This window comes from Myiozetetes cayanensis, unplaced genomic scaffold (assembly GCF_022539395.1).
Source record: "Myiozetetes cayanensis isolate MyiCay16 unplaced genomic scaffold, myiCay2020 scf34, whole genome shotgun sequence".
NCBI lineage: Eukaryota > Metazoa > Chordata > Aves > Passeriformes > Tyrannidae > Myiozetetes > Myiozetetes cayanensis.
This window is the reverse complement of record NW_026087566.1, coordinates 3,096,944-3,201,922: the sequence shown is the minus strand read 5'-3', so window position 1 is coordinate 3,201,922 and position 104,979 is coordinate 3,096,944. Positions and strand designations below refer to the sequence as shown.

Genomic DNA, 104,979 nt, shown 5'->3' with positions numbered 1-104,979 from the left:
GGGATGAGAAGCCAGAGGCAGAGGCATGTGAGAAGCTGCCTCTAGAGTGTCCCCAGGACCTGCTGGAGCCCCCCCCGACCCTGCAGCCCAAGCACTTCCCCTACGGCAGGAACGGGAAGGGGCATAAAAGGTACAGGTTCCTGGGGGGCTGTGTGGGGGAAAGGGGGGACATTCCCTATGGCTTTACCCTCTGTCCATGGGGCTGGCACAGCCAAGCGACCCTTGAGCTTCTCAGAGAGGCTGCCCAGCACCAGGAACACATCCCTGCATCCAGGAGAACCTGGTGAAAGCCTGGGTGGGGAGTGGGGGGGGGCACCCAAAATTCCAGGGAAGCTCCTGCGGAAACTGTCCTGCCCTGATGCAGCAGCCCAGGTTTGGGGGTGCTGGACTGCCCTATGGTGACCCCGGTGCGGGGTGAGGATCCACGTGCCCGGCTCAGCTCCTCTCCCTCCCGCAGGAAGCCGACGTTCGGGAGCGCGGAGAGGAAGACGCCCGTTAAAAAACTGGTGTCCGAGTTCCCCAAAGTGAAGAGTAAAACTCCAAAGCACTCCCCGGGGAAGGAGGAGTCGGGCGGCTCCTTGGCCGAAACTGTTTGTAAACGAGAACTGCGGAGCCAAGAGACTCCGGAAAAACCCCGGTCGCTCCTGGAGACCCCGCTCCGAGCCTCGGCCCCGCCGAAGGGCCCCGGCGCCCACCCCAAGGAGAAGGGCTTGGGCAGTGAGGCCGACGACCTGCCCTATCTCTCCACCACCGAAATGTACTTGTGCCGCTGGCACCAGCCGCCCCCGTCGCCGCTGCGGGAGCCTTCCCCGAAAAAGGAGGAGACTGTAGCAAGTAAGGATGGAGAGAACGGCGGAGAAGCTGCTAGGGCTGAGCTGGCCAGGGAATGCGGCTCGGCACCTTCATCCTGAACCTGGGACAGGGCTCTCAGATTCCCAAAGGGAGTGCCCATGGCGCTGGCAGAGGTGCCACGCTGCTGGCTCCTTCCACAGCGGTGGGTGCCGGCTCTGGGCTCTCCCAGATCCCGGCTGTGGCTCACCCCGCTCTGGGCAGGGCTCCTGGCTCCTGCCATCGTGCCACAGCACCGGGGTCACCCGGTGCCTTCGTGCCAGGTGGCCAGTGCTCCGGCGTGGGGAGAGCTCAGCACATCCCTGGAAGTGGCTCAGGTTTGCTCGTGTGCTTTGGCCGAGGGGGTGGCGACAAGCTCTGCCTCCCCCCAGACCCCCATCATCTCCTGCCGCAGCAGCATCGCCCGGCCTGGCTTGGGATGGGGGTTTGGGAGATCCCAAACTGTGCTTCAAAGGAGGGATAGGTGGGAAATGTGGGGCAGGGGCTGTGGAGGTCCCAGCGTGGGGTAACAGCCTCCCTCTCATCCCGCAGTTCCGTCTTGGAGGGACCATGTCGTGGAGCCCCTGAGAGACCCCAACCCCTCGGACCTCCTGGAGGTACGTGAGCCATCCCACAGCAGCTCCCATGGGAGCTGGCGGTGCCACAGGGGCCTTTTGGGCTGTTCCGTGCTCCTGCAAGGGGAGGGGGAAGGACCAGCCCCTCCTGGAGCAGGATCTGGCACCGGGATGACGCGCTGATTGCTGTCCGGTGTCGTTTCAGAACCTGGACGACAGCGTCTTTTCCAAACGGCATGCGAAGCTGGAGCTGGATGAGAAACGAAGGAAAAGGTTGGGAGCAAAGGGACCGACGGGGGTCTGGGGTCCCTGGTCCTGCAGGGGAGGGTCTTGGGGTGTCACCCAGAGCAGGGAGACGGGACAGGGTGCAGCTGGGATGGGAACTTGGAATGCTGTTGGGAGGAGGGATGCTCCTGCATCACTGGCAGCTGGCACAGCCCCCTCATCCTGCTGGGAGGGTCTGGCACTGCTCGTGGCTCCTCACTTTCCCCTCCATCCCGTTTTTTCCAGGTGGGACATCCAGCGGATCAGGGAACAGAGAATCCTACAGCGGCTGCAGCTCCGAATGTACAAAAGGAAAGGGATTCAGGAGTCGGAACCTGAAGTTACCTCATTTTTCCCTGAGCCAGATGACGGTGAGCCGGGGGCCAGGGGTGTTGGGGTGCAGACAGGGGGTGCAGACAGGGAGGGGTCTCACACTCTGGTGTCTCCCACAGTGGAAAGTTTGCTCATCACCCCGTACCTGCCCGTCGTCGCCTTTGGCCGGCCCCTACCCAAACTGACCCCACAGTGAGTACGGGGTGGGGCGTGAGGGGACGGGGCTGGGCTGTGCCTCAGTCTGGTGTCACCGCTGGGAGGGCACTGGTTGATCTGGTGCCACCGGCTGTGCCCGCAGGAACTTCGAGCTGCCGTGGCTGGACGAGCGCAGCCGCTGCCGGCTGGAGGTGCAGAAGAAGCAGACGCCGCACCGGACCTGTCGGAAATAACGGGGACTCCGGGAGCTCCGAACGCCTCCGGGAGCTCCGCGTGGCACCGCAGGCTCCGCCTCGACGCCCGCTCCGTGCCGACGGATGGTTTCGTTCCTCCGCCATCCCAGTTTTGTTCTCTTGGGTTTTGGGACGTTCTCCGGACTCGTTGCCCCCTCCCCTGCGCTGGCACCGGCCGAGGCTCCGCAGCGGCTGCTCCGCTCCCGTGGCCTTGGGATTTGGGATATCGCCGTGGGGATCACCAGGGCCCAGTCCTGGTGTCTGGAGGTGCCAGCCGCGTCCCCCTGGGACTCGCCCGCCGCTGCCTTCGTGTTGCATTTAGTTAGAAAACGGGATAAACAGCGGGGTTTTTGTCGGAGCCAGACGGGAACCGGGAAGTTGGAAGCGCCTGGGAGCCACTTTTGGGGTGTTTTCCCCCATCTTTGGGGAGTTTTCCCCCTCCTCTGGAGCGTGTTGGCGAGGGCAGAGGGGAGGAGAGTTAAAAAGCAAAAATTTTTTTTTTTTTTTTTTTTTTGTGAAATAGAAACCCTGTGCGCACAATTTGGGGGGTTTTAATGATTTTTTTTTTATTTTATATATATATGTAATTTAAATGTTTTTGAGGCGGGTGAGGGGTGTGCTGTGAGGGGGGTGGGGGGGTGTTCCCTGGCTGAGCCCCCTGGGTGCTGTTGGACCCCTCTCGGTGCTGGGACCCGACACTGTGGCGGCTGGATGGGTGGGGAGGGGGCTCTATGGGGGGAGCTCCGTGTGTATCTTTTCCTTCCCCCTTTTTTCCCTTTACCCCCTTTTTTCTGCTTTTTTTCACCTTTTCCCCCCTTCTTTCCCCTCTCCTTTTTTCCCCCTTTTCCTGCTCTTTTCCCTCTGCTTTTTCTCCCTCTTCCCCCCTCCTTTCCCCCTCTTTTCACCCCCCTTTTCCTCCCCCTTACACTGACCCCACACCCCCCACTTTTATCCCCCACCACTCCCCTTCTCCTTCATTAACCCCGGAGCTTCACAGACAACAACAACCACCTTAAAAAAAAAAAAAAAAGCCGGAAATCGCTAAAAAAAAAAAAAAAAAAGCTCTAAAAACACCCGAGTTTTCTAAACACATCCCGGGCAGGCGCCGCCAGGAGGGAGGAGGAGGAGGAGGAAGGGGGGGGAGGGATTTTCACGCGCGTTGTGTGCACACCCGCTCGCCGCTTTATTTTATTGTTTTTTTATCCTTTTTTTTTCTGTTTTTCCGTCGTGTTTTTTATTTTTTTTTTTGTTTGGTTTTTTTTTACAATAAAAGAAGGAAAAAGGCCTCTGCCTGTTGGTGCGTTTTAAACAACACCCCCCTTCCTTCCAATCCGTCGTTCCTTGGGGCGTGACGTCATTTCCTCGCGGGGCAGGGGGGGCGTTGGGTGTGACGTCGCGGCGGGGCTCGCGCGCCCCCTGGCGGCCGGGCGGGCGGTCGGAGGCCGTGCCCGGTACCGGCGGCCCGTCCCGTGGTGCCCCGCGGCCAAGATGGCGGACCGGCGGCGGCAGCGCGCCTCGCAGGACAGCGAGGACGGCGACGGCTCGGCCGCCTCCGACAGCGCCGCGTCCGCGCCGGGCTCCCCGCCGGGCTCCCCGCGCTCCCGCTCGGCCTCCGGGTCGCGCTCGCCGGTCGCGCTCCCGGTCCGGCTCGCCGAGGCCGCCGCACCGCGCCGGGGAGCCTGGGAGCCGGGCCGCAGGGGCCGCGGGGCGGAGAGCGCCGGCAGGGCCGGGGAAGAGCGCGGCCGAGTCGGAGTGTGTGAGTGAGGGGGGTCGGGGGAGGGGGGGCTTGGGGACGCTGGGGTCTGATGGGGGACCCCAGGAATGAAGGGGGAGGGGCTGGGGAGGGGGAGTTGGGAGCTTGGAGACCCTGGGGACCGAGTGGGAGGGCTGGGGAATGGGGGGCACTGATGTATAGTGGGGGAGTCAGGGACACTGGGGACCCTCTGGAGGGCTGGAGGGTGAGGATCCTGTGCCTTGGGGGACGGGGGTAATTTGGGGTCCTTGGGGACAGTGGGGACCCTCCTGAGGGAGGCAGGGGGCTGTGGGGGAAGTCAGGGGTCTTAAAACCAGGGGGAGGCTGGTGTGGGAGCGTGGGGGGCAAGAGGGGGCTGGAGAGCTGGGGGAGCAGCAGGCTGGGGTTATTGGGGGAATGGAGCCAGAACCCCCTCTGTGTGCTGGGGTAGCCTCGGGAGGAGGGGGCGCTCTGTGGCCCCCCAGGACCAGGGAGGGGCTTTGCTCTGTCCCCCTGTGCCCCAGGGTGTGTTCCCATTTCTCATTCGAGCTCCCATCCCTGGGGTCCCTGCAGTGGGGGGCCGGTGGGTGGGGGCTGCTGTTCCCCCCTCGTCGGGCAGTTCTGCTCGGGCAGTTCACACCCAGGTGCAGTTCCCTCCTGTTTTGGGTTCCAGGGCTGGTTATTTCCAGCTCCCCCTGATTCCCAGCGTGTTTTCCTGGGATTGCTTTGGCGTTTAGGTTTAGTTTGTGTCTTGGCTGGTTGTTTGTGCTCTCTGAGGTGGTTTTTCCTGCACAGTTGGGTCAGTCTGTTCATTTATCACGGAGTCATGGAACGGTTTAGGTTGGGAGGGACCTTAAAGCCCATCCAGTGCCACCCTCTGCCAGGGGCAGGGATACCTTCCACTGTCCCAGGATGCTCCAACTTGGCCTTGGGCACTTCCAGGGATCCAGGGACAGCCACAGCTTCTCTGGGCAACAGTTTTACTGAACACTTTTCCTGCTCTGAGCTGTTCCTTCTTCCAGCCCCTTTCCTGAGCTGGGTCCTGCACGGCATCTGTGCATTATTCCCTGGTTTTGCCCTTTCCCTGGCTCTCCCTCGGCGAGGGAGGGATCCTGGCACTCCTGTCATTGTCACTGCATTCCCTGGAGACCCCCAGCACTGGCTGTGACACAGGCTGTGCTTTGCTCTTGATATTCCCCCATCTTAGCTGCCCTGGAAAGGCACTGGGACCCTGGGATTTGTTCCTTTGTGGTCACTGGAGCTGAAATTCCAAGGGTGGATGCGACATGATTGGGGCCAAACCTTGCCGTGGTTGTATCTGGGATGATGGATATTAGGAAAAACAGCTGCTAGGATGAAAAAGTAGATGTTAGAAAAGGTACTAGGGTAGTACATATTATGTGAGTAGTTTCTAGGGAATATTTCTTCATGGAAGAGGTTGTAAGATGCTGGAACGAGCTGTCCAGACAGTGGTGGAATTACCATCCCTGGAAGTGTTCAAAACAGTGTGGATATGGCACCTGGGGACATGGATTAGTGGTGACAGGGCAGTGCTGGGATAATGGACTTGGTGATCTTAAGTGTCTTTTCCAGTCTGAGCAGTTCCATGATTCCATGTTTCCACGCTGCAGGGGCCTGGCTGCTGGTCTGCCCTTCCTCTAACTCCCCTCTCTCTCCTTTCTCTGCAGGAAAGCGAGGATGGCATCGAAGGAGATGGTGAGTGGTGGCTTCTGGTCATTGTAAGCATTGTTTGTGCCCAGAAAAATAAGAAGAAAAGTAGAAATCACACAGAGTGCTTTTTCCAGCAATCCTGTGGTTGTTGCCATCCCAAATATTCACTTGTTACATGGGGCAGACATGGGATGCAGAGACAGCACACCCCAAACTCGCCCCTTCTGGGCTAATTGGGGTGTTGATCCGGGACGGTGCTCGCCTCCAGAGTCCCTTTGGAAGGGATTTGGTGGCAATGGGAGAGGAGCCACGTCCGGCCCTGCCCTGATCCCAACCATTTTCTCTCCCTGCAGCTGTGCTCTCAGACTATGAAAGCGCCGAGGACTCGGAGGTAAGCGACTGATTCTCATGGAATTTCAGCACAACTCCCAGGCTGTGTCCTTGGATCTCTTCCACTGACCCCTCTGTCTCCCGAGGAAACGGCCTCTCCTAGTGCCAGCCCCTGGGATACAGCCTCTGGCACTGGGACCAGTGTCCCTGTGCTGCTGGGAAGGTGTAGGGCCTGTACTTGCCAGGGAAAACCCTCCTGGCTCCTGAGACACTGGGAACAGGATTTGCCATGGCCAAGAAGGGCGTGGGAGGAGTGTGGGATGCTCGTTGGGTTTTAATTAGTTGAAATTAAAAAGCAAAGTGGTGGTTGGGAGCATCCCAGGAGCTTCCCTGTGTTCTGGAGGAGCAGCTGGAGGGGTGATGCATCCCAGGAGTTGGGGGTGCTGAGGGAATCCCACCCCACCAGTGCCTGGGGCCTGCAGGTTTCCCTGGATTTTCAGAACTCCAAGATTTCCAGGAAGTTTAGACAAGTTCCGGTCTCTAAGGGTTTTAGTGAAAGGTTTCTAGGGAAAATCCATCTCTGCTTTGGGATCCTTTGGGGGTCCAGTGGTTAGGGAACACACAAACCACCAGGCAGAGGGAATCCAAGCTGTTAACTCGGGAATTAATCTCAGTCTGGGACTTAAGCACTGCCATTAACGAGGAAGGAGCGCAGCAGCACAGGGAGGGAACGGGGCAGCTCCCAGAGCTCCTCCAGCCTGGAATCCCGCGTGGAGACTCCCGGGTGGCAGCGGGGTTGTTGCATCACCACCCGTGCCAGGATGACTCTGTTCCTGTGCCTAAAAATAATGCCCGGCCTGGGCTTCCCGGCGTAAACACCGGGAGCAGCCGATGCGCGAGGGCTGTGTTGAAAGAGGAAAATGGAGCAGGGTTTGGTTAATCACCCCGAGCTATTTTTAGTTCGGCTCCAGCCTCCGGAGGCTCCTGGAGGGTGAAACCAGGTCACGCTCCTGAGTGGAGTGAGTCAGCTGAGGAACTCCAGGGAATTTGGAAATGTGGCCCTGGCTGGATCCGGGCCCTCAGCGTGGAAGGAAGGGCCTGTGATCACCAGTCCTCCCCAGTTTGCAGGAGCCCTTTTAGGAGTGATGGGATGCCAGGGCTTTGTGGGGGATCTGATCCCAGCTCCATTCCAGAGAGCCTGTTGGGTCCTCACCTTCTTGGGAGAGGTTGGGTTTATTTAACCTTTGCTTTTCCTGTAAAAACACAGGGATAGGAGGAATTTTAAGAGCTAATCCTCTGCTTTTGAAGAGTCAGGTCTAACAACTGGAACAGAGTGGTTCAGATTCCAGATTTGGGGAGGTTCCTGGGGGTTTGCTGTGGAATCTAACTGCAGATTTGGGGATATTTTTGTGGGACCTGTTGCTGGGTCTGACTCCAGATTTGGGGAGATTTCTTGCGGGGGGGATCTAAAGGAGCACATTTGAGTCACTGGGTGTCTGCCAGGCGGAGGAGGAGGATTACAGCGAGGAAGAAAGCTCCAAGGTGGACCTGAAGCAGGACAGCACAGATTCCTGCGAGTCAGCAGCCAGAGCAGAGAAGGGCAGCGAGAAGCTGGACGCCAAGGGAGCGGTGACGGGCGAGCGGCAGAGCGGGGACGGGCAGGTGGGTGTCCCGCGGGGACGGGCTGGGAGCTGGCAGCAGGACTGCTGCAGTGGTGAGAGCTCGCTGGTTCTGACAGGAGAGCACGGAGCCCGTGGAGAAGAAGGTTGGGAAGAAGGTCCCCAAGCACCTGGACGACGACGAGGATCGGAAGAACCCCGCGTACATCCCGCGCAAGGGGCTCTTCTTCGAGCACGACCTGCGAGGGCAGACGCAGGAGGAGGAGGTCAGGTATGTGCCCCCCAGGGGCTCTGGGAGAGGGAGGCCATTCCAGGCCAGCTTCCAGGCCAACCTCTGGCAGCACAGCTCCTTGTTTCAGTGGGGTACAGTCCGAGCTTCCGTTATTTGCTCTGTGTCCTCCCAGGACGTTTCAGGTTTTTGTTTTGAAGAATAAATGCAAATAAACTCCCAAAAAAAACCTCGTGCCAGGGAGCAGTGACCCTTCCTGCTGCTTTTTCCAAGGAGCAGTGGGTCACCAGCAGCTGCTGGGCAGGAGGAGCGGGGTGGGGGAAGGAGGAATGCTGCCTCCTGTGCATTCCCTGCTCCAGGAATGCTTGGTCTCTGCGTGAGGGACTGCTCGAGGCTGCCACATCTCAGCTGTACATCCTTGCTCCTCCCTGTGTCCCTGCTCCAGGCCAAAGGGCCGTCAGCGGAAGCTGTGGAAGGACGAGGGGCGCTGGGAACACGACAAATTCCGGGAGGACGAGCAGGCCCCCAAGACCAGGCAGGAGCTGATTGCTCTGTATGGATATGACATCCGCTCAGCCCACAACCCCGATGACATCAAGCCCAGGAGGATGCGCAAACCACGGTGAGCCCCAGAGTCACACCAGGGCCTGGATTGTCCCCTGAGGGGCAGGTCTGGAGCCCCAAAGAGGGGAAACCCTGTTGTATGGGAGAGTTAATTCTCAGAAGCATTTGCCTACCCTTATTCCATTCTGTATTCCTGTGCCTGTATTTGCACTGTCACTGATCCAGTGTTTATTGTGTCTGTTTTCACTCCCCTGTGATCACCTTGGCACTGTGGTTTAAACCATGGTTTTAAAAGCCAGCACTTACTCCTGGGATTTCTAGACATACATCCCAGAGAGGGGCACAGCAACTCCTCCCACCCGGGGGTTTCTTTCCAGTTAATTGTGCTGTTTTTCCTCCCCCCAGCTTTGGGAGTCCCCCCCAGCGAGACCCCAACTGGTCCAACGAGAGGCCCCCAAAGCCCCCGAGGCACCAGGGGGCCAAGAGCCCCTCGGCCCCCCCACGCCCCTTCAGCGGCCGCAGCTCCACCAGCACGGGCAGGATGCCCCCCCCCAGGAACTACCCCAGGATGGGGGGCTACAAGGAGAGCCGTCCGGGCTACCGGGCTTCGGAAGCGGGTGTCCCGCACAGGAACGGGGAGCAAGCCAAGCAGGAGAGCGGCTACCGCGGGAAACGGGCGGAGCAGAGCCCGCCGAGGGACACGTCCCCCGAGCTGGAGGTGCCACACATCCACGGCAGCCCCGGGAAGGAGGAGGGGGCTCTGGAAAACCAAGCCGTGGCTGCTGACGCCGTGCAGCCGCCGCCAGACAGACCAGTGGAGAAGAAATCCTATTCCCGGGCGAGGAGGACCAGAGTGAAGGCTGGGGACGCGGGGAAGCTGTCGGAGGAGGCGCCCGCTTCCGAGGGGCTGGCTCCCGTCATTCCAAAACCCACCCCTGCAGAGACCTCCCCCCCAGCAGCCAAGAGCAACTGGGAGTCGCCAGTGGAATCCAGCGTGGATGGACTCGAGCAGGAGATGACCCAGATGAACCTGACGGAGCAGAACTGGACCCCGGGGCAGTCCCAGTTCATCCCGCCTCGGGAGATGAGGGGTAAGTGGGAGCAGCCTCCTGGCTTTCCAGCTGAGGAAGGGCAGTGGGGACAAAACCACGGAGAAAAAGGGGAAATTTAAAACATTCCAGCAGGCAAATGGAGTTAGGGCTGGGAAGGACGGAAGGGGAGATCCTTTCCCTCTCCCTGTGGTGTGAATCGCAGCAAGACTCACTCATGCTGCAAGAGAGCAGGAGATAAGGATCAATAACTAAGCTCTGTGATGTCCTGCTTGGAGCAAGAGGGAACTTTCCCTGTTTATCAGCTCATTTCCTGGAACTGGGCCTTGGTTGCCACCAGCTGAGGCCTGGCTGGGATTGGCAAGTCCCTTTGTGCCTGGGAGGAGGAAGAGACTTGGGGCAGAGTTACCTTGCTGCCAGCTGGGGACAGTTCCAGTTGCGTATCCATGGAGAGGTCATCCAGGTATAATTATCCCTGTGCAGAATTAGAGTGTTCTGGGGAGGGCTAGAGTGCTTCCCGAGGGGAATAAAACTGGATCAAGGAGAAGGAAGTGACTTGCTTCTTTCATAAGCGTCTGTGGGGTTGAGGTCATGGAACCAGGAGTCATTTTGTACTGGTGGGACTGGGAAGTCTGTGTGTGAACGGACCCTTGGACAGGATGGAAATGTGGCAGTGGGATGAGAGTTCAGAAGAGCTGAGACTGTGTATTTTTGGGCGTTTCTGTGCTTAAAAGTGAAGCGTCTTCACAAATTTCCCTTGGGACAGCTCTAGGCTGTGTCACATTCTGCCCCTGACTCTGCTGTCCCTTGTTTGTCCCTAGTGGATGAGGGAGGAGTTAATTCTGGGAAGCATTTGGCTCCCATTGATCCATTCTGTATCCCTGTGCCTGTATTTGCACTGTCAGTGATCCATGAGCACTTCCAGTATTTATTTAGTTCATTTTCGCTCCCCTGGGATCACCTGTGATCACCTTGGCACCGGGGTTTAAATCATGGTTTTAAAAGCCATCACTTCACTGTTTGATTCCAAAGGTTCCCTCGATAAAGGTGTTTACACCCTGCAGAGGGCTTAAACTGCAGCTTCGGATCCCACGTGGATCCTTGATCCACCTGGAAGAGATCCATGTCTCAGCAGACACAGAGCTTAGAGCAGGACCTGGGATTTATTTTTTAAGCAGGATTTAGAAGGTGCTGAGCACCGTGGGTGAGCGTGCAGTGACAAAACCAGCCTCTAATTTGTCCCAAAATATTTAAAATTACCATGAGGGTGACGAAGTCCGAAGATTTCATGTCATGGGAGAGAGAGCTGAGCCACAGCAACATCCCTGGGCGAGGCAGCTCCTGCCTGGGACCGAGCACAGACCACAATAATAACCAGCCTGTTCCTTCCTCAGGTATTCCCAACCATATGCACGTGGGAACTGGGCCACCACCGCAGTTCAACCGGATGGAGGAGATGGTAACGCGTGATCCCGGAGACGGGCTCTAATTGCTTGGGGTTGGGGTAATTAGAGGCTGCCTGACAACCCCCCCTTTGGGGGCGTTTGGGGGTGACCCAGGGGAGGTTTGGGTAGGGGTGGGGTGGTGTTGGTGGCTCCCAGCCCCCCACTCTGACGCCGGGACTCTTGCAGGCGGTGCCGGGGGGCCGTGTCAAGCGTTACTCTTCGCAGCGCCAGAGACCCCCCGTGCCGGAGCCCGCGCCCCCCATGCACATCAGCATCATGGAAGGGCACTACTATGACCCACGTGAGTGTTTCCCCCCTGCTCCCAAGGCTCCGTGTGTGCTCAGAGCTGGGCAAGCCAGAGCAGGGATCCCCCTCCTTTTGTTAGGGTTGGGAAGATCGGGGTGGCTTTGTCCTCTCTTTCCTTCGTTGTAGTGTCGCTGTGTCCCCTCATGGGGTGACTAAAAGGCTGCTGGGAGCCTCCCTGGTTGTGTTTAAACCGTGGAATTATCCTCAGTGTTATCCCCTCCCTGTGCCAGGGCTCTTAGGACACCCCAATTCTTCCTGAGAACCGGGATTTGAAATGAACTTTAAATCGGGTCTTTGGCATTTGAGAGCGGGGAGAGTCACCGAGTGGGGCTGAGGATGGATTAGAAATTCCCTCCAGCATTTAAAGCGTTAGAGAAAAAAATTCCCTGAGTATTTTCTTGCTTTCCGAAGGGAGTAGGAGGCTTTTCTGTTGGGATCACATGGCAGCTGTGAGCCTGGGAGCCTGTGTGTGCCGTGGGAGCTGGCTGGGAGCCCTCGGGGCTACTGGGCTGTGCGTCCTGCTGCAGGGGAATGAAATTCCGTGGAGCTTTTCCCTCACAGGCTGTCATGTGTTTGCAGTACAATTCCAGGGACCAATCTACACCCACGGGGAGAACCCGGCCCCGCTGCCGCCCCAAGGGATGATCGTGCAGCCGGAGATGCACCTCCCTCATCCAGGTGAGGAGCCAGTGGGACACCCCTGGGCCTGGGGGACAGAGAACTCTGGTTTCCCACAGCCCCTGTCGCTTGGGGGAATCCATTTTGCCTAGTTTTACAACATGGAAGAGACCTGCTCCCTACTGCAGTGAGGCTGAATCGGTGTCAGTTTTAAGGAAAGAAAAATTAGGTGTTTCTGGAGCTTCCAGCCAGTGCAGGGTGGGGGGATCTGAATCTTTGGCAGCTCCCAGCTGGATCTCTGCAGGTCTCTGTTGGGCCTCTCTGGGCTGAGCCGCTCCCTTCCGTGGGCACTGGGCTGGTTCCTCACTCCCTGTTGCCATAGCTCGGGGAAAAGCAGAACTAGAAGCTGTTGAACTGGCACATTCTCTGCTTGCTACCAAAACTATATCCTGAAGTGGATTTGTGATGGGGCCGTGTCCTATCCTGGTGAATCAGGACCTGGAACTGGGGAAGGGGCCGTGCCCTGGGTCCCACCCCAGCGTGGGGCTGCAGGGGGGCCTTGGAGCAGAGCGTGCTCCTTCCTGCTGCCAGCCCGGCCCCCCATGGGACACAGTGGCTCCTCCAGTGACATCCCTCTCCTCATCATCACCTCCAGGTTTACACCCCCACCAGACGCCCCCCGCCATGGCAAACCCCGGCCTGTACCCCCCGCCGGTGTCCATGCCCCCGGGCCAGCCCCCGCCGCAGCAGCTGCTCACTCCGACCTACTTCTCCGCCCCTGGAGTGATGAATTTTGGGAATCCTGGCTACCCTTACCCCCCCGGAGCTCTGCCCCCTCCGCCCCCTCCGCACCTCTATCCCAACACGCAGGTAAGCCGGGTGTGCCGAGGCTCCTTCCCAGGCAGGAGGGACCCTGTGGAGTGTGGGGTTGTGTTCTCCGAGGTTTTCCTGGGAGAGGATGTGGAGCAGCTGCGCTGCTCCGTGAGGGGGAGGCTGCTGCCATCCCGGAAAGGATTGCTCCCTGCGTGTGGGGTCTGGAAATCCTGTGCTGGGGGATCTGAAATCGAGGCGTTCCCCTGCGGGATGGGAGACAGCCCACCGGAAAGTTGGGAACAGGCACAGCCCCTCCAGGTCCCTGCTGACCCAAGGACACCTTGGGAACGGCTTTGGAAGTCGGTTCTCTTTGGGATGGAGGCTGGGAACTGGATGGTGTGAACATGGGGCTGGATTTTCTCGCTCTGTGACCCAACTCCACATCTAAGGTTGCTGCCGGGCAGCGAGGAGGCAGATTGGATCGTGTCCGTGAGGAGACAGATCAGAGCAGATCCCTGAGGAGGCGGATTGGATCGAATCCCTGTGAGGGTCAGACCAGATCAGATCAGATTCCCGAGGAGGCAGGGCAGACCATATCCTTGCAAAGGCAGATCAGAGCAGACTAGACGTGTGTGAGGAGGCAGATGAGCCCAGCCCAGCCCAGATCCCCGTCCTGGAGCAGGGCTGACACGCCGTGGCAGGACAGAGAGCTGCACGATCCCTGAGCTCCAGACGCTCCCTGCCCTTCCTGCTGATCCCCACTCTGGGGGCAGATCCTGACCCCTGGGCCACGGGGCTGGGTGTGCCGGGGAGCTGTGTCCCTGTGGAAAAGCTGTTGGGAAGCACAGGCACTCCGTGGCACTCAGGGAACTGCAGGGTGAGGGAATCCCCTCTGGCATGGGCCGTGTCCCGTCTCTGCCCACCCTACCAGGGGGACCCCAGCAAGGGGTGGGGGTGCACAAGGGACCTCAGGAGCTGATTTTCAGGGGGCACAGCACAGATTAGCCCCCTCCCAATGCCGGTTCACCCTTGGTGCTGGTGGGGGGCACCCGTCAAGCCTGGTGGGGGGCAGGTGGGGTCTCCCAGCCCCCCCCCAATCCCAGAGCTCTGACCCCGCTGCTCCCGCAGGCGCAGTCCCAGGTGTATGGAGGGGTCACCTACTACAACACTGTCCAGCAGCAGGTGCAGCCCAAGCCCTCCCCACCCCGCCGGACATCCCAGCCCGTGACCATCAAACCACCCCCTCCAGAGGTACCGTCCCCTCGCTCTGTGTGTGTGTGTGTTGTGGTGTGTGTGTGGTACCACCGGCGTGTGTGAGGCTGCAGTTCCCTCTCCCATCCCAAAATACTAACCTTGTTCTGAGGAAACCTTAACCTGTTTCGTCTTTGACCTGTCCCAAACCTCAGCTTCTCTTTGCAGGTGGTAAGCAGGGCTCCAGTTAATTTGAGTTACTTAAATCTTTAAAACTAAAACCACGTAAAAAGTAAGTCTGAAGTTGACTTTTTTTTTTGTTTTTTTTTAATTATTTGCTCAGGTTAGAAAAAAGATCAGTTTAGAGAGGGGAAAACCCAGCCCTAAGCTAGGAGGCAGGAATTCTCTAAAGAGTAAATGTTGATGCCTTATTAGTAGATAATTCAGGTAGCAGAGTTAAAGGTTTTTCAGGGATAAGAGCGCTTCCCTGCATGGGGTCTCCTTGCTCCAGTGCTGTGAGCTGTGCGTGTGTGAGCGTGCTGGAGTGCCACGTGTGTGTTTTTGGTTTCCCTTTCCATACCTTCCTCACATGTGGAAGCCGAGCAAGCCCGGACCCGGGCAGGCATGTGCCGGTGGGTTCCCGTACACGGGGAGGGCTGGGAAGCAGATTGTCTGATGGAGGGGCCCTGAGAAAGCCCTTCTGATGGAAAAATCTGGAACCACGAGGAGAGGTTGGCGCAGGGAGCTGGCTACACCCAGAGGGGTTGGGTGGGGAGGTTGGCACCCAGATATGGGGGGGGGAAATTTTACTGGCAGGACCCAGCCATGGTGCTGAGTCCCCCATGCCAGAGGTTTGGGGTGGTCCTGAACCTCTGCTGCTCTTCCCCCCCCGTCCCAGGACAGCAAAGGTGAAAAATCAAAGGAGAGGAGCAACACGTAGGGATGTGGCCACGGGAATCCCAGCACCAGACTCGACACCTCGGCGAGGAGGAAGCTGCTCCTCGGAATGGCTCCTTCCCTGCGCGGAGGTGAGGCAGCGGGATGAGACACCTGCACCTGCTCAGGGCCAGGCGCTTCCCCCATGGTCTGAGCGGTGCCTTCCCGAAATCCATCCCACTGCTGCCCAACCCCTCCTCCCCAGCGCTGGGGCCGCCGAAGAACCAGCCCCCGAGTCGGTCCTTGGCCACAGGTTGTTCTCCCAGTTTCTCCCGGTTACTAAATGTTCCCCGCTCCCTCCCAGGATGTCAAACTCCGCTGGCTTGATCGTGGTCTGTTTTTATTTAAGGAATGAAGCAGCTCCTTCATTAAAGCTGATTTGTTTCTTTTGGGTATTTCGTATTTGCTTGTCTGGGTAAGCAGTGGTGACGTCCCCTGCCCCCCTGACACAGTTCCTTCTTTGTTTCAATACTCTTTTCAATTACCAAATTGATTTCTACCTCTTTGGGAGCAGGGGAAGGGCAGGAGAGCCATGGGAGGCTGTTGGGAACGCACTGCCTGGGCAGGAACCACTTAATTTAGGAGCTGCTCCTAATTCTTTTCCCAACAAGCCGTTGGTAACTGGTTTAGGTCCATGTGTGTGAGCTCCCAGGTGGGATTACACAGGGTGACCCCCACCCCTGCTGCCCCAGCAGCACAGGGGGACGTTGCCACCTGCCCTCTCAGCAGCGAGGGGGGAGGTTTGTGGGTGCCCAGCACCCCGACGCTGCCCGAGCAGCCCCAGCCAGCACCCAAACCAGCTCGGCAGGGCCGGGTTTGCTCCCAGCACTTGGGAGTTGCTGCTGGGGCTGTGGAGGGCGTTGGAACCCGCCCCGACGCTCCGGGCTGGGCTCTGGCCCCACGAGGAAGCGCCTACCCATGCCTTGGTTCCCTCCCCCACGGCAGCCTCGTGTCCCCGTTCGGATTCCCGATCCCGTGGGGCGACTGTGCCAGGCCGATCCCGGCTGGCTCACCTGTGCCGCAGCCCCTGCCCCCCCCGCGTCCCGCCGGCCCCACGGAGCCTCCAGCCCCGGCTTGGCCGCGTCCTCGCAGCCGTTTGCAAATTGCATAAGGAAACTTGGCAGGGCCGGCTGCCCGTTCCTGCCCATTCCTGCCGGTTCCTGCTGCTCTCCCAGGCGCGTGCCGGGACGCCGTGGGGACGCGCCAGCTGCCGGCGCAGGCCCTGGGCGAGGGGGACGTCACCGAGCGAGCGGCTCCTCGACCACCCCGTCCCCATCTGTGGCCAGGAAGGGGGCCTGGTGCCCACCCACCTGCCCACTCTCCAGGTGGATCCCTCATCCATGCCCTGCTCTCCAGCAGAAATTCCTTCTTTGTTTGGTGTTTGTGATTCCGTGACCTTTCCGTGTCTCGTTTCAGCCGCTGAAGCCACATCCCTCGAGCAGAACCCTCTCATGTTTTAGATGTCACCGTGTCTCTGCCTTAAGGCTGACATGTGTCACTGACATATGGTCACACGAGCGAAATCCTGGACCTTACACCCTGCTCTGGGTTTTTGTGTTATTTGGATTCCCATCCCATGGGATGCACATCCTTGTCAGTGCTGTAGGAAGCAGGCCCATCTCGTGTCTCCCTCCTGGGGCTGAGACCTGCAGGGACAGAGTCCACCTGAGCTTCCCTGGCAGGACCGTTCTCTCTTCTGCTGCATCCCAGGAGCTGCTCCCTCCTTCCCAGGAGCTGCTCTCTCCCTGGGAGCCACTCTACCCTTCCCAGGAGCTCCTGGTGGGACTGGAATTGCAGCTCTGCTGTTCCTGGCGCCAGCCGCCCCCACATCCCCGGGAGCAGCTGCCACCTGTCCCAGAGCCCCCTCCTCTCCCGGGGCTGGGGGCTGCAGTGAGCCCCCTCCTCTCCCCCAGCCTCGCTGCTGCCGGGGAAGGACCAACTGGAGTGTTGGCGGTGCGGGAGCTGCCGCCTGCGCGTTTCTGTGCCGCGCTGCCTCCGCCTCGGCTGCCTCCGCCAGCCCCCTGCCTGCCTACCCACGCCAAACAGGGTGTGGGGGGCGTGTATCCCACTCCTGTGCCCACCCTGATCCCATGGAGGGAGCGCTGTGGTGGGCTCTGCCCTCCTGCAACAGGATGGGCAGGGGGAACGATGCTAGCAGGGCCAGAGGGTGGTTTCAAGGGCAGGGAGGACCCCAACTCCTCCCATTGCATCCCACCCCCTTTTCCTCTCTTCCTGCAGCTCTCCCCAGATGCTGCCCTCCCTGTCTCAGCTCCTACTCTGGCTGCTGGCAGTGGGGTGGGGGTCCCAGAGGCCCAGAGCAGAGGCATCACCCTCCTGCCCCTGCTGCCATGTTGCCTTATCCCTCCCCAGCCCCCTGCCTCAGTTCCCCTCCCTGGCAGAGGTCTCAGGGCTCAAGGGCTGGGTTCATCCTTTGTAGGGGGGCTCCCATGGGGGGCTCTCCCCTTCTCTAAACACCCAGCTCCCCTCTGCCAGCGCTGCAGCCGGGAAGTGGGTTAAGGCGCTGGCTCGGGGAGGGATTTTTCCCGGGGTGTAATTTTTCCCTCCTACACACGGTCTGTTTTGAGCAGTGCCTGGAGGCTTCGCACCCCCGGCTCGGGGCGGGGGAACGCGGCGGCTGCCAACCGAGGGAAGCGCCCGCTCCAGATCCCAGCTCGTTAGGAGAAATAACAGCAAATTAATTAAGCCAATAGTTCTCTCTGTGCCAGCAGTGCCCCCGTCCCTGCTGAGCTGGGAAGAGGGGCTGGGACAGGCCAGATCTGGGGCACCTTTCCCAGGAGGAGCATTGCCCTTGGCATGGCACAGTGCTCTGGGTCTCGTGCCCGTGTGGCCCAGTGCAGCCCCGCTGCCAGCAGCGAGCAGGGTCTCTCTGAGCCTCAGTTTCCCCTCCTGCTGTCAGGAGAAGCCCCTCTCCACGTGGCTGCAGCACAGGCAGAAGCACCGCTTGCAACCCTGGGCTGGGAGCCTTTGTCAGGACGCCCTGGGTAGAGGGGATGGAGGAGCTCAGCAGGGTGGGATGGTTTGGGGGCGTTGGGTGGGTTGTGGGGGTGTCTGAACACTGGGGCCTGGAGGGACAGAGGAGGGACATGCTGTGCCGTGCTCTGCCATCCCATCCCGGCAGGGCCTCGTGCAGCCCCGGATGGGGACGTGGGGACTTGTTTTGCCGCTCTCCGGCAGCCGCATGGATGGAGTTGCCAGGCAACTGCCGGGTGGAGGCGAAGCGGGAACAAAGCGGGAGCTGCCGGGACCCCCGTCCCTTCATCCCTCCCCGAATCCCCCAGGGTACAGGGCCCAGCAAAGGCCATGGGGTCACAAGCTGCTCACTCCCCCCCCCGCGGCCACTTCCACGCCCCATCCCGGGGCTGCTGCAGGGCCACGGGATTGCAGAGGATGGATCTGGAGGGGAGGACTGGGGAGGAGCAGGGTCTGTCCCCCTGTTGCTGCCTCCCCTTGCTGTGCCCGGAGGGTGCGAGGTGGGCCAGGGGGCATGGGCAGGATGGGTGCTCAGCACCCCGCGGGGGGGTGTGGGGGCACGAGGCTCAGCCGCGAGCAGGCACCACATCCTGCCCTGCCCTGACACCTTCCCGGCACCTGCCCTGGCACGCCGGGCCCGTTCCGGCCTGGCAGGCAGCGGGGGGGGAGTGCTGGCAGCCGGCCCGCCCTGCCCGCCCTGCCCGCGGGGGGACCCAGCCCCAGGGGTGCCAGGGTGGGGGGTCCCGCACCCACCCCCGGCGCTTTCCCACGGCGCGGCGGGAGCAGAGAGCTGGGCTGGGGGGCCGGGGGTGGGTCACCTCACCCCTGGGGACGTGCCTCTCGGTGAGGGGGACAGTCCTGTGTGCCCCTGGGCTGGTATGGGGGCTGTGGGTGCGCGGGGAGAGCGGGCACGGGGTGTGCCGGGGGTGTGAGGCAGCACGTGGCAGGGGGTCACAGTGTGTGACAGCGGGGGGACAGGCTGTGGGTTCTGTGTCCCCTGCAGGCTGCACGGTGTGGGGGGCCGCATGGCCGTGTCCCGGGGATGCGGGTGGAGGTACGAGGGGGAGATGCGGATGTGAGTAACGCATCACCTGTGCGGGGCTGCGGGCAAGGCGGGGGTGACCGTGTCCCGGGCGAGCTGGTGCCACCGCAGCCCCGGGCGGGCTCGGTGCCGAGCGCGGTGGTGCGGGAGGGGGCGGGCAGGTGCCGTTGGCGGGGCCGGGGGCGGCGACGGTGCGGGGAAAGGGGCGGGCAGGTGCCGGGGGCGGCGGCGGCGGGGCCGTACCGGGGCGGGGCTGCGCTGGCGGCGGGGCCGCGGCGGGGCCGGTGCGGGGCGGGCGCAGCGCGCAGCCGGTGCGGGGCGGGCGGGGAGCGGCGCCGGGGCCCGAGCGGAGCCAGCGGAGCCGCCGATGGGCCCCTGAGCCGCCGCCGCCGCCGCCGTCGCGCCCGGGCGGCCATGAAGCCGCTGGAGAAGTTGCTGAAGAAGCCGGGCTCGCACCTGCCCGCCCGCCCCGCCGGCCTCCCGGGGCAGGTACCGGGGCCGGGGTCGCTGCCGGCGCCGCGGCGGCAGAGCCTGTCGCGCCCCGCCGCCTCCCCCGACGAGCCGCCGGGGCCGGCGGGGCCGGTACCGGGGGCGAGGGCCGCTGGCTGGAGCTGCGGCCCCCCGAGGCGCCGCTCCGCTCCCCCGAGGAGCCGTCACCGGGCGGCGACCGCGATCGGGACCGGGACCGGGAGCGGGAGCCGCCGAGCCCGGAGCCGCCGCCCGCCGCCCGCTGCTGCTGCGGCTGCGGCTGCGCCCCCGCCGCGCCCGCGCCCCCCGAGCGGCTCCTGGCCGCGCTCCTCGACCGACTGCCGGCGGCTGAGCACGAGAGGGGCTGCGGGGCAGGTACGGGGCTGCGGGACCCCCGGGAAGGGGCTGCGGGACCCCCGGGAGGGGCTGCGGGGATGCCCGGGGCGGGGAGCGCGGGGGTCGCGGGGCGATGCGGCGGCGCTGGGGGAGACCGGGGGGCGGCCGCTGCCTGCGGGGGGGATGCGCTGGCGGATGCCGGGGTGGGAGACACCGGGATGGGGGAGCCCGGTGCCCGGTACGCGGTTCCCGGTGGGGCGGGTGGCCCCGCGCGGGGCGCAGCGGTGCCCGGTTGGGGTGACAAGGTCAGGGCCGGGTCCCCGGCAGGGCACAGTGCCCGTGGCAGAAGGGTGGGCAGGAACCCCCGGTGTGGGCAGGGATTCCCCAGGGCAGTACACTGCGGCGAAGGAGCTGTCAGGGGAACGGGGGCTCGGTGGTAGCAGCAGCCCAGTGAGGGCTGGAGGTGGCCGGGCACCGGGAGCCACTGCAGCATCCACCTCCCGGTTGGATGGTCCATAACATCCTCCCGGTGCTAAAATTAGTCCCGGCAGGAGCTGCAGTGGGAGGGTCAGTTGGATGCCCCTTCCCTCTGGCACAGGCCTCCCAGTGCTGTCCCACCGCGGCTCCCCGTGCCCAGATGCCGGAGCTGGGTGGGAGCCAGGCTGGGTGCAGGTGGGTGGGAGCGTTCCCACGCCACGGGGATCCCTGCTCCGGCCAATCTCGCTCGGCTGCCGGGACTGGGAGGCATTGGGAACCCCACGGGCGACCCCCAGCCACCCCCAGCCCTCTGCTCCAGCGATTCCAGGGCTGGGCACAGACACAAGGAGCCCTCAGGTAGGGGCGAGCTGGGACTGGCAGTACCAGGCCCTGCCTGCACCGACACGCTGCCAGGCCTGACAGTGCCAAGGCTGGCCTGGAGCAGGGCAGGCAGGAGCCAGCGTGGGGGTCCCAGTGTGGGAAAGTGTCCCAGTGGCTCTAGGGTACGGCCTGGGTGCTGCAGAGGGATGGGGAAAATGAGGCAGGGCCGGAGGGGGCTGCAGCCTGTGGGGATGGGGGAGTATTCAACTTCTGTCCCCAGGCAGAGCATGAGAGGAGACTGTGCCCAGGGCAGGGGGGCTGGGGGAGCTGAGGCCATGTGCCTGCATGCCCCACTCTGCCAGTGCCCCTGCCTGTCACTGTGCCCCAGACCACCATGTCCTGCTTTTGGCAGCAGCTGATGCCCCTTGGGTGCTCTGCCCGGCATGGGGGTGCCAGGGGACCCTCTGCAGTGGCTCAGCACAGATCCCTGAATAGGTTAATAGAATGGGGGGGACACTGCACGGCCCCTCCGTGGGGACAGGCCCTCGGGCCTTGGAAGGGCTCTGAGGTCCCACCACAGTGTCCCAGGGCACGTGGGCACAGTCCCCTGGGCACCCCTGCCTGGGGCGCTGCTCGGGGCCGAGGGTTGTTCTGGTGCCGGGGAGGGAGCGGTGCCTCGGCCAAAGGTCCCAGCAGCGCTGGTGCCAGCGCCAGTGCCAGCCCCTCGGCTCACCTGGCCGTGCCAAAACACCTTCCCAGGGTGGTGCTGGCCTGTAGAGCCCGGCTGTGGCACCGGCCCGCTGTGCCCCGAGCTCCTGCCTCAGTTTCCCCCTCCGTGTCCCGCCGTGCCCGCGGCTCTCACGGGGCTCCCGAGTGTGCCGGGGCGTCGTGGCCCCGGTGCCGCCCTGCCGGCGCCTCTGCCCCCACACCGGCTCTGCCGGGCCCGGCTGCCCCGGGGCTGGGACGGGCCCTGAGTCAGCGCCGGCGCGGGGGGGAATTCGCGTGGGGTTCGGCCTCTCCCGGTGCCACCCCGGAATTAGCATCCCTCCCGTCCCGCCGGGCACAGGGGGGGGGTGCCCACACCTGTCCCCCAAATCTCCCCCAGAGTCGCTGCTGGACGACATCGTTCTCACCCACTCGCTGTTCCTGCCCACCGAGCGCTTCCTGCAGCAGCTACACCAGCAATATCCTTGGGGGGCAGCGGGGTGGGGGGCATTGGGAGGGCACGAGGAGGGGTCCTAGGCTGGGCATGAGGAGGGGATGGGGGTGCAATGAGGGTGGGCACAAGGGTGTCGTGAAGGGGACATGAGGGGGTGAACAGGTGGGCACCAGGGTGGGCAAGGAAGTGCCATGAGGGTGGCACAAGGATGGGCATGAGAGCGGGCATGGGGACTGCAAGGAGGAGGAGGAGGAGGAGAAGACATGGGGAGGGCAGCAGGGTGCTTTGAGGGGCTCACAGGAGCAGCAAAGAGAGAACTGGGGTGCCCCTGTGTGTGGGCACATGGGGGGGGCTGTGAAGGTGGGCATGTGGGTGCATGAGGGTGGGCTACAGGTTGGGGTGCAAGGTGGGCAGAGTGGTACCCCCAGGGTGGGCACAACGGCCTTCACTGGGGTCCCTGGGTGCAGCGGGTGCTGGGGTGGGGGGTCCCTCCTTGCCGTGGCATCTCCTTGACGGTGCCACCTTCGTGCTGGCGGCGGGCACCCCCCCGCCCCGCTGGGAGGAGGGGGCCGGGCTGCAGCGCAAGAGGGCGGTGCTGGCCGTGCTCCTGCACTTCCTCGAGACCTACAAGGGGCTGCTCCAGGAGGAGGAGAGCGCCGGGAAGGTCATCAAGGTGGGGGTCCCCTTCCCGTATCCCCCCGCCCCAGTCCCTCGCAGCCCCCTGCCCTGACCCTTCTCACCCCCCAGGAGCTCTACTTGCTCATCATGAAGGACACGTCCCTCTACCACGACCTGGAGGACGAGATCCTCAAGCTGCACCAGCTCGTGGAGACGGTAGAGCTCAAGTGAGCAGGGGAAAAGCGGGTCTGGGGGAAGGGGAGGGGATCCTGGGGAATTCTGTGGGTCAGGGGGTCCTGGGGGACCAGGGGCTCAGGGGGTCCCCAGGAAGGACAAGGATTTGGGGTCCATGGGGACACCCAGGTGCTGGGGGGTCATCAGCTCGTTAGCAGCCCACCGTGGTGCCCTCCTGACTGCACCCTCATGCCCTCCTCATGCCCAGCCCTTGACCCCTCCCCATCCCACCCTTGTGCCCACCTCTCACCCCCTTCTCTGCCCCCACAGTGCCCTCCTCATGCCCAACCTCCTCGTCACAAGCAAGGCCCTGGCTGGGGCTGTCAGGGCACCCAGCACGCCTCAGGGTGCATCCCCAGGGGCTCCAGGGCCTTGCCTGACCCCCGCCCTGTGTCCCCCCCGCAGGGTGGCCGACGAGACCCCCCCTCCGAACAAGCAGGTGAAGCCGCTGTTCCGGCACTTCCGCCGCATCGACTCGTGCCTGCAGACCCGCGTGGCCTTTCGGGGCTCTGACGAGAGTGAGTGACCGGGCTGGGGGCCTGGGGTCCCCTCTCTGTGCCCCGCTGGCCCTGCCTGCCCCGTGCCTCAGTTTTGTGGCAGGCAGTGCCTGGTGTGGGGGGTACCCCGTGCTGACCCCCCCTCCCCGTCCCCTCCGCAGTTTTCTGCCGCGTGTACCTGCCCGACCACTCGTACGTGACCATCCGCAGCCGCCTCTCGGCCTCGGTGCAGGACATCCTGGCCTCGGTCACCGAGAAGCTGCAGTACTCGGAGGAGCAGAGCGCCCGCGAGGACGCCCTGATCCTCGTCACCATGGCCTCGTCCGGAGGTGCCCGGGGGGCTGGGATTGGGGGTGGGGGTGAGGGCAGGGCTGGGGGGTCTGGTGGGTGCTGACCCCCACCCTGTGCCCCCACCCCGGCAGAGAAAGCGGTGCTGCAGCCCAGCGAGGAGTGCGTGTTCACCACCCTGGGCATCAACAGCCACCTCTTCGCCTGCACCAGGGACACCTTCGACTCCCTGGTGAGCTCTGCCCTGGGGACACCCTGATGGGGACCCCCAAGAGGGAACCCCCCTGCCAGGGACATCCCCCCCGCCTTGCCTGCTCCACAATCACCCCCTGTGCACAAAGGGAGGGACCCCTGTGCTCCACTCCATTTCCTCCCTCCGTTTCCCTGTCCTGTATTCCCATTCCATGTTTCCACCTCTGAGTGTCCCCACAACCCCGTGTGTCCCACCCACCTTTCAGGTGCCGCTGCCCGAGGAGATCCAGGTGGTCCCGGGGGACACAGAGATCCACCGCGTGGAGCCCGAGGACGTGGCCAACCACCTCACTGCCTTCCACTGGGAGCTCTTCCGCTGCATCCACGAGGTCCTGGGGGGGATATCGAGGGGGGGCTCGCTCTGTGGACACTGCTCTGTGTGTGTGTGTGTGTGTGAGGGGAGGGGGTTATGATGCTAACATGTGTAACCTGCCCCCCCCCGCGACTCCCTGCAGCTGGAATTCGTGGATTACGTGTTCCACGGGGAGCGGGGCCGGCGGGAGACGGCGAACCTGGAGCTGCTGCTGCAGCGCTGCAGCGAGGTGCAGCACTGGGTGGGCACGGAGCTGCTGCTCTGCGAGGGGCTGGGCAAGCGCGCCCACCTGCTCAAGAAGCTCATCAAGATCGCTGCCATGTGAGCTGGAGGGATGGAGGGAGGGAGGGGTCCCTGGGGGGGTCCTCGGGGTGCCCAGCCCGCCCCTCATACTCTCCTTCCCCCCCCTTCAGCTGCAAACAGAACCAGGACATGCTCTCCTTCTACGCCATCGTCATCGGCCTCAACAACGCCGCCGTCAGCCGCCTGCGCCTCACCTGGGAGGTGAGGGGTTGGGGGGCCCTTATCCCCCTCCAACCGGTGCTCCCTCACCCCCCTGGATGCTCCCAGACCTTCCTGGGCCTTCCTACCCTCCCCCAAGTGCTCCCTGACCCTTTCCTGGGTGCTCCTGGCCTCCCTCTGGGTGCTCCTGGCTCCCTCCTGGGTTCTTCCAGACCCCCTCTTGGGTGTTCCTTGACCCCCCCCCCAGGTGCTCCCTGACTTGGTGGATTCTCATGCCCCCCCACCCTTGATTTGTCTTCCAGAAGCTCCCAGGGAAATTCAAGAACCTGTTTCGGAAGTTTGAGAACCTCACGGTGAGAAATGGGGTTAGGGGTCCCCAGGCCCCCCCCTACTCCGGTATTTGGGGAGCTGGTGGGCAGGGGACTTTCCTGGGGTGTTCTGGGGTGTTCTTACCACCACCCCACACCACCAGCCCCGTGCCCATGGCCACCAGCATGGGGGGGAGATCCAGGGACCCCCCAAACCCTGACTCCCCCAATTGCCCCCAGGATCCCTGCAGGAACCACAAGACCTACCGGGAGGTGCTGGCCAAGATGAAGCCCCCCTGATCCCCTTCGTGCCACTCATCCTCAAAGGTGAGGGGGGGGCTCCCCGTGTCCCATGGGGGGTCAGGGTCCTGCTGAGACCCCATGGGACCCCCCCTGACCCCCCTTCACCCCCAGATCTGACCTTCCTGCACGAAGGCAGCAAGACCCTCCTGGACGGGCTGGTCAACGTGGAGAAACTGGTGGGTGCTGGGGGGGGGGGAAAAGTGGCTGAGGGACCCCCGGGGTGAGGGCAGAGCAGGGGGGACCCCTCTGAGGGGCTGGGGGTCCCCTGCCTGTGTGTGGGGGGTGAGGGTTCAGCATCCCTGGGGTGCAGAGCAGGACCCCTGGGATGGGGTCCCTGATGGTGGGGGTTGTGCAGGAGAGTCCTGAGGGGGTCAGTGGTCCCTGGGGGGGTCAGTGGTCCCTGGGGGGCCAAGGTTGACTCGGGGGGTCTCTCTCTGCCCCAGCACTGCATCGCTGAGAAAGTGAGAACCGTGAGGAAGTACCGGAGCCGCCCCCTCTGTGAGTGAGGGGGGGACAGGGGGGTCCTGGGGAGGGGGCAGGGAGGGGGTCCCCCACAACCCCGAACCCTCAGTGCTGGCCCTGAGGGTCAGGGGTGTGGCTGCACCCCCATCTGCATCCTCGCACCCTGTTGTCCATGTCCTGCACCCCTACATCCCCAAATCCCCTGTGTCTGCATCCCTTCATCCCCATCCCTCCATCCCTGCATCCCCACCCCTGTCCCTCCATCCCTGCATCCCCTCCCCTCTATCCCTTCATCCGTGTCCCTCCATCCCTGTTCTCCCATTGACATCCCCATTTTCCTTTCACCCCCATCCCCTCCATCCCTTTATCCCCCTTCCCACATTGCCACCTTGTGTCTTTTCACCCCCACCCCTGCAATCCCCGCCTCCCCGCACTCCTCCATCGCTGTTCCCATCCCATTCCCATTCCCGTTCCCATCCCATTCCCGTTCCCATTCCCAGGCCTGGAGCTGGAGGCGTCCCCGGCCCAGCTGCAAACCAAGGCCTACGTGCGGCAGCTGCGCGTCATCGACAACCAGAACCTGCTCTTCGAGCTCTCCTACAAACTGGAGCCCGGCAGCCAGTGAGGGGGGGGGGCCCCACCGGGGACCCCCAAACCCTGGGGGGCCCCCCCAGGCCCCGAGAGCTCCCAACCCGGGACCCCCACCCGGGGGCCCGGTGCCCCCAGCACTGACGCACTTTGCCCAGCCCCGGCAGTGGGTGCTGCCCCCACCCTCTGGGGGTGGGTGGGTGGGTTTGGGGACCCTGGCACATCCCCTCTCCCGGTGCCCCCTTCCCTGGTGGGGGCGCAGGGATCCCAGGGGGCTGAGTCTCTCCCCTCGCCCCCTCTATTTTTGTATGTACCCCCGCCCCCCCTTTCCCCAGACGTGTATATTTTGTACCGAGCGCTGTCCGGAATTGTACATTTATTTTTTAAGAAAAAGGAGGAAAAAAAGGAAAAAAAAAACCAAACCAAACCAAACCAACCAACCAACAACACAACCCCAACAAAACAGGCCGGGGTGGGGTGGGAGTGGGGGGGGGAGCCCCAATAAACGTCTGTCCCGGCGCCCGACTCTGATGTCATGCGAGGGAGTGATGTCATGCTGGGGAGTGACGTCACGGCGCGGTTCCCGGGTGACGTCACAGCCCCGGAACCGACCGGGCCGGCTCGACCCGCCCAAGGTGGCGGCGGCGCGGGGTGGGGCTCGCCGTGACCTTCCCAACATGGCGGCGCCCACAACCACCCACCGACCTTCTAAACATGGCGACCGCCGGGGTTTCCGTGTGCCCTTCTCAATATGGTGGAGGTGGCGCTGTAGCCGCGCTCATCGCCGCATCTCGAGCCCGCAGCGGCGGCTCGGCACGGAGCGGGGAGTCCCTTCTCGGTGGCACCGCTCTCCCACCAGTCACTGGCAGGCGGCGGCACCGGTCGCTCCCGCTGCTGCCGTGACCTTCCCAAGATGGCGGCCCCCTCCCCACACAGCCGCCCGACCTCCCCGTCATGGCGCGGAGGCCCCGCCGTGCCCTCCCCACATCCTGTTGTGCCGCGCAGGCGCAGAGGGGCCGCGGCCGCCATTTCGTTCGGCGGTGCCGGGGCCGGGTCCGGGAGCGGCGGGAGGAGCCGCGGGTGAGCGGGGAGGGCCCGGGGGGCTCGGGGAGAACGGGGGGCCGGGCCGGGGCTCAGGGGGCCGCGGGGGGCCGGGGCTGCGGGACGCGGCGCCGCTGTGAAGGGTGTGTTGACTCGGGTGGGCGTGTGAGGCCTGTGCTGAGCCCGGGCCCGGCGGGGCCTCCGCGGGGCCCGGGGGTGTCCGGGCCGGCTGAGGGGTCCCCAGGGCCGGCTGAGGGGTCCCCGGACCGGCTATGGAGTGTTAGGAACCGACGGGACTGGGGAGCTGGAACCACCACACAGATCACCTGTTCCGCTCCACGCTGACCCCTGTGACCCCTGTGGGACCCCCAGCCTGACCCCCTGGGTCACCTCAGGGACCCCTCGCCAGGACCCCCCCGGGCCCCATCCTGGTGGTGCCCAGAACCGGTGAGGCCGGGGGTGCTGAGATCTCAATCGTGGACCCCTCCCCTTCACCTTGGTCCCCTGTCCTTTGGGACCCCCACGCTGACGCCCTGGACCCCTCCCCAAGAACCCACCCTGGGATTGCCTGGGACCTCCAGTGTGACCCCCCATCACACTGACACCCCCTGCACCTCCACCCTAGGGTGTTTGGGACCCCACTGTGACCTCTGGGGCTCCCCACACTGATTCTCGGGACCCCTTTCCAAACTGACCCCTCCCTGCGTGTCCTGTGGGACCCCCACTATGACCCCATGGGACCCCCCACTCTTCTCTAGAGGGGCCTGGGGCCTTTCTGGAGAGGAGAGGGTGACACCCACTTTTGGGGGTGCAGCAGAAGGATGGGGAGGGGGTTCTTTGACCCCAGGGGATGACCGTGGGTGTCCTGGAATCACGGAATGATTCGGGTTGGAAGTGACTTCAAATCCCATTCGCTCCCACCCCCTTGGCACGGGCGCTCTCCCGCTATCCCAGGTTGCTCCAAGCCCCATCCCACCCGGGCTTGGGCGCTTCCAGGGATGTGGCAGCCACAGGGAAGCGCATCCACGACTCCCTGCTCCCGGTCCGACGGCCTTCCTGCCCACGATGCCGAAGGCAGCGTGGGCAGGAAGGCCGTCGGACCGGGAGCGCTCGCCTCGCTGCGGGATCACATTCCATCGGGATAACCCCGTCTCGGGATCACACTCAGCCAGCCCTTCCCGGCTTCCTTTCCCTTCCCAGGAAAAGGGGAGAGGCAAGGAAGGCCGTGGGCCTGGCGGGACGGGCTTTTCCTGCTTTTCCCTTCCGGGGGTGCAGCCTGAGTTTCGGGATGTGATTCTTCCCCTTGTCTCCTGAGGGGGGTGTGGAAGCTTGGAAAGGGGAAACTGAGGCTGTGGAAGCTGGGAATGGACAGACAGAGGCTGTGGAAGCTGGGAATGGGGAAACTAGGGCTGGAAGTTGTGCATGGGGAAACAGGAAATGGGGAAACTGAGGCTCTGGAAGCTTGGGAGAGGGAAAGAGGCTGTGGAAATTGTGGGTGGGGAAACAGGCTGGAAGCTGGAAGTGGAGAAACTGAGGCTCTGGAAGCTTGGGAAACAGGCTGGAAGCTGGAAATGGGGAAACAGGCTGTGGAAATTGTGGGTAGGGAAACAGGCTCTGGAAGCTGGGAATGGAGAAACAGGCTCTGGAAGTTGTGGATAGGGAAACAGGCTGGAAGCTGGGAATGGGGAAACTGAGGCTGGAAGCTGGGAATGGGAAATGGAGACTCTGGAAGCTGGGAATGGGGAAACTGAGGCTGGAAGCTGGGAATGGGAAACGGAGGCTGTGGAAGCTTGGGAATGGAAAACAGGCTGTGGAAGCTTGGGAGAGGGAAATAGGCTGGAAGCTGGGAATGGAGAAGCCGAGACTGCGAAAGCTGGAAATGGGGAAACTGAGGCTGTGGAATCCACCCCTGAGGACGGAGAAACTCCAGAGTTTGGGGGTTTTGGTAAAAACGCCTCGTCAGAGCGCGCGGGTCGTTAATAATTCACAGGGAGCGTCTGGATCCCGCGGGGCCGGAGCGTGTCCGTCTGTCTGCAGGCAGGGATGCGCCGGCTCGGCGGGATGCTCCAAATGGAGCTGGCAGCTCGCGCTCGGGAAGCATGCTGATAGGATTTTAAAAGCCCGAGTGACCTTAAATCCTGCGATGGCTGTCGCTCAGGATAAATTATTTATGTGGCATCCTCAGCTCCGCTGCGGGAGCGGGCGGGAATGTCAGGCTGCGGGGACAGGCTCGGAAATTTGGGAGGGGGCAGCGAGAGGAGCTGCGGGTTTGGATGGGAAGAGGGGGGGAAGATAAAGACGCGGGGGCGGGTGTTGGAGAGGTCCAGCCTTGGAAGTCGTTCCCAAACCGGTGCGGCCGCATTTCTGCACCGACATCAGAGGCTGGAAATTCCTCTTGATCTGCAGTTCAAAGCCTCCCTGAGGATGAGGCGCTGCAGCTCGGGCTTGCAAATGAGAAATACAAATCCGCCCCGGAGCCCAAATCCCCCTGAAAAGCGAGGAAATAGGCGGCTGAAGGTCACTGCTGCCTGTCCTGCTCCAGCAGCAATCCCCCCGGGATGAGCTGGATCGGGGCTGCTGCTGGGGAGGGCGTTTTAAATCCCTCCACGGCAAACGGGGCCTCAAAAACACCTGGAAAATGTGGTGTGTCACCCTGGCCGGGCTGGATCTGCCTAATCCAGCTGTTTTAGGGGACAAGGGGCAGCTGAAGGGCGAATTCTTGGGATTTAATGGTGTTTTGATCCTGGGGGTGACAGGGAGGTGCTGATCCAGAACACTGCTGAGGGGTCTGTGGCCATGGTGGGCTCCAGCCGGCGGAGCAGCAGCAGCAGTTCTGTAAGTGGCTTTCCTCAGGGTCACCTCAACCTCCTGATCTCTCCCTCGTCTCAAGGGTCAGCTTTTCACACCTTGTTTTCCTCACACTTTGCTCAGAGCTCTCCTGGGGTTTGGTTTGGATTGGAAAAGCAAAGGCACTGTGCAAACCTGCCCCTCCTGCCTCAGCCCAGCTTTGATCTGCGGGTGTCTCTGGATTCAGCTCTCCCCAACCGCTTTCCCCGTGAGCACAGGGAGCTCCGATGTGTCTTGGTGAAAGGATCCTGGTAAGGAAGAACAAAGGAGAAGTCGGAGTGTTGCTTCACCGGGATGGCTTCTGCCAGGCAGGAAGGGGTGCTGAGCAGTGCTGGGAGGAGAACTGCCCCTTTTCTCTTTTCCTGCAGGATTTAGCTTGTGTCTCCCTAATCTGTATCAGCTGGGTCTGTCTTCTTGCACATGAAAGGTCCAGGCTGTATTTCAAAGGCAGCGTTCCCACCCGGAGCTCTCCTCGGCTTTTCCCAGCCGTGTGCCGAGTTCGGGGCCTCTCGGTTTTGGTTTTTCAAAGTGACCTTTACTGTTAATCCCCAGCCCTAACGGGGCCGTGTGCTCGAACGGAATGACCTGTTTCTCGGGAATTCAGCTCCAGTTTATCCTCAAGCTGCTTTAGCTTAAACTCTTCCCTCCCCTCCTCTTGCTCTTCTAGGTCAGAGCCTGGATCCGAGCGCAGGTTTTGCTGTGAGGGCACCCTAAAAACGGGGAGATGGTGACTCGTGATTTGTTTGGAGAAATACCCTCCTCGCCCTACAAGTCCTGTGGGATTGCCCTTGTGGGGTTGTCTGGAGCTGCTCCACTTGTCACAGGGTGTCTGAGGGTCAGCAGGGCACACGGGGGAACCTTGTGACAAACCCCTGTCTGTCTGTCTGTCTCTCTGTCTGTGGGATGGTGCGTCCCTGTCACGGCGGCTCCTGTGACCCTGAGTGCCACCGAGGGAAGTGTCACCCTGGGAGTAACCAGCTGGAGCAGGGACGTGATGTGTGACGTTCCCGTGGCTCGGGAGCGGAGGTGACGGCCCTGGCACGGCTCCTGCGCTGGCTCAGGGCTGTGACACACGAGCCCGAGTCGGGAGTCTCGTTACCTGGCGCTGCATCCCTGCTAATTCCCTCCGGCGGCTGATCCGGCACGGCCGGGGCTCTGCCCCGGAGCAGCTCGTGCCATCCTGGCCCCGCGATCCCGCTGCGGGGGATCACAGGGAAAAGCGTTCCTGTTCCAACTCGTCCCAGACAAGCACACTGGGAGCCGTCTCTGTGATCCTGCTCTGGTGGGAAAGGCACAGGCTGGATGTGTTTGCTGGGCGTCATTCCCGATTCTGGAGTGTCTGGGGGATCGGGATTGTTGGCTCTTGGGTGTGAGGCCTCGAGCTGGGGCTTGACGGTGGAGGGCACTTCCACCAGGGAACTGGGAGCCTCAGGTGGCTCGGAAAACGCCGGGAGATAGAGGGAGGAAAGCCTTCCTGACAAGGCTGTAGCTGAGGAATTCTCACTGGGTAGAAGGGCTGATCTTAATTAAAAGGCAGTTTATGGATTTATTTATTTCCCTGAACCACGGAACTGGTGGTTTCCCGAGGGCAGGGGAGCCACTGGCATCACAGCTGTGCGGCTGCTCCGTGCTTCCCATTCTCACATGTCTGACAGGTGATGATGGACCTGTGTCCCATGGGATCAGTAAATTGTAGTTTATCCAGCAGGAGATGAGTCCGATGAGGGATCTGGTTGTTAATACCTGATGCAAACCTGGGTCACAAAGGAACTTTCACGGGGACAGGGGCTGTTCCTGTGGCCTCTGTCACTGCCCTCGGGGTCAGAAATGGGGAGTTTCAGGTGTGAAACTGCCCTGTCCTTTCCTCATGTTGGTGTTGTGGTCCCCGTTAGTGACTGTGGAATAGGTTTTCCTGAGGGAAGGATGTCTGTGGCCCAGAGAGGGACATTTGTCCCCTGCCTCTGGGGCTGCCCCGAGCACCTGGGACTCTCCATGTGGTGAGTGGGGCCTCCGGTCATCACATTCCTATTCCCTGAGTGGGTGCTGCAGGAAGGCCCTACCTGAGTGCTGCTGTCAGTGGCACGAGCCTGACAGGGAACTGTGACTTCCCGGTGATTCAGGCTCCTCTTCCTGTCCCCCCCTCTCTCTGTGCTCAGTCTCCGGTGCTGACCGGAGCTACCGGGCCCCAGGAGCTGTTCCAGGGGAGCTGTGGTGCCAGGACAGGTTCGTTTTGGGCTGGTGATGAGATGGGTTGGAACATCATCAGATCCATCTTGGGAAAGCTGGTTTCCCTGGCTGCTTGGAGAGCTTTGGTTGGGGCTTTGGAGCTGTGGGGTGCAGAGAGCCTTCCGTGTTGGGGGGTTATTGATGCTGTTGTTGGGAGCCACAGGGACAGCCTCGCACTGCTCTGGCTGCTCCAGAGACGGAGACGTCTGGCAGATTTACCCTGGCCGTGGCCGGAGAGGCCCCGGGGCCGTGTGCCAGGGCTGGCTGTGCCTCCTGCAGGCTCCTGTCACATTCCCACATGAGCATTCTCTGGCTGCAGCTGGAGGAGCTGGATGGATGGTGGCAGAGCTGCTTGGCTGGGTTTTCTCTGCTGAGCGAGGTCCTCGTGTGAGACACGTCCTGGGTATCATCTCCAGGCTCTCTGGGGGCCCTGGGGATTTGGAGTTGGGATGTGCTGTCCCACTTCTGGGACCTGCTGCTCCAGGGTGTTGGGAGGACTTGGGAGTGCAGATCCAGCTGCTGCCCCACAGAAGCTCCAGCTCAGCACCAGCACAGCACCCCGGGGCTGTGTTTCTCCGCGGGCTTTCCCCTCCATTCCCTCACCGCTTCCTCCCTTCCCGCAGGCATGAGTGCCCAGGCCTGCCCCCAGCACTGAGCAGCCGGAGCCGCCGGGAGCCAGGCCAGGATGCCGATCCCTCCTCCCCCGCCGCCGCCCCCGGCCCCCGCCGCCCCCCACCCTCGGTCAGGTAGGGGTCACCTCGTGACAGGCAGGGAGGTGGCCTGTCCCCTCATGGGGCCACCTGCCAGAGGAAGTGGTGCTGGAGAAGGCTGTGGGTGCCCCGGGAGGTGGGAATGAGGAGTGGGGCTGTGCCCGTGCCGTGGGTCGGGGTGTCTAGGGCAGGTGCTGAGCTGCTGCTCCTCCCCAGGCGAACACGGAACCGCCCAAGCTGAGCCGGGAGGAGCAGCGGGGCCGCGGGGCCCTCCTGCAGGACATCTGTAAAGGGACCAAGCTCAGGAAAGTGACCCAAATCAACGACCGGAGCGCGCCCATCCTCGAGAGTGAGTCCCCCCGGGGGGCTCCCGGCCCCGCGCTGGGCACTGCTGTGCTCAGCAGGGCTCTCACCCATCTGCTTCCCAGCAGCTCCTCATTGGAGGAGCGGATAATTCCAGGCTTAACCTCTCTGCCTCCCTCCTTCCAGAGCCCAAGGGCAGTGGCGGCGGCAGCTACGGCTCCGGCTCAGCCGCCATCCAGCCCAAGGGTGGCCTATTCCAAGGTGGCGTTCCCAAGCTCCGACCTGTGGGAGCCAAGGACAGCTCAGGTAACGGCCACCTGCCTGTGGTCTGCGTGGGGTTCCTGGGAGGGCCTGGAGCAGGAGGGGGTCGAGGATCTTGCTGTGTTTCCCTGGGGGTTTCAGCTGGTCAGAGGCAGGACCCCAAGTCCCGCCCTCTGTGTGGCACAGGCTGGCTGTGCCCTCCCCGTGCCACAGTGTCCCACATGTGGACCTCTCGTAGCGCGCAGGAGCCGCGTGTGTTGCTGAATGTTTCTCTCTGGTGTTCTCTGTGGTGATCAAAGAGTAGAGCGGTGAGAGAGGAGCCGTGTGTGTGGCTGTGCTCGCTGCCAGCTCCCTGCCTGTGCCAGACATCTGTGTGGCCTGGCCCTCCTCGGCCCCAGCTCTGCACAGGGACAGGGCACGGAGCCAATCCTGTGCCATTCCTGACCCTTCACTGTGCTCTCCTTCCCCACAGACAGCTCCCCCAAACAGATCCCTGTGAGTGCCCTCACTGTGCTCTCCTTCCCCACAGACAGCTCCACCAAACAGACCCTACAAGTGCCCGGCTCCCGCGCAGCCGCCCCCAGGCCCCCGGTGCCGGCCAGCAACAGCCGCCCTCAGGACGATGCCGACAGCAGCCGGGGGTCCCCGCCGGAGCTGCCACGCACGCAGAGACCCTCCCTGCCCGACCTGTCCCGGCCCGGCACGGCTGGCGGCACCGGCATGAAGCACAGCTCCTCAGCCCCACCGCCTCCGCCGCCGGGACGCCGCGCTGCCGCCCCCCCAGCCCCCCCTCCGGCGCAGGCCAAGGCCTCGCCCTACAACCGGGAGAAGCCGCTGCCGCCCACCCCGGGACAGCGCCTGCCCGGCAGCAGGGACGGACCCCCCGCCCCGCCGCCCGTCAAGCCCCCTCCTCCCCAGTCAGCCTCCGGACGGGCTCAGGGGCTCAGGGCCAGTCTCTCGCCCCCCCGCCGCCCCCTTACCGGCAACCGCCCGGTGTCCCCAACGGCCCCTCCAGCCCCGGCAGTGAGTCGGCCCCGGAGCTGCCGCAGAGACACAACTCCTTGCACAGGAAGGCACCGGGCCCGTTGCGGGGTCTGGCCCCACCGCCGCCCACTGCTGCCTCCCCCTCCCTGCAGAGCAGCCGCCCCCCCCCGCCGGCCAGAGACCCCCCGAGCCGCGGAGCAGGTAAGAGCCGTTTGCTCCGTGATGCCCAGGGTGGGTTGTGGGGGTCCCTGGGTGGTGGTGGGGCTTGTGAGAAGGGAGTGGGAAGAGTTGGCTCCAGGGCACAGTGAGGTTCCACAGAAGGGTTGATTAAACATTGGAAGGGGCTGGCCAGGGAGGTGGAGTCACCATCCCTGAAGGCGTTCAGGTCTGGTTGACAAGGTCAGGATTGGTCACAGGTTGGGAGTCAATGATCTTGGAGGTGTTTTTCAGCCTAAGTGGATCTCTGATTCTGCCCGTCGTGTGTAGGGGCTGAGCAGGGCAGTGGCTGCAGTGTCATGTTTAACACATGTCCTCTGTCATGTCCCATGCCCATCCAGCTCCTCCCAGCCTGGTGTTGGTGGTGGGTTGTGTCTGGGCAGCTCCTGCCCACAGGTCCATGTGCTTTTGTGGGGTGGGAGGTGCGAACACGGCAGAGCCAGAGCTGTATAGTCTGTCTCTGCTCCCCTGAGCTTCCTAAATGTCACTGGGGGGGTGACAAAAAGCCGTGGCAGAGCAAGGAGAAGCCTTTTCCGTGGCGGTGCAGCCCTTGGGAGCGTGTCCCTGTGGCCGGGGCTGGCGCTGGCTGTGCCCCGGTGCCCCCCCGTGCACTCCTGGGCTCCGTGTCCAGACCGCAGTTCCCGCCTGGGCCCCGGCCAAGCCGCTCCGTCCTCCTGGTCCTGCCAGAATCCCTCCTTAGAGCTACGGCTGGGGAGCTGCGCTGTCAGCTCGGCTGTAATTAGGCTAATGAGGAGCACGAACTGCCACCGAGCCTCCGCGGGAGGCTGGGCAGGAGCGAGAGGTGGGTCGGAGGGGCCGGGGGTCCTGTCACCGCCTCGGTGGCACTGCAGACGTGGCTTCCAGCCCTGGCTGGCAGTGTCTTGGCTCCATGGGGAGCTGCTGCCCTCAGACTCCGGGATGTGCTGGCTCATAGCTGCTCCTCGGATGCCTTTTGTGGAGGGACCCGTGCCCAGAGTGGGCTGGGAGCATATGGGGCCGGAGCAGCCCCCCGGGGTGGGCGGTGAGCTGGGGGGGCACCGGGCTGGCTGGTCGCTGCACTGCAGCTGCTGGAGGGATGAGGAATGCAGATGTCAGGAACGAGCAGGAAATCTCTGGGAACTGTGTAGGAGCATCCCTGGGCTGTGGTCTAGCCCAGCCACTGGCCTGGAATGCTCCGGGGGATGTCCTTGGGTTTGCCCCGGGAATGCCGCGTTTGCTGACCCCGCTCTCCCTGCAGCGCCCCCGCCCCCTGCCGATGCTGCGGAATGGGGGCGCGATGCCCCCACCCCCGCCCCTACAGACTGCACGGCCCTGCCGAGCCCCCCAGCCGGGGGAAGCCCCCGCCACCGCCCACCAGGACCCCGGCCGGGCCACCGCCGCCGCCACCGCCCGTGCGGAACGGGCACCGCGACTCCATCTCCACTGTCAGAGCATTCCTGGGTGAGTGGGACCCCCGCACGGATCCCCCTCGGAGCAGAGCCTCATGGCTTGGGCTGGGCTCCCGCAGAGCCCCCCTCCCTCACCTGCCTCTTCTGCCCCTTCTCCGCAGATGACTTTGAATCCAAATACTCCTTTCATCCCGTTGAAGACTTCCCAGCCCCAGAGGAATATAAATACTTCCAGAGAATCTACCCCAGCAAAACAAACAGAGGTGAGGAGGATGGGGGGGGGTGTTTTGGAGGAGGAGGAGGGGGTATCCTGCAGTCCCTTTCCCCTCCTGTGCCCTTGGGGTCGTGTTTGTCCCCGTGCAGGCTGGATGGTGCAGTGGCCTCGCCCCAGGCCCTGCCTACGTTCCTGGGGTTGCCAAGCCCCTTTCCTGGGGGTGCTGAGCACCAAGAGCAGCTCGCTGTTCTCCACGGGAGGCGGGGGCTGGGAATTTGGGTTGTGTGGGTGTCCCATCCCACCTGCTGGGAAATGCCGCAGGGCTCATTTTCCCGGCTCCGTTAGTGCCGGAGGGGGGTCCTGAAGGACCCTGCAGCTGGAGCTGGGGCTGGACAGGGGCCGGGGGGCACAGCCCCTCTGTGTATCCTGGGCTGGGCCCTGAGCGCCGGCGCTCAGACCCGGCAGAGCTCAAAGTGCCCTTGGTGCCGCGCGTCAGCTCTGCGGATCCCGGCGGAGACTCCGGGGAGAATGGGATGCTCGTTTATTTTTAGAGCCATGAATGTTTAATGCGGGTTTGAAAAGCCCCGAGCTCGGTGCGGCTGCTGCTGCTGCCAGGCGCAAATCCCAGGCTCCAGATCTCCTCGGGGAGGGAGGGAGGGGGGGCCCGGCAGCTGGCGCGGGGGTGTGGAGGAGGGAAAGCAGACGTGCCGGATCCGGCTCTGCGGAGCTCCAGCTTCCAACCTCCTTCCTTGTCTTGCAGCTACACGTGGGGCCCCCCCTCTGCCCCCCATCCCCAGGTGAAACCGGGCTGTGCAGGTGGATTGTTCCGGAGCAGACACACGGACCTCCTTCCCCTCCCTCAGCCGGACCCCTCCTAGCACCCAACCCCCCGGATCCTGCATGGCACACTCCCGGCCTCTCCGCCTTCCCCAGGACCAGCGGATCCGCCCAGCCCAGCGCCCTCCACCAGCCCCCCCCTCATCTATGCACCCCTCGGGACTCATGGCAAGCCTGGATGGGTCCATCCCTCGTTCCTCCTCATGGATCCTGGGCAGGGATCAGCCTGGGAGCTGGGCACCGGACTCTGGGCTGAGCCGTGTGCCGGCTTTGGGGACCAGGGGGCTGGTGGAGAGGGGCTGGGGATGGACATGCCACAAGACCTCTGGAGCGAGGGGGAGCAGGGACAGGCCTGGGGAGCCTGGTTATCCCTGGAGAGCCTCATTATCCCGCTGGAACCTCATTATCCTGGGAGAGCCTTGTTACCCCGGCACAGCCCATTGCTTTTTTGCACAGGAGCCATTAGAGGGGGAGGGTGAGTGGGACCATCCAGGGATACCCTGGCAGCGCTGGGTGGGGGGGACCCCCATCCCTGTCCCCTCTCAAACCGGCACTCCCCACCCTGGGCTGGGCTGGGGTTTGGGGGGGTCCTCTGACTTTCACTGCTGAACCCCCAAACTCAAGCATTTTAACAAGGAAACACTAATTATCTTGGGGGGGGGGCAGTTTGTGCTGGTTCTGACACGTCAGGGGGCACATTGGGGGGTCCCTGGGGGGGCCAGTGACGTTTTGCCTTACACACTCCCTGTCCGACGGGTGGTCCCGGCCGGACTCTCCGTGTTCCCGCGGGGGGGGTCACACTAACGTAGTTACTGATCTCTTTGTACCTGTCAAGCGCCGTAGGAGGATGGTGGGGGGGCTGCAGGGGGGCTGCACCCCCTCCCCAAGAACGGTTTGGGGTTGGTTTGGGTGGTTTTTTTTCTATGGCGATGGACCTTTCCCTGTTGGGGTTGGAGCGATGCGGGTGAAGGGTGAGGGGTGTTTGTTTGGGGGGGTTCTCTGGAGGATGAGCCCCCCCAGCGCTGCCCTTTGGGTTACATAAAAGGGTCAACACGGTTCTGCCCCTCCCGGAGCGAGGGACCCTCCTAAGAGGGAACAGAGGGAATTGGAGGAGCTGGAAATCGCATTTAAATAAAAGTAATAAAGTGATAAATGATTGTCAAGGGCACTGTCTAGGGGGTGCTGGAGAAGGGGGGGTAGCCAGGGACCCCTGTTGTGATGGCCCCAGGGGCTGCAGATAGGGCACTCCACGTACTGGGAGGCATGGCAGAGGGTACTGGTGGCACTGGGACCATTGGGAAGGCAGGATTGTGTGCTCTGGGAGCATGGCGAGGCGGGATGGGAGGGCTGCGGGCACCGGGAGCACAGGAAAGCGGGAAGGGGGTGATGCTGGGAGTGCTGGGAGGCACCATGGAGAGTGCTGGGAGCAGGGAGAGGCAGGATGGGGGGATAATGGTGGCAGTGGGAAGGCAGGATGGGGAATGGAGGCGCTGGGAGCACACGGGGACGGGCTGGGCGTTACTGGGAGTACTGGGAGTACTGGTCCAGACCAGACTACAGCTCCCAGCATGCTCCGCGCGCCTTCCGCCATGTCTCGGGCGCGCTCGCCGATTGGCCGCTGTGTTGCGGCCCTTCCTCCGGCCTCTGCGATTGGCGGGGGCGGCGGGGGCGCAGCCAATGGGGAGGAAGGGGCGTGGCCAGCTCGGGCTGGTGGCGCGAACTGCGGAGCCGGGGCTGATTTGGCGCGAGAAGGTCGTGGTGGCAGCGAGAGGGTGAGGGGACACGGGGGACACGAGGGGGACACGGGGGTCGGGGGAAATATGGGGGTCAGGGGGCTCAGGGTCGTGCCGCGCGGTACCAGGGGCGGAGATGGGGGACAGGGCTGGTGTGGGATGGGCTGGGGGGGGTGCCCGGGAGCCGCGGGACTGGGGGTCTCCCCCGCCTGATCGGGGTCCCCCCCTGACCGCTGTCGCCCTCCCCACGCAGCCCCCCACCATGAGCAGCCGCAGCCCGCAGAGCCAGACCACCATCGGCTTCCCCCGCACGAGGAGCGCCCGCCGCCTCGGGGCCGCCCCCCCGGCCAAGAGCGACTCCGGCCCCTCGCCGCGCCCCAAGGGCTCGGGCTCGCCCGGCCAGGCCAGCCCGGGCACACGCTCGGCCCGGGCCGCAGCGCAGCCCCTGAGCCCCAAAGTGCAGCCCCTGAGCCCCCGCAAGCGCCTGGGTGAGTCCTCCCGCTGCCCCCTGCCCTCGGACCCCCCGGGAATGGTGGGGAGCCCATCCTCTGCCCACCCCACCCCTGCAGGGCGGGAGTCTCGCCCTGGGGATACCGGGGCAGGCTGATGGGCTCGGCTTCCACCTCCACCTGCTTTTGGCCCAGCTGCGTTTGTCGCTTCACCCCCATTTTGGGAGGAGAAGCTGCTCCCGCGGGGTTTGGGAGGTGATGAAGCCCCCCCAGGGAGAGCGGCCCGGTCACCTCTCCCTGTCCCCCTGCAGGTGACGAGAACCTCTGCAACGTCCCCCAGGCCCTGCCCGGCTCCCCGGCCAAGCGCAGCAAGGAGAACCGGGGCCGGCGGCTGCTCTTCGGGGACCCCCCGGCCTCCCCCGAGCAGCCCAAGAGCCCGGGGCCGACCCCGAGGAGTGGGGGGCCAGAGACCCCCCGGAGCTCAGGGGTCAATGGGCAGCACCCACGGACCAGGCTCTTCCGGCAGGAAGGTTTGTGTGGGCAGGGATGGGGGAATGGATGGAGGTAGAACTGGGGAATACAGGGGTGGGGATGGAGCCAGGGATGAGGATAGGGATGTGTTGATAGAGCCAGGGATGGGGATACAGCTGGGATTGGGATGGAATGGGGTCCTGGCAGCACCACATCTCCCCTGAGCCCTGTCCCTCCCTGTGCAGGTACCTGCTACCAGCAGGCCAAGCAGGTGCTGCACGTGGCTGTGCCTGACCGGCTGCAGGGCCGGGAGAAGGAGGTTGGGATCCTGCGGCAGTTCCTGCGGGAGCACGTCCAGGGCCGCCGGCCCGGCAGCCTCTACGTGTCCGGAGCCCCAGGGACCGGGAAAACGGCCTGTCTGAGCCGTGTCCTGCTCGACTGCAAGGTCTGTGCCATGGCCAGGGGGCTGCTCTGGGGGGCTGGGGGCAGAAGCTCGAGGCTGGTGTAACGTTCCCATTCCCGGCAGGATGAGCTGGCCCGGAGCAGGACCGTGGTGCTGAACTGCATGGCCCTGGGCAGCCCCCACGGCATCTTCCCTGCCCTGGCACAGCACCTGGGGCTGCCCACGGCCACCGGCCGGGAGCAAATCCGCAGCCTGGAGAAGCATCTGACAGCCCAGGGGCCCATGGTGTGAGTTCCCCATCCCTGGGGGGTGGTGTGGGTTCCCTGAGGGTGCTGGGAGCAGCTCTCCCTGCTCGGGGTGCTCTAAGGAGAGGGTGGGCAGAGCGGGGACTCATCTGCACTCCCCTCACAGGCTCCTGGTGCTGGATGAGCTGGACCAGCTGGAGAGCAAAGGCCAGGACGTGCTCTACACCCTGTTCGAGTGGACTCAGCTGCCCAGCTCCAGGCTTGTCCTCGTGGGTGAGTGCGTGGAGTGTCGCACTGCCCCCTGGGCACCCTCCCTGTTCTGGGGGCGCTGATGGAGGGTTGTCTTTGTACTCTCATGCTGCTGTCTCCTCGAGTCACAGCCCTCACCCTCCTCCTTTCCTTGCTTTGCAGGGTTGGCCAACGCCCTGGACCTGACAGATCGGAGCCTGGCCAGGCTGGGAGCCCACCCAGCCGGCAGCCCCCGCCTGCTGCACTTCCCACCCTACACCAAGGAGCAGCTCACCCACATCCTGCAGGAGCGGCTGGGCCAGGTGGGGACATGGGGGGACACCCATGGGGGGCTCTGCCATCCTGCTGGGGCAGGTGGGGACACGGGGAGGGCATGGGGGTGCTCTGCCCGTGCAGGAGGCAGCACTGACAGCCCCAGTGCCTCGGCAGGTGGCCGGTGACCCCGTCCTGGACGCAGCCGCGCTCCAGTTCTGCGCCCGCAAGGTCTCCGCGGTCTCCGGTGACGCTCGCAAGGCCCTCGATATCTGCAGGTCAGTGTGTGCCCCAAAACCTGGCAGAGCCAGGGCCAGCATGGCCCCTGTGAGCCCCCACGGCTCCCCTGCACGGGGGAGTACCTGTGCCAGGGGTGCCTCTGCCCCGTGCTCAGTGCTGTCCCTCCCCAGACGCGCCGTGGAGGTGGTGGAGCTGGAGGTGCGAGGCCAGACCCTGCTCAAGCCGCTGCCAGGGGGTGAGTTGATGCTGCCAGAGCTAAAACCCAGGAGGGGGCACCTCTGGGCTGGCCTTAATCGGGGCCTGGAGTCACTTTCTGGGGCACCGCTGCCACCTCCCTTTCTCACCCCCCTCTCTGCCCCTCAGGTGACTCCCCGGTGTCCCCCGTCCCCAAGCGCGTGGGGCTCCCGCACATCTCCCGGGTGCTCTCGGAGGTGTTTGGGGACCGGCTGGCGGGGGGGCCCCGAGGGGCCCAGGACACCTTCCCCCTGCAGCAGAAGGTGCTGCTCTGCTCCCTGCTCCTGCTCTGCCGGCACCTGCGCGCCCGCGAGGTCACCCTGGGCAAGGTGAGTGGCAGCAGGACCCTCTCGGGGCTGGGTCCGGACAGTGGGTGGGTGGCCCTGGGTGGGGGGATCTCCCTTGGCTGTGACTCCAACACTGTGATGACCCACCCTGCCTTCCCCAGCTCCACGACACCTACAGCCAGGTGTGCCGGAGGCAGCAGCTCCCTGCCGTCGACCAGGCCGAGTGTCTGTCCCTTGTCACCCTCCTGGAGTCCCGCGGGGTCCTCGAGCTCAAGAGGGCCAAGGAGGCCCGGCTGGCCAAGGTACCAGGGGGGTGGCAGGGCCTGGTGGTGGGACTGGGGTCTGGATCTAACAGTGCAGTGCTGAGCGTCCCTTGTCTCCCTCCCAGGTCTCCCTGAAGCTGGAGGAGGCGGCGCTGGAGCACAGGCTGCAGGACACAGCGCTGGTGGGCAGCATCCTGGCCAGGGGGCTGCACTAGCCCCTTCCCCATGGCCCCAGGGAGGGATTTCGGTGCTGTGGCTGGCACAGGGAAATGGCTCCCCAAAGCCTTGGACGCCTGTCAAGTTGTGCCCTGGGGCCCTCAGTCTGAGGTTCTTTTATTGATATTTTTAATATATTAATGTTATTAATGATATATTATGATATCTATGGGAGCTGAGGCAGGAGGCTGGAAGACGCTCTCCCAACCCCTTTGCAGCCAGGGGTGGTGGGTGCTGATGCTCCTGGCCCTGTTCCCACCCCTGTGTGTGATCCTGGGGTCTGGTGTTGCTCCTGCCATGACCCAGAGACTGTGATTGTTCCTGACTCCTTTGGAGCCTTCTGGGGCCTCCAGAACCTTCTGGGCCCTTCTGGCTGCAGGAAGAACCGTCCCAGTGCCAGCCCTGCTCTGGGTTCCAGTGCTGGCAGTGGCACAGGGTGGGCTGCAGGGTCTGCCGGGTGTGGGGGGACAACAGGGACCCCTTTATCTCCTGCCATTAATAAAGTTATTCTGGTCGAGCTCTGGCTCTTGTCCCCCCTGTTCCCCCCACTGTCCCCCTGATCCTTCCCTTACCCAGGGCTGTGAGGACCCATCCCTGTCTCCCCCTGCCCCTCTCCTGGGCTGCAGCCCCCTCTGAGCCTCCCCCCTCGCTCCTGGCTGCAGCTCCTCCGTTTCTGTTAAATAATGGACGCTTTGACCTAATTTTGCAGCTTCCCCATCTCGGGGGGGTGTGGTGGGCTCTGGGCAGGCGGGGGAGCAGGGAGGGGACGAGGCTCTGTCAGTGCCACCCATCCCCCATCACACCCCACCTCTGACCATCCCACCCTGTCCCCTGGGACCCCCCGGCTGCCCCCTCAGCAGCTCCTGGACAGGGAAGGGGTGCTGGGAGCAAGGCGGGATGGGCTTCCTGGGTCCTCTGTTTCCTCCTGGCCCCATGGTGTGACCCTGCTGTGTGCCAAGCCCCATCCTGGCTCTGCCCCCTGGCTCCGTGGTCTTGTGGGATCCCCATGGGGACATTGGCACTTGTGCCCAGGACAAGGACACAGAAAAAGCGGAGCCTGGCGAGGCCGCTGGGACCCATCAGGGAACGGGGCATCCCAGGGATGTCCCCCTTTCTTACTCCCTGTAGGGCCAGAGGGCACCCAGGGCCCCCCAGCTGCCACTGGCTGTGGGGAAACCGAGGCAAGGGGAGCAGAGGGGGGCACTGGGAGGGCCGTGGGCAGGCTCAGCCCGCGCTGCCGGGCGCTATTTATAGCCGGCACTGCCATGTGTTGGACGTGTGTGGCGGCACGGGCGGGCGGCGGGGTCAGCCCAGGCTGTGCCCGCTCTGCACCGCGTCCCTGTGCCCTCGCCACGTCAGGGGGCTGGGGGGGGACCCTGTCCCTGCCCCTCCCCGTGCTGTGAGATCAGCAGCCACCTGTCACCGGGCTCAGTGGGGCTGTACCGGCGTCCTCCTGCCTGTGGGCAGAGCTGGGCCGGGCAGGGGCTGCCCTGGGGGGTTCCCAGCTCCCCCACAGGCCGGGGCAAGTCGTGTCCTGCCCTGCGCCAGCCCCGGGGGTGATGCAGCCCCAGGGCACATGGGGACGTGGCGCAGGGTGACGGTGTCAGGAAGGAAGCGCCTGGCAGCGCGTGGGGCCGCAGTGACGTGGTGGTGACGCAGGCGCGGCCCCCGCACCCCGTGTCCCCCCGGCTGCCCCGGCCCGCCCTGTGCCCACCCCGGTGCTGTGTGAGGTGAGGGTGGCACAGGCAGCTGCAGGCAGAGCACGGGGGGCACCCCCACGCCGGGGTCAGACAGGTTGTGGTGGCCGAGGTTGGAGGGTCCCCGGTGCCACCACTGTCCCCAGAGTGTCCTGGCTGTGCGGGTGGGGACAGCAGGACAGCGCGGGGCACACGGCTCCCCTGGCCGTGCCAGTGCCGGCCCTGGCTCTGCTCTCTGCTGCAGTGGATGAAAAATCAATGGCGCAGCTGGATCTGGGCGCGTGGGTGCCGGAGCTCCCGCCGGGGCCCTCCGTCACTGTGGGCTGGCAGTGCCACGGTGGCCAGGGGACACCCTGTGACACCAGGGTGGTGATGGCCTGGGGAGGCCAAAGGGGTCAGCGCTGCCTTCCTGTCCCCCCACCCCGCACACGTGTGCCGGTGTCCCCCAGCCCCGCACGCACACACGTGCCGTGCCCACGGGGCCGGGCAGTGCCCAGCTGTGCCGTGGGCAGCCCCGCGGGCGCGTGTCCGGCCGCGCAGCCGCCCCGTGTGCGCGGCGGGGGCCCGGTGTCCCCTCGGCGGTGTCCCCGGTGCCCCGGCCGCCTCGCTGTCCTCCCTTGCACTCTCCTTACATAAGCGGCCACGTGGCGGGCACGGCCGCCTCCCGCCGCGCCGTCACCGCCGGCACCCAGATTCCATCTGACAGCCCCTTTCCGCTCGGCTGCTCCCGCCTGGCACCGCGGCCGGGGGTGCGGGGCAGGACCCCACACGACCCCGCCGCGCCGCCACCGGGCCCCGCGCTGGGCGAGGGCCGTGGGGCCTTGGCGCGACCGCGGCCGCCCTGTCCCCGTGGCACCTCCGGCCGCGCCCTGGCACCCGCTGCCCTCCCGCCCATCCCGGGGCACGGCCAGGCCTCGGCACCACGACGCCGCGGCACGGGCCGGGCCTGGGCCCCATGGGCGGGTGGGACCCGGCCGGTGATGGGCTCAGCCCCCCGTGGGGTGCTCGGGGGTCCCTGCTGGGGGTGCAGGGGGGGTCGGAGCGGCCGCCGAGCACATCTGGGAGTGATTTGGCACATTCCTCTGGGCTGAGCACATGCCGGCGCTGCGGCCTCGGTGCGCGGGGAGGGGGCCGCGCTGGGCTGTGGGTGCCCCGCCCTGGCTGCCCCCAGTATGGGGGATCCCACCTCGCCCTGCTGAGCACACAGGGGAAACTGAGGCACAGAGTGGTGTTCGGTGTCTCGGTGGGCACCACCCTCCTGCTGCAGGGCCTGACAGGCACCCAGGGGTCCAGAGCAGTCTGGGGGCAGCAGGAGCCCCCCGGGGTGTGTGCTGAGGCTGTGCACACTGTTCGCAGGTGTCTCCCCAGGGGAGCCCTGCCCCTTTGTCCCCTCGTGCCATAGGGTCCAGGTTGTGCCTGTGGGTGCAGGGCCCTCAGTGCCCCTTCTGGCCCTCCAGAAGTGTGACTGGTAGCCTGTGTCTGTGTCCATGTCCCTATCCCCATCCTGGCATTACCGTCTCTCCTGGCAACAGACAGATCGCCAAGGACTCCCCCCCCGGGTGCAGACCCTCTACACATCCAGGGGTGCCACGGGTGCTCTCCAACCCTTCCCCTCTGAGCCTGAGGTGGGGGGTGCAGCTCAGGGACTCCCCATCCCTACTCCCCCCATCCCTCTCACCCCTCTTCCTCACACCCCGGGAGCGCCCACCCTCCCTTGTGTTCCCCCCATGTGGGTGCTGCAATCCTTCACCCTGGGGGGTGGGCACGATGCCCAGAGGCAGGGAGGGGAGGGCACAGCGTGCTTGGCGAGGCGTGTGTGTGTGTGGGGGTGTCAGACCAGCTGCTCCCGTGTTTGGAGGGGAGGGGGGGGGAAGAGGGGCACCCAGCTTGGGGTGCGCGGCCCCTTTAAGAGCGCCCCCCCCCCGCGCGGCGCGCGCACCCACTTTCTCCCCTTCCGCTTTCTGGAGACTTCAAAGAGTTACAAAGCGGCGCCAGACCCCGCCCACGCCCCGCCCACCGCGGCGTCCCATTGGCTGGCTGGGCGGGCCGGGGGCGGGATCGAGATGGAAGGGGCGTGTCCTCCCGCTGCTCCCCCCTCCCTCCGCCGCCGCCGCCGCCGCCGCCGCCGCCGCCGCCCCGCCCGGCCCAGCCCCGGGTAAAGTTTCCCCGCGAGCACATGACTCGCAATGGCCGCGGCCACCGCTCGGTGAACCCCGGGAGCCCCCACCCCACCCCTCCCTCACCCCTCTAAGCCAGGGCGAACCCCCTCCCTCCCTCCCTTCCAGCTTCCCCCCACGCCACCCCGCCGCTTCCCGGTGCCGCCGCCGCCGCCATGCAGCCACCGCCGGGAGCTCGCCGGGTGTAAGGATTTCGGTGTTGGACCCTCCCGTGAGCAGGTAATGAGTGGCCCCGTGGGGCGGTGGGGAGGGAGGGTCTTGGTGCAGCTTCGGTACCGCCTCTGGGGATCCCCCTCCGGTAACGGGGGATCCGGGGGATCCCGGGGTTCCCGCGCGGGGGGGGCAGGGACCCCGCTGGGCTGGAGCTGCCGGGAGCACCGGAGCCGCAGCCGGTTCTGGATTGTGGCTTTACCCCCCCCACACACCGTGTTCCTACTCCGGGCTCGGGGTGCCGGAGTTCCCCTCCCGGCACCGACCGCCGGGGCGCTCCCGAACGGCCGCGCTGCGGCCCCGCCGCGGAGAGGGCTCCGCTGCCCCGCACCGCACCGGGGATCGGGGGGCGGCCGCAGAGCGCGGTGCCGGGGGTGCTCCCCTGGGATTACCGGGCCCCCTCCCGGGGCGCGCAGCCACATTCCCCCGGCGGCGGTGGGGGGGGCCGGGGCCGCTTCCCTTTTCGGGGTGCGGCGGGGCCAGGGCCCGGCGGGGGAGCAGGGCCGGGGGCGCGGGGGCGGCGGGGGCCGGGGGCGGGAGCGGCGTCTGCGCCGTTTCCTGGCCGGCGGGCGGAGGAAGCCATCGCTCTGCGCGGCTGACAGGGCGGCGGCGGGCGGGGGCCGGGGGCCCGGGGAGCCGGGCGGGGGCGGCGGGGCCCGGGGTGGGGGACCGCCCGCCGCCGCCTCCCCACCGCGGCAGCTGCCCCGGGGCGGCGGAGCCCCGCGGGGTGTGTGGGGGTGGGAGGGTTGGGGGTGTTGCCCCCCGGGGGCTCAGCGGGGGGATCCCCCCCTCGGGCACGGGCAGCAGCGCCCCGGGTCGCGGGAGGGCCGGGGCAGAGCCGAATCTGTGCCCCTGCCCCCCAAATCTGTGCCTCTGACCTTTGACCCCTTTGGTGGCGGGGCCGCCCCGCAGCGCGGCGGGTGCTGGGGAGATACGGGTGGTTCCCCACGCCGGTTTCCCCCCGCACCGGGGTGCCGGGCAGGCACCGGCTGGAGGCTCCGGGTGCGGCACCCGCCGCCGGCCCCGCGCCGGGATTAGCGGGTGACGGCTCGGTGGCTTAGCGGCCCCGCGGCCACCGCTCCCGGGCCATATGTCACCCGTGGGCCCCCACCCTGCCCTTGGGGGTGACCTTGCTGCGGCGCGGGATGCGCCTGCTCCCGTGGGTGCCAGCGCTGGGGATGCCTGGAGGTGCCCTGGTGGGTTGTCCAGTGCCCACCGATCGCAGCCCCCCCAGGTGACACGGTGACACGGCCACTGCCAGCGGGATGGCAGGAGCAGGGCAGTGCCCTGTGCCCCATCCAGCACTGCCCGGTGCCTGTGGCTGCCCCATCCCACAGGGATGCCCAGCTGTCCTCGCACACCTGCCCGTGTCCCTGCGCTCTGTCCCCGTGGCCACGGAGCCTGGGGACGGCCCGTGCCACCGCCTGCCCTGCGGCGCTGGGATTCACCATCCCGCCGCTCCGGATCTATTTATATCCAGGAGGTTCTGGCGTGACAACGTGCCACACTCAGCTGCGCCGGCCATGCGTGCCCTGAGCCGCCGTGCCCTCAGCCACCGTCCTGGCGATGCCCAGCGCCGATGCCAGCACTGCCGCCGAGGGGGTGGCTGGGCTCTGGGGTCCCCCAGCCCTCTTTGGGGTGCTGCTGCAGCACGTCAGGGCTGGCAGAGCTGTGTGTCCTCCGCGGTGCGTGCCTGCAGAGCCGAGGTGCCCCACGCCACGGGACACCCTGTGCCGCAGGGCCCCCTGGCAGTGCCAGCCCCGGGGGGGGCCGTGGCGGGCGCGGAGGGGGGGGGTGCGATCATATCTGCGGTGACACATGTGCTGATTACGGAAAATGGGTTAATCTCCCTGCGGCTGGAGGCGGCTTAGCGGGGGGTGGCTCGTGGCAGGGCCCGGCGAGGGGCCGCGTGCGCCCGCCGTGGCCTCCGCTGTCCCCGCTGAGCCCCGGCTGCCAGGCTATGACAGGGGACAAGGCGAGGGGACGTGGCCGTGGCACACGGCCGCACGCCCGCCTGCAGCCAGCCCGGGCGCGACGCGGTGGGTCGCGGTGGCTGCGGCACAGGGGCGGTTTGGCCCCCCCAGGTACTCCAGGCCCCGGCTCCCAGGAGCCTGCCCGGGCCGGGGGCACGGTGCCACCAAATCCCGGTGCCCGGGGGTGTCGGGCGGCCGCCTGCCCGCCGGGTCCCCCGCGCTGTGTCCCGAGCGGCCCCGTGCCAGCTGCACTTGTCTGCCGGCTGTCGCCGAGCCAGCGAGGGCTGTCTGGGGCCGCGCTGTTCCCGGCACGCCATTCCCAGGGCGCCGGCTGCCGCCGCAGCCTCGGCTAAAAACAACCGGGGCTGCCGCGGGCGGCTGCCAGGACACCATCCCCCTGCTTCCCGGGAGCCCGCAGGGGACCGGGATGGGATAGCCCGGGACATCCTGGGCCTGCAGATCCCTGCACTCATCCTGACGGTTGGGATGCAGGGGTTGGGATTGGGCTGGGCCTGGGGGTGTCCCCTCGTGGGCAGGCAGGGGTGGGTGTGAGTGAGGGTCCCCAGGGTACTGTGTGACCATCCCACGGTGTGAGGGGCTGGTGGGGGGCACTGACCCAGACACCGCTGGACCTTTGGGACTGGCCTGCACCTCCCACAGCACCCGTGGCGCAGCCAGGCCCGAGCGGTGCCGGTGGTGGCCTGGCACAGCCATGGGGGCTGTGGGGGGGGCTGGGGCACCTGTTCCCGCAGAAGAATGGCGCGTCTGGCGGTGGGTGCGGGAGGTGTAACCGGAGTGGCGCGTTCCCCGCGTAACCGGAGTCGGCCTGGCCGCAACAGGTGGAATTTCAGCGTGTGGCTCCTGGCAGCAGCGGGATTTGGGGTGCCGGGGTGAGGACCCACGGCCTGGGGCCTGCAGCCACACCTCGGGGTGCCTGTGTGCCCCCATGGGGTGGGGAGGCCAGTGTGGATACCACCCCTACTGGCATGGACACCATCCCCGTGGGCCAGAGTGGGGTCCCTGGCCCTGTGTCCATGCTTGGGGAGTGGCAGTGGCCCATTGTGGGTGGTGACTGCCCCGCAGAGCGTCACCAGTGCTGCACAGGGACCTGCGGTGGGGCTGAGTGAGCCCCTGGATGTGCTGCTGCCCCTGGGGAGCTGCGGGATGCACGTCCTGGCGTCTGCACTGTCCCCAGCACTCCCAGATTCCCAGGTCCCAGCAGCCCTGACTCTGGCACAGGCTGCCTGGCCGAGTGTGTGCCGCTGGCTCTGGCCGTGCCGCAGGCTGGGCATGATTCACGCCTGCCCGGGGACGTGAGAAACGTGACGGTGACTCACGGTTGAGAGCTCTGGGGATACGGGGAGGGGGTCTCACTCAGCGGCCCTGCCAGGGGGGCACCTCACCCCCCGTGCATGGTGCTGGCTGGGCTGGGGGGGCCGGTGGCGGCTGGGGGGGCAGCGGGGCCAGCCAGGTCTTTGGCCTCGCGTGCGAGGCCACCCCGGGCTGGCTCTGCCGGCAGCGAGGAAACCGCAGGCTGCGACCGCAGCGGCTCCGCGGGCGCTTCCTGCCCTGCCCGGGGGCTGCCACCCCGTGCCCCCCCAGCCCAGCATGGCACCCCCGCCTCTGCACACACGCCCTGGGGGCAGCCTGGCACTGGGAGGTCCCTGTTGCCTGTCCCGGTGAGGACAGGGGACGTGGGCAGCAGCCCCTGCCAGACGTGGAGAGTGCAGAGGATACTGGGGTGGTAGACACTGTGGTGGCAGCAGGGATGAGGGACTGGGGAAATTAAGTGGCAGGTCAACAGGGTGACAGACTCTGGGGTGACAGGGGGCTGTGGCAACTGGGCCAGGGCTGAACTGAAACCTATCTGCCTGGGAATCGAGAGTGGCAAGGGGAAGCTGCGGTCGGGAGCGTGGTGCCCGCCGGCGTGACAGGAAGGGCTGGGTTGCTGCCCACTGCCCTGCCAGGCACCCCCAAACACCCCCCCAACTCCACTTGCCCCCCTCTGCCGGGGGGGCCAGGGCGGTGCCCCCGCTCACCGGCGTGTCACATCCGCTGCCATCGCCGAGTGCCCCGGCAGGAAGCGCGGCTGGGTTTGGGGGTGTGACGTGGGCACCGGGGCTGGGGGTGCTGCCTGCACGGAGGGGTCTTCAGGGAGCCTGTGGGTGGGACGGGGTGCAGCTGGCTGGGGTGGTCATGGGGAGGGGCTGCCGTGGTGCCATCCTGGTCCCTCTGCGGTTGGCATTGGCTGTGCCGGATGGGGGGGAGCAGGATGGGGCTGTGGCACTGAACCCCGCCTGGGGGGGGGTCACTGCGGGGGGGCTGCCTTTTTGGAAGGGGTCACTTGAGGGGCTGTGCCAGGGCTTCATGGCCTGTCTGGGTGTACACAGTGGGCTTTGTGCCCTCTTTGGGGTCATGGGTGGATGGTGGCCCCCCCAACTATGTCCCCTGGCCATGTCCTCCCCAGGCTGTGCCCCCCCTGAGCTGCGTTGCTGCCAGCCCTGGGAATGGCTCTGGTCTGCGTGTCCATCCGTCCGTCCGTCCGCTCCCGGGGGCCACCCCCGGCCTGGGCGGGAGGTTCCTCGTGGCTGGATTTGGCCCGGGCCCCGCAGCAGCGTTTTCCACGGGGCTGGAACGAGATGCTGGATTCCAGGAAGCTCCGGGCCCCGTCCAACTCCTGCAGGGACTGGAGGAAAAGGCGTCGGGGCGGGTGAGCGTGGGCCCTGCCGAGGGGCTGCACGGCCCCTGGCCCCCAGCTCTGGGAGGCTCTGGGAACACAGCTTGGCCAGGACACCCAGGACCTCCATTTGGAGCACCCAGGACCTCCATTTGGAGCACCCAGGACCCCCCAGTTGGGCCACAGTGTCCCCCATGTGCTGGGGGCAGTGCCGGCACGTGGTCCCATGGGAGCTCCCATGGGCGACAGCTCCTCCTGCCCACCAGGACCCCCAGGAGCAGGACTGGCCTGGATCCCTGGACTCTCCTGGCCACTGCTGCTCCTGTGGAGCGTTGGGAAGGGGCTGGGGGGCCTCTGGCTGGGTTGGGGTGCACAGTGACCAGCCTGGTGGCGTTGGCCTCGCTCGGTCCCAGGCCGGCAGCGTGCGGGGGGGCCGGAGCGGGTTGAGTAATTGGGCCCCGGCACGGCTGGCGTCGTGCCCGGCGAGCACTTGGCACCAGCAAACATAAACAGTTCTTCCCGCGCCTCCCTCCCTGGGCTCCCCTCGGCCAGCATGACTTGGGGACTGTGGCCTGCCCGGGGGGGCCACGGGCAGCCCCCCACACTACAGGCCGTGGTCCTTGCACTGCCATGGGGGGACCCCATGCGGGGACTGTCCCTGGGCAGATGCTGACCCGGCATCTGGCACCGTGCCCTGGTGATGCCCATGGGAATCCCGCGTGCACCGGGACAGCCTGGGCTGGGCAGGACGTGACCCCCACCCAGCTGCTGCTGGATGCCCTCCTTGCAGATGGCTGTTCTGTGGGTCTCCTCGTGGGTGCTCCCCACGGGTGGAGGGCAGCGCTGGGACGGTGGCATGGGCAGTGCTGGTGTGAGCTGGGAGAACAGGGGTCCTGCCTCCAGTGGGTGCACCCAGCTGGGTGCTGGGGGGGTGAGCAGGGCCATGCCCATCCCGGCCCCTCCCCAGCGCCTCGCCGGGCGGCCCAGCCTTGTTCCTCTGGATCCTTTTCCGCCTCCGCGGGGCCGGGAGCCAGCGCTCTCGGCAAATAAACAGCCCCCGCCGGGCCCCGCGCCAGCGCTTAAATAAACAGCCAGCCCGGGATTGTGAAAGCCCCGCGCCCCCCTCCCCACCGCCCCCCGACCGGCCTGGGCAGAGGGGTCCGTGCCCGCTGGCCTGGCGTGGGAGCTGCCGGCACACGGCACGGCCTGGCACATGGCATGGGGCGGGGGCTGCGCCGCGACGGGCAGAGCCCTGCCCTGCTGGGGGCGGCCGGTCTGAGCCCCCCGGTGCTGTTCTGGGGGGGCTGTACCCCCTCCTGCCCAAGGCCGGGTGGCTGAGCCCCCTCGCGCTCGGCGCAGGCGTCGGGGGAGCGGAGCCGGGGCGGGCGTGTGGCCGTGACGGCAGAGCCGGGCTGGAGCAGAGCCGCTGTCCTCAGGGGACCCCGCTGTGCCCGTGTGCCCCCCCTGCCCCCAGCTGCCTCGCAGCCCCCCAGGCTGGGGCACAGGGTTCTGCTCCCCGGGATCTGCCCTGTGCCCCTGCTCCCATGCCAGCCCTAGGGGAGCAGGTTTGGGGCTGCGGTGTGGCCGCTGGCTGGAGAGGGTGCTCTGTGGGGCCACAGTGTCCCCAGGCCGTCCCCACACCGTCCCCTCATCCCCCCCTCACCACTAAGCCGGGATTAGGGAGCTGCGCCTGCCGGTGCCGCCGTCCCGATGTCGTTAATCGGAGGGATCGGCGTTAATCCCGCAGGGAGCCCTGGACCCGGCCGGCTGCGCCCTCCTGGGGCCGGGAGGGGATGTGAACCTGGGGGGGCTGGAGGCACGGGTGGTGGGTGCCCCCGTGGGGTGGGGCTCAGGGGTCTTAGCCCCTCTGCTAACCCCCCTCTCTGCTCCCCCCGCAGCGCCGCAGGACCAGCGTCACCAGCGAGGCCAGCCCGGCAGCGGGGCACCCGCGGGCCCCATGCTCTGCTCGCCCCTCGCCCCCCGCACCTGAGAGCCCCCCCGCGCTGGAGACCCCTGCCATGGCCAGCAACAGCAGCTCCTGCCCCACGCCGGGCGGGGGGCACCTCAATGGCTACCCTGTGCCCCCCTACGCCTTCTTCTTCCCGCACATGCTAGGGGGGCTCTCGCCCCCCAGCACCTTGGCCGGCATCCAGCACCAGCTCCCCGTCAGTGGATACAGCACCCCATCACCTGCCAGTGAGTACTGCGGCCTCGGGGGGGGGATTGTTGGGGCCCCCATGGCTGGGGGGGGCATGTGGGGAACCCTCCGTGCCAGTGTCTGTCCACAGCATGAGCTGGAGGTGCCTATCCCAGGCTGCTGCTCCAGCACTGGTCCGTGACCTGTCCTGGGGTGGTGGCACCAGTGAGGGGGTCTCCCTGCTCTCAGCCACTACCCGTGGGGGATCTGTGTTTGGGGTGCGCCAGCTCTGTGACACGAACTCTGGATGCTTCTCCCCATGAGTGCGCCTGGGGAAGCTGAGGTGGGGAGGGGACAGTGGCCCCGCCGGGGTGTGTGTCATTAATTGTGGTGGCACGGCCACCTTCGTTAGTGGCTGTGTTATACCCTGGTTATGAACAGCCCCGCAGGCCCTGGTCAGGGTGTCCCCAGCCCCGCCGTGGCCAGGCCGGGTGCCGGGGGGCTCGGTGGGTGCTGTGTCCCCACGGTGGCTCTTTGTTCGCCGGGGGCCGCCGTGGGGAGGCGATGAAGGCGATGAAGGTGATCATCATCGCGGCTGCTCCCGATTCCATTTCCCCGTGACAGGGTCGTCCATCACGGGCCTGGTAATCACCGCCCGCCGCGCCGGCAGCTGGGAGCCGCTGGAGGTGGGCTTCCTCCGGGGGTCCCCCTCAACGAGCACCCCTCAGTGTGCCTCAGTTTCCCTGGGTGCTCCCTTGGGTGCCATGGGGTGGCTGCTGGACCCTTCCCACCGCAGCCCCGCAGTCAGTGGCTGCCCGTGCCTGTTCCCGAGCCATGTGGCACTGAGTGCCCCGCGGCGCCCGCTGTCGGGGAGAACCCCGTGGGTCGGGGTGTGGCGGGGCCCCCCCGGCCCGTCCTTGGCCCCGGGGGCCGGTGCAGGTCCGGGCAGGGCCAGCCCTGGGTGCTGTCCCCCGCCGGAGCCGCCCCGGCGGCGGTGGGACCCAGTGGGACCAGTTCAGCGACTGGGTGTCGACGGGTGGGGCCACTCCCCCGCGCTGGCTCTGGGGCCATTCCCAGCGTGTGGGAACAGGCTGGGGGGGCCACCTGCGTCCCCCCTTTCCCTGACACTGGGGACAGGGCTGCAGGCGGGGCTGGAGGGTGCCCTGGGGCTGATGGCTGGCGGGTGAACCGTGCCTCAGTTTCCCGTTGTCCTCCATCGGCTGCCGCCCGGGGTCCCAGGGGGTGCAGAGGGTGGGGGCACTGTGTCTACCCCCCCTGTAGCACCCACATAGCCTGGCCAATGACACGTTTATGTAGGTCCTGCAGAATTTGGGTGTCCTGCAGTGCCACTGCTCTCACTCCTGGTGCTGCAGCTGGCGGGGGAAGTGCTGGTGTCTGTGTCCCGCCTGGGAGGGCTGTGGTGGGGGCTCAGTGCCTCCACCCCCTCCTCACACATGTCCGGCCCCGCCACTGGTCCACCCTCTCCAGATGTGCTGCAGCTGCTCGGCCCCGGGGCCCATCTGACTGGGCCATCCTGGGGGTGCAGATCCCCGCCAAGGTTCGACTGGGTACCTCAGAGCGTACCCAGAGACAGGGACCTGGTGGGTTGGGAGCTGCACATGTGTGCTCACCTGACGGGTGTGCATGTGTGTACCCGCGTGTGCCCGCTGTGGGGTGGGTGCGTGTGCGTGGAGCTGTGTCTGTGGCACCGTGTGCTGCCGGCAGTGCTGCTGTGCCTGTGTGTGTGCACAGCTGGGCTGTGTGGGGTGTGCACGCCTGTGTCATGTGTGTGTGTGTGTGTGTGCCTGCAGTGCCCGTGTGTTAACACCACACGCAGTGCAGCGTCACTCATGTCCCCGTGCCAGGTGTGTACATGCGTGTCAGTGCATGTGGCGGTGCCAGGGCTGTGCCTGTGCCCTCATCCCTGTCCCTGGGGGCTCAGTGTCACTTGGCTGTCCCTGGGGGTCCTCTCCCCTTGCCCAGTGCTGGCCCATGGTGGATCTTGGCAGGGCCATGAGGGGCTCCCTGTGCAGCTGCCCCCTCGGACCCTCCCTCGCCCTGGTTCCCAGGCTGTGGGAAGCGGGACCCCAGCCCAGCCCCCTCTGCAGCCAGGCCCCCCCCTTGGCCCCACTCTGGGCTGCCGGGACGGGGGGCCCCACGCCCGGGCTGGCCTGTCACCCTACCCGCTGGCTCCGGTTTCCTCCGCGCCGCAGCCGCTCCCCCGCAGCGCCCCGTAATTAATTAATTTTTAAAAATTAATGAGCAAAACGTGCTCCCTGAAGGCCGGGGCCCACGGGGAGGGGGGGCCGTGGGGCTGCGGGGCCCCACTCGGGGCAGGGGCCGAGGAGGTCCCGTGGGGTGCGGTGCTGGGGACCCCCGGCCCCCCCATCCCTGCCCCCGGAAGATTGATGAGGCGCTGGGCCCCCGGCCTGGGAAAGCCCATTAGGCGGAGGTTCTCTATCACTGTCAGGGGCCGGGGGGAGCCGCCTGCTCCAGCCGGGAATTCGCCGGGCTCAAAAGCCGCTGAAGGGGATAAATGGGGTCTTTTGAAGTGGGCGGGTGAGAGGGGGGCTGCGGGGGGCTGCGGGGCCCCGAGGTGCCGGCGTGGCGATGGGGGAAGGGGCCGTGGCCAACACCCCAGGGCTGGGCTGGGGGGATGTTGTGTGGGGGTCCCAGGCATCCCTGCCCGTGAAGGTGTGACCCTGCCCTCCCAAAGCCACCCCCTCGGCATGGTGGGGTCCCTGTGGGGTCCCCATGGGCTGTAGGGGTTGCGTTTCCATCGTGCTTTTGGGGGCATCTTGTGTCCCCTCAGAGCATCATCCTGGGAGTGGGGCCAGGAGGATGAGGGGCTGGGAGTGCTGCTGTGGGGGCCTGTTTTGGTGTCCCAGACCTGTGGTGGGATGTGGCTCAGGGCGGGGTGTCCCCATTCCCCTCACACCGCGGGGCTGCGTGCGGGGTGTCCCCTCGCCCAGTTCCTCTTGGCTCTGGAATTAAGGTTTTGGTTTTTTCTTTTTTTTTTCTTTTTTTTTTTTTTTAATCTCTGTTTCTTCCTGTTGCCGCCGACGCGGGACTGGAGGGGATGCGGGCCGGGAAGGGATGTGGGAAGCGGTGCAGGAAGCGATGCGGGCCGGGAAGCGCTGCCCGTCGGGGCGGCCGCCCGATGTGCGGGCACAGCCCGGGCGCGGTGCCACCGCCCGCGTCCCCTCCACCGTCCCCTCCGTCCCCTCTGCCGTCCCCTCCGTCGCAGCCACATTCTTTCCAGCGCTGGTAAATGAGTCAGAGCAGACATTTGTCATGTTCGCTGCAGGAAGTTGGAGCAGCGCTGGGCTTTTGTTCGAAACCTGCTGGCTAAGCAAAGCCCGACTTGCCATTATTATTTAAACAGGCGCTGCCGCGCTGCGCGGCCCCGCACGCACACACGGACATACGGACACGGACACACGGACATGGACACACACATGGACACACGGACATCCAGACATGGACACACACACGGACACATGGATGTACAGATGTGGACACATGGACACACACACACATGGACACACAGATGCACACACACGGCACATGCACATGTGTGCACAGCCACACACACACACACGTGTGCAGCCTCACACAGCATCAGGAGCGTGTGTGCACTGTCATGGGGGGGTGTTTGTGCATACAGTGCCATGTGTGTGCTCACTGGTGTGCACACACACGCGCATCCCGTGCACACTCCCTGCCTGCCGCATGTCCCTGCGCAGGGCCCACATCCTCCTGCCCGTGTCCAGCCGTGCACACACATGTGCTCCTCCTGCCCATGGCCTGTGGGGGTTCTGAGGTGCCCCTCTCCCTCCAAGGGCACCCCTGGGGCAGGCAGTGTGGGGGCCGTGGCGTGGCAGAGGCCGTGTGGCCGCCATGGAGCGGGGAGGTCACTGCTGCCACCGCTGCGGCAGGAAGTGGCACCCCCGGGGCCTGTCCTTGGCGTGTGACTGTCCCTGCTCTGTGCGGGCAGCACTGTCACCACTTGGGGGTCCCTGGGTTCGGGGTGTCACCTCCAGCAGGGCCCTGTGTGCAGGGCCAGCGTGGTGGCACGCGGTGCTCTGCCCTGCACAGGTCACATGCAGGACACACAGATACACACACACACACACACACACACACACATACACATGTGTTCACAGGCTCAGCTGCTCCTGTGCTCAGTGGGACAAGGTGTCACACACATGTACATGTAGGTGCAGGATGTTTGCACATGTGTGTGCCACAGGCTGTGTGCAAACGCACCTCCCCGAGCACCCAGCACGCGTCAGGCAGTGAGAACATGCATGAACACACATGCACACGCATGTACACAGACACACATCCCCCTCGAGGGGGGGGCCGGGGGTCAGGCCGAGGTGAGCCCTTCCCACGGGTTCACCCGCAGTTCACCCGCATCCCATTAGGCAAATGAGCCGCGGCTGCCGGGCAGCCCCCGGGACCCCCCCGGGACCCCCATCCCACGCCCTGCTCCGTCGGGCAGCCCTTGAGCCCCTCCCGCCCTTCCGTGAGCCCCTCCCCGTCCCCCTCCCGCGTGGCGCTGCCCCCTCGTGTCCGTGTCCCCCTGTGTCCGTTTCCTTCTGCGTGTCCGTGTCCCCACGTGTGTCCGTCACCCCCCCGTGCGTCCGAGCCCCCACTTCATGTCCGGGCCTTCTGCATGTCCGTGTTCGTCTCCCCCCACCGCGTGTCCGTGTCCGTGTCCCCTCCCGTGCGGGTGCCGGGGCGGCCCCGCGGCGCGGAGCGGGTTAAGCGCGGGGAGGTGGCGGGTGCCGGGAGGGACCGGGGCTGGCGGAGCCGCAGAGCCGGCGGGGCTGCGCCTTCCTCCCCTCCCCCCGCCTCCTCCTCGTCCTCCTCCTCCTCCTCCTCCTCCCTCTCCTCCTCCTCCTCCCGCCGCCCGGGCGCAGAGCGAGCGGCAGGGCCGCTCCGCGGGGCGATGGACGCGCGGCGCAGGGCGCCCCGGGGGCGCGGGGGGGGGCACTGACCGCCCGGGGCCGCCCCGGCCGGGGGAGCCGCCCCCGCCGCCCCGGGGCCATGTACGAGGGCGCGGCGGTGGCGGGGCTGCCCCCGGCCCCTTCCTCCGCATGGATTTCTACGGGCCGGGCCCCAGGGCTGCCCCCGCCGCCCCCGCCCTGGAGCAGCTCCGGCCGCTGTAGGTACCTGCGCCGGGGGCGGGCGGGCCCCTCTCCGCCGCATCGGGCCGGGGGGAGCGGCCCCGAAACCCGGGGAAGGGGAGGAACGGGACTGCGGGGCTGGGCGCGGGGTGCAGGGCTGGGTGCAGGGGCTTGGCTGCCGGCGGGGGCTGAGTTGGGTGCTGGTCTCAGGGGTGCCGGGCTCAGTGACCCCCGCCTCAGCCCCCTCCCCACCCGCTCCTTGCGCAGATGCCGCCGGGCTCCTTAAACACCCCCGTCCTCATTTCGGGGGGAGTCGGGACACCGGGGCCGAGTCCGGTGAGGGGGGAGGGCGGGGGGTCGCCTCTCGCCCTCGCTTCCCGCGGCGGGGTCCGGGCAGCACCGTCTCCGCCGGGAATTTCGTTCCCTCCTGATAAAGGCTCCGGGAAAATCCAATTAACTACAGACGGAGCCGCCGCTGCTGCTCAGGCGAGGGGGAGCCCCAGCCTGGCCTCCCCTCCCTGCCGGGGCTAGGGAGGTCCCCCTGCGCCGAGGGGTCGTGGGTGTGGATGTGGGGCCCGGCCAGTCCTGTTGCCGCTGGGGGGTCATGTCCAAATGTCCCCCGTTGGTCCCCCCATTCCGTGCTCTGTGCAGAGGGGGCACGGGAAGCGTGGGGACACGACCGGACGGGGGTGGGCAGTGGGGGCACATGGGCAGCGGACCCCGAGTGCTGGCCAGCCTGGGGACTCCCCCCGGCATGGGGAATGTGGGGTCCTACTGTGCTTTGTGCCCACGGCGCGGAGGGCGAGTGGGGCTTGGGGGGGCCGGAGGGGTCCCGTGCCCCCACAGTGGGCAACCGCTGCCCTGGCACTCTGGGGCCACCACAATGGCCTAGGGAAAGAAAGTCCTGCTCCATGCGACTTTCACCCCGATAAGGGCAGGGGGGGGTCCATCGTGGGAGGCCCATCGTAGGGTGCCCGTGGCTGGCGCTGCGCGGGGGGAGCGCGGCCGTGGCCCCCTGTCTCGCTCCCCCCATTGTCTCGGGGCCGCTCGACCTTTGCGCTGGCACCGAGCGCGGCCGAAGGGCCTTTGTCTGCGCTGGGGACACGCGGGGGCTCCCGCTGCCTCTGTGAAGGCGGGGGGGTGCTGTCTCCGAGCCCCTGTGCAGGCAGGGTGGGCAGGGGGGTCCTGGGTGCCAGTGCCACCCCTTAGCGCAGGTCCCCCTGACTGTCCTGAGTGGGGTAGCTGGGGGCTGTTGTGTCCTCTCTGTGCCCACCCCCGCCAAGTCTGGAGCCCCCTCCGCGTGGGCCGCGGCGCTGGGTGGACACGGGTCCCCTTCCCAGGCCGGGGCACCTCGGGGCTCTGGTCACGGTGGCTGTGACCTGGCGGGCGCGTGGGCGGCGGGCGCTGGCGGGACTCCCTGGCAGGGTGCCCCGTGCCCGACGTCACACGAGGTGCCGTGTCTCCCCGGCCCCGGGGGTGCCACAGCCTGCGGCGGGGCTCGATGCTGTCGGGGCGGCCGTGCCGTGCCTCAGTTTCCCCAGGGGCGGCTGTGGCTGTGCCCGCTGACCCCACGGCGCTGGCAGCTGGCCCGGCGCGGCCCTGCCCTGCCCTGCCCGGCGGGACATCGCCGTGCTGGCACAGGGGCCAGAGCTGCCCTGGAGGGCACGGGGAGCCCACCCACCCCCCTCAGCAGGGCAGAGGCCACACCACGACCAGGGAAACCGAAGCACGAGGCAACCCCCGAGGGCAGCGGAGGGGCCTGTGGGAGCCCACCGAGGCAGTGGGCACCCCCTGCCCACGGGGGGTTATGTGCTGCAGGGAGGGTTTTGGGGTGCTGGGGGAGTTTTGGGGGATTTGTGGGTTGGATTGTGCGTGGCACCACCCTGCTGGGCACAGGGTGGCCTCACATGGCCTCACAGGAGCTGTGGGTCACAGATGGGTGTGTCTGGGGTTTGGGGAGCCCAGGCCCTGGTGCTGGCAGGGGTCAGAGCCCGTACTGTGGGTGAGGTGTTCCCTGGGGACCAGGCAGTGACCGGTGGACACGGGCAGGACCAGGCACCCCCACTCACTAGGGCGCCCCACGGCTCGGAGCTCCCGGGACCCTCTTCCCTCCCCCTTCTCCTGCAGAGGCGCAGGAATCTGGGGCACGTGGGATCCTCATCCGCAGGGAAGCTCTGGGTGGGCGCCCTCCCTCCTGTGGGGGGCTGTGATCCCTGGCACGTCAGTGCCACCACACCGGGCCTGTGGGGACCCCCGGTGACCCCCACTGCGACCCTCAGGTGGGCTTTGTCCCCGTCCCCCCACTCTGCGTGCCGTGCTCTGTCCCGGAGCCGTGGCCGGGTGCTGGCGGGGGTGGTGGCGGCCCGGACCGGGTGTCCCTGCGGGCGCTGGCACACGGGGTGTCCCCGCGGGCGCTTTCCCACGCCAGGGCGGGGGTGCGGGTGTCGGGGTGCCCCGGGGTCCCCCGGCGCGGGCAGGAAGCAGCCGGCGGGGCCGCGGGCGGGGGCGGCGCGTTCACCCGGGATCCGGCGGAGCCGCAGCATCTGGTCTGCAGCTGGAGCCGGGCTCCGCTGCCGGGGTCCCCCCTGCTGCGGGGGGAGCGGGCTGGGGGAGGGGGCGAGCCTGGGCCTTGAGGTCCCCCGTGTCCCCAGCTGCACCCCCTCACCGAGCCCCACGGGAGGTTTGCACCCATCCTGCCTGCTCAGCACCTTTGGGTGCTGCTCCGTGCCCTCCCCAGGGCACGAAGGGCACCCAGGCCTGATGCCACCGTGGGTGGCTCCTGGGGAACTGGTCAGGCTGGCAGCTGTGCCTGTGTCCGTGTCCCCTCCGCGGTGGCACCGCAGTCCCTTTGCCGGTGCCGGGGGTGGCAGGGGATTCCCGGGGTGCTGGCGCAGCTCCGCCAGCGCAGGGACGCGGGGGGGGAAGCCGGGTCCCCTCCCCCCTCTGCGCCGAGCACATCAAAATCTTGTCAAATCCGCGTTTTGTGAGTGCAGCTCTCCACGAGGAAGTTCTTAAATTATATAAAAGAGGCGATAAATTATAGACGACGTTCGCTCAGTCACTTTAATGGCTCCGCTCCCTCGAGTGGCAGCGGTGATTTATTCAGCGCCGCCCGGGAGCTCTGCCCGGCGCGCTCGCCCCCGCGCCCAGTGTCCCACCCCACACACCCCCTCCCACCCTGCACGCTCATATCCCACCCCACACGCTTGAATCCCACCCCACACACGCTCACATCCCACCCCACGCACTCACACTCCCCTCCGTGCCCACGCATCCCACCCCTCACGCTCCCCTCGTGTCCTGCACGCTCCTGTCACACCCCACGCTCGCCCCTCCCTGCTGGAGCCTGGGGACAAGTGCCAGGGGTGGCTTTGTCCCGTTGTCTCCTCCCTGGCCCCATCCACACGCCTGGCCTTTGGTGAGGGGCTGTTGGCACAGCCCGGCTGGGGACCCCCACCTCTCACCCATCACCCCCCTGGGTCCCCCTCCCCATTGGGACCCCTCCGCCGGGCTGGGTGTCCCTGGCCCGGCCTACCCGCAGATCCCTGGCCCTGGGGGGACTTGGGCGGCCGTGGGGCCCTTTTTGGGGTGCAGGGGCCGGCAGAGCTGGGGGGGGGGCCGGGCTCCCCCGCCGGGCCCGGCCTTTAATATCCTGTTTGACTGGTTCGCTTGGCTCCGCTGCAGAAAAACATTCGCAAACATCCCGGAGCAGCCGGGGAGCTCTTTAACCCCTGCCTGGCTGTGCCCCGTGCTGAGGGGGGTACCCTGACTGTGCTGAGACCACCCCCCCAGTGCCAGGGGCTGCACTCCAACTGTGCTGAGCCCCCCAAAGTGCTGGGAGTGCACCCTGGTGCTGCTGAGCCCCCCTAGTGCCAGGGGCTGCACCCTGATGGCGCTGAGCCCCCCTCCCCCAGTACTGGGGGTGCACCAGGATGGGGAATGGGGCTTGGCCTGGGGGGTTTGGGCACCTCCTGGGGGATCCTGGAGGACAGGGGTGTTCCTGTGGGGCAGGAGGGAGCTGGGTCATCCCACAAAGCTTTTGGGTGCGGGAAGAGGGGGCAGGAAGGTCCCACAAGGTTTTGGGGTGCAGGGTCACCCCCATGCTCCCAGGTCCATTGCAGCACATGGTGGCCAGGGGCTGCTCTCAGGGATTTCCCCTGCCAGGGATGCCAGCTGGGTGTCGCCATCCCCTCCTGGGGGGCTGTATTTTCGCTGTGGGGTCACCCAGTATGTAGGGTGGGGCGCACTGTACATGTGGCCACATGTGTGAGGGGATGTGTGGCACTGACCCCCTCCTCCCCTGGTGCCAGTTCTTTACCCCTCTGTCCCTCCATCCGCCGGCAGCGCCGCCCAGACCGGGGGCTCCTGGGATCCCAGGCCTTTTCTTTGCTTTTTTTTCTCCCCCTTGTTTTTTTTTTTTTTGTCTGCCTGAATTCCACATCGTCTCCGTGACCTGGAAATGTCACGTTGCATCTTCCCAGCTCGCGTCCTCTCCCCTGCTGGCCCCGCTCGACCTGGCGCCAGGGCCGGGGTGGGCAGCGTGGGGCCGGGACTGCCGGGACCCCCGGAGCCTGGGGATAACCCTGGGGTGTGGGACAGGGGGTCTCTGCCTGGTGGGGGGCTCCGTACCCTGAGTGCCACCCCTTTCCCCCACAGCGGTGGAGACGCAGAGCACCAGCTCGGAGGAGATCGTGCCCAGCCCCCCCTCGCCCCCGCCCCTGCCCCGCATCTACAAGCCCTGCTTTGTGTGCCAGGACAAGTCCTCGGGGTACCACTATGGGGTGAGCGCCTGCGAGGGCTGCAAGGTGAGTGCTGCCCCTGTCCCCATTGTCCCTACTGTCCTCACAGTCCCCACAGCTCCCCTGGGCTCCCTGGGGTGCTCGGGGTCCCCGTGCTGGGCGCTGACCAGGGTGTTTGGGGTCCCCAGGGCTTCTTCCGCCGCAGCATCCAGAAGAACATGGTGTACACGTGCCACCGGGACAAGAACTGCATCATCAACAAGGTGACGCGCAACCGGTGCCAGTACTGCCGGCTCCAGAAGTGCTTCGAAGTCGGGAATGTCCAAGGAGTGTGAGTATGGAGTCAGGGATGGGGATGGTGTCAGTGATGGGACAATGTTGGGGGACAGTCAGGGGTGCTCTGGGGGCGATGGGCCATCCCAGCAGCCCCCACCGTGTGCCCAGCGAGGCCCTGGGGGCGGATGGGGACCCCCTGGGATTGTGTCACAGCTCGGCAGTTGCCCGGGCAACGCGTGATTGATAGTGTCAGAGATAAACGATGCCGATGAGGCCTCCTGGCGCTGCTGGCAGTTGTCATGGTGCCCGGCTGTGCCCCCGTGGTGGGTGCCCGGGGGCCTGGGCTGCAGGGGCGCAGCTGCCTCCCCGAGTCCTGCCCCATCTGCCAATCCCTGGGGGCTCGGGACCCCCGGGAGGGGCTGGCAGAGGCTGGGGGAGCTGGGCACTGCCTGGGCGGGGGTTCAGCATCCCAGGGGCCCACCCTCCACCTAAGGGGGGTCCTGGCCCCCCCCCAACCCACAGAGGCTCAGCCCCTTGGGGCCAGGCCTGCTCCCAGCTGCTCCCCCCTCCCCAGCTGCCACCCCTGGGGTCCCCTCCATGGGCCCCTCACCCAGCGTGATGGCTCAGCTGCCGTTTCTGTCCCTGGGGTCGTTCTCTGCTGCGTTGGCTTAGCAGGGCAGAGCTGAGCACCATCCCCATGGTGAGGGGGTGGGCCCCAAGTGGGACAGAGCGTGGTGGGGCTGAGCCCCCCATCCTGGGCAGGGGCTGGGTGGCTTTGGGGACAGGTGACCCTGACCCTGCTGTCCCCACAGCCGTCCGCAATGACCGGAACAAGAAGAAGAAGGACGTGCCCAAGCCGGAGTGCTCGGAGAGCTACATCATCACCCCCGAGGTGGAGGAGCTCATCGAGAAGGTGCGCAAAGCCCACCAGGAGACCTTCCCCGCGCTCTGCCAGCTCGGCAAATACACTACGGTGAGTGTCGGGGGGTCCCAGAGGGTCCGGGGGGGGCTGGGGAGGGCGGCACCCCCTCCGTGCCCTGACCCCCTACTTCTCCCTGCAGAACAACAGCTCGGAGCAGCGGGTGTCCCTGGACATCGACCTGTGGGACAAGTTCAGCGAGTTGTCCACCAAGTGCATCATCAAGACGGTGGAGTTCGCCAAGCAGCTCCCCGGCTTCACCACGCTCACCATCGCTGACCAGATCACCCTCCTCAAAGCTGCCTGCCTCGACATCCTGGTGAGCAGGGGGAACAGGGACAGGGAGGGGACGGGGAGGGGACACCAGGCTGAGCCCCCCCATCCCTTTACCCTTCCCCCCAGATCCTGCGGATCTGCACGCGCTACACGCCGGAGCAGGACACCATGACCTTCTCGGACGGGCTGACGCTGAACCGCACGCAGATGCACAACGCGGGGTTCGGGCCCCTCACCGACCTGGTCTTCGCCTTCGCCAACCAGCTGCTGCCGCTGGAGATGGACGACGCCGAGACGGGGCTGCTCAGTGCCATCTGCCTCATCTGCGGAGGTGGGTGCTGGGCTGGGGGTGCAGGGGATGGGCCCCTGGCCTGTCCTACTCCAGTGGCTGAGCAAGGAGACCCCATACAGAGCCCAAATGGTGACCCCACAGGAGCTGGGCTGAGTCGGGGGTGAGGGGGATGCCAGGATGTGCTGCCTCGCCCCCTAACCACTGTGTGCCCACTCCCCAGACCGCCAGGACCTGGAGCAGCCCGACAAGGTGGACAAGCTGCAGGAGCCGCTGCTGGAGGCGCTGAAGATCTACGTGAGGAAGAGGAGGCCCAACAAGCCCCACATGTTCCCCAAGATGCTCATGAAGATCACGGACCTGCGCAGCATCAGCGCCAAGGGTGAGGCTGAGGAGGGAGTGGCCGCTCCTGTGGCGCTGGATCCCGGGGGAGCATCCCAGGGGTGTTGGGGGGTCTGGGTCAGTCAACGTCCTCTAGAGGGGACAAAGAATAGGGGGACAACCCCAGCACTGCACTTTCCAGAGATCATGGTGAGAGACCATGTCCTTTGTCCTTGGCACTCAGGGACCAGTGCAGATGAGGGGTGCCCGTTTGGAAGCGTCGGTTTGGGTGTCCCAGTCCTTTGGGTGCCGGTTTGGGCGTGGCAGTTTTTGGGTGCCATTTTGGAGGTGCTAATTTCAGGGTGCCGTCTTGGGGTGCCGATCCCGAGGGTGCTGGTTTGGCAGAGCGCCATTTCGGGTGGCGCCAGCAGCACCCTGCTGACCCCGGGCCCCTCCCGCAGGCGCCGAGCGGGTGATCACGCTGAAGATGGAGATCCCGGGCTCGATGCCGCCGCTCATCCAGGAGATGCTGGAGAACTCGGAGGGCATGGACACGCTGGGGGGGCAGGCGGGAGGACCCCGTGGGGGCAGCCTGGGACCCCCCCCGGGCAGCTGCAGCCCCAGCCTCTCGCCCAGCTCCAACCGCAGCAGCCCGGCCACGCACTCGCCGTGACCCGCGCCCGGCGCGCACCAGGACAGAGCCCGGCACGGCCGGGCACGGCGGGGACCCCGCGCCCCGGCCCGGCTGCAGCCCCCCACAGTGGGGCGGACTCCTTGGCAGGCCCCCCCGCCGGAGCAGCCCCCGCGGGGAGCCCCTCCCAGCCCCGGGCCCAGCGCGTTGGTTGAGTCACATTTCAGGGGCGCGGGGACCCTCGGCCGCGGCCCCGGGGACGCCCCGGCCCCACCAGCACCAGCACCCACGGGATCGCGACCACCGAGCCACTTCCCCCCCCTCCCCGCGCCCCACCCCGACCGTCCGTGTGTGTGTGGTGGGGGGAGGCCCAGCCAGCCCCGCACGCCGAGGAAGCAGAGTCATTTAAAAGAGAAAAGAAAGCAAAGTATATATATATAAATATCTATAAATATCTATAAATACGTTTTAAAACCTTTGTAAAAGTTTGGAGGGGTTTTTAGGCCTGTGCAGGTGGAGGGGGCACGGCGGGCGCTGCCGGGGGAGGTTGGGGGTTTGGGGGGCACACGGTTTATTATTATTAAATTTTTTTTTTGTTGTTGTTGAGATTTTAGTGGATTTAGAGTCGGGGGCACTGGGCGGGCTCCTGCCCCGGCCCCCAGGCGGGAGGGGGCTGTGGGGGCACATGGCAGTGCCAGCCCCAGCCTCGTGGGAGGGGGCCTGGCCCTGCCGGCACGGGGAGGATGGGGGAGGGGGATGGGTGGGGGCTGGCTCCAGAATAAAGTTTATTTATTCTAGTGCCTGGCTCGTTCTTGTTGTGGGGTACTGGGGGAGGTTGGGTTGCAGGGGTGGGGAGATGGTCAGGCTGTGGCACCCCGAGTCCTGCTGGAGGGGGGGTTCTTTGCTGCAGGAGGGTACCTCAGGACCCCCCCATCTGCTCTCCCGATTCAGACCATCCCCAGAGGCTGGGTTGGGGGCAGAACCTTTTGGGGTCACCCCAGCATCCCAAAAGCTCTGCCTGTCCCAATCCTGATGCCACAGCTGTGTCTCCCAATGCCCAGGGCCAGCCCCAGAGCATTTGTGACATCCCCAGCAGGGGGTGTGGGGACAACCCTGGTCCCTCCTGCCGGGCTGGGGGCAGGCAGGCAGGGTGGGAAGGGACATCCCTGCCACTGCACAGGGATGGGACCTGTTTGTCTTCCTTTTGTCCATATTTTTTTTCCAGCAGCTGCCGGGTGAGGCCCATCCACCGCCCATAACAGGAACCAGGGGGCACTGGGGACACCGGGGCATGGCCCAGCATGGCCTGGCCTGGCTTCCCTGGCATGACCAGGCTGAGAACGGCCACAGCTCGTGGCAGCAGTGGCAGCCCATGCTCAGTTACACGGTGAGGTCCCCCCGTGGGAAGACACAGCACTTCTCCTCCGCAGGCCCCGCCGGCTGCCCGGGCGCCAGGCCCTGCTCCTGTGGCCGGGGGCAGCAGCCGGGCCGCGCCGGGGGGCCCTTGCGCAGGAGGTGGGCGAGCTCGGCCAGGCTGAGCAGGGCCGAGACCAGCCCCACCACGAAGTAGAAGTGGATGAAGACGGTTTTCTCGGTGGGGCGGGACACGAAGCAGTCGACGCGGTGCGGGCAGGGCCGGCGGCGGCACACGAAGAGCGGCTGCACCCTAAAACCGTAGAGCAGCGCCTGGCCCAGCAGGAAGCCCAGCTCGGCGGCGATCCGGGCCACCACGCTGCCCACGTAGAAGGGCTGCAGGCGGCGGGCACGCTGGCCGGGGGCACCCCCGTGCCCTGGCTTGGCCGCCTGGTGCACGGCGAAGATGACGAAGAGGGCGGCGGGCGCCGAGAGCACGACGACGTGGAAGACGAGGAAGCGGTAGTGGGAGATGGGGAAGGCGGCGTCGTAGCACACGGGTTTGCAGCCCGGCTGCTGCGTGTTACACACGAACTCCTCCTGCTCGTCCTCGAAGACGTCGCTGCCCACCGTGGCCAGGACCAGGATGCGGAAGAGGAGCATCACCACCAGCCAGAACCGGCCCACCATGGGCGAGTGCTCCTGCACGGCGTCCAGCAGGGAGCTCAGGAAGCCCCACTCGCCCATGGCCGCGCTGTGGGAGCGGGGTCAGTGCTGGGGGGACGCCGTGCCCGCGAGGTCAGACCCCAGTGGCAGCACGGCCCCGCCAGCTCTCCATCTTCCCGCCATTCCCGAATGCGCCACGATGTCCCCACTCACGGGAGGGTGCCCAGGCAGTGCCAGCCCAGCTCAGCCCTGTCATGAGTGTCCCCAGGTGTCTGCTGTGCCTAGAATTCCCTCCCCAGGGATGGCTCCAAGGACACCAACTGGAGCACGACCAGCACATTCCACATCCCTTGTCTCCCCGAATCCCTGGAGCCCCCTCAGTGCCCAGGTACCTGTGGAGGTTGCGGTCCACGCTGTGCCAGCGCGGCTGGCGGCGGCTGTCCAGGGCTGTCCGGGACTGTCCGGTCCCTTGTCCGGCTGGGCTGGGATAACGATCCCACAGCCACGCCTGGAGTCCTTTTAAAGGGACAGAGCAGCCACAGGGGCGCCCGGAGGGGAGGGAAGGGCTTGGAACTGCTGGGGGTGGTGGGGGGGCTCAAGGACAAACGCTGTCCCTGCCCAGGGCTGGGACTGCCCAGGGCACAGGTTGGTGCATGGGCAGTGGCCCCCTCAGTGCAAAAATGCCCCCAAACCTTGGTGTCCCCAAACCTGTAGGGCCTCAGGTCCCCAAGACACAGCACTCAGTCCCCAAAAGGCTCCCTCAGCGCTGGCATTGCCCCCTGGACCCGTCAGAGCCTGGGTGCATCCAGCCCTGGTGGCACAGCTCCTGCCGGGTGCTGAGCTCTGCCCCATGGCACCCAGGGGATGTTCGAGGCTGGCACTGACCCAGGACACTGTGTCCAGGCCGTCAGGGGGCCCACGGATCTTCCCATGGCTCTGGCACGTGTGATCCCTGCAAGAAACCTCCATGGCATGGCTGGGGTCCCACCAGCCCCTGCCTTTGCCAGCGCCTCAAATCCCCTTTCCAGTAGCAGGAGCAGAGCCTGGACAGCACGGGTCACCCTCAGAGCCCGTTTGCCCCTCGGGGACGTGCAGTGCCCCTGGTGGGTCGCAGTGCCTGGACATGCCACAGCTCAGCTCCCATCCAGCAGCATCTCCAACATCCCATCCAAGATTTTGGGATGGGGAAACACCCCTGGTACGCACACTGTGGTGCACTCTGTGTTCCCAGAGCTCTCCATCCACATCTGGGTAGTGCTAGGGTTCCAGGGGCAGCCCCACAACCCCCCGGTGGCCTCGTCAGGGGTTGTGACAACGGTTCTGCAGCAGAGGAGCCGTAAATAGCCCTGCCCTCGGAGGGGACGCGCCAGAGACGCTCTCCAGAGCCAGTGGAAAATCTGACAGGGCTTTCCACACTTGACTGGGTTCCAGCAGAGCACCGATAGTGCGGGGGGCCCTGGGGCTTCATGGAATCATGGAGTGGTTTGGGTTGGAAGGGACCTTAAAGCCCATCCAGTCCAATCCCCTGCCATGGGCAGCGACACCTTCCACAAGCCCAGGTTGCTCCAAGTCCCATCCAACCTGGCCTTGGACACTTCCAGGGATGGGGCAGCCACAGCTTCTCTGGGCCAGCAGCTCCTCCCGTGCTGGGGACCACAGGGGTGTTCACAGGAATTTGGCTGTGGAGCCACAGTGGCCACAACCAGTGGGGAAGTGGCCAACCAGCCCAACTCCCCCAGAGCTTGTGCCAAACCCTCTGCTCTGGCAGGGGGAGGGCTTAGCACAAGCTCTGCAGTGATTATTTTTCCTAAAAACAAACACCCAAATTCAGTGAAGAAAATCAGTACAAACACTTTTATTCAACAAATACGAAAAAAGACAAACTCAGGACAACAAAGAAAAACACAGAAAATATTTACATGGAGAAGTGCTGGAAAAATGGCTCCAGCTCACCTGTGTAGAGTGGTGGAGTTAAAAGTTTGAATAATTTAGTATTCTAAGACATTTCACGAGGGTTGCATCAATTTTAAAAATTTTGGCATGTTCTGAAGTCAACTTTAACACTAAAATGACAACAAAGTGTCAAATAACAGGGAATAGGGAAGTGGGGCAGCACTCGCTGGGCACGAGGCTCCAATGTTCATGAAAAAAAGGGATGTTCTTGCTTCAACAAATCTAAATTATTAAACCTAAGAAAAAACGAGCTGTGTTCACCTGCAATGAACATTTGTGGAGTGGTTTGTATTTGGAGATGATTTCCTAGGCTGAGGTGGTCGCTGGTTGAGGGCTCCAGAGCTCTGCTGAAGGTTCTTTGTGGGTCAGGAGTTTAAAATTGTCCTAAAATCTCAAAACATGTCGTCCTCCGAGGACGACTCCAGGTACTGGACGGGTTTTTTGGCACGGCCAGGCCTGGCCCGGGGCTGGACTACGGGGCTGTCGGCACCGGGCTCAACGGTGAAGGTGTTGTCCTGCAGCTTGGATTTCTGCAGGGAAAGCAGGGAAAGAGTCATGGATCTGAGCATTCCTAGGGAACAAAAGCGAGCATCACATGCCTGCTGTGCCACGGGTACAGTGGGTGTTTGGGGTGGTGGATCCAGGGGGTCTGGCCCTTATTAGGGAAAGGTTTCTCCCCCAGAGGGTGGTTGGCACTGACCAGGCTCCCCAGGGCAGTGGGCACGGCCCCAAGGCTGCCAGAGCTCCAGGAGTGTTTGGGCAATGCTCTCAGGGACAGAGGTGGGATTGTTGGGGTGTCCTGGGCAGGGCCAGGAGTCAGACTCAATGATCCTTGTGGGTCCCTTCCAGCTCAGGAGATTCCATGACTCTGTGCCCACCCTGTTCCCCACAGGCAGGTAGAGGCTTAACCTCCACCAGCTTTTCCTGCCAGAACCGACCCCACTCCCTGCAGATCCCCTGGCACTGACGGGCGCAGGGCACAAACCTTTGACGCCACGGATTTGGAAGGCTTCGAGCCAAGATCCAGCTCGGAATCCGAATCCAAGGAGCTCGGCTGCCTCTTCAGGACCTTCCTCCCCTTGGCGTCATCGCCCTTGGCGCGCGGGGGTCCCTCCTTCGCCGCTGGCTTGGGCGCAGCCTTTTTCTTGGCCAGGATGTCCATGATGGAGGGCTGGTTCTCTGGAACAGAACGCGGCGTTAAATCCCCGCTCCGCTCCTCTCTCCTTCCCAGCTTGGGAATTACTTCCAACACAAACAGGCTCTGCGCTGCCGAGGGGTCAGCGCGCAGGCCGGCTCCGTTTGAAGCCGGGGTTTCTAGAAAGATCTCTCTTCCCCGGATGGTGAGGAATGAGGTTGTTTATCTGCTCAGTCCCACTAATGTTTAGAGAATCGAATTAAAAGGTCCCTGAAGCAATTTAGAGACTATTTCAGACTGAAAAGTTCTGGACTCTCAAGGATCCGTAGTCCATCTCAGACCTTCAAAGTCCCGCCTAGGGAGGAAGGAATTTTCCCAAACACTCACTTGGGGATTCTTTCTTACCCATACTTTGACAATTTTTAAAGAGCATCTTGAAGCACATCTCCCAGTTCAGCTCATTTCTGAGGGATAACAAGCTTTTTCAGTTTAGGAGTGGAAGTAACACACTATTTTCCTGCTGGGATCAACAGCCCAGTTGATTCCACTTGGAACATGCAAAACAGTGTCAAAATCTAACAAAGTTTGGGCAGTTGAGTTTAAAAAAAAACCAACAAATCAAATGACAGAGATGGACGAGGTGGAGACAGCACTGGATACATCAAAGTACCTCAAAAAGCTTTCCTGCCTCTTGGGAAGCTCCCAAGCCACTTTCTTCCCAAAAAGACACAAAGTAAGACATAGACTGCAAGACACAAATTCCACCCGGATCATTCCTGCCAAGTATTACATAGCCCTGTAGGAAGCATTCACTTTTCCTGTTCCCAAACTAAGACTCCCTCCCTCCAAGCATGTCCAGCATGAACTAGAACATGATATGTTTGGAAACAGACCTCTTAAACACGACAACAACCAGAGAACCTCTGCCACAAAACCTCAGATCTTTGCTGAAATGAAAACTCCAGTTGCTCAGGCCCTGGAGCGCCGAGCAAAATCACTCGGATCGTTTCCCACAGGAATTGTAATTGTGCTCCAGAAATGATGTTGCTGAGCTGCCCTTACCCTTGGTGGCTCCGGCCTTCTTGGCTGCAGCAGGTTTTTTGGGCCCAGCCTTGGGGCCCGGCACTGGGACAGAGGGAGCAGCAGGAGCCTGGCCCACATTGTCATCGGCGACATCTTGGACTTGAACTGGACACAGGGAGCACAAAGTCAGGCTGGAACACCCAAACTGTCCCCCCTGCTCTGCCCTGTGCACTCCCAAGGGGTTTTAGGATAATCTATAGGTTTAGAGGTCTCGCACTCACCGGGGACAGCATTTGGCTCTGCCTTTTTCTTGGGAGCTTTCGCTGCTTTTCAGTGTTTTCCCTGGAAAACAAAACCCAAGTGTTTTTTCAATTTATGATGCACTAAATAGGTGCACTGAAAAGAAACAGAGCTATGAATTTATGTGTAGCGTTAAGCACAGCTAATCTTCAGTGGCTACAGAGAAATACTCACTTGGGAGCAGCTCTGGGCTTGGGAGGAAGCTTTTCCTTGGAGTTTGTATCCGATTCAGAGCTGCTTCCACTGTCAGCCTGGAACTCAGGCTCCTCATCAGAGCTGGAGGGATTTGAGTCCGAAATGACCATGGTCTTGACTTTGGCTGATGGAAGGACACAGAAGTGTTATTTTACACATTTGGTAACATGCAGCTCAGTTTCTTTTTCAATATTTTAGCTGCAGTTATTAAAAAATAAAGATCTGAATGAAAACAAGCAGATGCTGAGACTGACACAAGTGTGTTCTGTCATTTGGAGTCTTCCAGCCTCACCCACAACACGTTTAATTTGCCAAGAGAGTTGAGTAATTAAACCAAATAACCATATTGCTCTAGATGCCCATTTCTGCTTTCCCTTGAATATGTGCACAAATGGTAGAAATATTTGTTTTAGACAGTAAAATAAAGAAGCCTTTTAAAAATGATTTCTGAATGTGATCTGAGGCTCTGGGAGCTCCCTAAATAGTCTGTTCCATTTTCTCCTCCACAGATTATCCCTCTCTGCAGCCGTGTCCTCACTCACCTGCTGCCTGACGAACCACTCGCTCCCTTTGAGGAGGTGCTTCGAAATCAGACTCTGAATCAGACCCTGAGTCAGACCAAGGGTTTCGTTTCTTGGTTTTCTTTATTGGTTTGAAGGGTAGAGTGGCCTGTCTCTTAGCTCCTGAAAAATAGCGGGAGGCAGGATGAGCCAGCAAACTTCCATGTGTGCTTCAGGATCAGCAGTTCAAGCTCAGCTTAGAAATACACTAAATCCAGAGGATTCTGGCCTAAAGAGAAATAGGAATCTATCCCACTTGACTGTTATCCAGTCTCTTTCTCCCCTAGTTTTCCCAAAACTGCTGGTTCCAGGTGTTGCTCACCACCTTCAGGAAGAGGTCAGGTAACCAAATTGACAACCCTTCCCCTCCCCTTCTACTGAGGGAATGACATCAAAGGATTTACCTTGCTCAGTCTTCACCTTCTGTGCTAATCTCTGCTTCAGGCCTGAAGGCTCCTTCTCTCCGGATGTGTTTTCATCCTGATTCTCATCAAATTCAGATTTTTCACTCTGCAGATGCAGATACCAAACAGTGAGTCAGCTCCTGGAGAGGAGGCACGCGGGGTGATGGAGGAAGGAGCTGCTTATTTTAGACTTGTAGAAGTTAGTGATACAAGAAACCTGAGTCTGTGAAACAAACTGTGTGTAGAACTGATTACAGACAGGATCTGCAAATCAGACAGGAATCTGTCCCCAAATCAGGTGATTAAAAAAGCAAAACCCAACATGAACAAAAACAGGAACTCTGGCCCCACTCCTGAGCGCTCCGGTCCTGCCACTGGAACGGCCCTGGGGGGAGATGAGGATGCAGGACTGGACAGGGTGGGATAAAAACAACAGTGAAAGTTATTTGGAAAAACTGTGGGGTGGAACCATGTGGAAGAAAGGTTTCCAGGGCCAAACAGGTGAGGGGGTGGGTTAGTTTTCTCTGCTGGAAATGGCTGAACGGCACAATTTCAACTAGTTCTATAAAAAGAGTTCAATCTTCTTCATCTCCTTGATATGGAGAACAATGATGGCATTAAGTGGCTGAAAGCATTGCTGGGAATGCAAAGGCTTGCTCTGGAGAAGAGAATTTACTGGCTGTACTTTCTGCCTGCTAAAGGGTTTATCAAATTCCCAAGATACCTGGAACAACCATGTTTGCATCCGCCTCTCCACTTCTGAGCTACAAACCCACCCGACACTGCGATGTGTCAAAAGATTTCCCTCTAAGCCACCTCCTGATACGTTAGTGAATTGTTCTCCTTTAGACTGACACCCCCTTTCCCAGTGCTCCCCAGATCCTAAGGTTCTGTCCTCTCCTTGAACAGCTGCTTCAGCAGGACAAATCCAGCTAACAAGGATTTGCATTCCTTTAGGACTGTACTGAAGAAAATGTAAAGAAAGACCGAGCATTTGGAATGTTCCTTTGTACCTTTATCTTCTTCTTGGTTTTCTTCTTCTCTGCCTCTGCCTTCATCTCGGCAGTGATCCGAGGAACAACCCTGATGCCATGAGGGGATGGCATCACTTCTGGCAGTTGGGCCTTCTTCACCTTTGTTTTCCCTCCTTTCACCTTCAGAGGTTTGCCAGTAATCCCTGCCATCTCATCCTGTGCTTGCTTGGCCTCCACTGCCTGCAGAGGGGAGCACAAAATAACATCAAAAAAAAACCCCAAAGTCAATAAAGAGCTGGTGGATAAGATGAGGGAGTGGGTCATCTGCACTGAGCATTGACATACATCGAGTTCCTCAATGAAGGCAGCAAGGTCTTCCTTCCACAGGTCAGAGGGACTCTTGCGCTTAAGGTTTTCCAGCTCCTTTTGCTAAAGGGAATCACAGATGATAATCATCAGTCACATATTTCAATCCACCACCCCAAAAAATAAATGTATAACACATTATATGTATATATATCGATAAGCAAAGGAAGGCACCATACTTTGTTATCCCTCTGCTTGCAGAGCTCATCTTTCTTCTCCTTGGTCAGGTACCACAGGGGCATGCTCAGCAGGTAGTTGAAGTCTGGGCCAGAAGCTGCAGCTGATTCTTTGTCACTCCCTTCCTCCTCCTCCTCCTCCTCTTCTTCCTGAACGTGGATTTGAAACAAACACTGTCAACAAATACCCTGACACACGAGGGTAGGGCTATTGAATCCTGCAGATAGAAAAGGACCTTAGGCCTCTGTATGGCTTCTGAAGCCTCCAGAGCCAGATGGGGTGTACTGAGGATGACTGAGGCATTACCGTGTTTTGAGACTCCTTCCAAGCCTTCACCGGATCAGACTCGTAGCCTCTCTGGATAAGAACTTGAATCAGCTCTTTCTTGGGTTTGTTTTCTGCAAACAGACATTTCAGGATTGTCACTCACTTGCTGTCAGGAGAGACAGATGAGCTTTAGGTTTGGGTCCCTGCATCCTACAGGACTCCAAACCAGCCTTTCCTCATCACAGCTGGGATGTGGAAGAGCCTGAATAACACCTGAAAAGCTCCTGCTTCAGAGGTGACTTGTCAGGGGAGCATTGGTCCTGTACCTGCCAGAGCACTGCAAATATTTTTCTTTGTTTCCTTATAAGCATTTCCCCTGCTTTAAGTAGTTTCTGAACTTGAAAAATAGGTGTGATGGTATAAAACAGGTTTCATGACATCAGGCAGATGTAGAAAAAAAGCCCTGGTAGCTTGGTATAGCTTGCACCTCATTAGACATCACCTGGGAAATTTATGCTCTAAGTGCCCAACCACTGGAAATGCTTCAGCTGGAATTTGCTCCTTTTTTAAGGTATCAGAAGCAATCAACCACGAGACACAAAATACAAATGAAACCAGCTCTGGCAGCCTTGGAACTACTTATTAGAAAAACCCCAAGAAAATGCATTTCAAGGGAATTATTTCTCTTCCTGAGCTCAGTCAGACAGGCTCGGCTGCTGGGATTACTGGGCTGCCTTCAGACACAAACCACAAAGCATCTCATGACACGTTGTCTGGCCGCATCCTCCGCGAAGGCAGCGAAACACAGCCCGTCTTTTTACACCGAGGGGGGGGGAAAAAAGTGGATTGCAGAATGTGAGCGCTGGGAACAAAGGTCTGCTTCTTTTTCTAGCTCATGATTCTCAGATGCTGCTACTTGGGCATCTTCTAAGTCTGAACGCCCAGTCCACTGAGAACAAGATTTGGAGTATTTTTGCAGGGGTTCACAAAGATAACGGACAGAGATATGGGTTCTTCAGAATGCATTTCACAGCAAACACTGCCCCTTTCTAACACCACACATAATTAACTCTTACTGCTACAGAGTCAGAAATAGGTAGAAATTATTGCTAAATTATTAAGAAATTTCAGCTCTCAAAAAATTGCCACACACAGAGAGCAGCAAAGCTGCGTGAGTCTCCCGCTGTCATTAATGTGAGTATAATACCCAGACCAAGGATACTCTGGGAAGCATTTTCCTCTTGCATGTCACTGGAACAGAGATAAGCTCTGGTGTGGTTTGTAAGAGCCAGGCCCGAGGCCGAGGGGGTGCTGACAGAGCTCAAGGGGGCACCCAGTTCTCAATCCCAGTCACCAAGCACAACACCCACCGATGACGATTTTGCCATCTATTTTCTCCAGGATGAAGCGAGCCTGGTTGCTCAGCTTTGCAGACTCAGCACCCAGCATTCCAATAAGCCATTCCTTCCTCAAACCGTAGTACCGGAGCCGGAGTTCAAAGAATTCCTTAAGGATATCCTGGGGAGAGTCGTACTTCTTGAGAAAGCCGACATGGTCAAAGAGAACCTGCGGGAGAATGAGGGAACATGGGCGTTATGATGATAAAACTGATTCCAAACCCGCTGAAAATTAACTGTTAACACAGGTGTGACGGTATCACTGCATAATTAACGGACAAATCATCAAACCTCAGTGTTACTCTAGAAACTACTTCAGTTTGTGAGCACAGCAGCAGAGACAATTTTAGAATTTCAACCTTTTTGAATACCCATAGCAGGGTTCTTAAGGTTACTTTAATCTTAAGGCTCTGTGCAGGACTAACATCCTGCATCCAGCTTCACACGTTGTCAGGAGCCAGACGCTCAGTGACCGTGCTGCTGGCTCAAAAGGGCTCTGCAAACTGTGATTTCAGATCACTTTGCCTCCTTCAGGCAAACCATCCACTCTGGGCCCACGCCCAAGCCAGGCTCTTGACCTTTGAAAGCTGATTTAAAACCAGTAACAGCAGAAAAATCGAAGTGAATAGGTTACTGCCAAAGAGGATTTTTGTTCCACGCAACGACTGCAGCTGTCCACAGAGTCTGAGTTAAACCAAGAAATTCCTTCAGCAAAATCTGTCACATACCATGGAGTTGCATGTTAAACTTGTCTGGAGTTTGAAGACCTTATGCAGCCCCACAGCTTCGGCCTCCGCTAGTTTTTCCTCAGTCATCTTCACAACAAACTTCACCGTGGTGTCTGTGTGATATTCTTTATAGTCCGTGATTAGAGGGGGGGTCTTCTCAGTCCCATTCAACATCGGCTCCAGAACCTGCTCTTTGTAAGTCTGAGAAAAGGCACAAAGTCAGACCCCAAACCCCACTAACCCCTAATTGCTTTACAGGGCAAACTATACATTCCCAGGGCAAGTTCCCTGTCTCTTACCTGTGTCCATGTTCTGACAGGCAGCTCAGTGATCTCGATGGTTGTAGAATCAAGGATGGACACTTCACCACTAATCACGTACTGGTTAGGCCCCAGCTCGTCTATGGTGCCTTTGAAATTCTTGTAACTGGGAAGCTGAGCAGAACAAACACTGGATTCAGCTTCTGTGTGGATGCCTCTGTTTTCAAGCATTCCCACCAAATGCTCAATCTGAGCTTGATAAACCAATGAGTGAGACTCGTTGCTTTTTAATTACGTTATTTACCATTGGCAGTGGCTCTTCTCCATCCATCAGCCAGCGGATATTATTCACAACTTCCCTGATATCGAAGTTGGGGATCTTACAGGCCCAGCCAGTACCAATCCCTTCAGCCCCATTGACCAGCACCATTGGGATGATGGGCATGTACCACTCTGGCTCCACACGCTGGTTGTCATCGTAGAGGAACCTCAGGATGTTGTCGTCCATGGGTGGGAACACCCGCCGTGCCAGGGGACTGCAATGGAGAAGGGAATTCATGCCCAAGTTCTCGTTACAGAACACAACCACCACACAAACAGAAACCTTTTGAATTCTTTTTGTTTCTGTTTCCATTTCCATATTCCCTGTTCTGCTAACCAAGCTTCCATACCTGAATCTAGCACCCAGATCTCACTTCAATCACTGCTACTCTGGGCATGCAAAGTAGCCCAAAGTTTTAAAGGGAAAATTCATTTTTCAGTGTAACTGCTGTAAAATTGGGTCCTGCTAAGAACCTTTCAGACAGTAAGAACTCCATGATGCTGACCTGAGCATGGTGAAGATGTATCGAGGGCTGGCAGAGTCCTTCCCCCCATGCAGCCGTGTGCCAAACTGACCGATGGGCTGCAGCAGGTTGAGGTTGTTGCTGCCCACGAAGTTCTGAGCCAAGTTAATGATGGTCATCATCAGGGCGGCCTGAAACGAAGGAAGGTGCAAAGCTGAGCATCCAGAATGCTTCAGGGCCACTAGAAATGTCCTAGTGACCCACGGCTCTACTGCTGTCTACCTGCTCTGAAACCTCCAGTGAAAGATTCTGTTGGTCTCCACAGGGAACCTTGTTTTAGTGCTTAACTTGTCCTGGCCCAGGCAGAAGGGTTATTAACTTCTGCCCAGATCCATCCCAAAAAAAGCAGGTTTTTCCTGTTCTGCTTTTGGAACGAACTGTGCTCCCATGAAATCCAGGCAGAGTGACCAGCCTAAGATTAAATTAATTTTGGAGCATTAAGAGCAGCTTAAACAGCCACTTCGACCTGGTGTTCACACTCAAACCACCTAATTCTGCTTTAGAGGCATCGCCACTGTCACGCCAATGCAAGGGCTTTTTGTCTTTCGTTCTGAAGCGTTTTGCAGGCCCAGGCAGGTCCTTACCTCACCGTGATGGTATGAGGACATCTCAGCCACGGAACCAGCCAGCTGGGCAACCTTCACCTCCCGCTTATCGTTTCGCTTGAAACAGGTGAATAAAACCTTCCTCTGACCCGGCTTCAAACCTGCATAAAAGAAGCAAAGACCTCGTGGTTAGAACATGTGATGTGTATTTCACTTGGTTTCTGCTTTCTAGAGACACAAGAACTACTTATCCACCCGGAGAACCTGTTCCAGGTGAGTAAGGCACTTGCAGTAATACACTACAAAATGGACAAGGTATCCAATCCAAAGTTGGAAAAAGCTTGGACAGTAGAAAACAGGCTTCAGGACACTGATCCTGAAAACTCAGCGTGTTCCCTGACTCTGACAGGACATCAAACATCCATTTATTAAGTTATAAATGGGTTTATTATGCAGAATCACCACCTTGAAATCACTTACCATCAACCAGTGATGGGATTGATCTCTCATTATCCGAGTTTGAGAACAGCACTAACTCCTTGTTGATGAAGTCGTTGTATGTCAGGTAACTGGTGTTTTTCCCATACAGATATTCCTAAGAAAAATCAGGTGGAAGATTGACTTAATTTAACAGGCCCTAATCTGCTCTTGGCTGGTTTCACTGAAAGGGGAGCTCTTGTAAGACCAGCTAAATACAGCTCGAGTGCTGACACTCCTCGCATGGTAAAGGCAAACATTTGCCATGATGCAAGCCCTATTTTTGGGAAATAAAGCCTTCATCTGGTTCTGCTCGAGCTATCGTTTCCCTATTGATAAAGTAATTGGAAAGATAAGAGTTAAAAATGAAATTAACCGCTGGATAATTGACAATGAGGCTACAGTGATAAGGGCAGAGAAGAAGCTGCTCTGCAAAACCCTGACAACATTTTCAACGTCCTCTAATCCGGGCCTGACTCAGTGACTGAGCCGTGTGCAGTGCCGGGATGAAGCCGAGAACAGCCCCAGGCAGACACTGGGAACCAGTTTCCTTGTGAACATAAACCTTTTACCTCTGGCAGACCGTGCAGCTTCCGTTGTCTCCTATCCTCCATGAAATTAGTCAGCCACTCCTTTCGCTCCTCTATCTTCTTCTTGCTGAAGGCCTGGGTGTTACAAAAGGAAAGAGCAACTCGATTCTAGAACGTTCTGTGGTCGTGCACTATTGGATCAGTTGAGAAAAAGAAAGGAAGAGCTGGCCCAGGAGAATAACGTGCTAAACAGGCTGGCTTAAGAGCTCAAGAAGTGCAATAAAAGGTTTCTGTAGCTAAACATGTTAAGAGCATAATTTCCACCAGTTTGTAGGAGACAGAGCGGTTAGTTTTAAATTTGGGGGGTTTTGATATATTAGAAGAAAACTAAAGCAGATTTGGGGGAGAAATTAATATTTTGAGGGAAAACTCGATTTTTTGGCACTGCCTAACAGCTCTGAATGTTTGAGTCAAGGGCTCCCTTAGGTGAAGTTCACAGAAACCAGGACTGTTTTAATCCACTGTTTTGCACTGGGGGGAAAAGGGGGATCTAACTTGGAGCAAATTGCAGCAGAACACGCAGAAAAATGTTCGAGAAATATTTACTATTGTGCCTGAAAATGTCAATTGGTTTGTAGTGATTAGTTTGTTCTGAGCTATATTTAAAGCCCATCATTAAAAGGCTACTCTTGGCCTGAGGTCTGGGGGCAGATTTGCTGCTCCTGGTTCGACTAAATCCGTAGCCTTGGTAACACAGAGATTGTCTCCAGCCCACGGGCCTCCAAGAGCATTTTAAGAGAAAATACAGAGCACTCCACAAGGTGAAATACCAAAGGTAGTAAGTCAGCAATTAAATCAAGTGTTAGTTACCAGGGTGATCGCAGCATCATCTTCAGGGCCAGAATATTTGAAGCCAATTCGGTGTCTTGCCATATCTGCAAAGTATTCTTTGGCCTCCTTCGATGTGCTGGTACCCAAACCTGCAGGGACAGCAGAGTTAATCCTAGCGACTTTTTGCTTAAATTGAGTTGCAGTTCAAAGAAATATTTTGCTCTGCCCAGTTTCTGTGATGTATCATATGAATGGACAGTGTGAAGATGACTTTCTGAAAACTTCAGAATGAGATGTATCACAAAAGTCATAAGAATTACAATTCAGTGAGCAGTGGCACATTGTACTTTTGGATTTTGTCTGTAACTCAGGTAGATATCTGAAATGTAATAGGAATATCTTAGGAGATCCAAACCTTTCTGCAAAGCAGGACTGACTGGAATAATCAATGTCTGACTTGGACCACTGAATTTCTCTATATTAATTTTTTACAAACCTTTGTAGTACTTGATTTTCCATGAGTTGTAGTTCTGTGTACTGCTTTTCCATTCTTCAAACTCAGGAATGCTGTAGAATGCAATTTCTTCTTTGTTTTTAGAGGCCTGTGATAGAGAAATATTTTAACTGTGAAATGAGAGGCAGATTTGGAGCAGTGAATCCTCACTCATTCACCTGATCATCCCCCAAGCCTCACCTTTATGATGGGAGTAATGAATTCTTCCAAAAAGTTGTGTCTTATAAGAGACGGCCAGTTGTGATGGATGAAATTAATCAGCAAACCTTTGATGTGTGATCCATCCTGATCCTGAATTAAAAAGGAAAAGCCATATTTTATCAGGGGGCATGATGGGATTCAGAATTGTTGGCTTAATAGCAAATGGTTCAATAATTCCACCTAACTGACCCTATTAAGAGGTGATCACTTCTAAAAAGGTGACCACGTGTTGTTTAACTGCTGAAAATTGAGAGAAACCAAAAAGGCAGATTTTTGGTGAAAAAAACTGTCAAGGACTGCTCAAGGACCTTGAATGAGCAGACTTTAGCTGTTTGGGGATGTTAGTTCCCCCTCTACTTTTTTGTGTTGAGGCTGAAATGACATTATGACCCACTAAAATATAGAATGAGAAAAAGAAACAAACACAGAGAATTAGGTGCAACAGTGGGAGGAAAGCATGATTTTCTTCTTTTCTCTTTATTTTAGTGATAATTATTACCTACTCCCAACTTTCAGTGTAAATGAACCTAACCTGATCTGTCATGATCATGATCTTTCCATAGCGAAGAGTTTTTAAAGATTCTTGATCTTCATAGTTCTTTTTGTACTGCAAACCCACAATCTTGATGATGTTGTTGATTTCAGCGTTTTCCATAATCTGAAAGACATCACCCAGAATAAAAACTTGTCTTTCGGACTCAAAATGTAGCTCAAGAAAGCATAAAATTATCCAGAAGTGAATCGTTGGCTGAGTTTTGCCTTATTGGTGTTTTTTTGCTGTTTAGAAACTTCTTGCTTTTAGTGGTTAAATTACTCCAGATCATTCCAAACATTTTCCAGTCCACAACACAAACGTTATCCCCTCGGGCAAAACACCAGCCAGGACTTAATCAATATTGCCACTTAACCAGCAAGGCAGGCTCGAGGTGAGAGCAGACTCTCACCTTGTTTAAGACACTTCACCTTGGAGTTCCAGTGCTCCAGGTGTGCAGCCGCACCAGCTCATTACACAAATCACACCACACCTTCCAACACGTAACTGTAACCATTTTCCACCCAACCTGCTTATGAGAGGCTTCTCTGACGTTGAGCATTTTCCCACGAAGAGGAAACACTCCATATTTGTCTCTGCCAATCACTCCCAGTCCAGAGACAGCCAGAGTTTTGGCTGAATCTCCCTCAGTCAGGATCAGCGTACAATCTAGAGAATTCTTGCTGCCTAAAAAAGAAGAAAATGGAGTCAGTTTTCTAATTAAGAAGCGAAATCGAAGCCTGCACACTCACAACTGAATGATAAATATCTTCTAACACACGTTTCGTTGCACTGCACACAGAAATGGGGATGAACTCAGTAAACAGGACCATAAAATGGGGGTAAAACTATAATTACAGGTTTTCTCACTTTTCCTTAGGGGACAAATCCTTCATTTAACAAACAAGTTTTTGAATGACTTGGTTACAAAGGACGTCAAGCACTTACCAGCATCGTTGGCATCATCCAGCTTGGGGACACCCTTAATCTTGGAATGTTTCACAGCGCAACATTTCTTATTCAGCTGGCTCTGAGCTTTAAATTTTACCCAGTTCAAGATACTTTCAACAATGCCACAGCCAACTGCCTGCAATACAGAAACCAAGCCCAAACAGCTGTGGGAAAAGCCGCAACAATGACGGATTTTTTTCGCTACAAAGTTTTATAGACATCCTGGTTGTCCCGGTATGTCAGTACTTACACCCTTAATGAATTTTTCACTCAGTTTACAGGTGGACCCAAAGCTCTTTGCCTGAAGAGTCATGTTCTCCTTAGTCTGAGAGTCAAAGGTTGGGTTTTCAATTAAGGCATTCACGAAAATCCACATGTGGTTCTTCACCTGTAGTTAGATACAACAAGGGTCACACAATGTACAGGCTCAGCTCACCCATCAGTCATGCAGTGAGGAAAGACTCAGTTATCACTGCAGGGTTTGGGATCTTCCAAAATGTTCTCAAAGAATTTTGGACAGTCAATGAACATTCATGAACAATGTCAAATGATTTGGGATCTCAAGGAATTAGCACCTCTCAGCCTAAATGGGTGTTTTCTAACAGATACTGGGTTTTAGTGCATTTACACTGACTTAAGAGTGATTAAAAAATACATCAGCAAAGCAAAGAGAATTGGCTTGAACCAGACAATGTGAGACTTCTATAATCAGCAATCTTATATCTAGTGTCTGTGCAATGGAAATGTGTAATTAGTCAAATCAACACAGTTTTGCATTAAGCATTTGCAGCAACACTCGAGTTGTGTTTCCCACTGGGGAAATTCTGACGTTGTACCTGGAAAGGCTTCACCCCAACTCCATTTTTGTTCTTCTTTTTCACAACATCGATGAGTTTGGTCACGATCTGGTCAGCTATGTAATCAACGTGCCTGCCACCCTAAGGGAAACAGGACAAGGGCTCAGGGTAAGGCCATTAAACCCCGAAAAACTACACATATCTACTGAAAACTTTTAGCACAGTCTTTGCACCATTAACTGTTTTTTACTAGAATATATACACTTAGAAATAGCCAAGAATATTAATGTTGAAGAATTTGCCACTGGCTTGACTGAACACACTGAGAGGTTACCTTTGTGGTGGCAATGCTGTTGACAAAGCTGACTTGCTGGAAGCCTTTCTCACTCAAAGTCAAACACACTTCCCACCGGGAATTGACTTCCTCGTGGATAACCTTAAGTGCATTCCCAGTTTCATCGACCTTATCCTTCAGATAGAGGTCCACATAGCTGCGGAATCCTTTCACCTGCACACAGATGAGAGCAGACAACTGGTTGATAACAGCTCCCATAAATACTTAATGCACATCGATGACAGGAATGGCTTCAACACAATCTCACTGGTTAAAATGGCACAAGAAATGCAGATGTTTGTGTTTCTTTTCAATGCTCACTTACAGGCAGCCTCTGTCCATTCAGGAAAACTTTGACATCCTTTGTGGACCCAGCAATATCATACACTCTTCGAGACATCAGTGCTACGATGTCCTTATCCAGCACTGTCATTTTGAACTTGGACAGATCAGGTTGGAAAGTGACACAGGTGTAATCATCTCCATCAAAGTATTTCAGCTTCATTTCTCCAGCCTTTCCCATGTTGTCTGTCCAGGTCTGAGGAAAGGAGCTTTTGTGAGTTGCAAGTCAAGCACATGCAAATAACTACCATAGTTTTTAAAAGCAGTAAGCTGGTTTGAGTTTTAGATACTTTCAAATTTAACAAAAACCTCTGGTTGAAAACCAGATTTTGATGCTGTCTGCTACTGTAATTGTTCCTTTGAATTATATTTTGTGGGTCAAATTTACTCTAAACACGGTGCACTGAATGCAAGGTGTGCCTAGATTTTTGAAACAAAACTGAGGGTCTCACCTGAAAACCCTGGGTATAACCTCTCTGAAATGAGAAGTGCTCTTACCTGCTTGAATAACTTTTTGTATTCACGACATCCAGTTTCCACGGTGAATTTTGTGCTGAATATGTTGCACAGTTTGGCTCCATAACCATTCCTCCCCCCTGGAATTAGAAGGAACACAGATTTGTGTTACTATCTTTGCCCAAAATTATTTAAAAGAATCCCAGACTAACAGGAGTTTGGCCACTTCAGCACAATCCAAAGGCAACTGTCAACAAGCAACAATGTTCTGCAAGCTCAGTAATGCAACTTCTTCCCCACCTGTGACTTTCTTCTCGTTGTCATCGTAGTTGCTGGATGTCAGCAGCTGTCCAAAGATCAGAGCAGGCACATAGACCTTCTCCACTTTGTGCTCAACAACTGGGATACCTTTCCCGTTATTCCACACACTGATTGTGTTATTCTCTCTAGGGGAAAAAAAAAAAAAAACACAACAAAACAACACGAAAAGTGTGTTTTTAAGGCTGCAAATGACTGAGCTGTGAAGAGTGTTATAGAAAGGCTCTGGGGAAAGGCACCATTTCATTGGGAGCAAATCTGTGCTCAGCAAGTGCAGCAGCTGCCAGCAGAGGGGGGACAGGCAACACAGAAATCCCCAGATCTGCTCTGAAATGGACACACACAAAACCCTCTGCCTGTGCTCAATCAGGATGAAAAGGCAGGGAGAGATGGAAAACAGCAGCAACGAAAAAGTAAAGAGAAAGGCTGTCCCAGCTAGTGGATTAAATTTGGGGTAACTCAGATCAGCCCCTGCAGTGCCACCCCAGCTCTGCAGAACAGCTGGAGGCAACAAACAACAATGAAATAAAACTTACACATCAATTGTGACTTTAATGCACGACATGTTTTTATCCCTCTGCTTGTTGTCTGCGGCGTTGACTGGAAAGAGAATATTGTTACTTTATTACATTTATTACAGAACTCTGAAGTGTTTCAGTAGAATGAACACAAAAATCAATGCAGTGTCACCAATAATCATCTTGGCACAAAAATATCTTGCGAATTGCAAAGAGGAGTTCTATAAGTTATCACAGATTTATTCAGGTTGGAAATGACCTCTGTGAGAGCATCGAGTCCAACTGTTAACAGAGGTCTGGACTGAATGAAATCAGGTTTGTAATTGGATTTTTGAAATTGGGGTGTTTTTTTTTTGTTTTGTTTCCTATGAATGGTTTGCTGTTAAGCAGGGCTAATGAGTTCTTGATAAGTTCTTCTGTTTAGACCCAGTTTCGTAGGCATTCAATCCCCGCTAATAACATGCCACTCACTGACTCGGGAGATCTGCCACCTTACCCAGAATCTCATCAAAGATTTTGTACAAGCCAGGCACAAAGGTCACATTTCTGCAGTTGAGGCCGACGTCTTCATCAAAAACCCACATTTGCTGGGAAAAAAGGAAGAACTTGGTAAGTGCCCAGACTCTCTTCCGTGCCACCCGTTTGTAAAGCAGATGTTTTGTGATTGATAAGTAGGTGTTTTGTGCTTTGTAAACAGCCGTTAATGCCCCCCCCCACATTCCGCCTGCCCTGAGGTGTTCGGGGGGCTCAGCCCCGCGTCCCCCTGCCCCTTACCTGGCTGACCAGCTCCACGGAGCCGATGTAGGTGTCTGGCCGGAGCAGGATGTGCTCCAGCTGCGTCTTCTTTTGGTAGATGTGCTCCACTGAGAGCTTCTTGGGGCCATCGGCCTTTTGCGTCCGGGCGTTCTCGTCCGCGGGCTGTAGCGGGGGGAAAACGAGGGGTCAGGCCAGGGGAGAGAGAAGAGAAAAAGGCGATGGGGGAAATCGCAGAGGAACGGAGGGCTGTGGGAAGCGGCGGCGAGAGGGACTCGGGGAGAGCCTGAGGGGGTTTTGGGGAGAACCTGAGGCAGCCCAGGGGCCGGGGGGAGGTGTGTGGGGGGGAAGTTGCGGAAGGCTCGGTGAGACCCTGAGGAGGGTTCGGCGACGGCTGAAAGGGGCCCGGGAAGACCTTGATAAGGGCCCGGCATCACCCTGAGGGGGCCCAGGGAGACCCTGAGGGGGCCACGGAGACTCTGAGGGCGGCTGAGGGAGACTCTGAGGTGGTCCGGTAGGAGCTACGGTGGAGCCCGGAACACCGAGGGGGACGACAGGGCGAGGGAACCCGAAGGTCCGTGGAGTCGGGGGTCGAGAATAGGGGTCGGCGGCGGTCGCCGGACGCACCCGGAGGGCCGACAGGGGCTGCGCGATCTCCATGACGGTGGCGGCGGCGGTGGCTGTGACGGCTGAGGAGGCTGAGGCGGCTGAGGCGGCGATGGCGGCGCTAACGACCCCTTCAAACCTCCGCTCGTCCCGCCGAAACGCTCCGCCAATCCCCGCCCGCGGGGGTCCCGCGGACCGCCAATCACAGCGCGGGGGCGGGAACACGGCGGGAGGGCCCGCCTTCCCTCTGGCCAATCAGAGGCCGCTCCGCGCATTCAAACCGGCCACTCGGGAGGGAGAGCGGCGGGACGGGCAGCGGGACCGGCCAATGGGGGAGCGAAGGGGCGGGCACAATGAGGGCCGTTATGTTTGGGGGTGGGACGGACTGGGATGAACTGGGATGGATGAACTGGGATGGACTGGGACACACTGGGACACGCTGGGGTGTACTGGGGTCCACCGGGACACGCTGGGCGAGCCCCACGGACCCTCGGGGATACACTGGGACACAGTGCGAGTTGAATCACTGGCATACAGGGAACAGGCCCTGGGGACCCACTGGGACACGCCAGGAATCACTGGGATATGCTGGGCAGTCCCGTGGACACGCTGGGACGCATAGGGATGGGATACACTCAGCTTCTGGGGGCATAACACTGACCTCAGTGGCATGGAGCCCTGTGCCATCCCTGTCCCCACAGTGTCCCCTCCCAGTTTCTGCCAATCCCAAGGGGACTGAAGCCCACTCCCAGCCCCTTCTCCAGACCCTTTTCCCATTCCCAGGTGGCCACATGACCCCTGGCCTCTCCCTGCGGACAGCCAATGTCTCCCCCCCAGAGCAGAGCACGGTGTCTTAAAAAACGTTTGCATCTTTATTTCAGGGTGGCACCACTGTGGGTGCAAGGGAGGCTGTGGGCACAGCCTGGCACGGGGGTCCATGGGATGGCACAGGTGGGGATGGCACAGCCTGGCTGTGGGGCTGGTATCCCCTCAGTGCTCCTGCACAGCTCCAGTGCTGCCCACAGTGCTCCCAGGGGCACGTGTCCCGGTGTCCCCGCTGTCACCACATGTGCCGGTAGGGAAAGGCCACCTCGACGCAGAGCACGGCCAGGGGCGTGGAGCAGTTGTGCCGGTGCCCGGCCAGCAGCCGGCCCTGGCCCAGGGGGGTGGCCATGCCCTCGGCCGCGCCGGAGCCGCGCCAGCCCTGGCAGTCCCGGCGCCGGGCGTGGCCCCCCCGTGCCGTGGAGCCGTGCCAGGCCAGCCGGTGGGGCCTGCGGGTGGGCACAGGGTCAGCGGGGCACCTCAGATCTTTGCTCCTGTGCTTGAGCAGGGAGGCACCCCCAGCTCTTTGCTCTCCCACGCCGGGGAGGAACCGTCCAGGACTCACCAGAGGGGATCCGTCAGGATGTTGCGCCCGTTGAAGGAGTAGATGGGACTCCCTGGGGTGGCACCGGGTTGACCCTCGAAGAGGGAGCTCCAGGACTTGGCCAGCAGCTGCCCCTGTGGGCACGAGCCGCGGTGCTGAGCCAGGGGCCGAGGGGTGCCCTTGTCCCCTCCACATGTGGGCAGCAACTCGCTCTCAGTTCCGGTGGCTCCCCAAAAGCACCGAGCAAGGCCGGGGTGCAGCAGCCCCAGAGCAGGACTGGGCGGGGGTCCCACACCCACCACAGCTCACTGGGGGCTCCACCTGCAGCTCCTCCATGGGACAGGGGTACCTGCCTTCAGGTTGACGATGGGGAGGGTCCTGTCTGTCCTCTTGACGATGGACACCAGGTCCTGGCTGGGGGCCGACAGGAAGGCCCGGAAGGTGCCGTACAGCCCGGCCTCCTGGGACTGCCGGTAGCACTGCAGGTCGGCCCCCCGGATCCCGCTCATGTCGCCGGAGAGGGGCACGTTGAGGGCAGCCAGGCGGAGCTGGGGGGCAGCCAGGAGGTGTTGGGGCTCTGCTCCCCCCTTCCCGGGGAGTGCGAGGCTCCTGGGCACCTCCACCTCTTCTCCCACCCCCAGGGCCAGGCATTCCTTACGGATGGGATCCGTGGCGCGGTGGTGGTTGGCTGGATTTGGGGCAGCCCTTGTCCCTCCTCCTTCTTGACCTGGAATAACAGAGCTCAGGTCAGTCTGGGGACATCCATCCCTGTGCCATGGGTGGGTGACACCCTGCCCAGACCAACAAGATCCCAGGCTCTGGGCATGCCAGGCTGGCATTGCCCTGCTGACATGCAGCCCATCCCCATGGCACGTCCCTCCCAGCATGGCTGGACCCTGAGCAGGGCTCACCAGAGAGTCCATTGGGGACTGCACAGGTGACACTGTGTCGGGACCTCGTGTCTGCACCCGCTTTGCCTCCTGGATGGAGAGGAGAGGAGAGGGGGAGGAAGAGGGAGAGGACAGTCCCATGCTGTCTGTCCCCCACAGCAGGCAGAGGAGGTCTCTGTCTCCCTGCAGGGACATGAGCAGACCCCACATCTGCTCACATCCCCCTCACCTGGTACCGTGGGGTGGAGGCAGAAGGGTCGTCACCAGCCAAGACCGACTGCGGATCCTCCAACTGCTCCATGACACGAGCAGAGGGACACGTTAAGGGAAACCTGCTCCTTCCCAGGGGTCTGCTGCCCCAGCACCAAATCCACCCTTGGATCCTGCCCCCCCCAGCCCCTCGAGGGACCCCCACGGTACCAGGAGGCGGCTCCAGCCAGCGGGGGTCCGGAGGAAGGCGCTGCTCCCTTCCTGCACATAGACCAGGCTCCCCTCGGGCACGGCACCGCTCGCCTTCACCATCAGCCCCTTGGACTTGAAGACCCACGTCTGGCGCTGGGGGGACACAGAGAGTCAGGGCCCTGCTGTGGGGTCTGGGAGAGCTGGGGGGGGGCTCACCCATGGTCAGCAGCCAGGACACACCCGGGGATCAGTGCGGCACTCCGACGGCTCCGTCTGAGGGGCCTGGGCATCTGGAGAGCCCGGAGAAGGTGGAGGGTCACAAGGTGTCCCAGCACAGGGCCTGGGTGCTCCCGTGGGAGCTGGCCCTGCAGGGACACGGGGAGCCCCTGAAACACCTGGGAAACACCCTCACCTGCTGCCCAACCTGGGTCTGGGGCCGCCTGTGAAGGCAAACGGGGCCTGTTACTCCTGCTGGGTGCAAGGACAGGGACACCCTTCCTGGTGCACAGGGAGGGGATGGGGACTCTCAGGGACAGGGAGGCCATGGCTTACCGGCTGCTTGCAGGGGGGCTGGGCACGGACTGGGTACACCCTCTGGAAGCAAAGGCAGGCGGGTTTGGGGGGGCCCTGGTGCTGTGCACACCCACACGTGCGTGTGCTGTGACACAGGTGTGTGCACACCCGCGCTGGGCCTTACGTTGAGGTAGAGGAAACCTGGGGGTCCAGGGGGGCCTGGGGGTCCAGGGGGGCCGGGGTGCCCGGGGGGACCTCGAAGACCCTGCAGGAGAGCAGTGTGGAGATTAGGCTGTTCTGGTGCTGCCTTTTGTAGGGCAGCTGTAAAACACCCCACTGCTGTCCCTCATCCTTCCTGCTCCCGTCCCCTCCCAGGGCTGAACGTCCCCAGGCTGGGGTAGCGCAGACCCAGCAGTGACTCTCACATGAGGGATGATCGCTCCGTAAATCTCTGGTTCCTCTTTGTTGTCCTGTAGAGACAGAGGGAAAAGACTGGGACTGATCTCCATCCTTCATTCCTCCACTCCAGCTGGGACTACGGGCCCTGTGAGGTTGCTGGTGGGGTGAACCATGTCCCCAAGGCCGGGCTGGGGTCCCTCCCACTGAGCACTCACCGTCTGGTACCCTCTGATGGACCCCCAGGAGCCAGGCTGGCTGCCTGTGCTGGGGAAGGGGAGGTGGCCTGGTTTGCACCCCTGTTCCCCGTAGCAGCACCCCTGGGTGAGGCAAAGAGAGAGGCAGGATTAGAGCCTGAGCTGGCTGCTGGGGACAGGGGATGCTGGGTGCATGTGTGGGTGCACTGCATGCTGGCACACGTATGCACACGTGTGTGCCTGTGTGTGTTCACATGTGCTGCAGGGGATGGTGTCACTCGCCCCCCACCCTGCACCTCAGCCCCATTTGGGGTCTCTGGTGCAGCCTCCAGGGTGTTGGAGGAGCAGAGGCATCACTGGGGACTCTGGGGTGCACACTCAGGTGTGGGGACGGGGACACCCCCCAGCCAGTCCTCCCCGCCGCCACTGCTCATGGCTACAAACCGGCTCTCCAGGGTCGCCCTTTTCTCCCTGGAAGGAAAGTGAGAGATCCTGTCAGCACCCGGCTCTGAGGGTCCCCTGGCCCCCCAGGCCCCCTCACCGTGCTGTGCCTCATGCCCCAGGGTACCACCCACCCCCTGCCAGGACCCCCGCCTGCAGTGCCCACTGCCCAGCTCACCTTGGGGCCCGGCCCGGCCAACCCGCGGTGCCCTGCGTGGCGCAAGTCACACTGCAAGGAGAGGACACTGGGATGAGCGTGGGGTGCCCCTACCCCAGCACCTGCAGCCCAGGGCCCCTACTCACCCTGTAGTCCCCTGGTGGTCCTGGAGGTCCCATGGGACCGGGCATGCCGGGGGGTCCTGTCTCTCCGGTCCGGCCAGGGCTTCCCGGCATGCCTGGCAGTCCATACTCGCCCTTCTCGCCCTGTGGGCGCACAGCACAAGATGTGAGTGTGAGGGCTGAGCCCCCATGTGCCCCCAGGCCCCACAGTGGCAGGGCTGGGGCTGCCCCAGAGCCCTCCGAGGGCTCAGTGCTGGGGGCTGCTCCCCCTAGGGCAGGGCAAGGGGCTGGTGAGCCCAAGCGCCCTGTCCCACCCCAGGGCTGAAGATGGGCTGGGCTGGGACCCCCTTACCTTTAGTCCTGGGAATCCTGGCTCCCCTCGGAGCCCTGGTTTGCCAGGGAGTGATGCAGGTCCTGTGGGACCGGGGGGTCCTTCGTGCCCTGGCACCCCGGGGGGACCCTGAGGCCCTGGGAGCCCTGGTGCCCCTGGGGGTCCATCTGGCCCAGCCGAGCCTGGAGACCCTGGAGTTCCTTCAGCCCCAGGGAAACCGGGTGGTCCCACAGCCCCTGGAGGGCCAGGGGGTCCTGGCTTTCCCTCCCGCCCAGGGACTCCCGGGGGGCCATCATGGCCTGGGTAGCCTGGGGGTCCGGGCATGCCGGGCAGCCCGGGGGGCCTGGGGGTCCTGGGTTTCCCACAGGGCTGGAGGGTCTCAGCTGCTCGTCAGGTTGGAGGGAGAGGAGAAAGAGCAGGATCAGTGAATCACAGTGTCCCATGCCCTGGCCCCCTCCCCTGGGCTGCCCACCCGCACGGCCGCGTGTCCCAGCCCTCCCTGTCCCCCGCCAGTGACACCGCGGGCAGCGCCGGCATCACCCGCCCGTGTCCCCGCCCCGGGGCTCACCTCGTTCTCCGATCCCTCGGGGAGGGCGGCGGGCGCGGGTGGGCTCCTGGCTCCCCAGGTGCCTGGGGGTCCCGGGGGTCCCGGAGGACCCGGGGGGCCCCGGGGACCCTGGTGACCTGGCTGTCCTGGGCTGCCAGGCTTCCCTCTGTCCCCTGAGATTCCGGGCTGGCCTCTCTCTCCCGGGTACCCTCGGTCACCTCTCTCTCCCTGTTGAGGAAAGACAGACCGTGGCTCCGGGCTCCTGGAACTTCCCTCCACTCGAGCCCACCATGGGGACATGCGGCCCCCCTGCCGGTGGCCACCTGAGTCACCCCCCCAACTCAGACCCCAGAGCCACAGTCCAAATCCCGAGCACAAAGGGTTTTGCACAGACAAAAGAGCATCTCGCAGCGTGTCCCTGTGGGTCCCCTCACAGCCCTTCCCCTCCCTGGGGAGGATCACCCCACCTTTGGGCCGGGAGGGCCAGGGCGTGCGGGGCAGACACAGCCGGAGGTGTTTTGCACCTGGAGAGAGAGAGAGAGAGAGGTGGGCTGAGGGACCTGAGCCCGGCTGCTGGGTCCAACAGTGGTGCCCTGTGCCCACCCCTCACCTGGAGGGCAGGGTCCGTCTCTGGGGCCGGGGGCACCCCCCGGGACAGCCCCTTTGCTGTGGTCTGTGTGGAGGAGAGGAAGGGCTGAGTGTGAGACCCCCGAGCACCATCCCTGTCCCTCCCTGCCAGTCCCTCCCACTCGCCAGGGTGCCCATCTCAGGCTGCCCCTCTCATCCCCCTGGGGACCAGGACCCCTCCACCACCTGGATCTGCAGGAACTCCTCTTCCACCGCGCTTCCCTCGAAGATCTCTGGGGCGGCCGTGGGTCGGCGCTGCTGGGGTGGACAGGGAGTGCTCAGTACAGGATTTGAGGGGGTCCTGGAGGGCAGGTGGGACACTCCTGCAGTCGTGGCTGCCCCCAGCCTGGGGTGGGGGCCCAGCCCCAGTGCTGTTGTGGGGCTGTGCCATGTGGGGGGACACCAGGAGCTGCTGTGGCTCCTTTCCAAGGGGAGTTACGTTTGGGGCCAGAGCAGGGCACAGTGCCCGGGCTGGGCACAGACGAGGGGAAGGACATGGCAAGGAGCCCGGCAGCAGCTGGGGAGTTTTGGGAGGGCTGGAGGAGCCAGAGGGGGGATGTTGCCCAGGGAAAGGCACCTGGCCTCGTGTGCGTGGTGGGGCATGGCCTGGCCCTTTCGCTGGCCCCCTGGCGAGGTGGTCCCGGCGTCTGGGGGCCGTCACCAGAGGGGGTTTGCTCAGCAGCACCTTCCCCATGGGCTCCATGCTGGTCTCTGCATCTGCAGGAGAGAAGAGGTGATGGGGCAAAAGGCATCAAGGCTGGAGGGGGACTGGGGTGGCACAGCACTCCCAGTTCCCAGCACCTGCCACCCAGCATTGCCACAACAGTGCCACCAGCAGCCCCAGACCCCAGCACCCCACACCTCACCCTCCACCCTCCAAGTGCCCCCTCCATGCTGGGGTGCAGGAATCTGGGGTGCTGCCCCCATCGCACCCTTCCTACCTTCCTGCCCATCCAGGGTGGGGGTGCTGAGGCTGGTGCCGGGATCCGGGGTGGTGTCCTCCGAGCCCACAGCCCACCACTGGGCCGTGGCAGGGCACAGGTGCCCAGCCAGCACCAGGAGGATGCAGAGGGTGCAGAGGAGGCCCCGGGGGCTGCTGGACCCCATGGCGCTGCCTCTGGGCTTGGCTGCCGCCCAGGATGGGGGTCCTTGGCTCTTCCCGCTCCCTGCTCCGTCTGCGCCCTCGGCCCCGGCACGGCGCCCGCAGTTATCACAGCGGCCCCTGACACGCCCCTCGCCCGCCCCGGCACCCGCACCCCACGGACCGCATCCGGCGGGTGCTGAGCACCGGGGCTGTCCTGTCATGGGGAGCTGGGCTGCACCGAGCACCAAACACCAGCACTGAGCCCCCTCCGAGGCCACAGGGCTGTGGTTGGGATGGGGGCAGCACGGCTGTGGGGGGCACCAGCCCAGCCCCGCTCTGTCCCACAGGATGGTGCTGGGACAGGGACCTGGAGGAGCAGTGCCTGGGCAGAGAGGGGACGCTGGCACTGCCTCTGCCCGCAGACACAACAGCCTCCCCAGTGGGCGCGCAGTGCTGCCAAGGCCTGATAAGGTGATGCAGCCCGAGCAGGGCCAGGCACCTGTTTGGGTTTGGTCCCTACTGGGACACCGAGTCAAGGCTGCTGCCTCTGCCCCAAGTCATGGCCACAGTGCCAGGAAGGGCAGGGGCTCAGAACAGCACCATGTGACAATGCCTTATGAAGCCCCTGCCAGGGCTGAGATGGGAGAAATGGGGCTGGGGAGAGTGGGGGACACAGACCCTGCCTGTCCCTGTCCTGCCTGCCCTTGGTGCTGTCCAGCTCACCTGCACAGGAGAGACAAGATTCTCCTGAGACCACCTGTGGCAGTGCCACCAATGCCACCCGTGCTGGCACTCAAGCCTCAAGGACACCAGTTTGAGCATTAGATGTGCTCACCCATGACACAAGCTGGGGGTTCTCAGCCCAGGCCCTGCATTCCAGGCAGCTCTGCTCCTCTTGTCCCACCCACTACACTGACCCCCACACCAGGGTCCCACAGGGCCCCCCCGCCATGTCCAAGACCTCCCTGCAGTGCCCACGACTCCCTTGCCGCACCCAGAGGGGTGCTCCAAGCCCGGTGCTGGCTGAGATGCCCCAGGGCGCAGCTTGGGGGTCACCAGCCCCGGGTGATGCTCGGGGACCTTTCCCCCGGGAACAGTGGCCGCTCCTCGCCATCTTCCCCCCTCCCGCCGTGCCGACCCCGCCCGGTGCTGCGGGGACTGCCGGGACCGGGGTCCCGGGGGGATGCCGGGACTCCCTGGGGTCCCGCCCGCTCCCGCTTTTCCCGAGTAGCCACTAGGTGCCGGCAGCCTTCAACCTATCCCGGGCTGTGCGGGGCGGGGGCCGCGGGGGGCGCGGGTGCGGGGAATTGGGGGCAGGTGGGCGCGGGGACCCGTCCCGGGCAGACCGGGGCCGAGCCGCCCGGGATGCGCCGTTGCCAGCAACGCTTTCGCTTCCGCCGGGGCCCGCCGCGACCGGAGCCCACCCCGGGGATCTTGCCCGCATCCCCGCGGTGCAGCCCCGCACGGTGTGTGGGTGTCCCCAGTTTATCCCGGTTGCTGTCGGGACCGGGCAGAGTGTCGGGGCGGCGGGTGGTCTGAGAAGGGGAGGGGGCCGGGGGGCTCCGGGCCGGCTCTCCGCTCTGCCCGGCGCCGGAGCCGCCCCGCCGGTGGCCCCGCTGGTGAAGCCGCCGGCGGTGCCGGTGCCGGTGTGGCCGCCGCCCGCGGGGAGCGTCGCTGCCCGGTGGGTCCCCGGTGGCGGCGGGGGCGGCCCCGCCGGTGGCCCCGGTGGCGGCGGCGGGAGGTGTGGCCAGGGGCCGCATAAAGCCGCATAAAGCGGCCGCCGCCGCCCCGCGCCCGCCGCCAGCCGAGCGCCGCGGAGCGGGGCCGGAGCAGGGCCGCCATGCGCCCGGGGCCGGGGCTGCCGGCGCTGCCGGTGCTGCCGGTGGTGCTGGCGCTGCTGGCGGCGGCGGCGCGGCCGGGCGGCGGCGAGGAGGCGATCCAGTGCCCGCCGTGCTCGGAGGAGCGGCTGGCGCGGTGCAAGGCGCCGCAGGGCTGCGCGGAGCTGGTGCGGGAGCCGGGCTGCGGGTGCTGCGCGACCTGCGCTCTGCCCCGCGGCACCGCCTGCGGCGTCTACACCGCGCGCTGCGGAGCGGGGCTGCGCTGCTACCCGCCCCGCGGAGAGCCGCGGCCCCTCCGCACCCTCATGCACGGCCAGGGCATCTGCACCGACCTGGCCGACATCGAGGCCATCCAGGAGAGCCTCCACCCCCCAGGTGAGGCGGCGGAGCGGCGGCACTGGGTGTGTGCCCGGGGTGGGCGCCCGGGGGTCCTTCTCCCTGACAGTGGTAGTGGCACAACCCCCCGTTGGCACCAGTTCGCTCCCTGCTCACTCGACGAGAGCTGGGGCTGCGGGACGGGGCTCGTCAGGGACCTTTCCATACTTAGAGGGAGCTTGCAAAAATTGTGAAGAGTGACTTTTACACGGGTAGATTGTTACAGGGCAAGGGGAAGGGTTTTAAACTAAGAAGGGGAGATTTAAATTAGACGATAGGAGGAAATTCTTCCCTGTGAGGGTGGAGAGGCACTGGCACAGGTTGCCCAGAGTATTTCTGGATGTCCCATCCCTGGAAGTGTTCAAAGCCAGGGGGGACGGGGCTTGGAGCAACCTGGTCTAGTAAGTGGTCTTTAAAGTCTCTTCCAACCCAAACCATTCCATGAGCCTGAGGATGGGATAGGACAGCCCAGGGATGGGAATGCAGGGAACGTGTTCCAGGGAGGGAGCAGGGCTGCAGGAGACCCGTTACACGTGGCTGAGGTTTGTGCCATCCTTACCCACTGTGGACACAGCAGTGCCATGGCCAAGTGGCACTACACGTGCTGGAGTGGGGAACCACCTGCTGTGCCCCTGGACTGAGGGGCAGCCTGGAGTCCTGCAGACACCCACGGCCCCTGGGGACACATCCCAGCTGCTGGGGAAGCTCCTGTTGCACGGAGGCCCCTGTGCTGCCCCTTCCCTGGGATGCTGCCGGGAGCTCTGCCTGCACTGCCGGGAGGAAACAGGAAAGAGGCCGCGGGGCACCTGCTTCCCCCGCAGGCAGGTCCGGCCGGGTGCTGTGCTGGGCTCTGCCAGAAGCTGTGTCTGTCTGGGCAGGGCAGTGGGGTGCAGGCAGGGCCAAGCTGGAGGAGCTGCTTCCTGTACATTCTGCCCGAGGACCCTCTTGCAGGTGTTGATTGTGGCCCCCTGCCATCCCCCTGGTGCTTGGGCAGGGTCTTGGGGACCAGCAGTGGAGCTGACTTTGGGAGCCCAGCCCAGAGCTGTGCAGGTCGCACTGTGGGAATGGAGCCTCTCCTGGGGGATGAATGTGGGGACCTGGTCCATCCGTGGGTCTGGGTGCTGTATTCCCCTTTCATATCCATGGACCAGGACCGTGTCCCCTGAAGCTGGGGAGCAACATCCTGCTACAGGATGATCCATGAGTTGGCCTGGCCCTGGGTCCCCATGATGGGTCACCTGGAGCTCCCTGTGGGGCAGAAGGGACTAGAACAATGTCTGTCCCTATCCACCCTGAGGGCTGGATCCCAGCTCTGTTCCCTCCTTGCACGGCTGGCCCATGGCAGCTCTGCCAGTATCCCCAGTGTGAGAAGTGCCCTTTGTGGATGGGCCCCTCCAGCTGCCCCCATGCAGAGACAGAAGCTCTCCGGGAGTGCTTGGCATGGGGTCCATTGCAGAGCCCCCCTGCCCTGCCTGTCTGTCCTCATCCCACATCCTGCAGGAGCTGTCTGGGCTCCCTGGCCCGGGGCTGCGCCGCGCTGCCAAGCCCTGTTGGTTTTGGCTGTGCCCCGTGTAATGCAACATTTTTTCCCAGAGCCTTTAGGAAACAGACTCGCATTTTTTCCCTTCCTTCCCGCGGTGTTTTGGCCTGGCTGGGGATGGGTGGGTGGCCGTGGGAGCCGGGTCACCCACCGGGCATGGTGATAGCCGGCGGTGTCACAGGTGGCAGGACGGGCGAGAGGGCACTGGGAACCCCTGTGTCCAGGACAGCCCGGTGGGTCGTGGGCAGGACACCCACAGCACATTGCTCGCTCTGGTGGGACACCCAGCTGTGGGCCCCCGACCCACTCCAGCAGCCCAGAGCCAGTGGGAGCGTGGGGCTGGGGGCTGCAGGCTCCGCACAGCGAGGGCACCCTGGCCTCTGATGGGTCCCCTCGGGATCAGCAGAAGGGAATTGATGCCAGTTTGGGGGCAGGGCCGTAGGGAGCAGGTGCCCCCAGCCGTGGCCGTGGCCCCGGGGCTGAGCGGGTGCCGGGGAGCGTTCCCATCGGCCGGGAAGCGGTTAACGCACAGCTCGTACAGTAAACACTTTGTCTGGGGGCTCTGTCCGGGGGGCTCCGCATTCCAGGGAAGAGGCTGGGATCGGGGGGCTGGGCTGAGGCTGGGCTTTCCGAAGGGTTGGACATGGCTCCCGGCTCCAGCGGCAGCAAAGAGCCTCTCTCTGCTCAGCCAGGACCCACGGCACCCACGGGACGGGACTCTCAGGAAGCGAGGGAGTGGGTGGCTGCTCTCCTGACCCGAGACCCTCTCCCGTGGTTGTGGGTCTGGGCACTTTGTGTCATGCCCTGTCTCTGCCTCCCTCTCCCAGCCCTGCCAGCTTCTGTCTGGCTCCAGAATCCCACTCCTCAGCCAGAGCCCTGTGCCAGGGCCGGCTCCAGGAGGTCCCAGCCATGGCTTTCCGGCACAGCTGCTGGCTGGTGGTGACTGAGCCGTGTGTGGCAGCCAGGAGGAGGTGAGGACGTATTCCCCAGCACACATGACGAGTGATTTAATGCTGGGTAAATGGTTATGTCTGGGAAAACCTGACCCCATGGGAGCTGTGTTCATCCCGTGTGGTCTCTGCAAGCTGGGACAGATCCCGTTTCCTTCCTGCGTGCAGTGACCAGGAGGGACAGCGGTGGCTGAGCCCTGTCTGGACAGTGGGCAGGGAGGGCAGGCTGGGTTGAGGCAGGCGAGGCTGTTTGCCATGACCCACCTGTTCCCTGGGATGGAGGTTCCTCCATGCTCTGGTTTCTCCAGGCTGGGTGCTGCTCCTGGCAAGAAATCATCTGTGGGGAATCCCTCACTGCCTCTCCTGCATCCCAACCTCCCTTCCATGGGGCCCACATTGGACACTGAGGCAGGAGGTGCCCAGGGGGCAGGAGGTGTCGGGTGCCGGTGCCCCTGGCACCCCCATTTCTGGCCACAGACACGTGGATGTGTCCCTTCTGGCCCTTGAGGCACGTGGGACCCTTCACAGGGGGCTGGTGGCACAGTGGGGAGTGGGGATGGAGCTCTGACACTTGTACCTCCCCAGGGACACACAGACACAGTCCCGGGATTTCTTTGGCTGCCCCAGGCTCTGCTCCCACAGGATCCGCGCGGTGGAGCCGGAGCCCTTCATCGCTCCCTGGGGCTCAGTGCTGTGAATCACAAGTTCGGCACGTGACCAACCTCATTTGCAGCTCCCGTTAATTGAAGGCGATGCTGAATGACTCGTTTGTGTCCCCCGGTCCACAGTCTGGGCAGGAATCCTCCTCCTCCTCCTGCCGGAATGGGTGGCAGGTCTGCATGGCCAGTGAGGGCAGCACCCCTTCCCATCCCCTTGGCACCCACTTCCATCCCAAACTGGGCAGACTCATGTCTGAGTGTTAAAAAGCTCGGTCAAGCAGAGGGCCCTCCCTGCTCTCACTCCCTCCAGGGTGGTGGTGGCCATGCATGGGGTGGCAGGTTGGGCTGCGCCAGGGCAGGGTGGCGGGTGGCAGCTCTGGGTTCCACACACGTTGCTTTTCCCATGTCTTTTTGCTGAGTGTGAGGACTTTTCTGGTCCCAGGCAGGCAGGAGGTTCCCTGAGCTGCTGTGTGTCACTTAGCAAGGGGACAGTCACCCCAAGGACAGCAGACATCCCTGTGGCAGGGAGGAATGCTGGAGGGTGTGAGCTGGGGACTGTGGGTCCCGAGCGCTGGCAGGAGCCGTCTCACTGCCTGGAGGCACCGGATTTTCATGTGACCTTATGAAAATGTTATTGGCATCTGGTTTTATTTAAGCTGGGAGATTTGATGCTCTGGAGGCGTCTGGTGGGGGAAGGAGGGGGGTTTGGCTGCGCTGGGATCGGTGAGGGCTTCCCCTGTGGGGGCAGAGCAGGCAGTGCCGGTGCCTCCCCATCCTGCCTTTCCACGGTGTGGGAGAAGCGCGTGGAGGTGCCAGGAATTCAGCACAGTGGTCCCCACCGGTGCCAAATCTTCTGCCCAGCTCTTCCCTCTGTGTCCCCATGGAAATGCAGAGGAAGGAAGGAAGGAACATCCCTGCCTGTGCCCCCGGCTGGGCACTACCACCAGCGCCCACATTGCGCCACGGCCCCGTGGCTGGTGCCGTCAGAGCTGGCGCTGGCACTGCTCTGTGCAGGGTCCTTTGGGTCTCTTTGGGTTCGTGTTTCAAATTTCAAGGGCATGAGCCATTTCCTGGAAAAAGTGGACAGATTAAGCAAAAAGCAAATAACACCCACGAGGGAGGGGGCTTTGGTTGGGGCTTTGCTGTGGACTTTAACCAGGCCCCCCGGAGCTGGGCCAGGAGCCCTGCACTGCAGGAGCTGCGGTGTGAGGTGCCAAAGGGAGACCAGAGCCTGGATCCTGGCAGGATGTGGTGGGCAGGAGGCTGTGGCTCTGACCCCACTGCCAGCCTGTGGGAAGGGCCAGTGCTGGGCATCACCAGGCAGCCCCTGTCCTGGTGCTGTGAGCCCCTGGGTGCCACCTCTGATGGTGACTCCTCCCTGCCTGGTTTGGGAAGGTTTTCCCTGCTGCCAGTCACAATATTGACTCATTTAAGCCCAACCCCAGGATAACCTCGGGCAGGGAGCCCTGGCTGCTTCCCTGGACAGCCCATGTGGGCTGGGGGACAAAACTCTGCTCGAGCTGTGCCTGACACAGCTCTAAGCACAGGTGGGGCTCAGCTACTGGGGTGTCTTCCCTCCACAGAGTGTAAACTACAGCCCCAGGCTGGAGGAACCGGCAGCTTTCTGAAAGCTCAATCTCGCTGAGCACTCGTCTCATGACGCTCCGTCCAGCTGCCAACATCTGGGCCGGAGCTTGGCTGCGCTCCTGGCGCAGGAGGGGATGCCAAGCGCCGCCTTTCGGGATCGGCCCCGTGGGAGATTAACTTTCTTATTCCAGGAATTTCTTCTTTCATGTCTTGGCGGGGGCCGTGCCCCGCGGCAGAGCACGGCTCCACTCCCGGCTGCGGCGCCCGGTGCCGCCCCGGGCCTGGCGGGGGCTCAGCACCACCCCAGTGCCCCATTCCCACTGCAGCTCCTCAAAGGCAGATTTTTGGGGGCATGATGGGGCTTCCTGGGGCTCTCTGGCTGTGCAGGGTCACCTTCCAGCCCCGTGGCTCCGGTGCTGTGGGTGAGCACCCAGTGCCTGGTGGCACGTGGCTGGTGGGGACACAACCAGACCCAGCACATTGTGCATTTGCAACCCTACAATAACAGACACATGGCAACAAGTTGCTAATCACGGCTAATGAGTTGGGAAAAACCCCAGGTGTCTTTCCCAGTGCTGCAGGGAGCTCAGACCAGTGCAGTGGCAGGGGCAGAAGGGGACCCAGGGCCAGGGGTGACACCTCTGGGTACAGGAGAGCGTGATGTGGGGTCTGGCAGCACCAGCTGCTTGTTCTTGCTGGGGGTGCAAGCGGCACTGAGCCCCCTCGGTCTGTGTTCCTGCAGAGAAGGAGGAGATCGACCACCCCAACAACAGCTTCAGCCCCTGCAGCATCCATGACCGCAAGTGCCTGCAGAAGCAGCAGGCGAAGAGGGTCAACAACGGCAACAAGATGCGCAGCAGCGGCAGCCCTCACCACCGCGAGGACACGCGGCCCATAGTGAGCAGGGGCAGGGCTGGGGAGGGCAGGGTGGCTGCTCCAGCCTCGGGGTCCCAGCGGTGCTGGGGGTGGGGGCACGTGCCAGCCCCACAGCGGGCTCAGCCCCTCCTTCCCGCAGGCACAGGGCTCGTGCCAGAGCGAGCTGCACCGGGCGCTGGAGCGGCTGGCGGCCTCGCAGACCCGCACCCACGAGGACCTGTACGTCATCCCCATCCCCAACTGCGACCGCAACGGCAACTTCCACCCCAAGCAGGTAGGACGGGCTCTCACCCACCGCGGGGGGCCTGAGGGAATGGGGCTGTGCGGGCCAGGCTGGGCGTCCCTGACTGAACGTGTCCCCCGCAGTGTCACCCAGCGCTGGACGGGCAGCGCGGCAAGTGCTGGTGCGTGGACCGCAAGACGGGGGTGAAGCTGCCGGGCTTCCTGGAGCTGAAGGGGGACTTGGACTGTCACCAGCTGGCGGACAGTATGTGAGCGTGACCGAGGCGGCTCCGCGCCGAGCGGCCGCCTGGGACAGGAGGAGAGGGGCCGTGAGCGCCGAGCAGCGCCCTGGTGCCGGGGCACCCTGGGGTCACCTGGAGAAGTGTCACTCTGGGTCACTCTGGACTGTGCTGCTCTGCGCCACGGGCTGCCCACGACCCGCGCCATGACCACTACCCGCCACTGCTGGGGATCCTGGCACGCGCCAGCGGCCCCTCCATCCCACGGGGACACAGCTTTGGACCGTGCTGCCCAGGGGCTGGTGTCGGCCTGCCCGGGTGGAGCCGGTGGGGAGCACCCTCGACGCTGCTGCCGGTGCCCCGTGGTGCCCCCCTGGTTTTTCACCCCGGCCCCTTGGGCAGCCCCCGACACCGTGGGGTGCTGTGGCAGGCTCTGCATGCCAGACCTCTGCATGGGCAGCAGGAGAAGTGCCTCATCCTGCCCCTCCCAGCAGCAAGAGGCTGCATCTCGCCCAAAGTGTGTGTGTGTGATGGGCAGCGCTGCCACACAGAGCAATAAGAGACCTTCCCCTCCCTGCTGCAGCCCCCCATTCCCACAGCCCAGCCCCATCCTGCTCCCCGTGCAGGGACATGGCCCCCCATCCATCCTGTCTCCTCCTGTCCCATCCCTGGGGTGAGGATGGTCCTCACAGGCATTGAGTCCAAGGGGAGGGTGGGGGGGACGAGGGAGCTCCAGGAAATGCATCCCAGCAGGAAGAGCTTTTGGTCTGAGTTTTTTCTTTCTTCCCCAAATTTTGTTTTTCACTATTTAAAAAATGCCATTGTTGGGATCTCAAAAGTGACCATGTGGCCCTGAAGCTGGAATTCTCCAACCCCAGGGACAGGGCACTGTGGCAATGGCTCCTGTCTTCTCTACTTGGCCAACATGACAAAACCAGGAAGGGTTCTGGAATGTCTCCATGATGGGATCTGCAGATTTCACCAGCAGAAAGTTCTCAGCTGAGAAATTGTCACTGGTTTTGCAGCTATTCTTTTTTCTTCTCTTTTCTTTAAGCTGGGCTGGAATTTTTTCATGTAAAAATGCCATGGCAAGCGTGCCAAAGATGGAGGGGACTTTCCTGATCCCCTCCTGACCTACCCCAGCTCCATGGCCTCAGTGGAAGCTTTTGGTTTTCCACGTGGATTTGCCCTGGCCAAGGCCCCCTGATGGGAACGAAATGTTTCAGTTTTAGTGAAACACGCTCTGCCCTCCTGACCCCCCTCTGCCTGCCCCTGTGCCCTGCCAGATCCCTGCCTGCCCTGGCAAACCCCCAGATGCCCTGGTTGTCCCTGTGCCCTGCTGGATCCCTTCCTGCCCTGGCACCCCCTGGATCCCTGCCTGCCCTGCCTGCCTGTGGCTCTGCTCACACACAACTTCTAAACAGAGTCAATTTACCAGGACAGTCCTTGGTGGGGAGGGGGATCCCTGCCCCTCTTCTCTCCCAGTCCCCCCAGTGCCACTGTGCCAAGGATGGGTGTCCCAGGGTGCAGGAGGTCCTGCTGGGGACCATCCCAGTCATGGTGCCAATCCCATTGTGGGGCACAGGGTGTGGTGGCAGTGCCAGCCAGGTGGCCTTGGCCACTTGACCCCTCTCTGCCCACACCAGGGCAGATCCAGAGGAGCCTCTCCCAGTTTGGGGGTTCCTGGGAATGCCGGTGCACGTTCTGTGTCCTGCTTGGAGGGCTCCAGTGTTTTGCAGTGTCTCTCCTGTAGTTTAGGGCTGTATTTACACACGACCATGTACCAGTGTCCTCCCTCCCCAGCACATCCCCCCGTGCCCAAGGGGTCCCTGTCCATCCCTCTCGGGCCAAGCCCGTCCCGTTGGACTCCCGTGTAGCACCAACCCTTTTACAGTACACTTGAACCTTTGTATCCTCAAAAAGAAAAAAAAAGGTAATTACTGTATTTAATTTCCTGTTATCTGATGTTTTTCTGTTGAGTGTGTCTTATTTTTTATGGTTTTAAAAAATGGGAGAGGGGGGAGGCAGAGCAGGAGAGAGGGGTCTGTGGGATCCCACGGGTTTGGGGACAGGTTCCTTTCGCCACCCCTGCCCAAGGACTCTCCTGGTCCCCACTCTGGGCTTGGGGTTCAGCAGCCCTGGAAACCCAGGTGCCCCGAAGCCTCTGGAAGAGCTTCACGAGCAGGGAAGCAAATGATTTCGTGCCTCCTCGTGACTCCCAGCTCAGCCTCCACCGGTGCCACCGGGAGGGTTGTCACCCTCAGCCCCACACAGCGACACGGAGCAGCGGCGGGGCCGGAGACGGCGCCAGGCTGGGAGGGGACCCTGGACAGGCTTCAAAGTTCAGGGGCGGACAGGGACGGGCACCGGCGGCTCCAGGGACACGGGGTCGAGGCCAGGCAGTGCCGCCGGCCTTGACGAGCCGCAGCCCGCGGCACATTCACAGCCGCCGGGGCGCACCGGGCACCGCCGGCTCCGCCCGGCGTTTTGGGAGGGTGCCGGGATGCAGCTGGGAGATGCTCAGGCGCGGGAATTGCAGCGGCCGCACCCCTCCCGCTGCTCCTGGCACCCCCGACAGCAGCTCGGCTGTCTGCCGGCGTCTGCAGCCCGTGCTGCCCGTGCTCCCGGCACAGGAATTCAGCGGGTCCCTTCCTGGTGGCTGCTCGGGGAGTGGCAGTGCCATCCGGGGCTGGCGCCAGCCCGGTGACCCCGGTACCGGAGCCGCGCGGTGCTGGGGTTGTGCAAACACCCCCGGGACGGGGCCGCAGCCAACAC

At 62.4% G+C, this 104,979-nt stretch overlaps 10 protein-coding genes across 10 annotated transcripts; 7 read left to right on the top strand and 3 right to left on the bottom strand.

Moving 5' to 3' along the window:
- Window positions 1-7: 7 nt before the first annotated feature.
- Window positions 8-2,929, top strand: MSL1 (MSL complex subunit 1). The gene is made up of 7 exons (XM_050327572.1): window positions 8-130; window positions 458-834; window positions 1,381-1,445; window positions 1,609-1,676; window positions 1,914-2,038; window positions 2,120-2,192; window positions 2,299-2,929. Exons 2-7 carry the CDS (start codon window positions 756-758, stop codon window positions 2,387-2,389), a joined length of 501 nt encoding a protein of 166 aa, XP_050183529.1. The 5' UTR covers window positions 8-130; window positions 458-755; the 3' UTR covers window positions 2,390-2,929.
- A 948-nt stretch (window positions 2,930-3,877) lies between these two features.
- On the top strand, window positions 3,878-15,287 carry CASC3 (CASC3 exon junction complex subunit). The gene is given in 14 exon segments (XM_050327481.1): window positions 3,878-4,116; window positions 4,118-4,145; window positions 5,810-5,837; window positions 6,146-6,183; window positions 7,626-7,784; window positions 7,861-8,012; window positions 8,416-8,592; window positions 8,940-9,625; window positions 10,978-11,042; window positions 11,215-11,329; window positions 11,914-12,012; window positions 12,608-12,822; window positions 13,894-14,016; window positions 14,855-15,287. Coding segments are annotated over 14 exon segments (2,166 nt in total). The 3' UTR covers window positions 14,897-15,287.
- A 4,000-nt stretch (window positions 15,288-19,287) lies between these two features.
- On the top strand, window positions 19,288-26,124 carry RAPGEFL1 (Rap guanine nucleotide exchange factor like 1). The gene is given in 17 exon segments (XM_050327454.1): window positions 19,288-19,510; window positions 19,513-19,768; window positions 21,633-21,711; window positions 22,209-22,359; window positions 22,434-22,531; window positions 22,944-23,056; window positions 23,197-23,364; window positions 23,458-23,555; window positions 23,782-23,904; window positions 24,031-24,209; window positions 24,302-24,392; window positions 24,653-24,703; window positions 24,899-24,953; window positions 24,956-24,985; window positions 25,073-25,137; window positions 25,405-25,459; window positions 25,924-26,124. Coding segments are annotated over 17 exon segments (1,908 nt in total). The 5' UTR covers window positions 19,288-19,339; the 3' UTR covers window positions 26,049-26,124.
- Window positions 26,125-29,372: 3,248 nt separating this feature from the next.
- WIPF2 (WAS/WASL interacting protein family member 2) lies at window positions 29,373-38,191 on the top strand. The gene is given in 10 exon segments (XM_050327479.1): window positions 29,373-32,842; window positions 32,844-32,871; window positions 33,052-33,184; window positions 33,325-33,444; window positions 33,929-34,309; window positions 34,312-34,584; window positions 35,837-35,887; window positions 35,890-36,039; window positions 36,149-36,250; window positions 36,962-38,191. Coding segments are annotated over 10 exon segments (1,311 nt in total). The 5' UTR covers window positions 29,373-32,810; the 3' UTR covers window positions 37,003-38,191.
- A 436-nt stretch (window positions 38,192-38,627) lies between these two features.
- On the top strand, window positions 38,628-42,556 carry CDC6 (cell division cycle 6). The gene is made up of 12 exons (XM_050327468.1): window positions 38,628-38,790; window positions 39,026-39,259; window positions 39,532-39,750; window positions 39,937-40,136; window positions 40,218-40,381; window positions 40,506-40,612; window positions 40,751-40,890; window positions 41,018-41,118; window positions 41,251-41,315; window positions 41,444-41,643; window positions 41,763-41,903; window positions 41,990-42,556. The coding sequence occupies exons 1-12, from the start codon at window positions 38,628-38,630 to the stop codon at window positions 42,077-42,079; spliced, it is 1,824 nt and encodes a 607-aa protein (XP_050183425.1). The 3' UTR covers window positions 42,080-42,556.
- Window positions 42,557-46,051: 3,495 nt separating this feature from the next.
- On the top strand, window positions 46,052-66,064 carry RARA (retinoic acid receptor alpha). The gene is given in 10 exon segments (XM_050327522.1): window positions 46,052-46,173; window positions 52,713-53,010; window positions 62,743-62,891; window positions 63,014-63,139; window positions 63,141-63,156; window positions 63,914-64,074; window positions 64,163-64,339; window positions 64,423-64,627; window positions 64,809-64,967; window positions 65,368-66,064. Coding segments are annotated over 9 exon segments (1,383 nt in total). The 5' UTR covers window positions 46,052-46,173; window positions 52,713-52,832; the 3' UTR covers window positions 65,580-66,064.
- Window positions 66,065-66,917: 853 nt separating this feature from the next.
- Window positions 66,918-67,652, bottom strand: GJD3 (gap junction protein delta 3). Its single transcript, XM_050327546.1, has one exon. It carries the CDS (start codon window positions 67,635-67,637, stop codon window positions 66,918-66,920), a length of 720 nt encoding a protein of 239 aa, XP_050183503.1. The 5' UTR covers window positions 67,638-67,652.
- A 1,793-nt stretch (window positions 67,653-69,445) lies between these two features.
- On the bottom strand, window positions 69,446-86,899 carry TOP2A (DNA topoisomerase II alpha). Its single transcript, XM_050327490.1, is given in 36 exon segments — window positions 69,446-70,039; window positions 70,495-70,688; window positions 71,707-71,832; window positions 71,949-71,993; window positions 71,996-72,009; window positions 72,142-72,286; window positions 72,705-72,845; window positions 73,127-73,232; window positions 74,140-74,340; window positions 74,446-74,529; window positions 74,646-74,792; window positions 74,950-75,041; window positions 76,281-76,476; window positions 77,036-77,236; window positions 77,335-77,469; window positions 77,600-77,831; window positions 78,123-78,271; window positions 78,725-78,846; window positions 79,166-79,280; window positions 79,735-79,827; window positions 80,563-80,672; window positions 81,020-81,125; window positions 81,218-81,328; window positions 81,771-81,896; window positions 82,300-82,457; window positions 82,719-82,857; window positions 82,972-83,109; window positions 83,558-83,659; window positions 83,853-84,026; window positions 84,178-84,390; window positions 84,693-84,790; window positions 84,951-85,096; window positions 85,505-85,568; window positions 85,983-86,073; window positions 86,261-86,404; window positions 86,867-86,899. Coding segments are annotated over 36 exon segments (4,629 nt in total). The 3' UTR covers window positions 69,446-69,901.
- Window positions 86,900-87,905: 1,006 nt separating this feature from the next.
- LOC126646247 (collagen alpha-1(I) chain-like) lies at window positions 87,906-93,941 on the bottom strand. The gene is made up of 24 exons (XM_050327449.1): window positions 93,776-93,941; window positions 93,412-93,551; window positions 93,021-93,089; window positions 92,818-92,880; window positions 92,675-92,731; window positions 92,229-92,435; window positions 91,932-92,043; window positions 91,682-91,896; window positions 91,322-91,473; window positions 91,229-91,279; window positions 91,054-91,080; window positions 90,631-90,732; window positions 90,442-90,486; window positions 90,201-90,281; window positions 90,056-90,097; window positions 89,916-89,943; window positions 89,740-89,793; window positions 89,522-89,656; window positions 89,331-89,393; window positions 89,123-89,191; window positions 88,870-88,938; window positions 88,561-88,759; window positions 88,233-88,398; window positions 87,906-88,116 (listed from the first exon to the last, which is right to left on the bottom strand). Exons 1-24 carry the CDS (start codon window positions 93,939-93,941, stop codon window positions 87,906-87,908), a joined length of 2,523 nt encoding a protein of 840 aa, XP_050183406.1.
- A 1,779-nt stretch (window positions 93,942-95,720) lies between these two features.
- IGFBP4 (insulin like growth factor binding protein 4) lies at window positions 95,721-104,154 on the top strand. The gene is made up of 4 exons (XM_050327541.1): window positions 95,721-96,131; window positions 101,610-101,764; window positions 101,883-102,017; window positions 102,110-104,154. Exons 1-4 carry the CDS (start codon window positions 95,759-95,761, stop codon window positions 102,236-102,238), a joined length of 792 nt encoding a protein of 263 aa, XP_050183498.1. The 5' UTR covers window positions 95,721-95,758; the 3' UTR covers window positions 102,239-104,154.
- The last annotated feature ends 825 nt before the right edge of the window (window positions 104,155-104,979 follow it).

Excerpts from the sequence above, each read along its gene's own strand:
- MSL1 (XM_050327572.1), top strand. The coding sequence starts at position 756 with ATGTACTTGTGCCGCTGGCACCAGCCGCCCCCGTCGCCGCTGCGGGAG. Across the intron at positions 1,677-1,913 it reads GATGAGAAACGAAGGAAAAG|GTGGGACATCCAGCGGATCA; the intron begins GTTGGGAGCAAA and ends CGTTTTTTCCAG. Across the intron at positions 2,039-2,119 it reads TTTCCCTGAGCCAGATGACG|TGGAAAGTTTGCTCATCACC; the intron begins GTGAGCCGGGGG and ends TGTCTCCCACAG.
- CDC6 (XM_050327468.1), top strand. The coding sequence starts at position 38,628 with ATGTCTCGGGCGCGCTCGCCGATTGGCCGCTGTGTTGCGGCCCTTCCT. Across the intron at positions 40,891-41,017 it reads TGCAGGAGCGGCTGGGCCAG|GTGGCCGGTGACCCCGTCCT; the intron begins GTGGGGACATGG and ends GTGCCTCGGCAG. Across the intron at positions 41,904-41,989 it reads AGGAGGCCCGGCTGGCCAAG|GTCTCCCTGAAGCTGGAGGA; the intron begins GTACCAGGGGGG and ends TCTCCCTCCCAG.
- GJD3 (XM_050327546.1), bottom strand. The coding sequence starts at position 67,637 with ATGGGCGAGTGGGGCTTCCTGAGCTCCCTGCTGGACGCCGTGCAGGAG.
- LOC126646247 (XM_050327449.1), bottom strand. The coding sequence starts at position 93,941 with ATGGGGTCCAGCAGCCCCCGGGGCCTCCTCTGCACCCTCTGCATCCTC. Across the intron at positions 89,657-89,739 it reads CCGCACTGATCCCCGGGTGT|CGCCAGACGTGGGTCTTCAA; the intron begins GTCCTGGCTGCT and ends GTGTCCCCCCAG. Across the intron at positions 88,760-88,869 it reads CCGCGCCACGGATCCCATCC|CTCCGCCTGGCTGCCCTCAA; the intron begins GTAAGGAATGCC and ends GCTGCCCCCCAG.
- IGFBP4 (XM_050327541.1), top strand. The coding sequence starts at position 95,759 with ATGCGCCCGGGGCCGGGGCTGCCGGCGCTGCCGGTGCTGCCGGTGGTG. Across the intron at positions 96,132-101,609 it reads GGAGAGCCTCCACCCCCCAG|AGAAGGAGGAGATCGACCAC; the intron begins GTGAGGCGGCGG and ends GTGTTCCTGCAG. Across the intron at positions 101,765-101,882 it reads GCGAGGACACGCGGCCCATA|GCACAGGGCTCGTGCCAGAG; the intron begins GTGAGCAGGGGC and ends TCCTTCCCGCAG.